This window comes from Rhipicephalus microplus, chromosome 6, assembly GCF_043290135.1.
Source record: "Rhipicephalus microplus isolate Deutch F79 chromosome 6, USDA_Rmic, whole genome shotgun sequence".
Lineage (NCBI taxonomy): Eukaryota > Metazoa > Arthropoda > Arachnida > Ixodida > Ixodidae > Rhipicephalus > Rhipicephalus microplus.
In genome coordinates, this window is record NC_134705.1 from 147,626,316 (window position 1) to 147,770,494 (window position 144,179).

Genomic DNA, 144,179 nt, shown 5'->3' on the forward strand with positions numbered 1-144,179 from the left:
TATTATAACAATGTCCATACTACTATTTATGCTTTTTTCACACACATCTCTCTTATTTATGAACCTACAGAAATTGTCTTTATTAATCGATAAATGATGAGCTACTTTTCGCTAAACAAGTGGGGTAAGAGCTAGGCTAACACCTCGTTGGGCACCTTTTATGCTCTACGAGAGCAGTTACCGGTAGGATAAAAGCAAGTATAATTACATGGGCGTAAGCAAGGCCCGTAGCACGTAAGCATATCAACTGCTGGTCTATATCAGTAACACAGTGAATGTGAAAAAAAAAGGCTTGTGCGCAAAGTTGAAACACAAAGTTAGGTGAGTAGATGGGATTAATAATTTTCCTTATATAATGAGGCCATTGCAAACACAGAAGCGGGCTGATTGTAGAAACAAGGGAGAAGCCTTTTATCTACAGTGCACGTACGGAGGCTGATGATGATTATAACATAATGAATGTGGTGAGGACAACGGGTGTTAGATGTATGCATTCTAACAGGTGGAGTATTCCGTAACGTATCCTCTCGTAATTGAGCTAGTCCATGCGACGAAAGGGTTCGTGCTGTTCATTGCTGAACGGCCAGAAAGTCAACCTTCGTTTTCGTTGTCCAGTAGCCCGATTGCAAAACAACGTCAGACCAGACTGGAACGTGCACTGCAATCACAGAAAAGACTAGATCAGCGGTCTTATGGAGTTCATATTAAGCTATCCTTGGGTGCCCATTCAAACCACACATGTGAGATATCCACGCGGCAATGAACAAAAACATTTAAAAGGAAGAACACGCACTTAGGCAGCTGTTTTGGCCGAGGTGGTTGAAGATGCGAGTTACTTGGAGTAATTGAATAACTGGGTGGGAAGCCTTAAACAGCAGTCTTCCCACGCGACTCATGTGGTGTGACCTTTGCTGCAACTTTATTCTTATGCCACGCAGTCTTGCATATGTGAATGCGTTTCTTCGCCATATGACGCTTGAATAAGGTCATTTTGTCAAATTCAGGATCTACGCAGTGGCATAACTTCCACGATGATAGCCACACCTGCCTGTCTGACATGCGAGTCATCATAAACTGTGCGTACCACTTAGCGAGAACATATCAATTGATTATAAATGTATGCTATCATAATAAGAATGGAGTTAATTTTAAGGACCTTTCGTAGAACGTTTCGAAAAAGGATGGTGCCTCTACAGCTGATAAAACATTATTCAATTTTTTTTCTAAAAGTTCATAGCTGTGACAAATAACTGAATTAACAAATGTGCCTTTGCTGTTTAATCAGACTTTTCTAGGTAGCATTTCTGTCTGTATCATGTGGAATAAGGTTATAAATATTGCCGAATTAAGAATTTCGCTCACACGCACAAGCACGTTATATACAGGCAATGCAGTATATATTGAGCCGGACATTGATACCGCATATAGTTTGTCTAGTATATCTTGATACTGTAAGGCAACGTTTTGTCTGCAAGACACTTCTTTTACATGGCGAGCCTCTGCCCCACAACACAGGTCATACCGATGATGATGTGTATGTACATATGATAAGATGACGCGTATGAATACATACGCTGCGCAATATGCATCTTTTACTTAGCTACAGAACAAATATTCATTGATTATTCTGACTTTCATAAAATTATTCACTAGAACACATCAGCATGAATCCGTGCGAATAGGAAGGCAATGCAAAACTATTGGAAACCACTAAAATTGTAAAACATCATGCTATATGTTTGATGAGGCGATCATTTAATGATAAGTAATCCCATTGTCAACACCAGACAAGGCCTTGCTTGTAATTTCAATTTCATTTAAGATATCCCGCTTCAAGTGCAGCACTAACAGAACTGAACCGATTTAGCAGTCAGCCTTAGCTCCAGTGCGCAACGTTTTGCGTGACTGCTCTACTCACTTGAAGATGTGGCTCCTAGTACAACGGCAAATAATGAATGTTGCACAAATATAATGCTATACTGCATGGAGTTCACTGTTTTTTTTACCATTGTGTAATTTTCTGCCCTCTTTTTTCAGACAATGATGCCTTCCTTGGGACTCGGTTGCGGTCTGGCCGTCGTCATTCATTTGTTCGGCTTTGTGATCGCTTTGCGTAGTCTTGAAGATAGGTCGAACACGCCAGCAACGGCTTCACAAGAGGCGGAGTTTACATATCCAAGCCAGTAAGCTCGCTTTCACTGATGAACGAGACAGCCGCCAAGTTAGCGATTGCTTAGGTAGCCCAACACTTGTAAACAAGTGAGAACTTGAGGAACTTGCTTTGAGGCATGGATACGTGAGTGATTCGATTGCTCATTTACACGTTATCCAGTTTGTTGTACACGATTTCCTAAAGCAACTGCAATAGAAGCATTGTGCAAATGTGAGTCTTTGAGCTTTCTTTAGCTACCCGAGGTATGAAACCGCCCACGCCACTCAATAGTGCAGTTCTTTACGACTACGAAAGAAGATAATGGATTCTGAAGCAACGCCAATCTTTGAAGCTTGACGGGAAGGTACATTTCGCATATAGGAAGCTGAACTGTAAAGTTGCAAGCATGATTTTATATAAAAAGGCACAGGGCATATGGAATTCCCAAGCAGCGACGAAGGTAGATATCGGCTATAGTTTTAAACGCGCTCACTGTTTGTAATGCGGGAGGTTGGGAGGTTGTGAGGAATTCAGCGTAAGGTGGCTTCCGGTGGCTGTCTTGTGACATTGGGCACATTGGTTCTCCCACCTACCAGTCCCCTATTGGTAAGACAAAACATACCAGATGCTTGAACAAGTTTATTATAAATTGTGTACCTATGCAATAATTACCAGTGTCACATGTCTTCAAGATTAAGCTAATTTGTTAATACTCTTCATGGAAGGTTTATAGAGTATAGCTTCTATTCTGGGTATTTCTATGAAGTTAGATTATACGTAAGCTAATCATTGCTTTTCGAACCCACTAAGGTGCCCACCTCCTCAAAAACAATACGAAAAAGAAAATAACGGTGGAAGTCCAGGTGGCCCGCTAGGGAATGTTATGCGACCTCCAGTGCGACGTCAACAGCCTCCCTCCTCCGTCTTCCCTTATCACTTCTTATGTGAAAGTTGACATGGTAATTTTGACCAAAAATGGTACTTTAGCTTGTAACCCTTGTTCGAAAGCAGCTTTGGGATATACGTGCTGAAGAAAAAAATGTTTCTTATGTAGATATTTTTAAATTAAAGTCAATTAGCCGAATTTTCTCCCTCTGCCAGCGAAGCCTTGCTACGCAATTTTGCCGTCCGGCTCCCACTAGTGTCAGCTGCATGCAACGTTGCCCTCCTCCTCAAAATGTTGCTGACCACTGGTCTACTATATGAAACTCTACACATCAAAAGAAATGCATATTGTTATTGTTTCTTAAACGGGGTTTACGAACTCATAGTTTAAATCAAGAAGAAATGGACATAGGCCGGGCACGTAGCGCACACGCAGGATAACCAGTGGTCATTAATTAAGGGCAACTGACTGCGTTCCAAGAGAAGGTAAACGTACGAAGGAGAGACAGAAAGTTAGGTGGGCAGACGAGATTGGGAAGTTGGCACCAGAAAGCACAGTACTGATTTGATTGGCGAGACATGGGAGAGGCTTTTGTCCTGCAGTGGGCGTAGTCAGGCTGATGATAGTTTTGAATAAAAATATTAAACATTCCTTCTAATGTCGCAGATGAAGCATGTCCGGCGTGCGTAAGAGTGAACGGTATTCATAGAGGATGGGTAGTGAAACATCGCGCTTGTAATATCTCTGCCATTACTACCCATGCTTAAAACAATTATACTCTGTTCGTGAATGGTATTTTACGGCTTCAAATTATGATTAAAAATCTTTAAAGTCTTTTTCGTGCTCTCTCAGATATTTTGGTTGATCGTAGTTGTACCAGGATGTCTTGGTGAACACAAGAAACTTGAAACGTGCCTAGTTGGATCACCAACGTTTGACAAAGGAAACAATTTTGCACAATCGACAGCAGGCAAAGTCACAAAAGAAAGTCCTGCAAGCGCTGCTGTGCTTTTTCTGATTGAGTAGTCTTTCTGAACGAATGTCATCAACACACACGTCTTGTGTTCGTTTTTTTTTTTTTATCCTGTGTACATGTGCGTTTTTCTGTCCCCTCTCTCTCTCTACACTCTCTTTCTTGCCCTTATTTCGTCACCCCTCTGCAGGGTGACGTTAATGTCTGGCTAACTTCCCAGCGTTGCTCATTATCTCTTTTTTCCTCTTCAAGGTGCCTATGTGATACCCCTTGTGCAGGTACAAGGCTTGCTCATGTTGCCTTTTTTTTCCAATATTTACGCAAATGCTCAAAAAGTGCACACTTATGAATCTAAAAAAATTTGTTATGTAGTCGCGTTGTTACAGATATGTATTTCGGTGGTCACCGGCTTGCAGAAGTCTTTTTGGACGGATACGGGTATATCCAGTCCTGCAACATGTTTGGTGACAGGTGAGTAATTTTAACGTGAACCTCTTGTTTTAATGTTCGAGGTTGTTTGATGCTTTAGTCATTTGCTGAACAGGTGAAAAAAACATGGATGCCAGCCATTCGTAAGTTTCACGTTAAGCATGAAATACTCATCGTGAACTCACATTTTTGTCTTGAATATAGAGCACATCATCAGAATCGATTTGGAGTAAAAGTTGGACAGAAACAGCTACATTTTGAGTCATTGTTTTGCTGGTAAATGTTGATATCTATGTGATTAATAATATGACTATACTAATCAAGACGCATTTGGGAGCTACTTTAAATATCTAGTAGACAGGGGTGAAGCCGACGCTGATGAGGTTCGATGTACCCCACTTCCCACTTATTTACTAAATATGGAACGGTACGCCTGCACACGTGGTCTTTCACCACCTACGTATACCTATTCAGCTGCAGAGATGGGTGTTCAGTGGCTTCCTGGGGCCACCTTGACGTAACTTGTGAAAACGGATGGGGCAGCCCAAGCAAAAGTTATACCCAATCCCGTTCAGCCATTTCTTGAAGATGTCTTCTCACAGACGCTCCGGGAAAAAAATTAACCTGAGGCTCCATGTCAGAATCGAGAGGCCATGTCTCTCCTCTTTTTGCCGGGCCATATGGACGTCCTCGGACTAGATCACGAACTTAGTATCCTTCTTCCTTCCCCCTGACTAGCCCCCCGGGATTTCATTCAGTTTCCTTGTCTGACTTTCTGTCTCGTTGTTGTACCGCACGGGTCATCCGCGTGAGCCAGACCTCCCTGGTGGCTTAAGCCGTGTGAAGGAGGTTTTACTAGAAGGCTTCGTGTCACGGTTATTCAAAATTTTTCTGTGGAGCACTCGATTTTCATCGTTTGATCCAGCAACCCCGTTGTCACTCACAGATATCCCTGACTGCAAATGGTGACGTCAGAATGCCACCACGGCTCAAAAGTGACGTAAGCTGAGCTATTACCTGAACCCATTCCTCATAACCTACTGCCACGGCCAACACCACTGCACGTACGTTAGCTGTAACCGTTCACCAATAAGTTATATTGCATTGCTGTGCAGCAAGCGAGTTTTATGCCAGCATGTGGACCATGGCTCAATCTCTACGCCTTCAATAGCTTCCTCCATGCTTGAGTTTCAACAAATTGCGCGAGAATTGGCCGATGTCTAAATGATGATACAGAGTGCCTCATCCACTACGCAAGAAACCGTCGTCGCTGAACACTCTATCCCGGTGTTTTCGCATCCTGAAGGCATGCGCTGATTTCGTTAAGAAAGCAACAAAACTGCTGAGCGCAGCGCCTTCTTATGAACAAACCTGACTCAAATGCCCATTTATAGACGGTGAGTACGCGCTTCTGAAGGAAAGTGGTTAAAGCTGCTTCTCGCAGCTTTGATCCCAATCACTTATCCACGCAATCATAAATAACGACCACGCAGTTCATGTGGGATGAGTCAATTCGAAAAGGAAACAAGTCAGGCACAGTCACTGAAGTCGACAACTCCATCAATGCGAATATGGTAATATTCTGGATGGTAACCACGTCCTTCTGAACGTCCGTGGCCGTTCAGATTCGCGAACGGTGTTTTGACTCCTTCGCGTCGCAAAAGTTTAGGAACCTATTGCTTGGCAACCTGCAACCCGAATTACCTGGGCTGTAGCCATGCACCCCTAATTACCGAGAGTTGTAACCTAACATACAAAACATAGGTTGTCAGGAACGAGGAAAAAAGTCCGAATATTGGACTTTGTCGATTTTAGGGGTCCATTTAGTGAGCTCTTACCGCATTAAGGCTGATAACAATATTTAGGTCTGCATAGTTTTGCTGTATACTAGAAGCAGCTTAGCAGAGACAAGAAGCCGCTAGCTAAGTACTATGCGTAGAAAATGAACACTATATTTATTAAATGAAACCACAACGTAGTTACCTATGATGTTCATCGTACTTAATTTAGCTAATTTCGTTGCTCTGTGCTGCGTTAAGGGTGTCTGTGTGCCAGCTGGCTGAAAGTTCCTAGATAGCGGTAAAGAGCTCTACAGCTGAACATAGTTGAAATGTTGAGAAGAGAACGTGCTATATAAAGTTTCTATGTAGCCTCAAAAAGCTAGCAGCCTCGAAATGTGTAGTCACCATTCATAGCTACCTTAACTTGACTGAACGGCATAGCTTGAAAAGGATTGTCATCTATATGCTGGAGGCGCGGCGATGAAGAGAATGATGTGAAAGGCAAGAAGATTTTCGGCCAGATGGAAGGGATACCACCGCACCTTCCCCCTTTCCTCTGATCGCTGAACCACTGGCGCTTGCACAATAAACATTTTTTGTTTATTTTTTCAGCATACAGGGCACATGTACACAGTTTCTTACGCTGAACAGCTAGACAGTGAAATATTCTTTGCTAATAATTTTCGCGGTTGGCCACTGCACGATTGCTTGTCTACAGTCGATACGTAATGAGAACGCTAATAGTTCTCGTGAAGTTGCAGTAAGTAAAGGTAAATAAATAAATTGAATTGTATGTATACGAAGATGCTCACGAATTCAAGTCACTATCCAGCTCAGTGAACTCTTACACTGTTCCCATAGTGTAAACCGCCCATGTATTTAAAAAAATGTCACCATGCATACTTCTCTCGTAGTAACGATGCTGAATAGTTAGCAAGATATCTATTTCTTTCTCCTAGGAGCATTTGTTTTGTGTTAAAGCACTGCTTTATGGGACACTAGGTCTCTCTACTACAGTGCATTTTTACGAGCACCTCAGAGGAGGAAAGAGAAATGCGAGAGCTTTCTGTCTCTTCAAATGCTTAGTATTTGGCCACAAGAGAAGCAATATTTCGTCGGCCTCTCTCCAGTTCGTTGCATATTTCGAAAGATCCAGAAATACAGCTTAAATAGGATGTGCTCATACCCAGCTATATCAGCTGAAATTGAGCCAATTAGTCCGAAATTGGCGGCATCGCACAGGGTAAGATGTGTCCTGCGTTAAATTCGAAAGCACAGTGACACAAAATTCACTTCATTTGACAGAAGTTTAACGTATGGCCTCGAAGCTATAAAAAACACCACCTGACTATGTTTCGCCCTATTAATCGTAGGTACCTTGAGAGTGCCGCTGTGCAGCCATATGGCTTTGTGGTGACACAAACGTGATTTGGCTTCTGGCTAGTCCCTGCATGTGTCTGTCTTTCTTTTTTTTCTGTGTATGCTCCAGAAAGTAGCGTTACTTTGTTTTCTTTAGCTATGCGCGTTGTTTGTACTTGGTGAAATTAGAGCAACTATGTGAAGATCGCTAACAAAGCTGAGTTGCTTGATGCACGAAAATTTGTTTGCCCTATTCACCTCTTAAATTGTTGATTGATATGTGGGGTTTAGCGTCCCAAAACCACCATATGATTATGAGAGACACCGTAGTGGAGGGCTGCGGAAATTTCGACCACCTGGGCTTCTTTAACGTGTACCCAAATCTGAGCACGCGAGCGTACAGCCTTTCCGCCTCCATCGAAAATGCAGCCGCCGCAGCCGGGATTCGAGCCCGCGACCTGCGGTGGGTCAGCAGCTGAGTACCTTAGCCACTAGACCACCGTGGTGGGGCCCTTTTAAATTATAGACACGTGTCTTACATGTTCATGATTACACTTACTAGATTATGCTTTTCGCTTGTAACGCCAATATTTGTATTACGCTGCTTTGAACCTAATGCTCCGCATGATGTCAACTGAGCTCAATTAAGCTTATTACGAAAGGGAGAGTCAATTACGGCGAGCTCGCCTTCTGTTGAACACAGGGGCACATGTTTGGTGTTGCTTCTTTCCACAGGGCGCTTATCGGTGAATTACTTTCATCTGTACCTGCTTCTGTTGTGGATCAAGTAGACGAATATCAGATGACCAACGTTGTGCTGCAATGCACACAGAAGTCTCAGAACGCTAAAGATTCCTATTTCCCAAAGCTTCGGGACAAAGGACTTCAAGGAGCCCTCATGTTTCCAGGTATTTTAAGAACGGGAATGTTGAAACCATGTCACTTTATGAATGAGAAAGCACGCAGCATGGCCATAGCTCTAGATAATGTTTTATTCCTTAAAGAATGCTGACTATACAGTAGCTTTCTTTAACTTAAGCTTTCCTTGTTGTCATAATAATTAGAGAGCTTTATAACAATTATTTATAATTATAGCAAAATCACAATATGATTATGAATGACACTGTAGTAGATGACTAGAAATTTTGGTCCCTTGGCATTGCTTAACAATTATCTAAGTGAGCGAGCCTCGAGCATTTTCGCCTCAGCCGAAAATGTAGCCGCCACTGCCGGGATTCAATCCCGTGACCAGCTGGCCAGTCTTTGTGGCTCTCGTTGCCATCAATGGCAAGCAGCGAAAGCTTTTGGAGTAAAGGAAGAAGTATTTGAGAAGAAAAGTACATCTCCCGTGAAAGAAAACCATGTGTAGATGTGAAGCAACGGGAAACCACGCTTACACTGGCGGCGACGTTCACACTCGCGCTTATCGCGGTGCTGTGCGGGAGAGAAACTGGGGGAGCGAAAAGCACGCAGTGGTGAACCGTTGTTGTTTTTTTACTGGAACATGTCAATCACTGCTTATGGGCAATGAGAGACAAAAGACTCTGATTTGACACAGAGACCCGCAGTCCGCTTTTAGTTAACGCGCACGCTGAGAATTTTTATTGAACATTGTACAGGAGAAATCTCCCCTTGGAGATCACATCTCCCCTCGGAGATCAAAATGTAGTGCCTATACAATACACAGGGTGGCCAGTTAATCTCTGTGTAGCGTGAGTAGCCGGTTCTTTCAACCGAGAAGCTCACTAGCAGATGCTGCCTACGTCAGCGTTGCGCGGCGAAAGAGGGGGACCATCAGAGATTAGACAGAGGAGGAGAGGAGGCGCATGCGCAATGGGGTTGTAAACACCGTGGGGAGAAATGCCTACAGGAGAGAGAGAGGGGGGAACGCGCGTAGGTTAGCACACGCTCTTTGTGCCAGCGTTGTGATGCGAGAGAGGGTAGCGGACGCGCATGCGTTGCAAGGGTGGTCACGCTGCACACCGCATTGAGCTCGAGTCAAAGCTGCTTCGCATCTAAAAACCACGAGGCCTGCCCAGAACACGCAGTATAGTCACAGCGAAAGCTGGAAGAGTGGCCCTTCAGAGCCTTTTTAGATGCGGAGCATCTTATACTCGCGCCTTGTAGTGCGCCGTCCGCGCCGTCCGCACCGCTTCTCGAACATTCGACAGCTGACGCGCGCGCATGCGCCGTCGCGCCGTCGCCCACTCTTCCACCATCTGTGCATCCCTTCCTCCTCTACACACCGCGCGCGCTTCACTCCTCCACCATCTGTGCACCCTTCCTCCTCTACACACCGCGTTCGACATCAACAATTCTCCTGATTCTCCAGTGGACGCGCATGTGGCGTCGCGCTTCGAGAACATTCAACAGCTGACAGTGCATGCGCCGTCGTGCTTTATATATACTCAAGGTCGGCGCTCGCTCGCTCAGTTGGCGCTCGTCGGTTGGTTTGTACGGCGCGTCGACGTCCAAGGTCGCGGTGAAATGAATTCCAACGAATCCACAAACACAATGATCGACGTCCCTTCGACCAGCGCCGCCCTTTCGCATACGTGTGTACGTGTTCACTCATTTAACACCCCCTCCTACAACCACGTTAACCAATTTAGCCATCGACCCAAGTAAGTCGCAATTTAACACCCCATTTCACAACCACGTTAACCAATTTAGCCATCGACCCAAGTAAGTCGCACTTTAACACCCCGTTAACCAATTATATGGTCCGCATCCTCCTCAGTGTTCCCCCGAGGGAAGCTGCGGGCAATTTTTTTAAGCACTCTTTGGGTAACTGCTACGAGCACACTGGCACATTCTATCTTTGTAGAAGCAACAGCACTAGCTAAGAATTTTGTGCCAATTTTTATGCAGTGGCTGACGATGATGAAGAATTACGCCTGAGTGGGTATGCAATACAGTTAACTGGTGATCACGAACAAGCTTTTGTAAAAGGTTGGAGCATTGGACGACCCACTCATTACGCAATTCACATTCTGTGACGCCTGGTTGTTCCTTTGCTGTTTTCAAACACTTCATTACTTATACTAACGCGATTCCCTTCCCAACATCAAGTCAACCTAAGGCAAGTTTGCAACAGAGTTTCAAGCACCGGCGTGGCTCAGCGTTACAATACTTGACTGGCACGCAGGGGACACGGGTTCAAATCCCACTGTGTGGCTTGTATTTTATTACTAAGCTCTTTCTTATTTGCTGTGATTGTGGTTATGGACACCGGTGGCGGCAGCGGCGGACAACTACGGTGCCGCAAGTGACCCTTGTGATCTTATAATTGCTTTCGTAGCAAAATAAAACAATGCACAAAAGCGTAAATGGGGCGATAAGGAAACGTAACACTCTGGATGCTATAGCCAATGCACGTCTTGATCACGCCTGCGCCTGAGGCTGCTGTCTTTCCTGTAGTCATTGCGTTCCGAGTGGCACTTCTAAAGCCAAAATGGCATTCTGGGTGGACAAATAGGTTTCACTTAAATGTTTCAAAGGATACGTTTAACATTTTCGGTAAACGTCTGATTAAACCAACGGAAAAGAAGCAAAACAGTGAGAATATTGCAGCAGTGCCTGCAAGAGGGGTAATATTCATGATTCGCTAATAGGTTAAACATGACACAGTTAGTGCACAGAAGAAATCACTTTCTGTGGGCTTTTTCACGAACCGCGTGACGCATTATACACTCGTATTGTTGCTTTAGGATGCACGAAGCCTACCCTAGAGAGATCTACAAGAGGGCTGTTTCGTGAAACTGAGTTCACTTCTGAATTGCGGCCTAGCGAGCTGTCCTCAGCCACGGCCGCTCAATTGGGAGAAAATCGAGCGGCTGAGCCACACCTATGTGACTTTCGTTAGTCGTCTCGATTATCACATTTCTTTCATGTTTCACTTTGCTGAGGGTAAGCACATTTTAGTAATGGAGAACATACAGAATTTAAGTAGCTGAGGGAATCTTGTCATCAATTCCACACCCGCAAGCCATTTAGAAGGGAGAAGTGTTATGGCGTGCGAGAGTTCAGAACAAAATAGCTGCAAATTGGTGCTTAATGTGTACGTAAAAGCTGTCTGATTGCGAACGATCTTCGTGGAGAGCACATGGCGAACGGTGCACCAGAACCAAACGGAGTTCGCTTAAGCTTTGAAGAAATAACATCTCACTTAATCTGTAGAAATATTACATAGATAACCTATGTGCAGACAGGAAGCATGTCATCTGAGAACCAGGAGACCAGCACAATCAGTACAAAAACGTAATGCAAAAACAAATTAAAAATAAAACAAACAAAATTAAATCAAATAATCTTTATTTTTTGTGATATAGTTATCCAATACTGCATTACAACATCCACGGTACAGCATCATGTATAGCCTAAATTGTATGCTGTGACGACTGAAATGAAAGTTCAATATTGTCGTAATAATCGGATGAAAGTAGATATCTCTACACATTATAGGGGGAAAGAGGAAATATAATTGAGGCATGTGCAACTGCTCTTGCAGTATCAGCGAGGCTTTGACAGTTTTGCTGTTGTTTGAAGGGGTGTCAGATCTCTCAACTGGTCCTGCTGGGCCTTTACCTTGGTGAGGCCTTACCTTTTTTCTGTATTTTTTGGTGTTTGCTAATTTAGCTTGATGAACACTATTTTCTGACGCATTTTTATACAATTTTTGTGTTGTTTCACCGGAGCTGTCATCTCCGGATTTCACGCGAATAATTTTTCAGTTTTTTTTTCTTGTGAGATCAAGATAGCAAGGTTGTGGTAAGCTGAATGACGCAGAGCAGTCGTTTCAGGGCGTCTAATAGTATTGCAGTAATGCCTGCCAAATGGTTACAGTTGCCAGACGGCCGCAATGACGCCCTAAAGTGGTGCCTTTAAGTCGAACGCACAAATTAGTGCTAGGCAGCTGTCTGACAGAATTCAAGGGCCGATGTCGAAAGTTTGTGCATACATTAAATAGGCTCGAATCGCCAGTTTTAGAATGGACTGACGAGACAATACAGCATGCAAGCACCACCAAGGCACGCTTGGTCTGCAAGGTGTCAGACACATGTTGGGCACGATGAGAGGCATCTTGACGAGAGAAACAAGTATGCTTCTGTTAACTTTGGTTTACACCTTTGCTTTGTGGAGCTGCAAAAGAGACATCATTGCACCAAAAATACGGACTTGATGATCTTTACCGTAAAGACTAGATGTTCCGTGTATGCAACATTCCTGTTACGTGAATCATTATTTTGTAATATTATTGTAATACACGATTAGGTACCTCACTATTCTTCCATGTGTACATTTGTAGTACTTGGGCTATGTTTGTAAACGTTTATTCGTGTATCAATTTTTGTACAAGTTTACAGCTAGTAGTAGCATTAAGGTGAACAGCCAATATGAGTAGGTGGGTCACACTTAAGTACCGGCCGCTCCTTAAGCACGTTTGAGAACAAAATTATCAAATCAGTCATCTCTTATACACTTGTATATAACTAAATATCACACACTTCGAAGGCACAAAGCCTAGATTTTAATTAGATACAAAAATGGTACAACTTTGTGTTAGATACAATGTACGTGTTCTCCTCAATGTAGGGTTTCAGTACCTATAGGCTGAATTTTAGTGAGAATGTCCTGAACACTAAGGCGCATCTAACCCACAAACAGTATTGACAGCAAATTAACGATGTGAATTCTCTTGGCATGCAGTAACACTGTGAACTTCGTAGTTGCTTAAGCAATTTACTGCTAAAGTTCGTGAGAAAATACACTCTAACTTACTACCATCTAAAGGTCTTGAAACCAGTGAGAAGATGCTTGCCAAACTTTTTAATTTTGTCCAATGTGTTTTAGGTGGCAATGCAGTAGATATACCTAGTTTTTGCAATATATTTCACTGTACTTTTTGGTAATAGTGCATAAATTACACAGATATTAGATGCTACTGAGGCCCACCGCATTTCACGGTCACCTTAGTGCTCAATCTGCTTCACCTGAACACTGAAGCACACGTCCTTTCTGTCATCTACAGTGTAATTCATAGATCTCACTATTTTCCCAAAGCTGTAACGGATGACGTTATTTGCTATTTTTCAGCCTAAAAAACTGCTTAAGTGCGTAACATGTGTTCAGTTCAAATACAAAAAGAATTTACCTGCGGAGAGATGAATACCAGGGTTAGTTAAAGGGGTACTGACACAAAATTTCGGGGCCTAGATAGCCTGCGGGGTCGATTCTCGTGAACATTCGTATATCATCCGCAAGATACCAACAGCGAATACAGCTTGGAAGGTATTTTAAATTAATTTTGAAGTTTGCATGAGTAGCCGACTTCATAGTGCTATAGACACCTTCGAAGGGGACTCCGAGGGGACTCACTACTTCCCTCACGTCACCACGCTGTGGTCAACAAAAAAAGCTATGAGGACGTCATAGCCGCCATTTTTCTTTTGCCTCATTAGTTCCAAAAGTCTAAATTTCTCGGCGGCTGTTTGCGAGTGCCTGGCCGTGGCGCACGCTTAGAAAGTTTTGTGTTTGGCGACATTCCAGCCCCGTTTCCTGTTCGAAAGTGATTCTTGATGTGGACCGTGCGGAAGTGCGTCACAGTTCTATATGCTGACGTGGTCAAGAGCTGCACACGCTGGGTGGCGACTGTTGCACCTAGTTTTTAGAACTCCCTCCAACCAAAACTGATTGATAATTGGGGGCCTGTAATTAACTTTCTGTTACGTGCTGCGATGTGTCACGTGCAACGATGTGTTCTGTCATGAATAACAGGCCCCCAGCAACGCATTGCAGCAGAAAAACGTGAGGCCAAAGTTTTTGTGTCAGTACCCCTTTAAGGTGGACGGAGGGGAAAGACTACTAAAAAATGAGATTTTTCAATTTTCATGGCACAATATTCTGGCATTACTCACAAGCGCTTTCACCAAATGGCGAGTTTTTACGTGCATTGGAAGGCATATGAAAATTGCCCTACACGTGCTTGATCCCGTGACTACGCCGCGGTAATGCGACTTTTAAATTGTGTTTTTCCCGTGCACTACGTTTCGTCAGAGAAGGAACATTTTCTCTTCAACCACTGAAGATATTAAATGCAAGCTTTTTTGACGTATTTCTGAATACCATGCACCCTTTATGAAGCAAAAGAACGCTGTTGCCACCAGAATTATATCTTTATGAAAGTTCTTTCTTTCAGAAAAGAAGCCATAAGATTCTAGTAATAAAACGTCTATAGTTTTAAATAATAAATGATCATGCCTACTATTAATATTTTGGTTTATAAGGATACTTTTGGCACATGTAAAACGAGAAGAGATTTCACCACTTTACAAGCAAATTTTCCCCAAATGTTCCTTCAAAATTATTAACAGTCAAATAATTCAATTTTTTATTAATTTCAGAATGACTTCGTATTTTTAGCCAAATTCACAAAACACAAAGTAAATCTCCTTTGAAGCAACTTGTATATATTTGGAAAGTTTCCTTTAAAAATCACAGAGCAATGGGCACTAGTGGTTTCACACTTGTCTGTGCTATCCATCACTCTTTAAGACGCTACGTTCTTGAAAGTGATAGTTTCAGATTTCTTTTTGTGTACGAAACGTCCGTCGGTAAGGTAACTTTCTACCACGCACCTGCAATTCTCTTACGTAATCGAAGTTCCATTATGTCAATTTATGCAATATTTGCTATTTCGCTTAACCTTACATTTCGCTCAAGGGCACATTCGAGACGAGCTTGTACCGATGTGACATGTCTTGTGGCATGTCCATAACGTTCCTAATTTTATCGTGAGTCGTAAATCCCAAATTGTGAAATCATGAAATGTGTTCTTACAAAATATTTTGAGACACGGCAATGTCTCGGCGCAGGAACGAAATGGTGCGGCGCTGGAAACATAGCGACCGAGTATAACGACCTCGGAGTGTCCTGGGAGGCGGACATGTGTTGCCGGGAACACGACTCGGCCAGGGAGAGCATACCGGCATTTGGGGCGAAGCGCGGAATAAGGAATAAGCTGTTCTACACAATGTAAGTTCGCTTGCGCAGAATCTGCACCGCTTAAATGGTCGTCTAGCTCACTACAACTGTCTTCAGCATTATGAACGAAAGCTTTGATTTCAGATAGTTGGCCACAAAAGCTTACGCAAACCTCTAAGGGTGAAGCACTCGACGACGAGAGCTAACTACTGACTGTTATTAGCGGGCGAAAAATTCATTGCACGATTAAAAAAGCACACGCTTAGAAAATGAGCACCACCACCATAAGCCAGACAGGGAAAGTTCGAAGATAAGCACGATCACAGTCTTCTTGTAGATAGTATATTCATATTTAATTTTTGTGTATACAATGGGCTAGCGGCAGTCGAAAATGCCATTTATCCCCGAGATGGATTGTCGACTCAATAAACTTCGTGTCCCGTTGCCTGGTATTAAAAAATTCATATTTCAAGCATGTCCGAACCCTTAGTGATCAGTCTTCTAAGCTGGAGCTTCAGGTAGCCACCACCGCTCCTTACATAAAAAGCAAAGTGGCTGCCGTAGCCGTCCTCCACACAAATACAGTGCTAATTGGCCCTCTCATTGAAACACGGATCAATTTTCTTACGCTTAATAGCAAACCAGCGGGACGATGTTCACAGCGCTCGAAGTGAACAGGGTTGCGAGACGCGGCTACTTTGTGCCAATTTCTCTATTTTTTAAGCTGGAGAGGGTAAGAAAAGTGGCTTGGTTTCTTGGATACTATTTAGATCCTTATATATTGTTCTCTGAATTTGAACCAAGCTACCAATATCTGGTGAAAGCGTAAGAGCTGGCATTCCAGACTGAGATGTCAAAACATGGCGACCGAGGCAGCTTTAAAGGTTCCAGAGTGTAATGCAGCACGCGTATTGCACAGAATACTTTTCGACGAAAGGTGGCTGAGTCTCAGGGACGAATGCTGCATAACGCCCCATTTTGCATATTACCGAACAGTGGAAGCGACTTTTATTCGTGATTGAAAGTGAGCGAGACAAACGCAACCGCTCTTCATGTACTGCGCTCTGCACTCATTGACGTTGCCGATTGGACATCTCACGTCATTTTGGGGCGTTTCTTGGAATTGGAAACGAAGCGCAGGTAAACGATACTCACAACTCCGACTTCATCATCACGCGAGAAATTGTTGCGAAAGTACCTCCAACATATGCTTCGATTCTAGGAACTGTGATTTCTGGGAGATTTATTTGGTGCTAATTTTTATCGTCGCCACAAGATTGTTACTTCTATAGTTTAATGTATCCCTGCTAGACCCGAAAAAAGGGGTCATCTATAACAACGGGCAAAAGAACTTCAACACAATGAACAATAAGATGAACAACTAATGAGTTAATCTTACCATTTATGATTTCAAGGGTTGGTGATATCCTTATTTACAATTCCACCAATGGCTCTTATATGCAGTCACCTCAATAGAAGCCCCAAAGTTGTTCTTCCCTGCGCAGGGCTACCTTCACGCACTTGGCTAAAGTTGGATATGTTTGGCTATTTCTCATTGGCTAGTTCTTTTTCCACCTCTACAGGACAAACTGTGAAGCTGATGAAAAATTCTTCAACTGTCTACTGAACGCCCAAACGTTTACAGCCTTTTCACTAGGCATAGGATACTTCGACATTTTAAGGACAAAATGCTACAAGTACGACAATCCAACAAAGTGCGCTGATAAACACAGGTAAGGGCACGATCAAATGCGGCGCGTGCTTTTTGGGAATTATTACAACGCACACGAAGCAAGTGGGGCCTCCTATATTGTCTAGACTTTGGAGTTCTCCTCAACAGCTTTTTTTAAAAAAGAAGGGATAAAGATTATGGTGTGACATGGGATAATGATGTCAAACGCCAACTGCCCATGAGACCGTCTGACCATATAGATCTTCACGGGGAAATGAAATTTCTTATAAATGGTTTAAGAGTTTTTGGTCAGGCTTAGTGATCGTAACATTCCTTCGTAACTGTACGTAGTCACGTCTGTGTAGAGCATGCAAGCAGCCGGTTTTTGATGTGTGGGGCGAAACCTTGAGGCAGTATCGGGCTCTGATGTGGTCAGCCTTACTACTAGGACACAAATGCTCCTGATACACTGCTTCAGAGCCCGAAAATGTCACAGGGTTTCGCGCCGAGAAGCAAAAACTGGCTACTCGCGTGCTCCACACAGACATGGCCGTGGCTGTACTAACGTATTCCTTATGCAGCATCGCAACGGGAATAGTAGCCCGCTGTTTGTACGGTGACAGTGAAAGAAAGTTCATTCGCATTCTTCAGAAACTATTCTTCTCAGGCCAATAAGTCTTTGCGTTATGGGATTCGAGTAAAGTAATAACCTTTTTGCCGGGTGGTCGTTCTACCATATGAGATATGCCGGAGGCCCCACGAGAAGGTCAAGCGCTTACCACGGGTACCGTTTGTGCGCCATGCACTTGACTGAGGCAAAGAGTTTAATTACACGCACCGCGGACATATCATGGTATTTGTGGCACGAATAGTGATCGTAATACCACCACGTATATCAACGTCGATTGTGAAATGCACCCAGGGTAAGAAGACTATCATGAGTGAGCCCAGACGTAGGCCGCTAGATAGCGAGACGATATATACAACCGATCACAGTGTCCATGCTTTCCCAGAAAACACTTCGCATTGCGATACTGGATACGATCTGCGTGTATTAAATCTAACACACGCGCCAATCACAAAAAACGTGTAGTAAACTAAATTAACCTAGAAACCCACATTCACCATGCATTTCATTTTTGCGCAAGGGTCACTGCAAAGAGAAGTCACAAAATGCCCATTTGTGTTCACCATAAGATGAGCCTAGCCTTATTGGTGATGACAGGCAGGGAGTGTTGGCATTTCACTTTTTCGACCTGTACATAGCCGCCATAACGAAGTTGCGTCGCCAGCCACTCATGCGTAACAATCCTAGAACCATATCCCAACTGTACGTTAGCAACCGGGTCTTCGAGACAGCCCAGGCTGCCCTGCTGACTTTTCACTTCACATGGCTTAGTTGCTTAGCGATCAGATTCAGCGCCAGAAGCACTTAGGACGCCAGTCTTGGTGCCAAATACACGACCCCCGAGATCTGTATTTTTAATCTAAACATGGTGTCTACGAAGTGTTTCGGTGTTAAAAATTGCTTGCAATTCATTCAACAAAAGTACGAACTTCGATGTTATTTTTTTTTCTGGTGGACTCATCACCATCGTTATTGTACTAAATGCATTCCGTGGTCTTGTCGCGTTCCTGTCTCCCTCGTAGGGCTGTCGTGTTGGTCGTGTGTTTGTGCGGTGTCGTGTTAATAATCAAGGCGATGCAGCACGATTACTTCAAGCAAAAAGCTTCAAATAAATTTTTGCGCTTCTCGCCGCTGTTTTGTTGCTCATTTTTCCCCGTTTCGTGGCGGCTGTCAAGTCTCTTGGCCCTTCTACCTTTTTTTGTTTTGTTTGTGTGAGCCAACGATAAACATAAGGGGTTTTGTGGCATCAGCGTTACGTTGCACCTAGGCTCCATTTCTTAGTGGGACTGAGCCCGAGAGCTGACGTTCGAAAGCTGGGACACTAAAATGAACAAGTTTAGTGGAGCTTCTGACAAACTTATTTACACACTTATAAGGTAACATTCTGCATAAAACGAAGCTGAAAAGCGTCATGTCTTACTCAGCATTGTCATTATAACACACCAGGCTGGCTTCTCTTCTTTACACGGCGCCATTCACACTTAAGACTCTACCCACAACGGTACCAGCCAGTACTACGACATTCTAGGAAAATAGTCGCCGCACTTGCCATTGACAATCGCGAGAGGTCTCGCCAGGAGAACGGGCGGGTTCCTCCGTCTCTTCGCCGGAAAGTCAGCGAAGAACTTACGGCGATCTAGAATTTCTCTGGTCTAAGTACAACAATCCCAGTCGACACTTTAACACCACTAACAAGGCAGAGCGTCCCACAGTAAGAGTGTCGCCACCTTTGACGTCGTCATGTTGTTCCTCTGAGCTCACTTTTATCTATTTGCTTTTTCGCGTGCTATAGCAGAAGAGAGCATGTTTTTCGGAAAAACTCAAGGAGTCTACAATAATGTGGCAATGCACATTATTGCAGCCCGCACCCTGCGACAGCGTGCCGGCAGTGAAAGTCATGACATGAGTTCCACTGCACACGAGTACGGTTATAAGCCACTTGTTTTTACAGACACGCATTTCGTGCGCATTTCACAATCTGACATTGATTTGACATTAAGCCTTAACTGCTCATCAGTTTGTTACCTGTCGCTTTGAAAAGCAGTTGTCTCTATTCGAAGTGATTTCCCTTTGCGCTTGATAGAGACTTCGTAGTTAATAAATATTAGCCAGATAACTTATATTTCGTTGTAGTTTATGTATATTGTATGACGTTTGTGGGTTGGGAGTTTATCATTGCGATGAACAACTTCAAACGAGCAATTTAAAAATAAATACTTTTTTCATTCCCAATCATTTTTGAATGAAATAAATGTTGCTTCTTCCAATATAGCGCCAAACGTAATGAAAATATTTTTGAATTATAAACAAAGGTTAATAGAAGTGCAAGAACGTGACACAGTAATTGAGCAGAAATTTTTGAGATTTCAGTGTAAATTTAGTTCGAACGGCGAATTCACGGGTTAGTTGATGACTTATGAACCCTCTGACGCAACTTCTAAAAAATTTGAGTGCTATTGAAAACCTATAGTAGTGCATATTAGCTGTATTCAGTAATCATATTATGTAATGCAACTTATGAGAATATCTTTATAAAACGCAATTAGTAGGGTCTGTTCTCATTTTATACGGAATTGTGCCATCTCCGGCTTTATTTAACGTTGCCATGACTATTGCTGACAACGTGCTTCAACTGATTTGTATAAATTCATTTTGCAGGTGGCTCAAGCCGCACAAAAAGGGTCCTTGTCGTAAATATGTGGTAGACAAGTGGAGAGCCAAGCAATGGCGTGTCTACGACCCACCCAACTTTTTCAAAGCTTATTTCCTGACTAAAATAGGCGTCAAAGGGGTGAATGATATATGGACTTCAGAAATGAAAAAATAAAAAGAACAAATAACTTTCTCACATGAAAATTGCCTGTGGAAACACGATAGCTTCTGAAATACAAACACATACACGGAGCTACTTCATTTTTGATATCGTAACATTACTTAAGAATCTGCATAAATGCTACATGATTATACAATTACGAACGATTCCGGCCACTATCGTTATCAAGGTACGCTTATCTTCAAAACGTACTCCCTCTGCCACCATTCAGCATGCAAGTTTTACTCATTACGGAATAAGTTCACGCCACCGTGCGCCTAAGTTTTACTCGACCTTATTGTGAGAACAAGCATACTGACAAATAGTCGTGTTTTTTTTTTTTGTTAAAGTGCAATTCATGTTTCCTATAATTAGTAAAGGTGGTTACAGCGTTATTTCTTGAGCAGCCTTTTCAAGACACATTTATATATTTATTCAATGTAGCAAGTTAACGTCAGAATTTTACTTTGTTGCTGCTTACTTTTTGAAAACAGCCAAATTTAGTAACTTCGCGGCAGAGAAGCCCATAACCGTTCGCTACAAAAAACTCACTTTGAGGAAGTTCATAGAAGCTGAAAATTCCTATAAGAACGCTAATTTCATTATTGCGCGCACTTTTTTCTTTTAAATATATAAATCTAAACTGGGTTCATTATTGTCAACACATAGATGTACCTTTGTTTCATTTTTTGGAACGCTGCGGAAGTTCTGTGGCTAAATTCAACGTGGAATACAACACCCACTTCTTTGCTGAGCGTAGAGTCTTGCAATAGAGCAAGCAAGAATGCGAAGCTGAGGTCGTAAGCTGCCCTAATTCAGTCGCGAAAACCCAAACAAAGTCACCCTAACTGCGCTAAAATTTTGGCAAGCTTAGCGTACAGTACAGCAGTTATGGTCTGTTGGTATAAATATACGCACGAATCGCACGCAAATAACGCAAGAATACCGCGCAATCTGCATTATTTTTATCAATTCAACGAAGTTTTTCTCTAGCGCCACCTGGACGGTAGGTACGAAAACGCTGAATTTTAAAATTTCCCCGTCTTTCCGACTATGTGCGTGAAAACATTCCACTTCAGGGTCGAAAATCGTTTCTAACATCAAACCGTGCATCGCCATCTGTAAGTCATTTTCTCTACCCTCAGCGCATCCCCTCCGGCTGAGCAGACGACAGCTTTGCAGCAGGTGGGCAATCTTATGAGAGCCCCGGGTAAGGGTCGTCAGGGAAAAATCAAGGCCGAATGCTCGGAACATCCGTCTTGTCTGTGCTAATTATCACCCCATTAGAACTGCCCCGCCGCGGTGGTATAGTGGCTAAGGTACTCGGCCGCTGACCCGCAGGTCGCGGGATCGAATCCCGGCTGCAGCGGCTGCATTGCAGATGGAGGCAGAAATGTTGTAGACCCGTGTGTTCAGATTTGGGTGCACGTTAAAGAACCATAGGTGGTCGAAATTTCCGGAGCCCTCCACTACTGCGTCTCTCATAATCATATGGTGGTTTTGGGACGTTAAACCCCACATATCAATCAACTCCATCAAATCTATCATGAAAAATGAGCGTTGAGCAACGACAGCAAAAAAAAAAAAAAAAACACGGGCGTGCTGAGTAAACATGCATGGGCAAAGTATTTGTGAATATGGCCTTTTTGTTTTGGTTTTCTTTTCCCGACAGAATCTAGCATTTTCCAGAAGGGAGGTTTGCTCGCTTGTTGGTACGAATATTTCGCATTAAACAACACAAATAGGGGAAGAGGTATACACAACCGAATGACCTAAAAACTGTTTCCTACTTGCTGCGTGTTTATTCTTGTTATCTTTAACAACCTTGAAGCTAAAGCTGCTGCTTGGGTGAATCGGTTCATGATTCAGGTAGATTTCTCAGCGCAAAAACACAAAACACTTCAGAAAGAACAAACAAACCCACAGCGCTGAACTAGCAACTGGTCTATTTCTTCGACCGCAGGGCCTCTTTTCATGGCACGCAAGATCACTTGATGAAAAGAACCCACGAAAAAAACCTCGTGACAACTGCTTGCTCGAAAAAGACACTCAATCGAAGTTGAAAGTAAAAGCGTGGTCGAAAATTCTTAAACCACCAAATCCAGTGTATAGTATACCAGAAAACTGAAAAAAGTAGGCGACCCTAAAATCAACCAGCAAACATGCAAAATGCTGAAGAAGCCCAGGCAGCCACACAAGAAAAAATAAAAGAGATCTTTAATGTTAACAAGAAGGTAAGAATAAATATAAGAAGTGCATAAAAACGGGGAAAATAACTTTTGAAAAGGCATGCGCTATTATATAGTCAGCTTACTCAATGCCACCTAGACTTAGATGTGTGGCAGCTTGGCGTAGTAGGTATGACATTACAATAGTTATAGCGCGAGAACAGAACGACGACGCAGAGACAAGAGGGACAAGATAGCGCACGTGTCCTTCTTGTATCTGTGTCGTCGTTCTGTTCTCGCGCTATAACTATCGTCATGCCACCTAGACGTTACGTGCCTTGACCGAGTGAGCGTGCACGGGTAACTTCATTTAACCGTTTCTTTCTGGATTGGAGCTGGTTAAAGGAGTATATTATGCTTTAAATTCTTCGATGATTCATTTCTAACTATTTATTATTCCGCCTACACGTAAGAAAATATAGTGCCCTATCGCACACGTGATGCCAAATAGTGAGGTTAATTTTTTTTGTTTACACACAACACACACGTGCGCGCACGCACGCGTGCACACATTCTGTCCAAATGATGCACATAAACTGCTCTTATTATTTTTCAAACGTCTGTACATTTCTCTGCTGATTCGCACTTTTCAACTGTTGTGCCACTGCTTGGATCAGTGTACTTGATGGTCGTTCTTAAATATTCCAGCTCGAAATGAAGCTCACAAACCTGAATATCAATTGAGGAAGTGATTTATCACATGCTTTCTACTCCGCATGTTTCTCGTTGAGGGGCTACAAAAAAGTAAGATCTTTGAGGTGCGTACAGGCGTTCAAGTTTGATTGAAAAGCAGCAGCACATATTTGAAGGAAAGGAATTAGGCGGAGCTATTGGCGAAACTGGCGCGTAATTATAATACCGCAAAAGATGGTCCGAGCAACAGTAATAAATACTGCACACTACATAAGACACGCACGACACCAGGCGCCAGCCCTGTTTCCTTTTTCTAAAGACATTGAGTGGAGGCATCACAATAAGACCTAGCTGCTGTGCGCTAACAGCGAAATGTTTACCGACCCGTAAAGAATAACTTCTATTCGGGGAATCTATTGCCACGCGCGTTTATTGCTTCATTCTGATGTGTTTGGGGTGCGAGCAGTGGAATGTAAAACGCGTTTCTCGCTCCGCTTGGGAAGCAGGGTGAGCGAAGTGGGAAGGTGCGTCTACCTTGTTTCGTCGTTATTTTGCAGCCAAGCAGACCACATCTCGGCTAAAATGCACTCATTGAAAACGCAATATCTGCGTAGTTCCTAGGACTGCCTCGGTACGATACGTTATAGCGGGGGGGGGGGGGATACGTTGAAGTAGGTTTCCGCTAACAAGCAAGAAGCGTATGCCACATCACTTTTACGAAAAGGACCGAACGTGCTAAAGTTGAAGCTTTTAAAACAACGGAGAAGCGAGTAGCAGAGACACACGCATACCTTCGAATCACGGAGCCAACGCATATGGGTGTCACTGCGATGAACGGCACGCTCACATATCGCTTATCGATCGTCCTTTGGGGATGAAAACACTTGAACCTTCGGCCCGTTGTTGATATCAGCGACAGCTGGGCCCGCAGCACTGTCCCATTTCTAAAGTTATGCGAACATTCAACGAACGAAGCACATCACATCAACACGCAACACTTCACAGGCGTACAAAAATACGGTCATCTCTATGAAATCACTGAAAGAAACAGCAGCACTCCACGGCCAGGCTTCGTCAGGCTTAGCAATCCTGCTTTTTTGAACACAGCGGCAGCGTGCATGCGCACGTCTAATCAACGGGGCACGAGGCAAGATATGTGTAAATTGTTAGCGTAGGTTCCAATTGATTGATATCTAGGGTTTAGCGTCCCAAAACCACCATATGATTATGAGAGACGCCGTAGTGGAGGGCTCCGGAAATTTAGACCACCTGGGGTTCTTTAACGTGCACCAAATTTGAGCACACGGGCCTACAACATTTTCGCCTCCATAGGAAATGCAGCCGCCGCAACCGGGATTCGATCCCGCGACCTGCGGGCAGTAGCCGAGTACCTTAGCCACTAGACCACTGCGGCAGGGCAGTGTAAGTTCTATAGAAGCCTATAGAAGCTCACATATGGACGGGAGAACTAACAACCTACCTGCCTGCCTGCCCGCCTGCCAGCTCATTGACACTTCATATCTACCAAGCAAGGGTGAGAACAGGCTTCGGTAATCTTAACACATGGGCGTTAAGAAAAAGATGACATCGGCAGCGTTGAACCGAGGAATGTATAGAACAGGAATCGAACCGAGTATTTTGCGATGCGATGAAGTATTCTATTGTACGTCCACACCAGGTCTTGGGACTACTTTTCAAATAGACCCTAAATACCGTGAAACATGAATTGTGGTTGTAGTGCTGGCTATCAATTTTTTTATAAACATTACACTTGTACTCCTGTGATACAGCCGTCATGTTGAGTTAGCGTGAATTGTGGCTAGGCGTCATCCGCTGAAGCTGATTTATATAGCATTGTTTGCCATCCTCGCGAGCATCAGCGCTTCATATCAACTTACTGCTGCCGGTATTGCTACTATCCATGATGCTGTTGGTATCGTTACGAAACTGTAAACAACAGGTTGTACGAAACATGTGCGGCTGTTTAATGTGTCTGTGCTTGCATTTGTACATATTTTTAGCGCCACTTCAAAACGTTTCTCTCAATAGAAAATTACAACACGGTCACCTTCCCTCCGCATGCTTCGCGTAACATCGATTCCCGATACGTGGGATCTGCCGAACGTTTTTTTGTTTTTCCTTATAAGGCTGCATCAAACGAATAAAGTACACTCTTAAAAAAGGCAGTGCTACTTACTAACCTTCAGGTAGTAAATTGTCACAATATTCACTACCTAAGTAGTAACTGCAGGAAGTATACCACAGACGTTTACTACCTTACAAGCAACCAGAGGTAGCAAATGTCTGCGGTATACTACCTGCAGTTACTACTCATGTAGTGAATGTTGTGACAACAATTTAGTACCTTAAACTTAAAAGTAGCACTGCCTTTTTTAAGAGTGTACAAGACGTCATGTTGTGACGTCAAGGTGACACGCTAAATCACAAGTGAACTCGTAACACGCTGGAGCCACGTACTTGATTTATTGTACCGTTGCCAACATCACCAATCACCTTTCTTATTAATGAATACTCTAAGGATTTCCCATTATTCATGCATTTACAGGTGGTATATAATCAAAATGTTCATACACGACGTTACCAAGGACGGCCAAGCTCTGTAGCACTCGAGGAATGCATAAGATGGAGGACACACACGTAATCTAACCGCTTTATTGCAATAAGTGCGTCTCGACAAATGCACGACGAAAAGAATGTTTTGACGCACAATACATTTTGCTTTACACGCAATCAGAATGAAGACGTTCAACTGCGTTATTTTTTCGTAGCCGGGCTTCGCCCACCATCTTCCTCTTCACCGGTCATCTCTCCGATCGCCCGACGGGCCCGACCTCGCTCCCATCGAGCGAGCGCCGCGTAAACGTGGTCCAGCGTGGTGTCGCTGATGATAAACTCGAGCAGGTTCAATTTCGTCTTGATCGCCTCGGCCTGAGCAAAGAGTTCGCTCCAGGCCAGGCCCATGTCTGGCATGTGGTACTCCAAAAATCCCTGCGGCGACGAACAGGTGTGACTGTAACCGATTCTTCCGATGCGTGGAGCTTATTTTAAATGGGCGCCAAAAAGTTTTGTCCCTTTCAATATCCTTATGTTTGTACAGCTCAAATGAAACGAGGACGGAGGCAAGGGCGCAGCGCGAGTGCTGTGTCTTGTGCTATTTCATGTGCTCGTTCTATTAGCACTCTGGTAACGTGTGATCTAAGTGTGATCTGAACCCTACAATCTCATGTTAAATAGCAGCATAATCGAACTTTCTTCCACCGCGAAGTCTTTGGACGTTGTTTTTCATGAACACATGAAATGGAATTATCACACGGAATTTTTATACAATATGCTTTGCAAAGTCTTGGGTGTCTTGAAAAAATGTCAGGGTTTATTTCCGGTTCCTCAAAAACTTCTTATATTTAATGCGCTCTTTACATCACACCTGAGTTAGTGCAACCTAATTTGGGGTAATGGAACAAAGCAATCTATTAGTAATCCTATTATCTTACAAAAAAGGCGCTACGATCTGTTGCTAACCTCCCTTTTACTGCCCATACTTCACAATTATTTGCTAAATACAAAATAATCAAATTAAACCTGCTCTACCTATATTCTTTAGCAGTCCCTTTTAGATCTGATACCATAAAAGATCGCGGCTATATACGTAGTTTAGCTAACTTGCAATTAAACCCTTCAACGCGCCTCAACCGACACTCTGGATATTGGCATGTGCCGAGACCACGCACAAATTATGACTTTCAGACATTGAGTTATTGCTTGCCGAATATACTAAATAAATTAGGAATTAAATATAAAAACATTCGGATGATCTCTAATATTTTAATTTTTAAATATGCTTTAATATTTGTGTGTAGTATTATTTTTTGTTTGATTACTTCTTTCGATGTATAGCATGTGCGTTTTTCGGTTAGTATAGTTTGTTTAAATTTTTTGTTCTGATGCAAAGCGTATGCATTGATGGTTTAAACTGTCCTGTGTTTAATTTGATTTTGCAGTTTTTGTTGTCACAGTTGCCATGGGGATATGGGGCTTTGTTAATCTGTTTTATACAGCTTTTTTCCTATGTCCCAGCCACTTACTGTACACCTGTACGTGGTAAATAAACTAAACTCAAACTCAAACTCAAGTACACGTTAGTAAAAATTACGCATCTGCATCCAAGGCCAGCGAGCACACAAGTAAAATAAAAGTGCACGAAGCCTCACCACCTTGAGGATTACACACCAAACGGCTGCGCCATCGGAGGTTGTGCGGGCGTCTGGTGCATATCTAGAGGCATAACTTTTGTTGGGCTAGTTGGAGTATATTTCACGGAAAGGCGAAAACAAGTCGGACACAAGAAGAGGCATGAACGAACGCCTACTAGTTTATTTTATTCGAAGAATTCTCGACTATATGTATTCCCTCTTTTACTTCCATGGCGAAATTGTGTATTGCACAGCTATTCATACCGTAGCGATGTATAGCACGGGGCGGGAAAGGGAATCGAGCGGGAGGAGAAAGAGGGGGAGAGGTAAAGTAAAGCACAGTCATGTTTAGCATATCCATTTGAAACAAGGCAGATTAAACGAGAAGACATGGTGATAAGGACGCAATGAGGACTAGGAGGGGGTATCTAATAGCATTTAATGCGTCCAGTAGGAAGAAACATGTATAGCGTAACGATGTATAGTATTATAGTATAGTATGGTAAGAGTGCGGCAAAGGTAAGTAAGGTTGAGAAAGATGAGAATGAGGAGGGTAAAGTATAGCATAATGGTGTACAGCGTCCCGCAGCGAAAACCAGGTATACATCTTATCTATGCATAGCCATGCGTACCAAGGCTGTACATAGATTGCTTGGTAACACATAGAGGGAAGTCTGCGTGAGGAGGATGGGAGTATAGATGAGAGAAATTAAACACAGCGCAGTCACTCATAGTAATCACCATCTCAATTTTTGTTGCATGCTAAGACGGTGAGTTTCTACCACTTTTTCAGTTAGCATTCTAATTTGTTGCTCAGATGCAGCAAGTTAACTCCATTCGTCACTTTGTACCTGCCACGAAACTGCCTTGCTCAGGTACGCTACACTGAAACTGTCAAGAGAGCACCGATTTCGAAGTTTTTGGAAGTTCGTATGGGGGCATTAATACAAATATCAATTGTACTGATACGCAGATTGAGAGCGCACCTCGAACTGTTGCTGCAGCTTGCTGTTGCAGAAAGTGTCCGAAATAGCCCGCATCAGCTTGTTCCGGTACTCAAGGTCCTCCTTGTACTCGTCGTGCGTCTTCACCGTCACCGTGTAGCCCTGCGCGAACTTGGCCTTCAGGTGCGCCATCGTGCCCAGGCACTTAAACTCGCCGTCGATCATGATGGCCAGGCGATCGCACACGCCCTCCACTTCTTCCATGCTGCGCGCAATGAACAGCGGACGGGTGTATAGGGTGCGCTGGCGGCGGTGGTCCGCGCAGCTCTTTCAGTGCCGCTGGAAGTTGACGTCACGACGTTTCGTGCTGCCAAAAATCTGACGTAAGTCCACCGCGGTGGAACTGTGGACATGGGTTGCTCGGCTGGTGACCCCAATGTCGTGGGTTTGATCCCTGCCGTGGCAGTCCCATATAAATGGAGGCGGAACGGTACAGCCCCGTATACTGTGCGATATCAGTGCAAGTTACAAAACACCAGGCCGTCTAAATTTTGGGAGCCCTCTATTGCGGCGTCTCTCATAATCGTATCGTGGTTTTGGGACGTGAAACTCCGGATTTATTTATAAGAGCAGAGGAAAGGGCGAGGAGCAGACAGGCTCAAAAAAAGTGATGCGCCTGCATGTCCAATTTCTTCCCCTCGTTCGTCATTTCTTGGCAGCGCGATCGGTCGTGAAGTCGTACCAACTTGTACCCATCGCAACTGTAGCAGTAAACTAGCGCCACGCATCGGTGAGATATGGGGCCATCAGTAATACTGTCACCTCTTTGCTTAGAGCGTGCCATCTAGTGGCTGAATGAGAGGGTTAAGGAGAAACCAGGGAAAAAACCATTGTGTGAGTTGGAAACGAGCTGGAATTTGGTGATATGAAATACCCGGAAGCGCAGATGCAGAGAAAGAAATCACTGATCCACACTATAAGCGCTTACTGTGAGCATCAGTATTCTTTATTCATCTTTTTTTGTATTCGAGATTTACTCAAACAACGCGCATTCCAGAAATCACAGACCACTCATCATAATCCCAAGGAATACTCGTTGACAGTTGTGTGTGTGTTAGATGGTGCGGAGAAGAATTGGTAAGTGACCGTGTGCACTTATACGGCTGACTGCGACACAATAAATAATGTAAAAAACCAGCCGGAGACGAAGCAGCACGTAGGAAGCCATACTCGTAGTGCACCATAATCGTACAGCATCTAACCATAATATTTCATTTGCAACATCATACACACTCGAGCAGTTTCTGTTAAGTAGATGAATAACGTAGCATTCGGTGCTAAAATTACTTAAAAAAACATTTAGATACACACTTATCTTCCATACACAGACACCATTTTTTGAGTGTTTACTGCGTAGCTGGAATGGCGCCACCGAAACATGCCCCTCAATGGCGTGAGAAAATACAGATATAATGGCTACGCGCCATCTACATGACTCGTAGATGGCGCGCAACCCGAAAAATGACAGCGGCTTTTCCCCCGACTACATTTGGCTGGAAATGCATAACTGGCGAAAGCCAGAAAAGAAGAAGTTGAATATATTCTCGTGTACTCGCCTAACACGACTAAAAGACGATTGCCTTCCAATGTGACTATATCACTGGGCGATTTCGCGCGTACGGGTCATTTTCAGTTTTAAACCACGCCAACGTGGCTATGAAGTGAACGCACTGCTTATACGTGCCTGAATCCGCGAGGCAAGTTTTCAGGCAAGTTTTCATGCAGGTCATGCAAGTTTTGTGCACGATTTGGAATTTATCTCCCAAGGTCCCTTTCGCATTAGGTGAATGAATGAACACTTTACTGACAAGGTCCTGAGGTTCTTAGTGGGGTGGTGTTATAAGCTGCCACTCAAGCGTCGCCAGCGCGAAGTCGGCGACGGGAATGACAGCAGGTTGGTTCGTTCCACACGCAAGCAGAGACAGTGAAGAGATCAGAGACGTGAGAAAACAAAACAACTTTACTCTAGTGATATTGCAGCACACGGGATCTAATATAACACTTCAATACAACTAACAAAATACATCGACACTTGATACAACTAAAGAAATATATAACAGAGACAATAAATCAGCTTACGAGAGAGAACTATTACAAACTACACACACTAACAAGAATAGAACGACGGAGGAGAAAGTTCGAAGATATAAACAGGTGAAGGCATACGTGTGATGACCGGCAGCGTTGTGTCCCCGACGATCGGATGCGAGAAGTCGAAGAGAGTTCTGGCACGACTGCGATGTCGGCGGTGTTGCAACGCTGGTGGCTCCGGGAGGCTAGTGCTTGCAGGTGACTTCGAGCAGGTTGAGCTAACTCGAGGCGAAGTCCCGATGTCTACGTTGCAGTTAATGTCGCGTCACAGCTAGACGAACGGCTAAGTTTAGGTGGCCAGCCGATACAGAGCCACACTAAAAACTTCTAGAAGAGATGCTTGTTGATCTGTTTCTACACCATCTTGGTCAGCGACTAGTCTGCCTAGCAGGGCAAATACCTGCGCTTAAATCCCCCTCGTGTCTCCTCGCTCTCTTCCTTGGGGACAAGAGACCTCTACATGGGTCCAATCATGCGCGTTTAATTGATGGAAACTCCGCCCCAAAAAATATTTTGACCCCACCCCTTTTTAATTGGGAGAGGGCCCGCAACTAGCGAGAGCGCCAACCTGTCGGGTTGTTGTCATACGGCTCGGCCACCAGAGCGTTTCCCACGCTTTTCCCCGTGGGAACGGTCAACCACTTAGCTCTCAGTCAATGCGCCTTGTAGTCTAATCCTTGTTCGGGGTATACCGCGGCCTTCTACGACCTTGCAGACGTCGCCACAGTTAAAAAAAATTGCCCGCAGCTTCCCTCGGGGGAACACTGAGGAAGATGCGGAGCATATAATTGGTTAACGGGGTGTTAAAGTGCGACTTACTTGGGTCGATGGCTGAATTGGTTAACGTGGTTGTGAAATGGGGTGTTAAATTGCGACTTACTTGGGTCGATGGCTAAATTGGTTAACGTGGTTGTAGGAGGGGGTGTTAAATGAGTGAACACGTACACACGTATGCGAAAGGGCGGCGCTGGTCGAAGGGACGTCGATCATTGTGTTTGTGGATTCGTTGGAATTCATTTCACCGCGACCTTGGACGTCGACGCGCCGTACAAACCAACCGACGAGCGGCAACTGAGCGAGCGAGCGCCGACCTTGAGTATATATACAGCGCGACGGCGCATGCATTGTCAGCTGTTGAATGTTCTCGAAGCGCGACGCCACATGCGCGTCCACTGGAGAATCAGGAGAATTGTAGATGTCGAACGCGGTGTGTAGAGGAGGAAGGGTGCACAGATGGTGGAGGAGTGAAGCGCGCGCGGTGCGTAGAGGAGGAAGGGATGCACAGATGGTGGAAGAGTGGGCGACGGCGCGACGGCGCATGCGCGCGCGTCAGCTGTCGAATGTTTGAGAAGCGGTGCGGACGGCGCGGACGGCGCACTACAAGGCGCGAGTATAAGATGCTTCCGCATCTAAAAGGATTAACTGTCGGCGGCGACGTTCTAAGGAGAGCACCCCATTTTGCACTTATCGGTTCCCTTTCATGTGCCGCCGTTTCTCACGGTCAGTCGGGGAGTACGGCGCCCGTTAATTGCCGTGACGCGGTGTCGCCGAAAATAGCCGTCCGTGACAGGTGGGGAGCAAGCACCACAACCTAGGTGACGGCCTCGAGTCCTTGGACACGGGCGGCTTCTTGGGCGTGCCGGACTGCCCACAGTTGATCAGTGAGGTCGCGGCTGAGCAGAGCCGCCTGCCATCGCGCCTCGAGGTTCGATACTGTCAAACCTTTTAAAAGCATTTGCAACTGCTTTTGAAAACTACAGAACGTTACATTGTGGCGTTACGCCAATCATGCTGGTGTAAAGCGCAGAATCACCCGCCACGGGGGTTTAGTGGCTAAGGCACTCGGCTGTCGACCCGCAGGTCGCAGGACTGAACCCCGGCCGTGCCGGCTGCATTTTCAATGAAGGAGAAATTGCTTGAGAACCATGTGCTTAGATTTGGGCGCACCTTAAAGACCCCAGGTGGCAAAAATTTCCGGAGCCGTCTACTACGGCATCTTTCATATTCACTCTGTGCTTTTGAGACACCAAACCCCAACCATTATTGCGCAGTATTATTGCGCAACAATATTAGACGCAAGATCACAGCAGGGATAGTTTTTAGTCAACGCTGACAGGTACCTGGCGACACGATGCACGATCTTACACGAGAACGTTGTGACGCAAAAGATGCGAAATGGCACCGAGTTCTACAAAGAGTGGCGCCCTACTCTTTCGTTGCGTCGTCTTATGACGGGCCGGCTGTTTCGACGGCTATGACGTACGTACTTCTAAAGTGTACTGGTCAGCCAGTTCTTTAACCATTGCCAATAATGGCAGTGCCCTCCTGGCCTCAAAGATGAAATGTGTGATCCCATCATTCATCATATCGAGCCCTTGCGTCGCACGAGCCTCATCGTGGTCTGTGACATTGTAGTTTGCATTATTTTCAACTGATACGCGTGTTAGACACCTCCTTTGTTTATTAGGTATGCATGTTACACGAACACTCCTTTGAAGTTGTTGATACATTATATATCTCTAACAGCAAAAAGACGCGAAGCGGATGTATTATCATACCTCTTGTTCCACACCTGCTTGAAATGCTATTGTTAACCTTCCCGCTGTTCGGCTCAAGCCAAAGCCGGAATTCATCTATGCTGTGGTGCGATAAGGTTGCGAATCGTGGAGCTGGCGTGAATATAAAAACGTTAACGTATTTATTTTATCAGTGATTTGTGGTATCATTTGGGAACGTAACACAGCCTTATAATTTCTGCCATTGCGATCTGTAATCAACTTTGCTATATAGAACAAACAAGTATAGCTGCTCTCAATCAGTGGTTGAATGTTGGAACGGAATTCGCTTCCAATTTTCTGGCTGCAATTCAAGTATATACCTAATTAAAGTTCTTCCACAGACCATGGCTGGCGGCAGTATCTACAAATAGTGCGACAAAATCAAACAAGTGAGAAATTGAGGTAAAAGCACAGGTGATCCAACCAGAGCTGTATGATTTCGTGGTGTGATGCAAACTACCACTTGGAAGGAGACATTGCCAAAGTGGAAGACCATAAAAAAAACAACGAGGTCATCCACTGTAAGATGGCTATTTAATATCATCGCATCCCCAAAGAAGCGTCTATAAGAACTCCGAGAACATATAATAAGTAAATATCACAGACTATCAAATACAAGTAATATGCGTAACAGTTGCCAATAGCTTCATGGTTTTTTTTTATGCATGAAAAAGGGCAAACGTTGAGTAAATGGTAAAATTGCGTCTTACCTTCCTGTCGACATAATTACCGTCAAGTCGACCTCATTCTGGAGTCTGCGTATGGCCTCCCATACAGCTCTGCGGGCCGCGACATCCACGCCGAGCGTCGGATCGTCGAGGACCACCAGGGGTGGCAGGCCGACCAGCGCCACGCCAACCGAGAGGCGACGTCGCAGGCCACCGCTGTAGGTCAGCACGGGTTCCCAGATCACAGCGCCCAGCTCCAAGATATGCGCGATGTCCCGCACCACAGCGGCCACATTGGTCTCCGGCACGCCCCGAAGCCTGGCGAACAGCGAGAGCGTCTCGTGGCCCGTCAGCTGTTCGAGAAGCCCGTCGGACTGCGGACAGTAGCCCAGTGCGGCCTGCCATGTGGACAGTGCGCCGCGCATGTTGATCGTTCCGTATGGCGTTTTCATAAACGCGCGGCCTCGGTCAGCGGGTACGTCCGTGGCGATCATGCGCAGCAGAGTGGTCTTCCCTGAGCCGGCGACGCCAAGCACGGACAGAACCTCGCCCCGCGCAACGCTGAAGGAGACGCCGTTGACAACCAGTCGGTTGCCGTACCTCTGCACGTCGCCAGTTTGGGGAATATAAGCAGGACTAGCACCGAAAATACCTTGGTAGTCTTCTATTCACACATTCTAATGAGCCGCTAGAGACACAATTTCTTTTATGGGAGTATTCACATTTGCTGAAATAAAGTGAAGGACAATACTACGTACTACCAGCGTCAAATTAAATCTGAACTGCGGCAAGCCATTGCGGTGGTATAGTGCGTGCTGTTCACTTAAAACCATGAACAGGCTCCATGAACACCATGAACACCATATATCCGCATAGCTGCCAAACTTGATGCGCGCGCCTGTATTTCGTGATAAATGGACGGTGCGCGCAATACCATATATAGAGAGGCTTGCCATCGATTGGGTGGACACTTGGGTGGACCCTGCCACCAAACTATAACCATCTTCAATCGGTACGCGCCATATATATTTTAAACAAACCGCTCACGCCACCGCTACGGCAGCGTAACAAGTCTGTGGGAAATTGAAATGAGCGTGAGTAGAAGAACAGTGATGGTATGCGGGACTCGAACCCACGTACCTTCGATGCGAACAAGAGAACCCAATCACTCTTTTATTCAGGCATGGTAGCAGAGCAAAGCAAAGCCTTGTGTAGTATAGTGTAACAAGCAGGCGGGAAACAGAGGCGAGCGTGAAGAGGAAAGACTTGGTGGAGGAAAAGAGAAGGGGGGAGAGCAAAGAATGGCACAGCAAGATGGAGAGAGGGAAATAGAGACTGAGGAGGAGGAGGCGCATCTCAATGCTACGGGCAGTACAAGCCGCGGCGGGACCGTGATTCGCTGTAGGAAGGTGTGCGCCAATTAGTGCAAAACACCCGGAATTTCTCTTTTTTCTTTTTTACGGAGATGAAATTGCACCCAACTTATGTGATAAATAAGGCCAAGTAAACACAAGCGTGATGGCATCTCAGATTTCCTTTATTTCAGCTGCGCCTGCATAAAAATACACTTGGCAAGAGTTTCGTGGCACGAGCTGTTTGCGTCACTGTGACGTGATTACTGTAACATTCGTAACACATTGATGACGCTGGTATCAACATTGTCGGTGCAAGCGCGTATGTTTTTTACCTACTGCCAAATTTCAAGTATCCACTAAAGTGGTTACGTGTCCCGTAATTCTTATCGCTGCAGTTGGGTACGAACATGAAATTCCGCATAATGGCCTCAAAGATGCATGCACGCAGGCCTACACCATAGCGCGCTCGCTACAGACAGCCGACTCTATTGCGCTACAGGCCTTTGCAGTACAGCCGGGTTACTCTTTGTCGGGTAAAGCTACCAAGTACATATGCGGTACATATTTTTTTTGTCGGAAATACGACTACCTGACCTGGTATGGTCATCTCGGCGGGACCATTCTACAGCTCTTAAGAAGTACTCAACTATAATCATGTCACTTTAGTATTTCATATGCTAGTTTCGCAGACATGAGAAGCGCCGAGATTGCCGCGAAATGCATTAAAAATTTTCCTATGCGGCACACTTGTAGGCAAATGTAAAGGTGACACCTGCGTAGCTTCTTTTTGGTACTCCGTCAATAAAATTGCGGCAAGGACCTAACACTCTTTTGTGTGGAACTGAGAAGGAAAACTGTGACGATGTAAACGAAGTGGTATATATATATATATATATATATATATATATATATATATATATATATATATATATATATATATATATATATATATATATATATGGCGTTATTCTTTAAAATAGGAACAATTTTTTTGAGAAATACGCGCGAACATTGTTTTTGTCTAGTTTATTAAGGAAATTGCAAGTCCCCGGCTACTTGCACTGCGTCAGTTGGCCACTGCTACGTCCACAGCAGATTTGTCTTGTGAGTTTCAAGCATCGCAAGGGACCGTGCGAAGGCTACGTTACCACCACCAATTCGTTCTGATCATTGCTTGCTCAGAAACTCCCACATCCGCATACTTTCGTTCCTTACGCGTATGCCTAAAGAGTAACGGAGGAAAAAACTTGGATGAACCCTGAGCTTTGCAACCTCAACACCGGAACGTGCTAGCGTAACTGTGCCTCCTCGTGTGCACCGCCTTCAGCTGCGCCCCAAGGAAAGAAAAACTCATGCACACCGCATGGGCTGTTTCAAGCTATTGTAGAATGCCTTCTCGAAGTAGTACATCTGCCAAGTTCCCACAAGGCCATGTTTTTTTTTTGTTTTTGCAGAGTGGCAAAACCCATTGTCGCCTTTAGACTCATCACGCATGACATTTTTATCGCATGCATTGATCATCGTCACTTAACTAATAGTAACATCACTCGGTTTTCCTAGTGCAATAATCTTCTTTCGCCAGCTCTAAAGACAAACTACGGCAAGTTCTCAACCTTATTTACTAGCATTGCCATTTGGAATTCATTGCCTTTCGAATTGAAATCATCACATAACATCTATATTTTCACTTCGCGCAGCGAGAAATATTACGTTCAGGGATTAATCAACTCGTCCGATTGGTGTAGTTAACTGGTAATAGCTCTAGAAATTTCTGCGCTCATTTACTACTTCAGTTTGCCTTTGTATAAGACTGATAATGAAACTCGTTGCATTTGTCACGTAGAGTTGTTCATTATTATTGGTTTTTTTGCCTTCACTTGCTTTTGACTATTTCCTTGTTATTTTTCAATAGTGAGTATTACCATTATGTTGTGTATTGATCGTATTCTAATTGTTAATCAAGCTTATTCATTATTACTCACAAGTCCGTATACTATTGGTGTATTTTTTTGTAATTACCCCATCCATGTAGCCATAGGAGGTCCCCCTGTCAGTTTCTCTGAAACTTTGGGACCTCCTGCTGTAATAACGCTAACCATGTAACTCAACTGAACTATTTAATAAACTTGACTTGACTCGACTTGAAAACCCCTTCGCGTTCGCAAAAGAAACTTTTTAACACTGTGGCGTAAAAATTGAACTCTTCCTAAACACTCTTTTGATACTCATTTAGGAATTGTTCAAAGGTAATACGGTACCTTGCAAAACTCCAGAACGGAGAGCATGTCCGTGCCCATGGTGTGCGAGAGCACTTCATTGCGTACGCGTGCTTCCTCGGCCTCTACGTCATCGTCCATTGTCTCGTGAAGCGGCACCACTCGGCTTTGCTTTTTCTACACACCATAATGGAAAGTATGTGAAGCATAGAGTTAAAAACAATATGTAGACTACACTGAAATGTACAGCTATTTCATGAGAATCATAGAGTGAACAGAAAAGAAACTTCGGTTGTCAATGTACCCACGACTGGTGGAGCCTTGTACACGACCGCGAGGATAGAGGTCGTTAAATATATTTATTCGGGTTTATTACAAATATTCAAAGTTATTATATTAATTCTGGGTGTGCATTCTAAGTGTCACGTTCCCTACATAAGGAGTTTTTATTTTAGGTCAGAAATATTCTGTGAACCCAGTGAAAGATTTTGTATGTATGAGAGACTGTATGTATGAGAGTCAATAATGACTTTTCTAGACTTGTTAGCAATGTCCAATATACTGCGTCTAGGTCAGGACTGGCAGTACAGAATCATCCGTTATATAGAGGCATGCACGCGTCGAATATATATGACCGCAGTGACGCTTACACCGGAAGTAAAGCTTCTCGTCGTAACACAATCGAATTACTCGAGATACAATCTACAAGGCATCCCGGCTGCGGTGGCTGCATTTCCGATGGAGGCGGAAATGTTGTAGGCCCGTGTGCTCAGATTTGGGTGTACGTTAAAGAACCCCAGGTAGTCCAAATTTCCGGAGTCCTCCACCACGGCGTCTCTCATAATCATATGGTGGTTTTGGGACGTTAAACCCCGCAAATCAATCAATCAATATAATCTACAAGGCGGACACTGAATAGCAATGACGAAAACCTTTTCTCGTACTACGGGTGGTGCTTGGGTCGCGTGCTGAAATCTGCGTAAGAGCTACAGTGGTTGCTTAGGCGAGTTTGTACGACTCGCCAAGAGTTCGACTGTCAGCAGACCTTCGATTGCTCCATCACACAACGGAAGCTTGCACACGTGATTTTCATGGCCCGCAATCACAATGATTATGTAGTCACAGGTCTTTTGTTTTTTTTTTACCTTCGTTGTATTGTTGCTCATATATTTGTCAGACAGTGCTCAAGTTGATATTGCGCGGTTCGAACAAATAAACCCTTCGTCTCCTTTTTTGTGTTGTCTTCTGTTTTCGGAGCTGCTTTTTTGTGAACCACGTAGACTACTTGTTTGGCCTCATTGTGAGCAAGGCCAACGAATGGAAGCCGCAACGTCGTTTTCATCGGAAGTTTTATTTGTCCAGTTACTTCTTTTTGTTCCCCTATGGCCTAACTATTACAATATCGGAGCTCAGTGTCAAAAGGTCCCATGATCGCATTCAGACGTCATACCGATTTCTTTCCACTTATTATATGCCTACTGAACTAAGCCAGCTGTATCTGCTAGTTTGTTTTTTGTTAGTTGACTTCAAATTGGTTTTGAGCAATGTCAGCGTACCAGTTATGTAGGCCTTTGAAACATATTTTCAGCGTGATCACATGCAAGACTGGCGGACGTCGACAACTTGGGCGCCTTAGGTGCCCCGCGCCTAAGAGACGGTCTCAATGCAGTAAAGCTGGCAGATTTGGTATAGGAGACCTGCTATCGACCAAACCCTTAAGTATGTATACTCACGCGAGACCTAACTATTGCTTCAACGCCAGGCCACTCGCCGCCGTCGAAGTAGAGCAGGAGCGCGAAGAACACGACACCCTCGAGCATCATGACGAACACCTCGTCGATGTCGGACATGGTCGGCCGGAAGTCGGGCACCTGCGCGGCTCCGGACGCGAGGAAGTCCGCGCAGCAGTGCTCGACGAACTCGCCGCTCTTGCGCCGTTCCTCTTCGGCCGCCACGCTGAAGCCTCCCGCGGGCTCCACGCACACGCGCCGATACGAGTCGATCGTCGCTGTGAACGACAGGCGAAACAAGAACCCCGAAGCAGGGGTCTCAAACTCACCTCGCCTAGCAGGCCGCTCTCACTGAATTCAGCCCCACAAGGGCCGGGACAATGAAGACTGAAGCTGCTACGGGGACTGTTTGGTGCATCGTTCTGTTTCGGCGCTACGGTGATACAGCAGGACAAACGGCAGCGAACACACGTTTTTTTTTTGTATTAGAGACGATAGTCTTCTTTGGAATTTTGAAGGAAGAAAATTTGATGATTGATATGAGAGATTTAACGTCCCACAACCGCCATATGATTATAAGAGACGCCGTATATATAGTGGAGGGCTCCGGAAATTTCAACCACCTGGGGTTCTTTAACGTGCACCCAAATCGGAGCACACTGGCCTAAAGCATTTCCGCCTGCATCGGAAATGCAGCCGCCGCAGTTGGGATTCGATCTCGCGACCTGCGGGTAAGGCAGAAATTTTGGCATGTATGTATGTATGTATGTATGTATGTATGTATGTATGTATGTATGTATGTATGTATGTATGTATGTATGTATGTATGTATGTATGTATGTATGTATGTATGTATGTATGTATGTATGTATGTATGTATGTCACGTGATTCAGCCACCCTGCCAAAATTTAAGCCCTTGCTGAACGCCCAGCCATCTTGAACTGGTGGCTACGCCCATTCTTGTGAACATTGTCAATCAAAAAACAAGTATTGCACGTATCTGAGGCGCAACTTCAACACGGAAGTATTAGGTCGTGAGTTCCTTAAAAAAAACTCGTGTGTCCTATGCTACGCCAAAAATGCAACGCTGTGTACGAAAAAGCCCTCTGTCGACGATATGTTACATCCACCTTGCAGGAAGGAAATGGTAAGGTTTGCATCAACCTTATTGCCGTATGCACCTGCCAATCTAGAACATTGTCGTGTTATCTCAGATTGAAAATCATACGCCCACAAACTCAGGCCATTTTCAGGCTTGTTGGAACATCCTGGGGCCTCGTCAGAAGAACTTGCAAGCTCTCAAAATCCGAAAAGTGGCGCCAAATACGATCTACTTGATTGGCTAAAAGTGCCAGTTCAAGACACCATCGACTCCAAGAAAGAAGTCAAAAAGCTGACCCGGTATAAGTAACGCACCACACTCGCTCTACCAAGAAAGCCAAGGCAAAGCAGCGACGATAACGCAGACATCATTCTGAGAGGTGCAGATCTTTCCAGCCCCGTGTACAAGATGTTTCAGAAAGGACTAAAGCTAAGTCTTGAACCTAAGCTCCGCAGACAGAAGCTCTTAGCCTTGGCCCAAAATGTGTGCGACCAAGCGAAGAAAGTGAGCGTGAGCGTGCCACCAATGAGACAGCTGACACTTTTTTTCTTTCGCTTATTCGTCTCCGTGGTTTGCATCGTCTCATTTTCTTGCAGTATAGATCAATACGCTCAAACCAAGGTATTTAAACACCAGTGTTTTTCAAGGCTCAAGTGTCTATGTATTCTCTAGTGAAAGAACACACCACTTAATAATCACGCATTGATGGTTCGACTCAGATACGCGTAATATTTCCTCTTTAATCAACAATTTTCACAGGTATAAACGCAGCCACAAGTTCAAGATCGCTAAGCGTTCAGCAATAGCTTAAGCTTACTCCGTGAAATTGAATCGTTTGACAGACAGACGGACCTAAATTTCTGCGTTCAAGTATCTCAAGAAACACTACTGTCTTTAAAAACGTTTCTCAGATTTACGTCTTGTGACATCACCTCTTTCTCATTTTAGAGCAAAGCTCCCTAGGGCCTAGGCTTGACCGGCATTCATGGATGTACCGGCGTCCACAAGTGTACCAGGAACTGCTACACAACGGCGAAAAAAACCACATATTCCGTTAGCACAATATTAAAGGAAAAAATTGCAGCGTATCCACGGAGTGAATGATGATGAGGGGGGCGAAGCATTCAGACGAATAAAAGCATGGACGGACAGAGACACGGACAGATGGAGGCACAAACGAACACAGGGGCGGACACACGGAAGTACGGATGCACAGAAGTACGGAAATGAACACTCGGAAGTACGGACGGGTGGACGGAAGCACACATGGACGCATGGACAAACAGAAGCACGGATGGACGGGCAGAAGCACGAACGCATGGACGAATGGAAGCACGAAGCGATGGACGGACGGGCGAACTGACAGATGCACGGATGGTTAGCCACACGGATGGACGTATGAACGCTTCGCCCCTTTGATCATAATTCACTCCGAGAATATGCTGTGAAAACCATTAATGCCATCTAGTTACATTATTCGCAAGGTCATATACACACAACGCCATCTGTTCAGCAACTCATAAACTACAGGTGGTTACATACGAACACTGCGACTGCAAAAAAGGGAAAGACCAATGGCCTAAAAAGCTCCACCCCTAAAACAAAACAAGACAATATCAAAGACTTAAAAAGAGAGACCCTTACTGGTCGACCAATTCAAAGAACACATTATGTGCTTTGAGACCTAGCTTTGTCGTCGACGTTCATTGTTCGCTGTGCGGGTGGTTAGAAAACCATCGCCATAGGTGACAGATTGTATAAATATAAAATAGGTTTGAAATGAATTAACAGCAGTCATGATTGTGGCGGAACAATATAAAGTACCTACTAGCACAAACCCTTTATGCTAGTCAGCCACCTAAACATGAATTTTCGGGACCTTAGCACGGAGCTTTGTCATCGATTGTCACTTTTGTCACTGAATGCAACGCTCGGGTAGCATATGTGAGACGCAAAATGTTTAATATTTACTAATATTGATCATAACTTTAAGAAAACAATAAAGAACACCTACAAGCACAGACTGTTTATACTAGTCGAGGACTTCAACGTAGACATCATAGACCACAGGACCTAGCTTTACCCACTCGTCGTCATTCACTTTGTTGAGATGCGTGTATTTTTGTATTTTTTGCTCTGGTTCATCGCACAAATATTCTGCATTGTGGCGGAACTGACGTATGTTTTCCCTTCTGTAAAAGATGACTGTAAAGCCTTTGCTTCATCTTGCAACGACGTTTCCACACGTGTATAATTTTTCTAGGATTTCGTATTTGTTCACCAAGGATCGCTAGATACTGGCTGAATACCGCTGCAGATTGCACGAGTTACTGACAAGCTGACAGCGACGAAGTGGCTTGGATCTTTACTTTGACCATTCTTTGCTCAGAAAGAATAAAACGCATTGATATCACGATGCGTGTTCTAATATTAACACGAAAGTGTTTTATGCCAGGGCCTACCAAGACTTCCACGATGCGTTTCCGTCACGGAAGTGACGTGACCTGTTACGTGACCTCCGGGTTCGCGGCAACAGAGGCCGGGCACGGTGCCCACTGCGCCATAGTTACACACTAAGAACCCTCAGAAAATACGCCTTTTATATTTAGCACGGTCATCTCAGCATACTTGGTGAATTGCAGTAATGCATCATGACCGTGACATGCGCTATTAGTTCCTTGAACACGTCCTTTCTAAGCGTCCGTCCGATTCGGTGCGTTTCTGAGAGCAACGTGTGCAAATTTGTCAACACACCCCGAGGTGGTGATCTCACCCCAAGCTTTGGTGTCGCTCATAGCATTCATCCATCTTAACAGAAGCTCTGCCACGCATAGCCTAATGCACATGCGTCGTCTGGATGTAATAACTCCACGTTCGCAGCTTATGCTCGCCCCGCGAAAAATCTTGGGCCACCAACAAACAAGACACCACGCGCATTCACTTTCCCTCTGGTTGGGCCATGGCGTTCAATAACTCGAACATGCCGAGAGCGGGCGACCTCAACCCAATTTCGGCATACAATGAGTCGCGTTCTTCTAGCTGTTACATCATTTGCTCTGGTTTCCCACCCACCTATGACCACAAGGGTTTCTTTATCATTATTGATGAATGTTAGTCATCAGGACGAAGATGTATGACCAAGCGTTAATGTGGGTGTATCAACATTAAGTGGTGTTATAGCTCTCAGACATGCATCAGCGTTAAGCAGTATTAGAGCTGTTAAACACCAATAGACATTGCGCAAGCCCTTTATTGGTAATGTACAGTAAATATAAACTTCTTCTGTAAGGACATGTTTTACTTCCATAATTTGCCCATTCCTATGGCGAAGGGATCAAACATGTTTTTTTAATGCCCTTCCCCAACCTTTTTTTCTGACTGCAAAGCGTCCCTCATTCCTTCGCCTCACCCAGATGGAGTTCCAGAAACAGGCATAGTGCAGAACCACTGAAGTAGAGGCTTCGTTCAATCATATTTAAAGTCTTCCACAAAGACACAGAATGCACTGCCAAAGCAGATTACTCACATCGACTGCAGATCCAGGCGACTTGGCTCTTGGAGACGGTCTTCCGGAAGGCGGACATGAAGGCGAACGAAGGCAGCAAGCGCAAGACGGGCAGCATGTTCAGCAGCACGTATCTGATGCCGACCGCCGTCTTAAGCAGCTCGGCGGCAATCGTGCCGCTTTGCATGAATGCTGCAAAAAGAGCATCGCCCATAGTTAGGTGTAAGTTCCGCTCATCGTGCACGCGCGCCTCTTAACTAAAGAAGCAGAATAGATTGAGCGACCTTTTCGGACCTACCTGGAAGAGTTGCGCTGTTATCTAGACTCAAGAAGACAAGGGGATAAATCTAGTTTGTGAGATTCGATGATGAAAATATAAAACAGTGCTTACGCGCGGGACAAAAAAAAAGTAAGTGACACATACGGCGCTGATCGTGCAACTGGTTCATCGGAAATCAACATTCGCAATTTTTAAAAGGTGATCGCATCTGCACATTGTTGAAGATGATATACGTGTAAACTGTTAGGCAAAGCGTCACGTCCGCTTCCTAGTCACCCCCTTTTAAAAGGACCATTTCGTTCGATTAAACGCGAGGGAAGGTGGCATAACATCATAACTCACTTTCCGAGATATGTGCTGGGACACGAGTGATTGTAATTGACAGGAACCAGCAATACACAATGTTTATTCCCTTTCAAAAAAGTTTTGAAATGTAGGGGCTAAGTGCCACGTTATTGTACTGTTTTCTGCTTCTGTTGAAGCGGAATAGGTAGGAGCCAGTTCATTTTGTTGGTCAAATCACTGTTCAAATTTCTTTGTCCGTTTAGCTGTTTTTTTCAATTTTGCCCACGTCTCCAGATGCATAGCGTCCCAAGTAGGACTCAAATTATTAAAAGTTAGGTTAAATGACTCAGTGATAGCGGCAACACATGAAACTGTCTTGGGTGTGTCCAGTTAAGCCTGTATGTCGATATAAGCCATGCTTCTGTATTTTGCAGCAAAAAAAAAAAAAATCCTTCAGTCACTTAGCGCAAGATAAACAAGAGCAAAAAAGGCGTACACATCAACGAGCGCTATTTTGGTGGCGCACGTTTGTACGCCTTCCTTCTTCTTGTTTGTCTTGCACAAAGCGGCTAAACACTTTTTTCTCAGCGAAATATAGCAGCACGACTTATAATCACCTACCACCATAACGCTTTTCTTCGTCCTCGTTTTTCTCGTGCTAAGTTTGTAAAAGAATAATTTATTCGAACTAGTGCAGCTAGCAGTGCTGTTTCAGTTTTGGCGTGATCATGAAAAAAACACTATTGTAGCTCTGGGTCTCACGTAATTCTTCATATATTGCAAACATTGCGTGTCTACAAGCTGTCGTTACTGTGCAGCTTTCGAGCAGGAAAAAAAAGATTACAAATATGGCGATATTTCAAAAAAGAAACACCTTAAAAATCATACTCAAAGATAGACCACCTCTTGTTTGTCTTAAGACTGCACAAAAGTACACCTTAAAGTCTATGTTATCTTAGCCTGTAAAAAACATGCACAATTGTTGGCACGATCGACGTCAATAGGCCAACGTGAATGCAATAGCGCCGTTCACTCACCGCCGAAGAAGCTCAGCAACAGGACAAGAGCGTAGCTAGCAGATGGACTGTTCGTCCGAAGGGAAAGCAGGTATGCCAGTGGTAGAGCGCATATGCCGTAGCAGGCCATGACAAGCACAACGGGCTCTGGCGAATAGCACAAGGAGCAGCAGGACTTTCAATTATAGTTTTCCCGAATCGCGAAGCATGTATTTATTTATTCAGAAGGTGCTTTGCAAGTTTCTACGTTATTTTTCACTTTTTATTTATTTATTTATTTATTTATTTATAAACACTGCAGGCCTTGATAAGACCAAGGTAGGAGGCGAAAGGTATAAACAAACAATACAAAGTGCAGAGGTGTAAACAAATTTACTAACACCAAATTGAATCTGCCATCAAGTAAACAAGCACTGAAAAAAATCTAAAACAACGAAGAAGAATGTACAGAATGAGAAGATAAACAATGCATAACTTTCTAACCAATGTACAAATGCATCTGTAAAAAATAATATTGGCAAGAACATTGTGTTCAAGCAGGAAAGGCTACGCTAAGGATGAAATGGATTCGATAGAGTCACTGATGCAGAGTTTAGCAAGAGGTATAGGCTGTTCCAGTCGGCTACTGGTCGAGGGAAGAAGAAGTATGTTGGTTTTGGCTATATAAAGAGTTAGTGTGGCAAAGTGGCCATGTCTAGTTTCGTTCGGCGAGCAGTGAGAAGCCTAATATAGGCTCAAGAGAAAGAGACTATTAACATGCAGTATGAACAGAAACTTAAGCCTGTAATTTTTTCTTCTTAGGTGCAAGGACTGAATGTTGTGTTGGGCCATTAGGACACTATGGGGAATCACTGGAACAATATCTAGAAAAGATCAACCTCGAATCTTTACGTCAGATCTTTTTTAACACAATTATGTAAGCTTTAGTGTAATGAATCCATACGATAACTGCGTATATATTCTAGCTTAGGATGGACAAGAGAAGTATAAACTGTTAGATGGGTCACGGCAGGAGCATGCATGTTTCAATTTGTGTCTCAAGTAGTAGAACTTTTTCAAAGCTGAGTCGCAAGGGTAAGAGATGTGGTAGTTCTAACTGAGGTTATAAGTTATTTTATGAAACCTAAGTACTCATATTCATGAACCTTTTAGTTGGCACGGATGCAAGAATATAAGTGAGCAAAGTTTATCAATTTTTTTGTTATTTTCATAAATACTGTTTTATCAATATTGAGATACATATCCCAGCGTTCGCACAATGTTAAAATATTTTGAAGGCTGCAGTTTAAGCTAACTTGATCTTGTTGGCGGGTTCAAGAATACTTCCTTCGGGAACGCCAGAAGTAGGCAAAAAGTTACTCGAATAGCAATTATCCTCAATAGCGAAGAGCAGTTTTTATCTAACGCAACGAATACAGTTACTGAGTGTCCAATTTTGAGTGGCCAAAGCAACTTCGTGGTGGTTTTAGTTGTCTGTAAAGGCGATCGTGAACAACCATACTTATTCGAACTGTGTAGCGTATAAAGTAATAATTATTGTTTTTTTTTCTTCTGCTGTTATTAAAACCTTACCAATTCATCACGACCTTTCTACTATATATCTTCACTTTATTCGTCAGACAAAGATACTTCATAAGTACTTTGCTAACAAACGCCCCGCCGTGGTGGTCTAGTGGCTAAGGTACTCGGCTGCTGACCCGCAGGTCGCAGCCGAGTATTTCCGATGGAGGTGGAAATGTTGTAGGTCCGTGTGCTGAGATTTTGGTGCACGTTAGAGAACCCCAGGTGGTCGAAATTGCCGGAGCCCTCCACTACTGCGTCTCTTATAATCATATGGTGGTTTTGGGACGTTAAACCCCACATATCAATCAATCATTTGCTAACAAAGATTCTCAGAAGATATAATCAGTAAATATTTAGCCGATTTCAAAAGGCCATGCCGGGTTTTCAGGTATCTGTCGTGTAGTTCCACACCATCGGTAACGCAGCCATAATCTGCTGCAAGGTGTAGGGTATTCAATTACACTTTGCGTATGTCGATGTGTGCGCTTGTGGGTGTGGGTCTACCCTGGCACGCGTGATATTTAGATACGGTCGATTTTAACGCATAACACTAAGCGCAGACCACGCCTCAGTGTTTGAGAAGCTTGTCGTTTGTATACACTAAATCATTTTGTTAAGATTGTGCACAAGACGTGAACACGCAAGATAATTTCAGATCATGCGTGACAACCAATGATGAGGCTGAAAAGTTCGACTCGGGATGTATAAAAGACGGTGGTTCTCGACCTTGACCAGTAGATTGATGACCAATGCTGAATTCACCGATATCAGTGCCAGTGCCACAGTTTCAGCCAAATCAACAGTTTCGATTTGGAGAAGCCGTCTCTGCCTTCGTTAGCAACATGACTCTGTGGTTATACATGCATACGCTAAATTTAAAACTGTTTTCTCGGGGGGGGGGGCGGGGGGGGTATTATTTTACCCTCCACTGTCGATGCCCCTGCACATTACACATATTTCTTAATTAGTAATTGACAACTTACAGAACGAAAAACAAACGAATTCTCCTTTACTCGTCCCGACTTCCGATTCATTAGGGCCAAGCGCACTCTAGGATAGGCAGAGTATAGTTACTCTGTGTGACGGAAGCACTTCTGCAAAAATATGAGGCAGAAATCTACGCATTTAGCACTGTGACTGCGTATATCATGAATCAAATCTACGAATCTCCGTCAGTATACTATTAACGCCCTGGCATGAACAAAACATGATCTTGTGGCAGCCATCGGCGTTGTAAAAAACGCACCAAGCGTCGCAACGCAATCTTCTGTTTATTGCGCCTGATGAGGCATACTTCTGTGATGTACCAAGTTTAGGATCCACAGCCCCGCCAAGAGCACGGTAGTAACATTTATTTACGCGTATTTGGTACAAGTATGCTCCGTCCTGTCGTGAGTCGCTCAGGGGCAAGCGTGGTCATCCATCTATTCTTAATCACCTCTGCTAGCTAAATCAAATTCACTTATTTTTACAGGAACTTGTAGAGAACTGAATGTTAATATGTCATTGAATGCGGTGCTGTTATAATAGCACCTTGTCTACATTAGCAAACTTCAGACGAAAATAGCTATTTTCTGTAGTCTAACCACCACTTAAAACGTGCCGTAAAGCAACATTGGTCGACATTTTTATTGGTAGGTTGATAGTAGCTAGCACTATAATAACTGAGCAATCACTAGCCAAAATTAGTCATTATCAAGCCAATATTAGCTTGCGCTATAGCGAGTTCTCGTTTGTACACTTCCTTCCTCTGAGAGAAAGTAGTTTGAAGTACAAACAAAATGAAATAGCTGAGACCGAAACCAAGAGGTATCAAACATTAAAAAATGACGTTCCGGCTACCTTATGGTACCATACGCTTGCCGAAACGTCATTTTTCATGTTTGATCCAACCTCATTCTGGTCAGCGTTATTTCATTACGCTTGTATTTTATACGTCTTCCCCGCCATAAGATGGTTTGTCAAACCATCGATTTCAGGAAGTAGTTAGCCACATTATATTGGTTGGAGTTGGCTTCGTAATCGAGACATAGACATATGTTTCTACACAAGAATCAGACATAGTACCACTAGGTACAGTGAGGTGCTTAAAGAATGAGGTAAATAGAGTGAAACAGAGAATGGCGTATCGGCAGGAAAGACGGCCCCATCTTTTTGCCGTGACACTTTTCACCTTCCCGGTACTTTTGCGCTGCGTCTTAGGTCAAATAACACGTACGCGTCATGTTATCATGCTGTCATGTTTTCATGACGTCAAGCCATCACATTACGTCTCTTCATTAAAGGAGGGCCGATCCAAGACCCGGAGAAATGGGAAATCCACGTGAAATGCCAAAAGTCTGCAGTGCCAAACCACAACAGATGGAAAATGCCTACGGGAAGGGGAGTCAGTAGGATGGACTTAAAAGAAAAACTTTTGTCTTTCTGTCGTCTTAGGCAAATGGATTAGATGGTGTATGGCTTTTCTAGTACAGATCGTCGTGGCAATAAAGACGACCCAAGATGACGTCATAAAGTCTGAAGATGGCAAGTTGCGGCAACTCACGCATCATTTCCTGGAAGAAAGCGCCATAGAATACGATCATGGCAGTGCAGATGCCGACCGCGGAGAAGGAGTACACGACGTAGTCGAATATGAAGTTGGCCAGCCAATACAGGCTCAGAGGAAGGCCCGTGAGCAGCTGTAGCCGGCGGAAGCCGCTGACACGGTCCACGACGGGAAACATGCCGCACGCCGCCGTCATGGAGGCCAGAGACATGGCTCCCAGCGTGAAGCGCTCCAGCTGCCGCTGGATGACCTCTGGTGACTCGGGGTCATAGGAGACCGTCTCTTCCAGGTACTTCTGCGGCCGCACGCGGAGCTTTATGGACGCCGTGTCGTCGCCGATGGTCCAGCGCAGTAGCGATGTGTGAACCAGGTTCAGGGAGATTATTGCGCTGTGGTAGATCTCGCCACTGTACCTGCGAAGACCGATTGCTGTACTTCGCAGACATAGAGACTCGAAATCACCAGCGAAAAAAAATGCTACCGGAAAGGCCTACTTATCAAGTCATTGCATATCTTTCAATGTAACAAAAAGGGGAATTGTATGAGCACCACGGATAGAAGCACCGTGGCTACCTTATCAATACCTATGCAGTATGTGGAAATTGCTCGCCACCGTAGACACGAAATTTTCATACTCTATATCACGCCAATGAAGCCGAAATCGAAGCCAAAAATACATAGGTGTAATTTGTAGTTTTCTGTAACTCTACAAACGTAACCATGTTGGAGTCGGAAAGGAATTAAAAATGACGAAATAACTCAGTGATGGCGCGGTCAAAACCAACGACATTCAGGCTGCTCATTCGATGTTACCCACGTATAATGTCGCATATGCAATTTCAGGCATTTCCATTCACTTCTTGTCTTGTTCTTCGTTTTCAAGCTCTTCTGATCAGAGGTTACCTTTCATTATTAGCATGAACCAATTCGCCCAGCAAGCGATGGTGCAGAACTACCAGTTAGCATGGCTTTGCAAAATTAATACAATAATAATGTATTAATACAATGTGATATGAAACTTCAAGCTTTACATTATAATCTTCCCAATATAATACTGAAAACGCCTTAATGAAAATCTGCGTTCTTCGTCGCTCTGTCATTAGGAAGCTATTACGCTTCTACAACTTCTCCCCGTATTTGACTCCAAACTACTGATACTGCGATTTGCACGGAGATTTCTGCGTTCTGCTGTGCGATACCGGTGTTCACTCATGTGTTAATAATATAATTCGTCCTTATTTTTAACTCTTGGTTTAGACTCGGTCTTTGAACCACAACCAGCGTTTGCTGGCGCACTAAAAGGGTCTTACGTCAATTCTTTACGCTTTCGTAGTGTGTTTGGGGGGGGGGGGGGGTTGATACATTGGCCCTTGAAATCTTCCCGGCGGTTGCCATACCAACCATGGGATAAGCGACACCAACCATGGCCCGCAAAACTCTACCGCCATAGCAGGAGCGTAACATGCGCTTACCACGCAATAGCGAGTCTCCCTTTGTAGTCTTTGGAGACACCCAGCTGGACAACTTCCTCGGATCCATCTTGGCGGAAGGATTTCTTATGGCCGACGAGCAGGAAGCTGGAGCCCACCACGCATTGCAAGTACTCCGTCATGCTGCGACTGCCAGTTTCCAGCAGGTAGTCCGTGACGTCACGAACGCGCGTCACCTTTCAAGTGGGAACGTGAAGGCTTTCAGAATGGTAAATGAAGTGGTCTATAGCAACTACCAACGTAAGAAAAAATCACAGCATATTGACGGAGTGAATGATGGTGAGCGGGGCGAAGTGCTGGAGGGTTTCATCGCTAAACCGTGAACTATCCGCGAATATCGCCCACTACATCCTCAAAGACGTGACAACTACTGTATACATTGAAACAGGAAATTAAATTTTTCGTAAGTGGTAGCTATACGCCGCTTCCGTTGCCGCTTCATCATAACGCCTTTATGGTCGGTGAAGTGGTGGATTGGTGATGGGGCATAGTGATATGCCTGCAAGGACGAAGTAGTGCGCAGTTTGCAAAGGTGGAATTATAGGCGGCCACATACTAACAAGGAACGGACACAGTGGGACACTCTATGCTTCTTTAACGTGCACTAGGATACAAGTATACACGACTATCTTGTAATTGATATTGGCTACTTCTCTACTTCTCAGCAGTATTTGCTTTATGATCCGTGAAGTGTGGATCGGTGATAGGGCGTAGTGAGATGTTTGCAAGGACGAAGTAGTGGGCAGTTGGCAAAGGTGGAACTATAGGCGGTCACGTACATACATACAATGGATGGACAGACCCACGTCTTTCGGAGCTTCGCCCCTAAAATACAAGCTCCGTTTACAGGTGCCATGCTTCCATCCAGAGAGGATTTGCATAGGTGTCCCATCGAATCAGAATAATTTTTTTACGCCAAGCGATTTTTACATGTTTGAGAAAGTTGGTGTGCCCTTGCAAAACTATATTCGTGTCGCTGAATAAAAGGTCCAATAACTCGATTTTCCCGGTAAATTTCTGCAGACATTTCAATGCCGCTTTTAGTCAAAAGCACTACAATATGTAGCAACGATGAACCTTCAGTTTCGGATACGCGTGATGTTTACATTATGAAAAAGCGCATAGGTTTCTAAAGGAGGCTGGCTTTCACGACCTCCCACGTAAGTGATTGAAATTCGATGAGCTCTGCCTGTTTTTGTGGGTGGAGCTTGCACTTATTCTTGGGTTGTACAACCCTACACTTAAATAACGAATAAGGGCTACTGCACAAAAGCAGCAACGGGCGAAGAGGCAGCACAACTAGCATGCAGAGGCTGTAAACTAACAGAGTTTACGGTGGCAGAAAGAAAGTCCGTGGCATAACTTATCTGCGCATATGCAAGAATGGAAGCGCCACCTGACAACTAGGAACGCATGCAGGCGCACGACCGATTGACGGCTGTAGCTTTTCACACCTGAGCACAACCGCCTAATCGAGTTTATCTGTCACGCAGAATCATGTGTGCCTAATCGACAGGTGACACTTCCATTACTGATAACGCAAGGAAAGTTTCGTTTCTAAAACTGTTTCAAGCGATATACAGGGAACATTTTATTTGATGGTCGGCATTTGTGCTTTCTGCTTATCTTCATTGCATCCGTGTGTGAAGGCCTTTCTTGTTGTCACAATAAATTTGTGCCTACTAGTTCTTGTCGCTTTATTTCTCTTACGTTTATTGCAATATCGAGTACAGGTTTTATTGATAATTGATATGGGGGGTTTAACGTCCTAAAACCACCATATGATTATGAGAGACGCCGTAGGGGAGGGCTCTGGAAATTTCGGCCACCTGGGGTTCTTTAACGTGCACCCAAATCTGAGCACACGGGCCTACAACATTTCCGCCTCCATCGTAAATGCAGCCGCCGCAGCCGGGATTCGATCCCACGACCTGCGGGTCAGCAGCCGAGTACCTTAGCCACTAGAATCGAGTACAGGTAAAAGTGCAGTTAAAATCTCATGCGGGTGCGCACACACTCGTTTTTACGGAAGAGAACCTGAACAGCGGTTGTTTAGAAGCAGTTCATCTCTTGTTTGAAAGTAACGAACGTAGAAAATACTTACTTTTTAGAAATAATTAAGCAATGAATATTTGTCTAATCTAGCTTCCACATATCATATTTGTATTCAAAACATCTGATAATTGAACGCCGATAAGGTAAACTTTGGCACTTGTACCTCATAGAATGTTTTGTTCACCTCTGCTCGACGTTCACATTTGGGTTCAAATTTTAAGTTCATTTCCTTCTAATTTAAATGTGATCAATTTGCTATAGCGTTAACGAGTCTACCATTGTTTTTGAATGGCTTAACGTTCATAGTCGGTAACATGACTCAGCAAGGTTAACTTTAGAAATAAAATTGAAGGGGTATTTAGCTTTCGAAATCGCCGGCTTGGTCTGGAATAACAGTGCTGACTCTCAAACGATGAAAGCGAAGAAAATAGACACGTGTAATTGTACACTTGCACAAAATGAGGAAAAAGTAAAATTGAATAGCCAATTGGGTTAAAATCCCGCTAAATTACATCACACAATTAAACGCTGAATTTATTCCATGAAAACGCGAACGAGGCAGGCTGCATCCCTGCACTACGCGCAAAGCAATAAACATAAGAGGGGTGAAACCAGTAACATATAGTTCGGTTGCCTTGCTCCTATTATGTACGTTGCTGTACATACATGATTTCGAGAGCTTGAACTATCATCTGCCCCCTCAAGCTACTGCAACGAGGTGGAACCGAAGGTCAGTGTTTGTGCAATACAACCACAGTGTAGAGAAACTTACTGAAACGCCTTTTTGTTCGAGGAGTTGGCGGTAGTACTGCGAAACCACCACAGAGTCATCGTCGGAAGACAGTATGGACGAGATGGTGAAGTTGTACAACACCTTCAAGTCGTAAGGGTACACGTCCTTCAGGTTAGGTGTCGCCTTCGCCCTACGGTATGGCCATGGCAGAGCCATTGCAGGGAAATACAGTTTCACTCGTAAAACACGACATCACTACAGATAGGATTACGGAATAATAGTCATGTTTCTCTTCCAGACACTTACACTTTTCGAAATATTCAGAAAAAATGCTTTAAAATTTTAAAGGGTTCGAAAACGATGGGTGTGGATAGGTTTAGGAGTTAGCGTTGGATACATGTGATATCGATGCATAAGTTTACCAAATGGTTTATTACCTGTCCGGATAACTCATAAAATTGATTTATAGGATGTTTTTGGTCACTACCGCAGACATCAAAATTCCAGAAAGATTAGTCTAATCTTCGCACAGAGAAATGGTATTCCTTAAAGCTAATACACATTGCTTTTTGTGGTGCGGTTCGTTGAATAATCTAGGTGCATGATATGGCTTTTCGTTTTCTTTATTCTCTGAAAGCGAACACAGTCTGCAGAATATTTTTCCGCCATAGTTGGTATGTGGTTTCCTACCATAGAATATTTCAGTGCGAAGCATTTATATTGTGAGCCTCTGAAGTGAAATATAATGTGAGCGTCTATAGCGTAGCATTTCAGGCCAGTATTCTAATAAATGATTAATGCTGTGAATGATGCATTTAAAAGCCTCGTTTGTACAATTACGGCCGTAGTGGATGGCATTAGAAACCGTGTGTGGGAAGGCTATGGTTTCGCATAACGGAAGCGTGACCCAAGCGATACATTGTGGTGAAGACAGCGCGAAGTGCTCAACTGCTTAGGATATCAACCAGCGCAGTAGTTCCCCAACTAATTCTCAAAATTCGGAATGCGGCGCACCTGCGTTTACATAGCCGGCGTTAGCCGACATCTCAGCATCAGTCGAGCTTGGCCTGGCGAATCAATATGAAACGATTTGCTCGCCCTTTGCAGTCAAGCACTATTCTCTACAAAAGTGACGCTGCAAGATTTTATAGCGACCGCGTTAGTTGCCTTGTGAAATCTGAAAACTAACCACTGGTGTCGGAGTCAACACAACCGATGTAAAAAATCGACCGATCACGTCACCATCCGACATCATTAAAACAAAGCGCTAAAATGTGTGAAGTCAGCGCGGCGTCATTGTGACATAACCTAGCGGGAGATGACGGAGGGTCGTCATCACGTGACATCGTCGTTTGGTCAAAGTTATGCAGATCACGGGGTCAGTGCAAAACTATGCGAGTTCACATCTGATTCCCTGATCTCGGAGGCAAAGCAAAAGTACACTATAGGCTCACGCCGCTTTCGTTGTTGAGCGGGAAAGAGCCAGTGTGTCGACATAGAAAAATGAAAGTTGCATAAGTTGCATAATAGTTGCATAAGATAGGAAGCTTAAGCGAGTTGGTATGGGTTCATCTTGGTTGAACAGCGCACACGAGACGAGGACGGAGAAAAAGAACAAAGACAAGCTCCGTTTCGCAACTAACATTTATTTGGGAAAGAACAAATGATATGTAGATGACACTTAAAAGAAAATGCAAGAACACCAAGCAGCAAAACAACCAAACACGCCCCAAGCAAGAAAAAAAATTATAACATTGGTATCATCTTCGACAGGTGCTAGAAAGATAGCTAAATTCTGCGTCGCTCAGTGCAATCGACGGCATGCTGACACACTTTGTTTTTTGCGGATGTGGAAGGCATCATTCACTTCTCTTGCTAGCCGATTTCGATGATGCGGCAGTATCCTTGTGTCGTGGAATAAGGGCACGCAGCCACATTCGAGAGAATGAGCGGTGAGGGAGCACGGTTTTGACCCTGATAATAAGCGTTCGTGTTCTCGCAGGCGAATGGTTATACATCTTCTGCTTTGGCCAATATAATTGCGCCGAGCGACGCAGAATTCAGCTATCTTTTTAGCACCTGCAGAGGATGATACCAATGTTATAATCCCTTGCTTGCGGCGTGTTTGGTTGTCTTGCTGTTTGGTGTTTATGAATTTTCTTTAAAGTGGCACTTCATCGATATATTATCTGTTCTCTCCCAAATAAATGTTGGTTGCGAGACAGCGCACCCATCCTCTGTTATTTCCCAAAATATTGTTAGTCGCGAGACGACGTTCGCGCGTGTGTGTTTTTTTTTTCCTTCGTCCTCGTCTTGCGTGCGCTGTTCAACCAAAATGAAGAGTGGTCTTAAGTGGATCCATAGGCAGCGCTGATCTTATTACCCTGATCACAATGCCACTCACGACTTTTGATCCCGGTATCCCTGCAGCATGAGCAACAACGCCGGCGCGAAGATCCCAAGCACAGGCAGCACCCACTGGTGGCGTGTGAACTGGAAGCGTTTGTGCAGCAGCGCCACCAACGACCGCAGTAAGGACTTCCTCCACACGCAGCCCTCGCAATTGGCGCGAAGTGCCTTCAGATCCACAGGGACCTTCGCCGCTCCTGGTGTCCCGGACTCCGACTGATCATCCATCATCTCGTCGGAGATTCTGCGACCGCATCGTCGTAAATGCGCATCAGAAGAAGGATTCAGAGGATACTCCAGCTTCGCCTTCGACACTAGGTCGGCGTAACGTCATCAACCCTCGTTCGCCTCGCATTCTCAATCACTTGACATGCTTGGATTTTAGGTGGAAACCTTGACTCTTCCACGAGAAATATAGGTTCACCTCGCATTGGACATCTCGAACTATCCTATAACACCTGCTACAAGAAGATATGGAAAATTCACTTACGCGAAATGTCATTTTGCGTAACGGAGTAACCACTAAGTAACGAGTAACGAGTAAGTTTCATTTGAGTAGCGGAGTATCCACTAAACCCTGCCGCGGTGGTCTAGTGGCTAACCTATACTCAGCCGCTGAACCGCAGGTCGCGGGATCAAATCCCGGCTGCGGCGGCTGCATTTCCGATGGAGGCGAAAATGCTGTAGGCCCGTGTGCTCAGATTTGGGTGCAAGTTAAAGAACCCCAGGGGGTCGAAATTTCCGGAGACCCCCCCACTATACGGCGCCTCTCATAATCGTATGATGGTTTTGGGACGTTAAACCGGACGTATCAATCAATCAATCAATCAAATCAACGGAGTATCCACTAAGCTTTCAAGAGGAAGTACGCGCACCTACTCAGTGGCGCACTTTCTTGATGTCGTTGTTACTGATGGTCAATTATACTTAAACGTTTTGTTTGTGAAGCTGCACCTGTAAGCCAACCATTCATGACGGAACCCACATGCGAAGCGACGCTTCTCCCACAATGTATTTCTTGTGTTGACGTGACTCTTCACATTATGCAGGACTTATGTACGACATCTTTTCGATAAGCAGTCCACTGCGGTGGAGCAGTGGATGATGGTGCTCGGCTTCTGACCCAAAGGTCGTGGATTCGATCACAGCCGTGGTGGTCGCACTTAAATGGAGGTGAACTGGGAGAGGCCCGTGCGCAGAGCGATGTCAGTGCACGTTAGAGAACACCAGATGGCCGAAATTTTTAGAACCTTCCACTGTGGCGTCTCTCGTAATCATATCGTCGTTTAGGGATGTAAAACTCCACTCCAAGTATTGTGCAAATTTTCTGAAGCAGTTTCAAAGACTGGCATGGCTCTGTGGTATACAGCACATGGATTCCATGCACGTTGCCTCGGTTTGATTCCGGCTCGAAGCCCCCATTTTGCGCTCACGCCTAATGCCCCATGACACTGAAACTGAAATTTCTAGGACAAATTTTTTTTTAACGTGATTCCATTTGAAGTTCGGGATTAAACGTCACAGCACTTTCCTTTGTTACGCTGCTGCGTAGTCACTCCACACACTATCAAGCAAAAGACGTAATTAATTCAGAATGTACAGCGCTGACAAACAGACTGAGCTGCGCAGGTGTTCACAGGGGGTATGCGATACCCGTAATATCTGCGCAGCAATTGCTACTTTGGTATTTATTTCTCCTGTGCGTACACGTGCCATTAAAATAAACATGTTATAAAGAATGATAGACATTCGGAACATTTGTGTGCATTACGACAGTGCAGCTAAATTTCTTAACCTAGCAATGACAAAACAAGACAGTATAGCACGAAGCATGTTTTGAAATACAGATGTCTATGAGCGCTGTCTCGTGGTTTCATTTTCGATTTCGCTGGCTTCTTCGAAAGCAGAAAAACATTATCATGCACCGTATACGATTCGACAATACAATCCATGTGTCGCTTTGGAAAGCCCGCAATAACTTAAAGAAGCGCACTTGGTACTGAAGTGAACAAGAAAGTTCTGACATAAGTAATCTTACATATCTATTTAAGCGCCATATAAGAAATTCTCTTAGGAACGCTACTCACGGCCGACCTTATGCCACTGCATTCGTTCAGTAATAGTTAACCAATAGAACCATAGCAATAGTTGGTTCTAGTTACGTGAAACACCATTTACATGAGGGTATATTTAATATAATGTAGGTCAGTCTAGAATCACCAACACCAACAACCAATCACTCTACATAAACACTTATGCAACAACAAACTTTTTAAATATTTTTTTCATTATCGATGCGTGAGTGGAATTCTCTAGACGTTTCATCGGCGTTATAAACGACATTACGAAAAGTCTTAAACATTGCCGAGCCATCTGTTGTTACACGAATCTACATTGTAGGATTGATTCCTTATTAAAATAACGTCCTGTTTCTTTCATGCTGTAGCACATCTTCTGTAACACATTATGCAACCTACGATGCTGTAACCCAAGTAAATATATCTGTAACCTACGTGTATTTTAGGGTTGAGAATGTATGTTCTAGTTGCGTCAAGGCACATATGTACAAATTCTACTGACGTATGTGATTCCATCCTCACCTACATTTGGGGTTGGCAATATACCGAAACAAAATAAAAATATTTGAGTGAGGAAGGGGTAAGGGTTGAGAACTTAAGCTGCAGTGGGACATCAGACTAGAAGAAGACGGGACGATGACCGTCCCGTCTTCTACTGTGGTGTCTCGACGTCATCATAGTTAATTTTCTGAGAGTTTTACAAAGCGAATACTTTATGTATACCCACTGCACCCCTTGAACACGCGCTACAGAGAACTACGAGAAGCAGACCTGAGGTACACGTCTTCCATTGTGGTGACGGAGACAGTCATTTCCGCTATGCCGAGTTTGTCGCGAAAGCGCTCGAGCACTTTGAACATATCCACGAATCCTTCGGACGAGGTCACTCCCAGGGACAAACGCAGCACTCCAGCACTTTCGTTCACCAGCTGGACGGTTGGCACGAACGTCTTCACTACCATTATGATGGCCTGCACGTCGCATCGTTTCAGTCGCTTCGAGATGTCCAGTTGATAGCCCGTACCTGCGCAAAGATTCGCGAGGATGGGACATTTTATTACTCTAAAACTGTAGGCTCAACAGAACACATTTGGTTCCCCACAGGTTTCTTTGTGGTTTACCTATTTATATAATCCCTAAGCATCAGTAGTTCACTGGCACCCTTGGCCAGAAGACTCGAGCGAAGCTTGCGAATAGCGCGTAAACAGCAAGCTTGCGCCATCTATCGCTCGAGTGGTAGACCCACGCTACTTCATGCAGATGCTCGTACGTGAATCCACGTGGTGGTTCAACGTATACGTGTGCACATGCTGCTCTTTTCGCGATCTCCATGCATCCCCATTACTAACGGTATGTCCATACCTGCTTAGATCTGATTTCTGTGGAGCGGCTACCCTGAGAGGAGGCCTTCTCCAAATCTGCCTAGAATGGCTGAAAGCACGTTACCGCGTCTTGATAACGGACTCAACGCTCACTACCACGCCGCTGATAGTGAGAACGGCAGTAGGGACGGGAACAATTAAGAGGTTATTGTACGCACACGAACCAAGGGCGAGGGTTAGTAAAGTGGTGGTAAAATTCTTGAGCGACATCGTAGAACAAATACTGTCCACTATTTGACTTCAAGCATGCATTACGGCCAGGATATCGCTATAACGTTCAACTCTTCAAGACGAAAATACAGGCCCCCCTTTTTTTGTTTATGCAGGCCACCCCTATTACTGGCTGCTGGTGTGCTCGAAGAAGTACAATCTACTTGAAATCAGTACAACACACTGTAAAGAAAAAAAAATGTGTAGCAATTGATGCATTTGTCAATCCCGAAACAAATGCAGCCCCCCACTTGAGAACTGAGGAGGTGCGGCTACGGCACGGACACCCAGTCATTCATGTTCGTTGACTTCCTGCTCACAATACCGTTCATGACGGCACTGTTTGAGGGAGACATACAGGGTTTCCTCGGCACGTGTACTAACGCACCAGGCAGATTCGTGAAGTGGGCATCCGACATGGGAGCGACTTTTTGCTGCGCTTTATTGACTTCCTGTTCGTTACAGCATTTCAAATAAGTGTCGGCAGCAGTGTTGCCGTTTAGAAGGCGTTAGAATTCAAGCCAAATGTAGCCAAAGGAGCCACGTCATTTAAAACTAATGCCAAATTGGTAGCCAAATAGAACGGAAGGGTTATCATGAACAGTCTTTAGTAATAGAACAGGATAATAGAACGGAGTAATAGAACGGAAGACTAATTATTATGAACAGTATGTAGAATGGATCACTTGCTCCGTCTGATATTTTATGCACTCTAATTTTGGAATGGTACGATCAAACAACAAGCCAGTCGTGCAGCCTTAGTCGGCTGTTTCTCGCCGTATAATAGGCCGATGGAAAAGGGCGAGGGACTGCTGTGGCAGACCCCGGGCTTTAATTTGCAGGGCGCCATCGAGCACCCGTTTTATCTCCAGAGAGTTGCACTATCACCAGCAGAAGTTTACGGGACATGAAATGTCTGATCACGCTAAATTGCCGCTTTGCCTGGGAATTTAATATTTAAATAGATGTTCCATGCTGAACTTATTCTGAATAGGACCGTAAGTTTTATTCTTCATTTTATTTGCTTCTTTCTCGATTTATTGCTCACGAACGTTTTTTCACTCACAGCCAACGGTGCCGACGCTGACGGCGAAATTCCTCTCTAACGCAATCTCGTTCATAGTCATGCTTAGAAAAAATTGGCAGATCCCGCGTACAGTTGGAATCAATGATATGCGAAGCACGAATGAGAAATGTTAATATGTCTATTTAAAATCAGCACAACGTTGCAAGGTGGAGGTAAATGATGCCATACATTACTTCCATGTCATGCTTAGCATGTTTTTATATATCGTTTACCTTCGTCATCTATTCACGTCACGTGGTGCCAAATTTAGTATAAGTGGAGCTAGCGAGCCGGGTGCACGCTATGAGCGCCGTATGTTGTCATATTCTTGCATGACACGCGTGTCAGGATTATCATGTTTAAACCAGTCATACATTTAGTCATTTATTGACGTCACGTAACACCAAATCTGGTATATGTGGAGCTAGCACTACGGCCGCGAGCGCACCATGAAGGGCCCAATGTACTCAAATGTAGCGTTGGCGCGCGCGCACGCTGGGCGCAGCGACGCTACGTTAGCAAAACGTGAGCACACTATAGCCTGACGCCAGGCGCAAACAGCGTTCGTCGGCGCAGCCCGACCGCAACCAGCGCGAAATGCGACATGCTGCATTTCGCGCCGATGTGTTACCCAGACAACACTGCGTCTCCCTCTTTTCGCGACGAAGGCACACCGGACGCGCTGAAACGCGCATGCGTCAAGGCAACGCAGCGTGACGCGCGCCGGCCTGTATAGACCCATTTCATGTTTGTAAACACAGGTAGGCCGATGTCTACATTATAGGAAAAATTATAGCGGCGTCCGCACGTAACTTCCGCTATAAGCGTTGAGGGCTGCGATGTAAGCCAAAAAACAAAACTATGTTGTGAGACGCGACTCACATTCAACCGCGACACAGATCATCGGTATACCGTCTTTTTTTCCTCGTTGTTTGACTGGGAACACCACATGCACCATTGAAAACCCAGCAGAAACTGCGGTGGGCAGAGCATCTTTTGTCTGACAGCGCCACCGCATTTTCGTGACGTACGACCGGTAGAATTAGTCTATATGGCAGGATCGGCGCCTGGCGTGGCAACGCCGTCGTGACGCGACGAAATAAAGGCCGGCGAGAACGCGCACCACGTCACGTCGAAATGCATTGGCGCCTTGACTGTGGCATGAAGTCCTGCTCCCACATGACACGCACCTCGTGATTATCATGTTTCCACCAGTCACATACCTTTGTCATTCATTAACGTCACGTAACACCACATTTGGCGTATGTGAAGCTAGCGAAACAGCCGCGAGCGCATCAAGAGCGTGGCATGTAGTCCTGCTGTTACATGACACGCATGTCGTGATTATCATGCTTGGATATGTCATTTACCCATGTCGTCCATTCGCGTTGCGTAATACCGAGTTTGGTTCATGTGAAGCTAGCAAAACGGCCGCCAGCGCATTATGAGCATAGCACGTAGTCATGTTGTTACATGTCATGCATCTCATGATTATCATGTTTGTACCAGTATCATACCTTCGTCTTCCATCCACGTCCCGTACTAGCAAATTTTATAAAAGTGAAGCTAGCGAAACGGCCGCCAGCGCATTATGAGCGTGGTATGTAGTCATGTTACATGACACGCATATCATGATTATCATGTTTGCACCAGTCGCATACCTTCGCCATCCATTCACGTACCATAATACCAAACTTGCCATTTGTGACGCTGGCGAAACGGCCGCGAGCGCATCATGAGCGCGGCATGTAGTCATGTTGTTACATGACACGCATGTCATGATTTTCATGTTAGGGTCTGTAGCTTGTGTTCGCCATGCAGTCATGCCATACCATATCAGTTTTGCAATACGCCACGTGAATGAAAGCACTGCAAGAGCTGCAGGGCCATGAAATGTAAATCATGACATTCATGACATACATGTCATGATTTTCATGTTATGACTATCAAATATGTTCATACAGTCATGTTATGCCATATCAAGTCTGCAATCGATACCAATATCGAAACGGCCAGCAGAGCTAAAAGCCGTAGGCGGATAGATAGATAGATAGATAGATAGATAGATAGATAGATAGATAGATAGATAGATAGATAGATAGATAGATAGATAGATAGATAGATAGATAGATAGATAGATAGATAGATAGATAGATAGATAGATAGATAGATAGATAGATAGATATATAGATAGATAGATAGATAGATAGATAGATAGATAGATAGATAGATAGATAGATAGATAGATAGATAGATAGATAGATAGATAGATAGACAGGCAGGCAGGCAGGCAGACAGAGACAGACAGACAGACAGACAGAGACAGACAGACAGAGAGAGACAGACAGACAGAGACAGACAGACAGACAGACAGACAGACAGACAGATAGATAGATAGATAGATAGATAGATAGATAGATAGATAGATAGATAGATAGATAGATAGATAGATAGATAGATAGATAGATAGATAGATAGATAGATAGATAGATAGATAGATAGATAGATAGATAGGTAGATATTCAAAATCGCCGTAGTTCGCTAAGAAATGCTTCACATTTAAAAGCAGAGAACCGAAGTTCCAGTTTGCGGAGTGACGACAACGCCGCGCCTGGCCCTGGCGGCAAGCTCTGGAAAACTTGAGGCAGGCAGGCAGGCAAAGAACTTAATATCCGGAGGCGGCGGTCAATCCCCCTTAGGGGGCGACACCGGTAGGCCACTCCCACGACGGTACGGGGAGGTTAAACTGCACGGCTATGTCGTGGGCCATCTGGATGGCCCTAAGCTGGTCTCCTTTGTCGTGGCTTGTGAGCAGACAGGTCTAGTCCGCCTCCGCAGAGGGAGACTCGCTGCTTTCGCGCAACGCAGGGCGTTGCCACAACATGTGTTGGAGAGTACATTTGGGATGACCACAGCGCGGGCACACCGGATCTATGCCATCTATGTATTTAGAGCAAGTTGGAGGCGATGCATACGCCTCCGTCTGTAAGAGTCGTAGAGTTATGCACTGAGGTCTTGTTTAGTGTGGGTGCGGGAGTGGGTATTTCCGCCACTCCAACTGGTAGCGTTTGCAAATTTCATCAAAAGTAAGCAATGGGTCTCTGAAAAAACAAGTGACGTCCTCAGCCTTCGAGAGGTTCTCCCCGGCGGGGAATTCTGTGTGCTCAGAAAAAGTGAATAACGATTTAGAGCGCAAGGTACTCTACTATGGGAAAGCTTAAAGCTGTCCCGCTACCTGTGTGTTTAGAAAAAAAAATTGCCCGCAGCTTCCCTCGGGGGAACACTGAGGAGGATGCGGAGCATATAGGTGCCTACTGCATCGTCATCGTCGAACCGTTCGAGTCGGCTCCAGTCTATGTGAACGTTGAAGTGTTTGTACAGCGGAGTGTTTTCCAAGTGTTTGAGCCAAGCGTGTATGTTGCTGCGCTTGACCAAACCGTGCTTATACGTCGACTTGCTCACCAATTTTCGTTTGATGTGAACGTCGATGGCCGCGTCGTCGGGGATGTTGCGAGGCAAGCACCTAACGACAGCGGGAACTTGGATGGGAACGTTCACGATCTGGCCCTTGATTCCGTACTGTCCGTTGCCGTGAGTCAAGCGTCGTATACTCATGAACGGGAGTCGAGGAGCGATGAGTCGTTCTTCAACCGCGTTCAACTCGGGTAGATGTTCGGGTCGGGGCGGGTAGCGGTAGCCGTAACTCACGCTAGCCGAGGGAACTCGACCGGCAATCAACGACTGCTTGCACGTAGCACACACGACGTAGTCGGCATAGTCGGTGCCCTTTCCAAACGTATCGCAAAGAACCGACAACGCTTTGGAGTTGTTCTGAATGTTGCCGACCCGAGTTAAGTTGTTATCGAACCAAAGACGATCACACACCTTGAAGGTGTGGCCGAAGCTTCGGTCGAGGAAGTCGCGCTTGAAGCGAGCGTTGGGCGTGGCATACTGCTTGGCGCGCCACGCCGCTACCTCGGCGCGCTTGCGCTCGCGGGCAGCATCGGGATCGGCCTCTCGTCGCCGACGCTTGCACTCGGCTTCCCGTTTTCGAAAGTCCGGGTCCTCTTGTCGACGCTTACGTTTCAAAGCGGCCGAATCCGGTGCTGCTGCTCGACGCTGACGTCTCTCAGCGGCTTCACGTTCTCTAAGTTGAGCATCTTCCGCTCGACGCCGACGTTTACGTTCGGCGTCGCGAGCTCTTCTCCGCGCTGCCTTGTCTTCGGACGACGACTTGGTTGCGGTTCCGCCAACACTTTGGCCGGCGCTGGTCGAAGGGACGTCGATCATTGCGACCTCGGACGTCGACGTGCCGTACAAACCAACCGACTAGCGGCAACTGAGCGAGCGAGCACCGACCTTGAGTATATATACAGCGCGACGGCGCATGCACTGTCAGCTGTCGAATGTTCGAGAAGGGGGAGAAGCGCAACGGTGCATGCGCGCGCGTCAGCTGCCGATGTTCTCGAAGCGCGACGGCGCATGCGCGCGCGTCAGCTGCCGATGTTCTCGAAGCGTTACGGTGCATGCGCACTACATTATACAGCTAGCGAATGTTCGTGAAGAGGAGAAGCGCACGCGGTGTGTAGAGGAGGAAGGGTGCACAGATGGTGGAGGAGTGAAGCGCGCGTGGTGTGTAGAGGAGGAAGGGATGCACAGATGGTGGAAGAAGGAGGAGGAAGCTTGCGGACGGCGCCGCACTACAAGCCTCGAGTATTAGATGCTCCGCATCTAAAAAAAATTGCCCGCAGCTTCCCTCGGGGGAACACTGAGGAGGATGCGGAGCATATAATTGGTTAACGGGGTGTTAAAGTGCGACTTACTTGGGTCGATGGCTAAATTGGTTAACGTGGTTGTGAAATGGGGTGTTAAATTGCGACTTACTTGGGTCGATGGCTAAATTGGTTAACGTGGTTGTAGGAGGGGGTGTTAAATGAGTGAACACGTACACACGTATGCGAAAGGGCGGCACTGGTCGAAGGGACGTCGATCATTGTGTTTGTGGATTCGTTGGAATTCATTTCACCGCAACCTTGGACGTCGACGCGCCGTACAAACCAACCGACGAGCGGCAACTGAGCGAGCGAGCGCCGACCTTGAGTATATATACAGCGCGACGGCGCATGCACTGTCAGCTGTCGAATGTTCGAGAAGGGGGAGAAGCGCAACGGCGCATGCGCGCGCGTCAGCTGCCGATGTTCTCGAAGCGCGACGGCGCATGCGCGCGCGTCAGCTGCCGATGTTCTCGAAGCGTGACGGCGCATGCGCGCTACATTATACAGCTAGCGAATGTTCGTGAAGAGAAGCGCACGCGGTGTGTAGAGGAGGAAGGGTGCACAGATGGTGGAGGAGTGAAGCGCGCGCGGTGTGTAGATGAGGAAGGGATGCACAGATGGTGGAAGAAGGAGGAGGAAGCGTGCGGACGGCGCCGCACTACAAGCCTCGAGTATTAGATGCTCCGCATCTAAAAGTGGTTAACGATTAAGTGTACTAGGAAGTCTACTATGGGAGAGCATAATGCCGTTCACTGCAAGAAGCACCACTGTGCGACTTCTCAATAGACACCTTGTTTAGAAAAAGTTTATTTACAGCATGTACAGAACACAAAGGCTTCATACCATTCCAGTAACAGGGCACATACACATCGGCACATCTATATTTCACGACTAACATCACTACGTTACAGTGAAGACATTTGCTTTAATATACATGATTATGTTGGCATACATGTACACAAATATTCAATGTGATATCACGATACAATGGTATAACGATACAATAGATCCAAATGAAACACAATTTGTAACAAATGAAATCATATATAACAACTCAACGGGCGCTGCTTAGCACCAAATCGGTCGAAAAATGAGTTGTATCCTTTCGTGTTCCACCTTGACGAAAGAGCACGACCAATGCCGCAGAAACTCTTGCTCCCCGAGGAAGAAAAGTTCTACGGAGAGGAACGCGAGGATCTCTCGTCTCATTCTCCCCAGTATCGGCCACAAGGCACGCCGGCGGCGATGGGCAGCTACGGCCTCACATCGGTTTCTCCAAAGGCTGAACAGCCCCGCAACTATTAAGAGAGCGGAGAAGCGGCTACGCGGAAATCTGCCGTTGGACACGAAAGTTCGCACACCCTGTCCCCGAAAACCAGTATTAACCGCACGCCAAAAAAAGGCGGGAAACCACACATTCAAACGTCGCATGTCGATTGGTCTCTACCATGACGCAGTTGGGGCAAGTAGAAATGCGAACTACCTGCCATCGCTGCAACCGATCTCGCGTGGGGAGCAAGCCCCAGCCCAACCTCCAGACAAAGTCTCTGAGATGCCCTGGCAACACTGCGGCAGTTATTGGTTTCCAAGCGCGGTTCAATACAGATTGACGATGCTGGGGCACCAAGGGCCGTAGAAGGGCGGCCATTGTGTCCACCACTTTAGAATCGGCCACCTCTATCTCTGGGCACGTAGCTTCCAAACGTCGGTGAAATGCCAGAAGGGCTCGATACAAAGATGGTAATTCAGTTGATTGGGGACCTTTGTTTATTTGGCTATCCAGCAAGAAGACACGTAGTGATGGCCCCAGATGGTAGCGAGCCAGTGTCTGAGCGGGCATGTCATCATTGCTTAGTATTCGCAATAGAGTGCGGAGGCACAATGTAGAAGCCGCGACGGAAACGTCAGGGAATGCAAAACCGCCTTGATCTCGCGGCTGAGCTAACGCTGGACGCGATAACAATTCTGTGCCACCCGACCAAAAAAATGAACTGATGCAGCTTTGCACTTTTCTGCAGACGTGGAGCGGTGGTTTAACAGAATGGCAAAGGTACCAAAATTTTCCTAGGTACACCGTTTGAGTTAAGTATCGGCGTTCCAAGAGGGGGAATTCGAAGTGCCTGGCTGCTTTGATATCATTTAGAAGAGTTTGTACAACGGATGACCAGATGCTATCCTGTATACCAAATACAGTGAAAGTAACTCCGAGTATTGAAATCTCAGGAGACCACTGTAAAGGCGACGTGATGTTGATACGACCGCTGGGGTTGCCAATGAAAAAATACTGGCTTTTAGAAAAGTTTAACTTTGCACCGGAGATAATACCAAAATCATGGAATGTATCAAGAGCATGCTGCAGCGACTGTTCATTATGTACATATAGAGTGATATCATCTGCATATGCAGCGACCTTTACTTGAGCGTTACCGGGTAGAGGTAAGCCACGAATCTGCGGGTGATGTTCAACGGCCCTTAAGAAGGGCTCTAATGCAAAGATAAATAACACTGGGGAGAGGGGACACCCTTGACAGATCCCACGCGTGACTCTAAATGCGTGGCTCTCACGGGAATCTAAGTAAAGGGTACTTTCTAAATTAGTGTACATCGCGCTGATAAGGTCAATGAACTTATCCGGGAATCCGTATGCATGTAAAACATTTAGTATGTAGCCATGTTCTATGAAATCAAAAGCTTTCTCTTGATCTAATGAAACCAACAGTCCTTGCGCACATCGGCTAATAGTGTATTGAATGATGTCTCGCGTTAACCACGTATGGGTGTGTATTTCTCGGCCCGGAACAGAACAGACCTGGTGGGGAGCGATTAATGTTGCAAGAAGTAGACTGATTCGGCGCACCAAAATGTTAGCCAAGAGCTTGTAATCTACATTGAGCAGGGTAATAGGGCGCCAATCTTCTGGTCGCGTGGACATTGGGTCTTTCTTGGGAACTAGTGTTATACGGCCTTTGTGGAAAGAAGTTGGAAGTGTAATATCTTGGAAACACTTGCGAATGACGCGTGACATAGTTGGACCAATGATAGGCCAGAACTGTACATAAAACTCTGCAGGAAGTCCATCAGGCCCTGGGGCCGATCCCTTTTTCATTGCGTCTAATGCGCCTTTGATTTCGTCATCAGATGGCGGTGATAGGAGGACGTCATTAGACATGTTGGAATCATGAGGTAAATCTGTTAGCAGAGGATGCGAAGAAACGGATCCTGGGTAACAGACATTAGCACCAGATTTAGCCATTGACTCAAAGTGTTGAGTGAATTCCTGAAAGTCGCGCGTACCCGCAGCAACTGGGGTGATAGAGTTCAGCGAGTGGGCAGGCGAGCCTGGTGGACAAAGCAGAGCTCTGCGTGCATACCTTAGCACCTCAGGGTGCGCACAGGGTGCACGTCTACAGCGCCAAGCGGCCGCCGAGAGTGAAGAAGCGCGCATAATACGCTGGTACCGTTCAACGAGCTCTTCTTGCCATGCCCGCATTACAGTGGAAGGACTGGGATCTCGATTGGCAATGCGTATCTTCTGTATTAACAATGACGCATCTTTTGACATACGGGTGCAGAGTCCTCTGCCCGACGCACTGCAATGATGCCGCCACTGTTCTTTGAGGCGATCCCAATCAGCTACATCCGCCCCAATAAGCGATGCGCGTAACGCTCGGGATAATTTCTCCGTAGCCTGAGAGTGTTGGAGGACGCGGCAATCGAGACGCCATGGTCTGTGAACCATTGGCGTCCCCGCTGGCAGGCGGAGAGAGAACATAACCGGCCGATGGTCGCTAATGTACACTGGTGTCGGTGGCAACGACATTACCCCGGTGTCGTGAACGTAGGTAATGAGACTGGGGGATGCATACACGCGATCAATTCGGCTGCTCGACGCTGCTCGACGCCAAGTATAGGCATAATTACTGCCATGCACACTTTGATGAATGTCACTCAATGCCAATTGCTGCACTAGACGTTCGAGTTCTCTGGCATTCCAGTTTGACCGGCCACGACCCGGACCTCGAACTTCTGCGTGTGAGTCTAAGACACAATTGAAATCCCCTAAAAGTACCACATGTCGGGAATTTAAAAGAAACGCATCAAGAGATTGGAAGAACGCGTTTGAGTTCTCGCGTGTCGCTGGAGCATACACGGCAACAAATCTTATTCTTAACGAGAAAAAGGTGCAGTCGAACGCCAGCACGCGTCCGAAGGCATCGAAGGAAACATGATGGTCACGTAAAAGACCTCGGTTGAAAATAACGACTCCGACGCCAGTCGAATGCGTGCTGGCGTACGAAAAGAAACAATCAATATTGAACGCGCGCTTGAAAGCGAGTACATCAGAAAGCTTGAAAAAATTTGTTTCTTGCACGAACAGCAAATCACAGTGCACTGAACGTGCAAAAGCCAATACCTCAGCCTGTTTTTGCGGATTTCGGAAACCTTGAACGTTAAAAGTAATAACTTTTAGAGTAAGAGCCATGGGAAAAATGAAAACATACTATAGGATCACGTAAATGCAGGGGTACCTTTATCAGGTGCGGGAGCCAATGCCCCGCAAGTGGCTGAGTCATTTTTTCCGGCCAGGCGATCCACCGGAGGCTCGGGGCTTCCGGGATGGCGTCGAAGTCCGCAGGGGACTTCTGTCTCTGGTGGGGGCTTCTAAGTCACGAGTAGTTATTCGGTGGCGTTTGGTGTCCGGGTTTTTGAGCGAGGATGGTACAAAGACGTCTCCACTGTCCTGGCTTATGTCACTGGAGCTGGTGTCTTCGTCGATTTGTAGGGGCGCCTCACTCGTGGTGCTGTTGGAGTCCTCGTAGATGCAGGCGTCGTCGTCTTGAGGTGTAGACTCCTCGATGACACCTGAACTTGTTGTCGACAGAGCAGCAACGCGAGGAGCCTCAGATGCACTATTCCCATCCGAGACGCCGTCCTCACGAGGCGCTTCGTCTGACGAGGGCTTGGCCTGCGATTCCTCAGAAATGGCCACGGGACGCGGGGAACTTAAGTTTTCAGTACCTGGAGGGATTACCAGGCCCGGAATCGTTGGAAACGCAGTTGGCGTCTGGTGCAGCGTCGCGATTGGCACACCTTGGTCGTGGTCGGTTACCACGGCTCGCGTTGACGAATCGTCGCACTTGTTCTTAGATGGCGTTCATGGTTGAAGTGGGGGGAAATCCTTGGATGCCGCCTCGGAATACGATGGCCTGATGGTGCAGGCCACGGTGGCATGCGGGTCCCCACAACGGCGACACGGCAGCGAGCAGCCTTTCCCGTCGTGGCCATAAACGCCGCACCTTCCACAAAACGGAGCTGTGCAGTTCATGCGGAAGTGCCCACTGTCTCCACATCGACGACACACTCGCTGGATGCCTTTATAGTCACAGGTTACTCGATGGCCCGCGACCTTGAGGTAGTTGGGCACCGGTGACGAAGCCTTCATTTCCATGCGGACGTATCGCGTCCCAGTGGTCACGGTTGGGCGCGATCCCATGAGTCCTCTGGTGATGTGCAGCACCTTCCCGTAGGGAGAGAGTGCTTGTGCGAGGACTTCGCTGGGTACGCGGCACGGCAGGAACAGGACGGTCACTTGGGTCACTTGGGGTCCCAGGGGTACGATGGCGACGCGCTCTCCTCGGATGATAAGGTGCGACGCGTCCACGATTTGGGCCAGTGCGGCCTCACTGTTGACGGTAACTTGGTAGTTCCGGCCTCCAAAGTGCTGAACGCAGTATACTTCTTCGATTCCTACTATTGAAGACGTCGCGTCAACGACGTCTTCGGGACTAGTCCCCTCGGGGACGACTACGTCGAAGGCTAGCGCCTTCTTCGGGGGCTGCCTTGCCATGACGGGCGTCCGCCAGCCCAGAGACGCCGTGAGACGCTAACGACAACGTGAGACGCTAAGACGCTCCTTATGGCGTGGCTTGGGCGTCCCTCGTATGTGACACCTTACGTGTCAGCGGACAACTGTATTGTGCGCGAGCGCGATACTATTGAAGCCACCTACATTAAAACAAACATGCCCTCCATGCTCAATCCGGTTACGTAACAGACTTCGGCTGTCTATCCCAAAAGTCTTGTGCGCAATCTACACAATAAAAATAGTGGCAAAAACACATTCCGTTTCTATTTGATCTTTCAATGAAGCAACATGATAATGCAGATACTAAGAACTCAGGCGTGTTAATGAGTCCTGCAAATTGCTCACCAAGCAAGGGCTACCAGATTCAACCAAAATACGCACTGATAGTCGTGGCAATAAAGGAATAAATAAGTGAACGGGATAAATAGTTCATTGAATTATTGAATCAATGAAATAAATGAAAAATTATTATTAATTATTAAAAAAATGAAATACCTCGAGGACATTTGCGCTTCCCTTTCAAGCGTTGAACGCGATAACGTAACTGGGCACCGATTCCGCCGCCTTCTCAAGTGCAACCTTGCTTCGGTTTTTGGTGCATGCCTCAACCGAACCTTTCGTAAACTAACAACTATGCACGTAAGATTGATCGTTTCTAGCTATAGCCGAATGCCTACCGCAATTAGATTTGTCAAGTGCCCACTACACCATATCTCTTCGTGTTGTCAGTCAACGCAAGCCCGCTGAGCGGCCTTAAGGCAACACATCAACCTACGCACCTTCTCACTTTATTGAGGTTTTGGCAGCTCATGATGTATAAATCATGTCTGAGGGCTTTGCGAAAGATGGACCTTTAAAACGCCCTCTTGTGTCGCGAATCGGATGCTCTGGCGACCGTTGCGACTCTACACTTCTGCCACGCATAATTACATCTGTTAAGCAGGCACCTCCCATTACAGCGGACCTTTCAAATGAGTGAACTTCTAGGGGACCAAGGACATAGTTTACTTGACTGAAGTTCGAGAAAATCGAATTTTCATTAGAATACGGGACAGCAATTTATCTTAAAAATTTATGCGATTTTCATTACAAGTGTTTTAAAAGTGCCAACAAAACAAAGCTGTCCAAAGAGCCTACGCTGTATAGGTTATTTGGAAGTGGCACGCATCGGTTATGCCCGGGTTGAAAGAGCGCATAACTTCATCGAATGAACCTAAAAAGCAAGGTCGGATCCACATATCTAATTAATTCAGTTCAAATATTCCCCGCTCAGGAGTTACAAAAAATCAAATATTTTTTCATAGAATGCAGTAGAAAATCCCGCGGCATTTTCCAGAAGTTTGTAATTTCCTAATATTTGTTAAACCTACATTCGTTCAATTCAGAATTCACTGCAGTATATTTGCTAAAGCAGTTTCAAGCAACAGCCCCTCTCTGAATTAGGCCACTTGCTTGCCACTTGGAGGGCTTGGGTTAGAGTTTCCCTCAAACCAAAGAGTTTATATCTGCATCAATTTTTCGGTGTCGGAGAAGGGGATAATTTTACATTCACAACCTTTGACGCCAACGCAGATGCTGACTCCAGAGTTTAATCAAAACAATCTCCTTAACACTATTACGTTATAGCAGACGCTTATTATTTTATAGTTGTATAAATGATGCGTATAGGGATAGTGGTTTACTGTTTCTTTTTAGCCACCTCCCGCCCCCCTTTTTTTTATTTTGCGGTTCAACGCAGTTCGACGTCTGCAGTGCACGTGCTGTAGGCATTCCGGACTGTCGAAAAAAGTCTCCTCGACGTTTACTACGAAATCAGCGCACATTTCAGGAGAGAAAGAGTGCAAAACATGTTTACAGCCAGACTAGGGTTGTAAAATTTCGCATTTGATTTGCGGAGCGGAGCATCTGTTGGCGTGCCAGTGCAGGTTGTCGCTTCGCCGGACTCGCTACAAATGGCATGACGCGCTTTTCAATAGGGCAGCACGCAGTGAGCACACTGTGTTCAGGAGCATGGAGGAATAGAAAGAAAGGGGGGAGCATTATTTCACATGAGTGAAGCCCACCTTGTTGGCCCAACACGTGATCAAAACATCAAAGCTTGCAGTAGGTTTTAGTACCCTCGGCGCGGTTCTTTCTTTGAACTATACCCGCGTGAGCCGGCTGGTCTGCGCCGAACCAGCGCGTTTTGAATAAAAGCTACTGGGTGCCGTACTCCGAAGTTACACTTCTAGTACACTCTACCGAACTATCGGCAAGTCTCGTTGCTGGCGTGATTTTGCGCAAAAGGTCACATGTTGGGCCGAAAACGCTGCCTTGAAAACGGCATGGCTTGCCAAGGCTGTCGGCGTGACGTCACGCTCCCTCCTCTTAAAGACGATAGTCTTTCTTGGGGTACTTCCAATAATAGCGAAAGTTGGGCTAGTTGGTGGTTCATACTTGGGAAGTAAAAACAGCGCACAAATATAGACAAGGACACAGGAAGAGACTACACCGCGCTGAACTCACAGCTAAACTTTATTGGAAGACACACGCACATATATCAAGCATTCGAACCGGTCATGTGGAAAACCAAATACGTCTGCGCATCAAAGCAAACAAGGTACGAAACAAGCCTAATCGTACTGAACATCAACACGTGTGTAAGAACCCAGAAAATAACAAAAAACACACACGTTCCTACTTGCCAAAAACATACGCAACAGTCCCTTACAAACTAACGGCCGCTGGCGGGTTGCACCTGCCAGCTCAATGTAGGGAGTGTGGCTGCCAACCTTTGGCATATAAAGCCACTTGTTTGTTCGGACATCGGGACAAGTGCACTAGAGAAGTGATGGAGGCTTTTTTCATTGAAAAGGAGGAATAAAGGTGTGTAAGCAAGCCGTCCATGGCCCTTGGTGAAAAAGAAGTTCGGTACCTGGGTTCAGCGCTGCCATGTTAAAGTGATTGTTAGTTTGTTGGGGACTGTTGCGTATGTTTCTGGCAAGTAGGAACGTGTTTTTTGTTTGTTTTTCTGGGTTGTTACAGACGTGTTGATGTTGAATATGATTAGGCTTGTTTCGTACCTTGTTTGCTTTGATGCACAGACGCCTTGGTTTTTCACGTGACCGGGTCGAATGCTTGATATATGTGCGTGTATATTCCAATAAAATTTAGTTGCCAGTTCAGCGTGGTGTCGTCCCTTCCTCTGTCCTTGTCTATATTTGTGCGCTGTTTTTTACTTCCCAAGTTGGGATACTTCGACACGAAAATTTTGGTCTGTCTGTCTGCACGTTTGTCGACGATACCCCAAACGATACCTAAAACGGCCAACCACATCCGCAGAACTCACCAATATTGCTCAAGTATCAGCGTTTATGCTTGTGTGATTGTTAATTAAAAAGCAATCATTGCGCATATTTGAGGTGTCATAAGAACGCGTCGGTACTCTCTATGTGTGGCTTTACACTAAACAAACCATCATAAGTAATTTTAAGGACTGTAGCGTTTATCACGCTGCGCTGGCAATGCAACGCTATGCACAAAAAGGCAAGTGTTTCCAACGGTTTGCTAAGACGACACACGGTGGCGGCACCTGCCCGTCGCTTTGCGTTCTACACCTTATCGCCTGCGAGACAGGCGCGCACGCCGTTTTCGTTTTCGAAGATAACTGTCATATACCGCTCGTGTCTAACGTGCCACAATGGCCTCGTTCGCCTTCGCTACACGGGTTGAGACACTAACGCAGCGCCTCCAAAATACAAATCACCGATTTTATCGCAAAGAACATCAAATAAACGTTCTGTTCACTCTCTCCAGATGCAAGACTATCGTCTTTCGACAACATGAAGATACAGGGCCGCTTTTTTTTCTTCCGTGTCCTGGCGATGCGGAAAGCGCCGATGACGCGTACCTGCCGCCACGAATCAGAAGCATTGGCGAGTGCGCGGAAGGATGTGTAGATTCTCTCGGCCCTGACACATGTCCGCAAATAACTGCTGCGTTATTGGCTGCTCACGCACATACAAAAAGTCGCCAGGAACGCATTTTCACGTGTTTATGGTGCTGTTTTATGGGCAAGAGGGCATTCGGCATTGGATTGCGGCTTTCGGACGCAGAAGCTAAGCAATCGCACTTTACGCCAGTGTTACAGTGATTGCCATGATTTTTCTCGATTTATGTCCCTACGCCTTCAGCAAACGTTCCTATGCTTACACTTGGTCACCTCGCCGACATCCTGGACGCTACAATGAACATGAGGTTGTTCTTACTGATGAATGAATGGCGCGAAGCGCAAAGCCAGAAAATGTGGAGCAGGTGAAGGCACCGCGTACAATTATCACACGTGTGCTGTACATTATCACCTCCATTTACCTATTGATGGCACTGAAGTGGGATCATCGATGCCGAATGTTCGCTGTGCGCTCACCCTAACTATATGCATATTGGCTCTACGCAGGGCATCTGGCACCAATGAGCATTGAAAGCTTTTTACAGGACATTCAACCTCCTTTTGAATTTTTGGTAACATGACTCCTTGCTAATAAGAAACACTCAAACTTTAAGCTTTAATGTATCTCACTAATGCTCATTCGCTTTACAGAAACTGTGTTATCAGTGAGGCTACAGGCGTCCGCACCGGGATGAGGGGGGGGGGGAAGAGCGGCGCCCCCTGACTATTTGCGAAAGAAAGAGCAGTGAAAAACCTGCCCCATGCATTGATTTAGTGAGGCGAGGGGGGGGGAGGCTGTGACGAACATTTGCTGACATCCCTGACATGGAACCCTGCGCATGCCTAAGAACACAGCTACACCGAATCAATGCACGTAAAAACACAGCACTAAGTGTGTGCGCTCATGAACACTACTTACTTTGCCGTCAAACCGCACAATTGTATTCTCAGATTATATGTTTCTAAAAGCACCTGGCGGTGATTGCAGATTCCACTTCGGGATTCACTACCTGTCAACGCATAACCTCTTTGCAGGGCGTACTTCACTCCACGCAATGGATAGTAATCACTGGACATAGACGCAGCTCCTGAATGCACAATGGTATTTCCACAATGGTGGGTTTAATGACAAGCAAGTCGAGGTAAACTTGCGTTGATTTGATAACGAGGTCGCACGCGTTATTCGCGTCAAATGAGACCCGAACCACGGCAAGCATTCGCAATGGTCCAGGGCACGCCGTCCAGTTATCCCCATGGACAGGCGCGCTCCCCATGGACAGGCGCGCATGCGCCATTCTGCAAAACCGCGTGCGAACTTGTCAATGATGATGGATGTATGGCGAACACTACAAGATTATAAATGCATGTGGCTGTTCGGACCTCACTTGAGGCCGATAGTAGGCCTCCTTGCAAGAGCAAAGAAAGAAAGGTGCATGGGCTGTTCTGATAGCATAGCGACATGGCAAACGGTGCGTGGACACATGCCAGCGTTCCAACAGGGTGGTTTTAGAGACGTAATTGCAAGCCATATGGAGCTTAGCTAAGGCAAGACACCGAGATCACTTTCTTTTGGAGCATTTGGCGACGCTAAAAACACATCCGCTTACACGAACTAGATAGAAGAGCACAAAACGCCCTTTGATTCCAAAACGAGAGTCTAAAGGAGTTTCGCAGAGCGTACATTGCAAGGAGAGCGTTAGAGCTTTACAAAACTTTTGCGTCGTCAGCGTACCAAATCGATGCTTGAGGAACTGCGACGATCCGCAGCAGCGTATCGTTCCTTCCGCAAGGATGGCGATTCTGTCACCGACTACGTCCGCCTCCTCCATGTCTTGCGTGGTCAGGAGCATGGTGCACGTTCGCCGCATCTTTTGCAGCAGGTCCCAAACCTCGTTGCGACTCTGGGGGTCCAGGCCAGAGGTCGGCTCGTCCAGAATGAGCACCTGGAGAACGTGAAATGATGTCTCGGCGAACGGGCTATTAAGCGAGGTAAGGACTACAAAGCTCCGATTAAGGCAGGACTTAAAGCTAAATTTTAAGCCCTAAATTCTTTTAGGCCCCGTTCTAAGTCTCCTTCAAGCGACCTTGAGACAAATTAGCAGCGCTGTTATCCGGGTACTTCAAATTAAACATCCTGGCCTCCAAACGAGATCATGCGCGAATTGAGGTGAGAAAATTCTGGCACATAAAATGGCACCATGCAGATCTGAGCATCTAGTCAAATGTTTCTTACATCGAGGTCTTTGAACAGGATCCCTTTTACAGCAACTTACTAGTTATGCGAGTTAGCACCGAAATACGCTTAAAATATTGCTGCCGAGTTCATAATGTTTGTTTTTGTTGGCATATCACTGAAGCTGTAACGTCTTCTACTCGGTTCTTCAACTTCCAATCTTCAGTAGTGATATTGCAAAGGTAGAGATGACTGCATCACGCTGATACCGGGTTACCCGCAAGTAATGCTACCTCTGTTAGGTTTCACCACACTGCATGGTCATGCCACGTGTAGCCCTTTGGCAAGGATTGGCTGGGGTGCTGATAAAAAGGTTAACTTCAGGTAAGAAATTATTGTTTTCCAGCAATCATGACGTGGCGGGCTCATACGCTATAGGCAATTAAAAAAAAATTGGCCCCGTATCTGCATGTTTCGCTGCAAGTGTCGTCGAAAGACGATAGTATTGCGTGTGGAGACAGTGAAAAACACGTTTATTTGATGTTCTTCACGAGAAAATTGGTGGATTGTATTCTGGAAGCACTGCGTTAGAGAGTCTCAATCAATGCAGCGAAGGCGAACGAGCGATCGAGGCACGTAAGACATGAGTGCCATCTGGCAGTTATCTTCGAAAACAAAGGAAGGCTTGAACGCCCACGGAGAAAGTTGCGTGCCTGTCTCGGAAGCGACAAGGAGTAGAACGCGAAGCGACGGGCAGGCGCCACAATCGTGTCGTCTTAGCAAAGCGTTGTAAACACTTGCCTTTTTGAGCATCGCGTTGCACTGTCAGCGCAGCGTGATTAACGCTACGGTCCTTAAAATTACTTATGATGTGTGCCTTCTCCAGTGTAAAAACACACATAGAAAGTATTGAAGTGTGCTTGTGGTGCCTGAGTTATGCTCAATAATTCTTTTTCACTTGAGAATCGCACAAGTATGAGCGCCTAAACTTGAGCAATATTGGTGGGCGCTGCGGATGGGGTTGGCCGTTTGGCGTATCGTTTGATACGTTTAGAGGGACCGTTACCGCGGACAAACAGACAAATTTACAGACAGAGAGAAAGACAGACAGATCAAAATTTCGGCGCGCAAGGTCCTCAAGAAAAAATTGGCAGATCCCACGTACCTGGGAATCAACGTTATGCGAAGCATGCGGAGGAAAGGTGACCATGTCATGAAATGACGCTAATTACAAGTACAAATGTTGCACGCACAGACATATGTTGAAGAATTGCAGATGTTTATATAACCAGTTGTTTGCACTTGCACGACGATGTCCACTGGAACATGCGTATTAGCAACACCAGAAGCTGATATGAAGCGCTGATGCTCGCGAAGATGCTGGCTCAGGACACTGCTACAAAAATCAACTTCAGCGCATGGCATCTAACCACAATTGACGTTAACACGACGTGATGACTATATCAAAGGAGTACATATGTAATGTTTATAAAATTGCATAGGCAGCACTGCAACCACCATAAACGTTTCGCGAACATTACGTCTATTTGAAAATCAGTTCCGAGGATTGGCGTAGCTCTGTGGTAGAATGCTTGACTGCCACGCAGAATTCTTAAGTTCGATTCGTGCTGGGACTCTGAAACTTAATATTTGCATTCGTCTGGTGGTTGATTGATATGTGGGTTTAACGTCCCAAAACCACCATATGATTATGAGAGACGCCGTAGTGGAGGGCTCCGGAAATTTTGACCACCTGGGGTTCTTTGATGTGCATCCAATTCCGAGCACACGAGCCTACAACATTTCCGCCTCCATCGGCAGTGCAGCCGCATCAGCCGGGATACGATCCCGGGACCTGATTCGTCGGGGTGTCAACGCTGTTAGGTCAGGGTTTTCTTAAACATGACATTTAATCTATGCCTTCGTTGGATCGACGCTACTGATGTGGGGTATTTCTTAACGCTCGTGCGTTAAAATTGTCCACATGTGTTCTCGTCGTTCCTGTTTAGATACTAAGTGTCAATCACCTGTGGCACATACGCGCATATCAGTGGCACGACGTACGCGACGGGATTGTGACATTATGTCATGACCAGTGCGTCCTATTCGTCAAACCTTCGCACATTCCCGTGCTTATTTGGGTTCACGCCAAGTTATAGGGGTGACCACGAGGGCACCCATACATAAGCGGACAGATCGATAGATACGCTCAAAGTCTCCGAACTTCGCTGAGAAATGCTTCGCGTTTATAAGCTTCCACCTCACAGGGAGAGGAAGCAAAGTGTGCATATGGAATAGGGAACAGTTTTGTGTAGTGTGCTCTTGTGGACATGGGCTATAGGCTATTATATTCTGCTTTGGCAGTAGCCATTTCATGCTTATATCAATTCTTGATTTTAGAAGAGCCAGAAATGTTTCCTTCTTTCTCTGTTTCGCGCTGAAAATCAGCTTCCTGCAAGTAAGCGTGTGTCCACCCACCCATTGCGAGTTTAATTTTTTTTTTACCAGAAACGTTTTTTTTTCATATTTAGCCCTAACAGTCCACAAAAATTACGCCCATACGCTGGTAAATGCAAACTGCATTCTAGTCATCCTGGAACGACGGCGTCGATGAAGCAGTTTATTTGAATATATATTAAAATAACATAACAGGAGTTAGCAGGATATTATGGAAAGAGGATTGAAATACAAATTTACGAGCATAAATGCTACAATACTGATTCGAAGTAACTAAAGTATGAATATAAGAACATTGCTATGGTATATATCAATCAAGATGATGTGGTGAAGTAAGTGGTGAGAAACCAATCCGGGAAACAACTGATGGAACAGGCGTGGAAGCATCCGTTATGTACGTATGACGCGATCAACTTATACACTTACACTTGTCCAACGCCTATGACAAGCAGTGTGTTTAAGGAGTTGTTTGTTACTGTAGCCTCTTTACTGAGACTAATACACTCAGTACAGATTTCATGCAAGAAGTAAGGGTGCCGGAATGCCTTTTTCTGAGATCTATCTGCATGCGAGTCTGCGCTTAAGGGTCCTAGATAGATGAAAGTAATTCCGAAGAACATAAGCAGAATCCTCGCATAGGCAGCATCAGTACGAACGATGTCCGTACGGCACGTAAGGCCAGGTTCCCCGAGCGAAGTATCATGCTGCGATATATAGGCTTCATATTCCTTCCTAGCCTGTGCCTATGTGGTTTGAATTTTGTGCCACCTTTGCATCAGTTTAGAGCTACTTTCCTTGTAGCTCACGTTCATATATTCGTAGGATGCAAAAGAAATATTCATGTTTACTAATAGCGGCATTTGTCATTGAATACAGCGGTATTCGATTGAATGTAGCAGATTTGCTAAGCCTCGCGCACCTCTAGTAATTGTTGCTAAGAGGTTACTTGAGCTAGCGGTATAGTCCAGAACGAAAAAAAAAAAACGCGACCGATTTGTCAATGCTTGACAAACGTGGCCGGTATAACACGGAGAAAATTGGTGCGTATGTGGTCACTCTTCACGGTATTTTCTTTCATGGCATTTTTTTTACAAGGAACTATGAACTCTTTTGAGCTCGGGCAGGTTGTTCATGTGGCGATATTAACATGATTACAGTGAATTCTGGTGAGCGGGATTACATACTCACCTTGGGATCGGCGATGATTGCAATGGCTAGACAGAGCTTTCTCCTTACGGTCTTAGGCATCTTCCGCGGGAAACTATTCAAATGTGATGCGAAGTGAAGAGACCTCACCAGCAATTCCACTTGTTCTGCTATGGCGTCTGGGGCAACGCGTTGAACCTGAGAAAAAAATTACAATTTGTTGCTGCTTCATAGGAATGCTGAAGTAATCGCACTTATCTCAGTGAAAACATGCCGAATGGGACGGACGCTGAGAAACGACGCGTTGAAGGCCGTAAGTTAATTTCTTGGTCATGATGCATTGCTACTTTTTTACCAAGTGCGCTGCGAGAGAACAGGAGTACACGTCATTTGTTTTTGGGGAGACACAGGTCATTGGTTCCACTGCCATTGACGGAACGGTTTTTCTTGTGATCACGTGCATTTCTCGACGTCATTTCTGTCATGAAAATACGTCATTGAAGTCTTATTTGACCCCGGCATAAAACACTTTCGTGTTGAAAATTCCGCGTTACGTAGCCTGACAACTCGCTTCAACCATTTTTAACAAGGTCTAGAAAAAATCCCTGAAACACACGAAGAAGTGACCCATGGGCTTCATATTAAAGGCTTTGAGGAACATGGTCACAGCTACGGCGTACAGGAAAAAAAAAGATTCGTGCGTGCAGGTAGGCGTGTTACGGCAACGTTGTCGGGTCGTTCACCGATTCCTTGAGAAGTAGTTGTGTGGGCGAAACTGGAGTGTAGTATGCCATGAAATCATCTTTCGCGAATAATCAATACAGACGCCGGAAGGTAGGATGACGTCGAAGGAGACGCACAACAGGAGGTACTCACGAGGGCGAAGAAGTAAAGATGTTCGTAGAGGGTCATATCCTCGTACAGCATGTCATTTTGCGGACAAACGCGCACGTTTTCGAGCGAGTCATCGTGGTACTTGATCAGGTCGAATCCTTCGATGATAGCCGTGCCGTACGTTGGTCGCAAAAAACCTGGAAAGCCAATACACATGAAGTTGCAATAGTTCTTGCAACTACCATATATTAATGAGAGATGCCGTAGTAGATGGTTTCGGCAATTTCTACTACGTGGGTTTCTTCAATGTGCACCCAAATCTAAGCCCGCGGGCATATAGCACTTTCGCCTCCAGAGATAATGCTGCCGCCGCTGCCGAGATTCGATCCCGCGGCCTGCGAATCAGCAGCCGAGACCCTATGACATGTTTCCGGCAAAACCGCATAAAACACGCAAATAACCACGTGGATCTTCCCGTTAAGACCATGCACAGTTACTTAACAACTCATGTGACATGTTCCCGCCCAAACCACGAGTTATCAAGTACAAAAACATTTAGCAACACACAGTGACTTCTTGCAAACCCTAGCAAAAACTGCGGGATTCATTTTCGCGACCTGTGGGTTAGCAGCCGAGTGCCTTGGGCACTAGACGACCATGGTGGGTCGAAGTTGATGACATTGCGCAGCGTTTTTATTAAGATGATAACAAAGTAAAACACCAAAAGATTTTCTTCCTAAATTAAAATGATGAATAATTCACTTCATAGTTTTTTGTAGTTGACTTGGGCATTATGTGTTCATTAATGTACCAAGCATTAACACTTGGCGTGTTAAGGCTTTGCGTGTCATTTCTAAGGGGGTTCGTTAATACTGACCCCCTTAGCGTGGTAGTTTCAGGGAGGTTAGCTCATGCTAACCCACTTAAAACTAACACGCCAAGTATGACAAGGCGCCTTCGAGAAAGATAGGTCCTTCTATCGAAACATCAGCCAGACTGTCTGAAGCACATACACTGTTCGTCCTACTTATTCCACTTGTCTCGAGATTAAAATATCCGCAAGAAGAGGGAGAGCTCACCGGAGAGCATGTTGGAAATGGTAGTCTTGCCCGCACCATTGTGGCCCAAGAGTACGAAGATTTGTCCGTAGTAAAGCCGCATGTTGAGATGATCCACGGCAAACTTTTTGCGGTATATCTGTGAGGTGGACGTGGAAGTTTGTAGGAATAATTCTCGTACATTACGAAAAAGACTTAGGAAAATCCCGACGGTTACCAATTACCAGGTGATTCTCGAGTGATCTGTTATAATTGTTTATGGTTTGAATATTTTTAAACACCAGGTAACGCTATGCCCCACTGGAAGAGATTTGCAAGCGGTAGCAGACAGTATTTGCAAGCTTTCAGCCTGCATGGTATTGTTACATGCTGTTGAGACCAGAGGAGCTATTGCGCTTGTATTGTGTGGCACGGCTGAAGGCTGCGACATTATTGTCCAGCTTTCTCTTTGGACCAGGCGTGGATTATACCTACTTCTAGCGGTAACTGTCGTGCCCTATGCTCGTACCTAGAGTTTTGATAATTTTACACTGTTACATAACCACCACTACGACCGCCCTACAAGTACACACACGCGCACCGACACAGAGACACGGGGACACGTATGAAGACACGTGCACGCATACAATCAAAATGTGACAGGTGGCAAAAAGGTCATAAGCTATGCTCGCAATTTTCTTTTTGCCTTAACAGATTTACAGAAAATAGAGACGACATAAAGAAATGTAACGACATAAATAGTGACTACTAGACATGGAGAACTATACAAGCACGTGCAATGCGTTAACTTGCCGCAGTTCCAGAGGATTGCAGCGTTGTTCATGTAAAGTACTGTTTTGTTTTAATTTCAGCACCACACATTTTCAATAACCATGCCTGAAGAAACAAACAAATCATATTACAGCTATTGGCTTAACTGAAGCGAGCTATATCATGCTGAAACAATTTCTATTTATTGAGTTGAATTGAGTTTATTGCGCAACAAGGTTGTGAGGAGACAAGGCAAAAAAGCTGCACTGAGCAGCTTGAGGGGAACCTGGCCAGTTCAAAGCATGCCCTATACCTAATGCATGAGCAGAACAGCAAAAACAGTAAATAAACACTGTAAGAAATAGCGAAAAATAATATTGTGTAAACATTTGAAAAACAAAGAGAAAAATATACCCGTAGTGACGAAGACAGCAAAAAAAAACAAAAATAAAACAACAGATGAACCTATGGTAGCACAAGCAATCAAAAATATGCCACGTAGGTTTCTTAGCGATAGACTGGATGCACCAAGGCCATTTTCTTTGTGTAACCGATTTAAAATAGTCGGTAAACAAAATTGTAGCATTTGGTCACCATATACAGTTCTGTTTTTAAGGACAATCCAAGGTTCTATATGACGAAATTTATAAAAGCAATTATGTTGCTGTAAGGATGCCAAAAAGCGGCGATGGCGTAGTGGTTAGAGCATCCGCATCGCATGCAAAAGCTCGTCGGTTCGAATCCTGGTGCCGCGCAGTTCCCAACCGGATTTTAAAAAATCCGCGTGGTGATGGCACTGCATTAAAAGGCCTGGGGTGCGGCCTCACCGGTGACCACCTCTGCTAACGCACTCTCTCACCAGAGAAGGATTCGCCACCCTGATGCAGTATCTGGCCACTACCTTCCACATGCATACGTCAAATAACTCACGGCCCTCAGTCCCCAGCAGCTGCGAAGCAACTGACCACGGCGGCGGTCCGATCTGCAACGCAGCAGATGGTGCTAAGAATATCTGGATCCGGACAGGCCACTATTGGAACCTGAACCTGGCAACGTTTAATGCTATAATCTTTTCTAGTGAGGCAAGTCTAGCTGTACTGTTCGAGGAGCTAGTGTGTGTTAAATGGGATATAATAGGGCTCAGTGAGGTTAGGAGGACAGAGGAGTACTATATGGTGCAACAGAATGGCCACGTCCTTTGTTATCGGGGCCTGACTGACAGAAGAGAGCTTGTAGTGAAGTTCCAAATTCACAGAAACATAGCTGGAAACATATAGGAATACTATAGCATTAATGAAAGTGTGGTAGGTATCGTAATTAAACTCAATAAGAGATACATGTTCAAGGTTATACAGGCTTACGCGCCTACATCCAGCTATGATGATGCTTCAGTTGAAAGCTCCTATCAAGACGTGGAATCAGCAATTACTAAGGTAAAAACACAGTATACTATACTGACAGGAAACTTCAATGCAAAGGTAGGGAAGAAGCAGACTGAAGACCAGGCAGTAGGAGATTATGGCATCGGTACTAGAAATGCGAGAGGATAGCTACTAGTAGAATTCGCAGAACGCAATTGTTAACGGATTTTGAATACCTTCTACCGAAGACGAGAAAACCATAAGTGGACATGGAGGAGCCCTAATGGCGAAAATAAGAACGAAATAGACTTTATAATGACTGCACACCCCGGCATCGTGCAGGATGTGGAAGTGATAGGCAAGGTACGATGCACTGACCATAGAATGGTATGGACCCGAATTCACCTAGACTTCACGAAGGAAGGACAGAAACTGATACGCAAGAAGCCAATCAATGAGCTAGCACAAAGAGGGCAAATACAGGAATTCAGAGTCTCGCTTCAGAACAGGTACTCGGCTCTTGTTGAGGAAACCACCCTTAGGGTTGACACAATGAATGATAATCTGACGAGTATCATTACGGAGTGTACAGTGGAAGTCGGAGGCACGGTAGTTAGACAGGACACTTGCAAGCTTTCCCAAGAAACAAAGAATCTCATTAAGAAGCGTCGAAGCATGAAAGTCTCAAGTACAACAGACAACATAGAACTGGCAGAGCTTTCGAAGTTGATTAATAAGCGTAAGGTATCCGATGTGAGAAGGTATAGCATAGAGGGAATAGAACACGCTCTGAAAAATGGAGGGAGAGTCAATGCAGCGACAAGGAAACTTGAGATAAGCAAAAAGCGGATATATGCACTAAGGGCAAAGAAGACGAACTAACTACCCATATGGATAGAATAGTTGAAATAGCAGAGGAGTTTTGCAGAGACCTGTACAGTAGCCGGGACAACCACGACCTTGATACTATAAGAACTAGCAGTGACAGAGATAACACCCTGCCAGTAATGATAGAAGAAGTCAGAAAAGCCTTGGAGAGCATGCAAAGAGGCAAAGCTGCTGGGAAGGATCAGGTAACATCATATCTGCTGAAAGATGAAGGGTGAAGGACAGATTGTGTTAGAAAAACTAGCCACCCAGTTAGCGAGGTGTCTCCTGACAGGAAGAGTACCGGAGTCTTAGAAGAATGCTAACATCATCTTAATACATTGATTTGATTTGTGGGGTTTAACGTCCCAAAACCACCATTTGATTATGAGAGACGCCGTAGTGGAGGACTCCGGAAATTTCGACCACCTGGGGTTCTTTAACGTGCACCCAAATCTGAGTACACGGGCCTACAACATTTCCGCCTCCATCGGAAATGCAGCCACCACAGCCGGGATTTGAACCCGCGACCTGCGGGTCAGCAATCATCTTAATACATAAGAAAGGAGATGACAAGGACTTGAAGTATCACAGGCCAATCAGCTTGCTCTCCATAGTATACAAGCTATTTACAAAGGTAATTGCTAACAGAGTTAAGAAAACATTAGAATTGAATCAACCAAAAGAACAAGCAGGATTTCGAACAGGCTACTCAACAATCGACCACATTCATGCTATCAATCAGGTAATAGAGAAATGTTCAGAATATAGCCAACCACTATACATAGCCTTCATAGATTACGATAAGGTGTTTGATTCAGTAGAAATATCAGCATTCATGCAGACACTGCGGAATCAGGGCGTCGAAGTATATATAAACATCCTGGAAGAAATCGACAGGGGAACAACAGCTACCATAGTGCTTCATAAAGAAAACAACCGAATACCAATCAAGACGGGTGTAAGGCAGGGGGATACAATCACTCCAATGCTTTTTACCACGTGCTTACAGGAGGTTTTCAGAGGCGTAGACTAGGAACAGTTAGGGGTAAGAGTTGATGGAGAGTACATTAGTAACCTGTGCTTCGCCGATGACATAGCATTGCTGAGTAACTCAGGGGACGAATTGCAACTGATGATTATGGAGCTAGATAAGGAGAGAAGAATGGTGGGTCTTAAAATTATTCTGCAGAAAACGAAAGTAATGCACCATAACCTCGGAAGAGAGCAGCGCTTCGAGATAGGTAATAGTGCACTTCAAGTTGTAAAAGACTATGTTTACTTAGGGCAGGTAATAACCGCGGAGCCTAACCACAAGATTGAAGTAACTAGAATAATAAGAATAGGGTGGAGCACATTTGGCCAGCACTCTCAAATTACGACAGGTAGATTGCCTCTATCTCTCAAAAGTATATAACAGCTGTATTTGCTGTTTGCCGGTACTTAGCTACGGAGCAGAAACCTGGAGACGTACAAAGAGGGTTCAGCTTAAATGGAGGACGACGCAGCGAGCAATGAAAGAGAAAATGGTAGGTGTAACCTTAAGAGACCGGAAGAGAGCAGAGTTGATTCGGGAACAAACGGAGGTTAAGAATCTCATAGTTGAAACCAAGAAGTGGAAATGGACATGGGCTGGGTATGTAGCGTGTAGACAGGATAACCGCTGGTCATTAGGGGAACTGACTGGATTCCCAGAGAAGGCAAGCGGGTTAGGGGGAGACAGAAGGTTAGGTGGCCAGATGAGATCAGGAAGTTTGCGGGTATAAATTGGCAGCAGCAAGCACAGGACCGGGCTAACTGACGTAACATAGGAGAGGCCTTTGTCCTGCAGTAGATGTAGTCAGGCTGATGATGATGATAATGATGATGAAGGATGTCAGTTGTAATAGTCATCATTCTTAATTTTGCCTAGTCTATGCATACGACAAAGCCTACATGTGTACAAAGATTCATTTTTATGGTACTAAGCTTTGTGAACAAAGAAGCAGCGTGCCACACATATGGCACCCTGGAAACAAGGCGTATGGCTCTTTCTTGTAGTACCATGAGCTGTTAACTTTAACAGAAGAAGAACACACTACGAGTGGGGTGACAGAGCGAGAACTTGTAAAACTCGCTGGAATTCAAAAGAAAGACAACATAGAGAGAACAAATCGCGCCCAGGAAACCTTGCATAGGTCGATGGTTTCCAGCACGAGCAGCAGATGGCGTGGCTCTTCCTCGAAGTTCTCGTGGCCTTCATCCTGAGAGTGGCTGCTCTCCTGGCTACCCCCCGCTTTGATCTCCTCCTCAATCACGTTCCAGTAGCTCGCCTGTAGAAGGATGAGAGATGCCTTTAGGGAGGGGGGGGGGGGGCTCCATGATTACTGAAAAGCATCAGCATTTTTTGAAATATTTATTGAAGCGCAACACTATCTTTGGTCAATTAGACATTGCTCAGCCTTCGAAGACAATGCCAAAATTCAGTTATTTGCCTTCACAGCGGTGTTGCCACCATACACGATTCAAGCACACTTGCATACAGTATTTTAAGCGGTATTTAAAAGGTTCAGCATTTTTGTGGAATATTCCAAACTCTTTTGCAGAGCCGCGTTTGCACGCTATGTCCGGCTATATAACATTTGCTATACATAACAAGCTTCCTGGAACACGTATGTTCATACACAAAAATGCTCAGGATGCCTAAGCCTGCCCTTACAGGCTGTTCTTGCGACTTTCGTGATATATACTTTAATCAAGAATAGTATACAGGCACACATTGATCGTGGCATAAACGGCACTGCTCTAATTCAAGCGAGAACTCGATTTAACGAACAACTTTTCATTCCGCGATATGCAGCAACAGCGTTCTGTGCTGTCATGAAGCTGATTTAACGGTGCCAAATAGAGCAGCACTGTGCATATAGCTCCATTTTTTTTTTGTCTTCATAGATACCAATAAAAGCGCTTGGTTTTGTTCTTGATTGATTGATATGGGGGGTTTAATGTGCCAAAACCACCATATGATGAGAGACGCCGTAGTGAAGGGCTCCGGAAACGTCGACCTCCTGGGGTTCTTTAACGTGCACCCAAATCTGAGCACACGGGCCTACAACATTACCGCCTCCATCGGAATTGCAGCCGCCGCAGCCGGGATTTCATCCCGCGACCTGTGGGTCAGCAGTCGAGTGCCTTAGCCACTAGACCACCGCGGTGGGGCGTGGTTTTGTTCTCACTTCGACAAGACGCAGCATGAGATGCAATGTAACCGTAATTAAACACCTATGGGCCCCATAATAACAGCTGTAGCTTTTTATTGCGATAGCAATTACACGAACCTTTCCGGCGAAACTTTGTTGTCACCCTAATGTCCGGGTATGTATATGTATACACATATAAGGCACAAAAAAAATAAATAAGAAAAGTTTGAGGCACCTGTGATCCCTCTATCCACAGCCTATTGCTTTAGACAGCTCTGCCAATTACCACTCGTTATTTGGACTGCTAACTTTGAGCATTTACCAATGGCGGTACGCAGCTACCGAAGGCACTTCGGCGTGATGAGCACCCCTGGAGAGGTGGTACGAAAGGCCTGCTTCAAAACGATGCACCTAAAGTTTGTTTCAACTGCTCTTGAGTCGTGCACTCAAAAGTGGACCATTTCTTTACCCCTTCACGATGTCGAACACCTGGCAAGCAATGCTTCGAATGTCACACGCCGAAAGAGGCACTGAGTGGTCACTAAACACGCTGCACTGTTTAGCACGAAGGCGCTGACATAGTCAATGCTTGCAGCCCGCTGATCAAAAACGAAATGTAGCAACTGTATAGATCAGATGTCAGTTCTCGTTCGTCCTGCGGATACACGTGCGTTCTTTTCGAGCACAATTTTTTGTGTTCGAGTAACGTGATTCAAGTGTCTAGTTGTGACAACTGATTGTTTGCGCTCGTTCGGCGCGTTCTTCGCATTTGGGCGACACTAAAGTTGTTTCGCATTCAAGGTCTCAAATTCCCATTCATTGCTATTGCATGAAATGCTTTGCCCGTGTGGCGGAACTGGCCTTTTTTTTTCTAATGAAGCTGCACGTCTTGCCCATGCACAGAACGCTCGACACGGCAGTTGGTGGAATTCTCTCATGGGGGGCTGCAGCGGTTACTTCCCTTGTTTTGTTTAAGCAACTGATGACACTTGTCCATTCGCAAATTAATTGTTTTCCTTGTTCACACAATCACTGCGTTTTTCCCAATCGTCGTTGCATATAGGCCGTCCTTTATAGCTTCAGGTGGCTCGACTTGAATCGCCAGACGTGGGCATTCCCTGTGAGGGCCACCCTAGCTTACTTATTACGCTCTAACGCTTCAGTTGCCGGCATGTACAACGCCACGGCGACATTTTATAGATGTTGCGTTAGGTTTCCAAGACCCGAAAATAAGCCGCTTCAATTTCATGAACTTTCCGATTCAACAAATATTTTTATCGCTGTCACTAGTAATTGAATCGAGTTTGAACTATATATGGCGCAAATTTGGAACGTCTTCCTCCTCACCATGAATGGAAAGTGCAGTGGCAGCGGCACCACGTTGGTCCACGGTAGTACGGCCTCCAGATACCAGATGGCGACGGTGAACACGAAAGAGCTCGCACCCATGCAGAGCATGAGGGTGAAAGGGGTCACGTTGTCCCTACCAAGAGCTTTCCGGTAGATGGCGGGCCAGCCAAACGGCACATCTGTGTAGAAGATCATAATCGGTGAAGCGTACTATTGTTTAACTACCAAGTGGGTCATTCCACGCCAAACGTCCCAGCCATTTCGTGACCACCTCGAATATATCTGAAAAAACTTGTGCCGAGTTACTTTATTGACAACAGTGAACTGCTAGAATATTTCTAGAAGAAAAAATGTTAGGTCACGTTGCTGCCTTCTGAACTTATTGGAATGTCATTTGGCTGTTGTTTGCGAAAAAATTTATTTTGAAAGTACCGCTTCTTCTTTCTATACCAAATTTTGTCTACATGTTAAGTAAAAGTGCTGCTGTAAGGTGTTTGAATCTCGATAATATTAGTGCAATTTTACTGAAACATACGCCTCGAAGAATTTAGTCTAAATGTGTTATGTTTACATTTTTTTCTATTGCGATAATTCATGTGCGTGCCGCCTACTCTAGCTCGGGCTCTGGTAAGAGTGGACACCGTTAAGTGCGCGGTGCTATTCTGTGCGATAAAAGCGCTTACTCCTTCTAGATGGCTTTGCGGTAGAACTCTCGCTCCACTCCGGCGCGTGCTCTGGTATGAGTGGAGACCGCTAGCGTCGCTGCGCTTCTCTATATCGTAAAAGCGCTTACTCCTCTTTATCTCACGCACACAGTGCCGCAGTATGAATGATAACACGAGCATGAGTGTGGCGAAGGCAAAGGCTCGCTAAGTGGCTGTGTTCACAATCATGAAAATCTGCCATGACGAATAAAGGGCACCACTTTTTAGAACATCAAGTCGGCTGGTTCGCATACTACTACGGGTTCCCTTTAAGGGCAGAGGTGTGTGATTCTTGCAGCGTCACTGATGACTTTGAGTGCGGAGTGCTCTTTTCGTGTTTAGCTCGCTGGCGTCACGCAGCACCCCATATATTAAAGGGCTAGCAGCTGACCAATAAGCCCTCGCATACTACCAGAAGACGTGAGATATTCCAGAACAAGAACCTCGCTGTGCACGAATGATGGAAGAAAACCTTTGAAATTCTCTTCTTTTATTTTTCCAGCACTTAAAGAAGTCAAGGCCGACAACCGAACAAACTATTCCACATAAAGAAACCGAATACTGTGCCGAGTATGAAATGAGACTTCATTGATGAAAAAAATGTCTGTCGCATCAGCTCAAACCTACCTTTTTTTTTTCATCAGAGGTGATTCGGTATTGTGGAACCTCTGACGGCAAAAACATGAATGAACTGAGGTACCGGGCCACGTGACCATTAATTCGCTGCATGCAGTCGATAATTTTCGTGTTAGCATAGAAATAATGTCCCCCACTTGAATAAAAAATATTATTCCATAAAAGTGTGTTCATGAGCTCGCACTACTAGAATGCATTAAAGTGGTGCTGTCTTCGCGTGATCCCATGCTCGCTAGCGCGTTTTGAGCAGCATAGTGTGCTCACGCTACCTTAAATGCCGTTTCTATAGCTAAGGTGTTGGAGCTACCTAGTTTCGCTATCTAAACTTCGTCTCAGAAATGACGTGCACTGCTATTCAGCATGGCACAACACACGCGTAATGGTGTTTTGAGTAACATTACTTGTGTATCGAGAGGGTAACGACGCCGGGACAAGCCACCCACCCGTGACACAGAAGGAACCTCGGGCGCCGGTACACAGAACGTGATGCAAAAACAGAGCGCATGCATAATGCCACATCATCTCATTCTAACAGCTTGTTATTTTAGCAACAGTAAAAAAACTCAAATTAAAGGTGGTTAAGCATAGTTTCAGACACCTGCGAAAGCAGAACGACGACAGCCTTCACAAATTGGGTTAGCGTGAGAAGGGCTGGCGGCAGGGCTATCGATTGTTAACGTTTCTGGAGAAAACGTGCATCTGAGTTTGGAGCCTTCCATGTAAAAAATTATGCTTGTAAAATAGTTATGTGCTTTTGAGATTAACTATTGCAACCACAAACGCTACGAAAGGTGAGCGTTCTGTCGAAGCGTAAAAAAAGAAATGGGTCGAAAAAAATACGTTATCGGTGCCTTTAAGCAAGGTGGCTGTAACGGATAGCCTAGAAAACAGCCATGTACAAGTGCATGCAAGCTGCAAGTTGGCTTATTAGTCGTATAGACGTACCATAGGACTCGTAGAACTCGACGATGCGCAGGAAGAAGTACAACCCGTGTATGGGAATCAAGGAGGCGGCTACCTTGGAACTGCTCTTGGTCGAGATGTAGGCGGACACTGTGCGTGCAGTCCACTCGAGTGACAGGAAGGGGCCCAACAGAGACACGGTCCACAGGATGAGGCCACACGCCAGACCGAGGCTCGCTGCGACAGCGTGTGCCTTACATTGCCACAGTCGCGAACGAGAAGTCTTCCAGTGCACAATAGCGGACAGTTTGCGTGTAAGGCATGGAAATTGCACTCACTGTACACAAGCACATGTGTAAAGAGGGACATCTTACAGAAGACTTGTGCGATGGACATGTCTTGCAGATTAAATGCACAACATATTGTAGGATTCCATAGTCTGAAGGGAAAGAGTTGTTTAAGAAAACACACCCGTCGTGATTCTCGTAATTCTAAATCATGCACGAAATTTACGCATCTCCCCCATACGGTAAAGCTTTAAGGTCATTAACAATGACCCGTGTGCTCAGATTTGGGTGCACGTTAAAGAACCCCAGGTGGTCTAAATTTCCGGAGCCCTCCACTACGGCGTCTCTCATAATGATATGGTGGTTTTGGGACGTTAAACCCCACATATCAAACAAGGAAACCTATTGATTCGGGACGGTGAAGTTCCCACTTCTCAGTTTACAAAATCGTTAAAGACGCCAATACTTGAGGTAAGCATGAACAGTTTCCCTAGCGCGAGCCGCCTCTTGTTACGAAGATTCGTAAGTTCCTTCTGTGGCATGCGCACTATTTTTTTTTTGCTGCACATTATCGACTTGTCTCTTGATACGGATGTTGAGATACATGTCGGCTGCAAGTTTCGTCGCATCCTATTATTCTTCAGATATATGGCGACGAAATGTAGGAGAAGCGCCGAGCGGATTATCGCTCGCACGCTTGCAAGACGATAGCGCTCTGCCTTGTGCAGTGCCGGTATCATGCGCATGCTTTCGAAGCGTTTGAAACAACTTTATGTAAATTCTATTGATTACAACAAGATTGCCGGGTATTGCTAGCCCCATTTTGAGGTTCTAGTAAGCCTCTTGTTGTCAACGTCCTCACACCACATAAGATTTATCGTAAAAAACAGCGTTGTTACATCAGAGAAGAACGACAGCAACATGAGCATTTATTTCATGTGAACAAATATATGCGCATTGAAAAGGGGAATAAGAAGGCCAGATTAAGAAAAGAAAGACTATGCACATGCGTCTTGACTAGTGCATGTAACCGCGAAGTTTAATCACGAAGACAATTAATCTACTGGTCGGTTTGTACCATAGACGATGCGCTCACACATATGACGGCCCAATGGAATTTATCTTGAACGCTTTGTATAGCTCCCCAAGTACGAAAATCGTGATATCTGCATAAGATGTGCGTCTGTTCGAAATTCGTAGTGCGACTACACATGTTCGCCAGCGCTGTGTCCTCTTGTCGTTATTCTTTCATATAACCGCGCTTTTTTACGATGAATCCGTTCCAACAAGCTCAACTTTTTACCCTTTTAAACCGCATGAGATCAACGCTGGACAGACTGTGCCCCCAAAGTGCTATGCACCTAAAGAGAGGGTGCGTGAATTTGGCGTGGGATGATGCCGGCGATGGCGCTGGCATCGCGTATTTCGGGACTAGGTAACTGATGGCACTTGAACACCGTTATCGATCACACAATAAAGACTGTGAGAACGCTGTTGTGGCCTTTCGCTGTGCCTGTTCCCTCAAGCACCTGGCAAATGATGTGTCTTTACACAATATAGAAAAATATTGAACCTTTATTTCATGTAAAAAGGGCTGCTATCGTTCAGCATCAATACAATGCGTGGGTGATAGCAAAAAAAAAGGGGGGGGGGGGAGCAGGAACAGTGAATTAGGACATATTTAGGTGCTAGTCGGTTCATTCTAGTAAACTCATACGCTCAACGTGTCTCGTGTTGTGCTTTCCCAAATTGTGCGCACTTAAAATATATGAGCAAAAACAGTGCGGATATGAATATTATGTGAAGTTAATTCTCTGTGTACTGCAGCTATAGCTGCAAGATTTAGCCACCAGTATTCCGCACATGCCAGTGCGGAATACAAGAGAAGCTTCTGTTGTAAGACCGTGAAAACACCGTAACACGAAATTACGTAACGAAAAAAGAGCGCGCTGCCTTGTGGATTATTTCCTCAGCTTTTCGCAATGATGCTACAAAGCTTCATGAGCTCCCATAGAAATAGTTGTCAACTGCAATAATGCTGCACTAGAGTGTGTACGTACAAGGCAGTTACACCGCTTCTTATGACGACGTTCCTCGCCCGACCGACTGATTGCGTCTACTACTCGTGCTTATTTGCAATATGTAGGTCAACGCTGAACGTCGGCGGAAGGCAGGGTCATTTTCGAATTCTACAAGGCCTGAATCTCAACCTACTAATGAAATAGCCATCATTATTGAAGGTGTTGTCGTTCAAGAATTAGTAGATACCGGAGCTGATCTGCTTGTGTTAAGTGAATCACTGTGTCACAAGCTCAAAGTTACGATTCAGCTTTCTAGCGTCTCTCTGCCTAAGGCTACCGCGCATCACGTAAAACCTTCCATGACGTGCACGGCTCAGCTACTCAACCAGGTCCGTGGTCGTATTCATCATCTTCCCACACTGCTAGCACGACGTCATGCTGGGCTGGGGCTTTCTTTCCGCACATCACGGCACTCTTGATTGTGCCGCTGCCGAACTACAATTATCATTCAACTTTGCTAAACACCTTATAGCTACTGGCCAATTACGGTAAAAGGCGAGCATTTTGCGCACTCGCGCTTACGCGTGTCGAAAAAGAGTGACGCAAAGAGGCCCATGAGGACGTATCCCGAGTTGAAGATGAGCATGGCCGAGAAGACGATCATGGGGTTTGTGCGGAAGATGAAGGCCAGTCCGTGGGGACCGTTCAGCTGACTCATCATGGCCAGCACCAGCACGCTGCTCAGCGTCCACGTAACCATGCCGCACATGTAGTGAACCAGCCAGAACCAGGTGCGCGGGACGCCCATCAGCTTGGTGAACAGCTGCACGATTAACGGTTATTCAAGCAGGGCCTCCCGCGGGTATAACAAGAAAGAGTGGCTTTTTTCCCCTTTAGTAGTACATACTTTACGCTGGCGCCAAGCTGAGCTGAGCTGTTAACATTGTCATTTTAGACATTTAGCATCTAAATAATAGTGCTCTGGTAGACGCATGTGCATGAAATCGGTAAAGTTAGGGCATCTTTTTTCATAGCTGCAGCTGCAAAGGTTGAAGCTTCGAAAGAGAAAAGTTCGCTTGTCGAAACGTCAGCTGCAGCACCCACCCTCTGTTTTCAAATTTCTTCGTCGCAAACTTCAATCTCCCCCTTTTTGCTGTTCTTGCGAGTATACATTAAGTCATTCATGTCGCCATACTAACGGAGATCATGCGCCGTTCATTGCATAAAGCTATGATAACGCCATGATAAGAACCGAGGACATAAAGTACACTTAACGAAGTGCGAACACTATAATGCCCGCTTTCACCTCACTGAGTGTTCATTCGAGTGCGAGTGACATCCACATTGTCTAACCAACAAAATACCGCTGAAACCACGGCTGCTGCACAGGCCAGCAGCTGCTCGAGTAAGCTGAGGTGAGTGAATGGATGGATGATGCAAACCAACACCTATTTGGCAAGTCTGCGTACCCTGCAAAGTGACATCACGAATGTGGAGCGTAATTTGCATTGCTAAGCAGGGAGCATTGAATTCGGGGGTGACGAAATTTCGTTTTATGTGCCATGTCTATAGAAGCACTGTGCACGGGGCGGCCATCGGCATAGCATGCACTCAGCTTTTCAGTACGTGGTCACACATTTAAAATAACTGACTGGAATTTCTTTTTCTTTAGAATAGGTTGCTTTTTGTGCAGTTCCTTCACAGTGTATATTGATGTGAGTTTAGAAAGCAAGTCCTAGCTTGCCACACATACAACGCGTGGGTCACGCACGCTGGGCACAGAGAACATATCCTTCGGTCACCCTACATTAATTTAAGTGGTTCGCACGCCCTAATACTACAGTTATTAAACTAATCAACCTCCATTCTGCTGTCCCATGACATGCCGTCGGAGGGCGATTGCTTTGATAGCGAGGGAGGAGTGCCGCTGTTGACGCTTGAAATAAGAACAGCTACAGAGTTCAACTGTTCAATTATGCTTGCTGTAGTGCAATGATATTTAAAAAACAAAGCCAGACAATGTTTTCTGTACGAGTATTTAATGCTTTTGCAAAGATACCGAAAATGCTACATCAAATATTGTTAATTAGGCCTCCATTCTTTGTACAACGCACATCTAAGACTTGACAGCTAGATACTTTGAATGCGTACTGTATGCTCTTTTATATTGGTCGGCACTAAAATTGTTTCGAAGTATCTCCCCAGTCGTGGCGGAACCATCCGTAATGTTTGATGGATGTCGTGATGATATTCCGCGACGAAGTCAGGGCCGGAACGTCACTCGCCTGCATGCCGCTCTGTCGCTCCTCGATGGCGCGTGTGATGACAAGGCAGAAGGGCCAGGCGTAGGCGACTCCCAAGCGTAGCGCTATGAGGAACATGGTGTTGTCTGTGTCCTCGTGGTAAGTCGGGTACGGGAACTGGCGCAGCTTGACCGTGACGTCTTCGTGGGTGTGGTTGGTGTACCGACGGTGCTCGAGCTCGTGGATGTGCGCCAAGTCGACTGCCGACTGAACGGCAGCCACGCGGAGAGACATTGCTGCGCGCGGAAACGCCGTGAAAGTGCACGTCAGTTTATTTCATTCCAATGCTTGCAGTTTCAGCGTCAGCTCGTGGGTTACGTATACGCAGAAATCGACACACTTGATTACTTGATGAGGGTTTTAAGAGTACATATACAGTCTAAGAACTACCAGTAACCCAGATGACACCCCACCGGTAATGATAGAAGAAGTCAGAAAAGCTTTGGAGAGCGTGGAAAGAGGCAAAGCTCCTGGTGAGGATCAGGTAACATCGGATCTGCTGAAAGATGGAGGACAGATTGTGTTAGAAAAACGAGGCACCCTGTTTACGAGGTGTCTCCTGACGGGAAGAGTACCACAGTCTTGAAAGAATGCTAACATCGCCTTAATGCATAAGAAAGGAGATGACAAGGACTTGAATTAAAGGCCGATTAGCTTGCTCTCTGTAGTATACAAGCTATTTACAAAGGTAATTGCTAACAGAGTAAAGAAAACATTAGAATTCAATCAACCAAAGGAACAAGCAGAATTTCGAACAGGCTACTCAACAATCGACACCATTCATACTATCAATCAGGTAATAGAGAAATCCTCAGAATATAACCAACCACTATACATAGCCTTCATTGATTACGAGAAGGCGTTTCATTCAGTAGAAATATTAGCCATCATGCAGACACTGCGAAATCAGGGCGTCGATGAAGTATATATAAACATCCTGCAAGAAATCTACAGGGGATCAACTGCTACCATCGTGCTTCATAAAGAAAGCAACAGAATACCAATCAAGAAGGGTGTACGGCCGGGGGACACAATCTCCCCAATGCTGTTTACCGCGTGCTTACAGGAGGTTTTCAGAAGCCTAGAATGGGAACAGGTAGGGATAAGAGTCAATGGAGAGTACCTTAGTAACCTGCGCTTCGCCGATGACATTGCATTGCTGAGTAACTCAGGATGATTTGCAACTCGTGATTACGGAGTTAGACAAAAAAAGTAGGAATGTGGGTCTTAAAATTAATCTGCAGAAAACGAAAGTAATATACAACAACTTCGGAAGAGAGCAGCGCTTCTACATAGGTAATGGTGCACTTCAAGTTGTAAAAGACTATGTCTACTTAGGGCAGGCAACAACCGCGGGGCCTAACCACGAGATTGAAGTAACTAGAATAATAAGAATGGGGTGGAGCACATTTGGCTAGCACTCAAATTACGACAGGTAGATTGCCCCTATCCCCCAAATGTATATGACAGCTGTATTTGCTGTTTGCCGGTACTTAGCTACGGAGCAGAAACCTCGAGACATACAAAGAGGGTTCAGCTTAAATGGAGGACGACGCAGCGAGCAATGGAAAAAATGGTAGGTGTAACCTCAAGAGGCAGGAGGAGAGCAGAGTGGATTAGAAAACAAACGGGGGTTAAGGATATCATAGTTGAAATCAAGAAGAGGAAATGAACATGGGCAGGGCATGTAGCGCGTAGACAGGACAATCGCTAGTCATAAAGGGTAACTAACTAGATTCCCAGAGAAGGCAAGCGGGTTAGGGGGAGACGGAAGGTTAGGTGGGCAGATGAGATTAAGAAGTTTGTGGGTATAAATTGGCAGCAGCAAGCACAGGACCGGGTTAACTGGGGGAACATGGAAGAGGCCTTTGTCTTGCAATGGACGTAGTCAGGCTGATGATGATGATAATACAGTAACAAGGGCCTCAGTTACAAATAAAAAAAACTATTCCAATGCAAGGCTGGCGAAAGATTAGGTAATTAACAGGCAGAAACTGTTGGAATACGAAGTGACATGATATGAAGAATTAAAGAAAACAAACCAAATCGCGCAAAATAATCTACAAAGCAGTACAATGCATTGAACTAATTCTCTCAAAATACACATAAAAATAAAAGCTAAATGAAGAAAAAAAGAAAAAGCAGGGAATATCAAAACAAACGCGTGAAAACCCCATAGAAAATGACATGCATGAAATAAGGTGAGCTATTCGAAGTTAATACAAATATTTTATTTTGTTTTCAAATGGAAAACTCTGGGCAGTTTTTTTTTTTTAAGCCTGGATTCCACTGCTATAACCGAACTTATTTTTTTAAGGAGGCAAATATCAACTAAGCAATGCTAATCCGTGTTCACGTGCAGTACTCAATGATTCAAACGCGAAATCTGGAGTTCCAAGTTGGACAACAGGTATGTGCAATTGGTTGACATAACCACGTCAGATTATGATGAATCGGTCGCTGACGATAATATTGGCTGGTTACGTAAGAGTTACACAACATAAATATTACCTGAACGCAAGACTGTGGAAACAAAAGTGGGTGCGTTGATAGCTCAATGTTTACCTGTTTCAATCCGTGAACCAATGTACAATGCTTTTCTGCAATTTGACTCAAATTACAAATGCACTGCTACTGCAGAATCAACGCACGCAACGGATCGTTCTAGTAAATCTCCCTAGACAGCTTTTCGCTAAGGTCAACGTGTTGGTTCACGTTAGTGCTATCTCGTATGCAGAAAAAGCATACGAGATAAAAACTAACGCTCGTGTAACACATTTACCGCGCAAATATGTCTGCGTCAAAATGAAGCTTCGATATCCGTGAAATGTCAGCCGCGTTTACTCACGCTCTTCCAGCTGCGAGGGTCCGTTCTCCCGGACCACCTTGCGCGCCTTGGCGATCTCGTAGGCGCCGCTCGAGAACATGATGGTGTACGTCAGGTCGTGGGGGATGTCGTCACCCAGAGACTCGGTGTGGAAGTACAGACCGAGCGTGTTAGGCGTGACGTTCTTCGAGAAGAGCAGCTGCGCCATGGCCACCTCGTCCGTGATCGTCTTGACCGCTGCGGTACAAGGCGCAACGTGTGAATGCCAGACACTTTCAAGTTACAACTGTCGTATACATCTTAACGTAATTAGATGCAGATCTGGTGCGAGTTTGCTGTGGGTACTGTTGGCATGTTCATACGGTAGTTCTTCCTGCACGTGCTGTTATCTCAGCGGCTGTAGCACAGCCGCGTTGGTAAACAGGATGTCGTGGGTGGGATTACACTGATTCGCATTTATGTGCTGGTGGCAAGCACACGTACGCTTATGTTTACGTACGTGGGCTTTCCAAGTACGTAGACATAAGTGAACATGAAAAAAGTTCGAGTGATCAAAATTATTCTTTCAATGGTGCGTGCCTACATAACCATACGCTTATATTTGGGCTGGCACGTATAACAACGTAGTTACGTAGCTTTGCGTGCCATGTTTGGAAGTTCTACATAGATAATGGATGGACGAAACCGAGAACTGTGGAACCATCTTGTGAATATGAATCAAAATCATCTGAGAGCAACGTCAGCGGGCTCCTTCTGGGCGGAAACGGCATCGCAACGGCGGCTGATATGACAATAGACAAATGCACTGCAGGCAATGTTCGGACGTGAAGTCAGTCCATAGAATGGTATAAACTTTGTTGTCACGTAGGACCGTGTTGAAGAATAAATAAAATGGTTTATATGGAATCTAAGAAAGCGCCAGGTCAACGCGGGAATCGCAACCTGCATGGTCAAAGCAACAGCTGGAAGAACAGCCTTTTTATGGAGCTTCTTGTAATCTCTCTGGGGGCAACTACTACAAGAACACTTCTATGGCGCCTTCCATTCTGTAAATCCCAATTTATGTAGTGTACACTCTAAAAAAGAGCGAGTAAAAAGGGTGTCTTTTTGTCCCACAACCATAATCGTCATCTATATTGCGTTCCTTCCTTGCACTATCGCCCTGCGCCCCGTACATTCCGGTCACGATCGACATGCCCATTATCAGGGTTACAGCATTCTCGATAGCAAAGCGGCCAGCACCGAGTTTTCAAGAAAAGAAGCGCACGCAAGCCTGATGACGATTATTGTTGTGGGACAAAAAACGCCCTTTTTACTCGATATTTTTTAGAGTGATAGAGAGGCACCTTAGAAGGCGCCAGGTAACCCATGCACATCTGTGAAGCATCACGTGCACTTTGTAGATGTGGTGGCTGATGTCGACGAATGATTACGGCTAAGCTCTTCGTGATTAGTTGGAATCGTTTAAGGGCCGGCTACGCAGCTTCCAATTTGTGACGCCCGGTCACTGTGCTACTCGTCTATCACGCTCAATTACAGCACTTAACGTAATTCTTTCCCCATCTTTCTGCGAACAAACAAAATAACATTTACACATCTATGAGGCATTGTGTGCAGTTTCTTTATGGTGCATGTGGCTGCATGTGTCTGATGAAGTTTAAAAATTATGGCTGAGCATTTTGCGGTGAGCGGGAAGCGTTAAACAACACACTCATTGCGCAGTTGGCCCTGTGTGACGCCTGGCTGCTTATTTTACTCTGCTGCTTCACTATATTGCGTACGATTTCTTACTCAATATTACGCCCATATAGGGTCTTTTTGGAAGTGACTTTCCATCTACAGATTGGCTTTGTGGTAGACTGGACTGCTATGCTGAAGGCACGAGAAGTCTCAGCGGACCCCGGATGTGCCTTCCCGAATTTCTTTTTTCGGGCGATAGCAGTTATGGCCACCGACGGTGGCGGCACTGTTGCGTGCCCCCCCCCCCCCAATTCATGACTACTTATAGATACCAGAGGAGAGCACATGGCGCACGGTGTACCTTGTTACGAATGTGTAACTTCGCAGCCGTTTATTCAATGCTAAGCCGTATTCAATTATTGTCCATGTTTTATTGTCATAAGCAAGGCAGTATGACTGGCGAAACGATGGCGGTAATAACGGTTCAGTCTTTTCGTAAGCCTTATTAGTAAATGACCTTCTTTTAGAAACGCCACTGTTCCCGTCCTAATTTCACTATCCAGAAATGACCACTGTTATGACAATCAAACGCTCCCTCGAAGCTGATGACTCTTCCTACCTTGAACAGCGTTAATCACTTACCGACTCCTGGCAGGTAGCCACGGACGGCGTTGATGATACGGCGTGTGTAGTTGTTCACGGGCCCGTAGAAGACGGTGTCTAACCTGAGGTCCGATAAGTCCGGCGAGTACACGGGGTAGATGATGCTACTGACGACGGCGTCGTTGCCGCCGAGGCCCCGCTCGTTCTGGATCTTGATGAACGGCACGGTGACCATGAGAATCTCGACGAGGAAGGCGATGGGACGCACTCGGAGGCGCCGAAGGTACATGTTCTTCCACACCAGCGCCGAGAACTGCAGCACGCGCTCCATGGCGATACGGTCCGAGCGCTGCCGGAGAGAATACGAGCTGCTCCGCCGTGATCAGCCACTTGCGCGTCCAGTTTTGTACACAGGCTCGTTCTTCGGGCAGCGGGTCGTTCTCCGGAGGTGTTCCTGTAGGTGCAGAGTGTCGTGATCATCTCGCTTAGGACTGACGAGGGAGCATGTAGATCATCCCTATATACCCGATTTTGGGCAAAAGCTTATTTTGTTCCTTGCGTTCCTATTGTACCATTTTGTTATATGAGCAATAATTAGAGGTTAATTAAAAAGAACTTTTAAAGCACCTATAAGTGCCTACTTTTGGCGTTCAAGCCTGAATACCTGTAAGTGTATATAAATGCCAATTTTCAAAATTGGTGCTTATACGAGCAGTTTCTACCCACAAATGTTGCTTTCGAGGGCAGTTTGAGAGTGCTATCTAAGTTACGGGCAGAAATTGACCTTCTGGACCACTATAGAGAGTAACCAAGTTCTCTTGTTCAACAAGCTTCCGCAAAACGAGTGCTAGCAGCATTTAAATGGAACGCGCAAAAAAACAACACTAGGCGCCTCTGTGCAGCCGCAGAATGACGGAGAATGAATGCTGCTCCGTGGAGGGCTGTCAAGAGGAAGTGCAGTGTAGGTTGAAAAAAAAAATCAAATGTGCACGTGGCACTTGTTTTATTTGCAATTTACTTATTAGAGCGTGCTTCACCAGGTCAAACGAGTAACTCTTTTAACACTCAAAGCCACTGCGTGCGCAATGAAAAGCTCTGTACCACACTATATATTTTTTTTAATTCGTTCAATATACGAGCCGCGAAAGCATGATGCGAGAAGACAAGCTTGAAACATTTACCACTCGCCCCGTGCAGATTTTGCAAGCCAATATGCCTTTCCTGCTCTTTTTAATATCGGAGCAACTTAGAGCCGGAAGATTACACGACGCAGCTAGACGCATCAACTTGCCGCGCTCACGCAAGGTTACGTGCACATGACATGCCCAAGCCAGGTCGTGCACACAGCGTTGTGCCGTTTCCTCGTTCAATGTAGTGTACTGCTCATTTCTGTGGTATGGATCCCTCTATACGCGCACGTTCGGAGAGGCTGGCATGGGTGATACGCTGCATGGGTGGTGCGATAAGCATGATACGCTGTGTCGCACCGCTGGAAGTTCTGTAAGGGACAACGCACCAAAAACACGCCCCACGTTGTCAGGACTGACGTCGGCACGACGCGGGAATGGTGAGAACATGAACAGAACTGAAATTGATTCCGCTGAGTGTCGCATGACATTCAATTCGAATTAAAAAAAATCAATAACGCACGCGGATTCAGTATGCATGTTTCACCATTGTTCATTGTTTCACTGTTTTATTCAAGCTACAGATTGCACAAATTACACATGTCACCTACAAAAAACTCGGACCATCTCCCTGAAAGGCACCCTGATGGGATGCAAAGCAGCAGTGTTGGGCACTGGTGGCATCACGGATTGAACGGCGCTCCCGCTGGTGCTGCGGTGAGCGCTGGACGATTCGTTTGAAGTGATAGCTGGCTTAGGTCTTGTATACGTGACCCGTACAGACATGTTTAAACACGTAAAAGCTGGCGGTGTAGCGAGCGGTCATCGCGACGAGTGTTGCTGGTGAATAAACGAAGCGGCCGCTGCGGGCGCCGCGGCGAGCTCCTGGCAGGCGAGGGAGAGAGATACGTCAGCTTGCACTGTCAGGGGAGTATGACGTCAACGCGCAGCAGTGGCGTGACCTGCTTGGCACCGCGCCAACATCTGCGGCGCGTGGCGCGTCAGTACGGAGGGAAAGCGTTAGACAGGCAAGTCAAAAAGCTGTGTCGCATCTAATAATTCTCGCACTGTCACGTACTGAAGTGACGCACGCAGGGCGATTTCCTAGAGCACGTCACCTTCTCCATGTTGAGACGCGCGCCCACGAGACCAAATACAATACGCGTTCAGTGTAACATTCAACCTCTTTCTGTAGCGCGTAGCGTCGCAAATCTTGGCAGACGAGATCGTGAGGGCCCAACAATTTTATTAACCCTGCCTGCTTGAAATGCTCAATATCGATAAGATGAAGTCCTTCAAAGTTTTCACAAACAGAGAAGAAATTGACTCTGCACGATTATACTCGGTCAATAAAAAGCTAAAGTATTCCTCTGGCCTTTGAGCGGTGCGATGCTGGACGAAGCTGTACAATGAACATAGACCGGGTTCTCCGCAGAAAAAAGGACAATTGCATGGTTATGTTAAACCACTGGCACCTTTAGGTCCTCATGAACCATATATATATATATATATATATATATATATATATATATATATATATTGCTTTGCTGACGTGAACACAGGTCACACGTCTGTGTCTACGACAGCCAATTTGTGTTTGGGAAAGAAAATTCAATTTTTTTTGAAAACTTAGTTGGGCCTCTTTTTTATGATTCCGGGTACCTAAACCTGTTTCGCTAGATCATTTTGCCGCCTAAAACGCGATTTTCAGTGCCAAAAAGCCATCCTCAAATCACAGTTTTTAAGCAAACCATCACCAATTTTAAGCACTGTCGTAAAACATATCGAGAGATTCGCCCTCACGTGATACATCATATCAAGTTGTTGCTGAAGCAACATTTGTCTGGCGCGTAAGAAATCTTAATCCACGGCTTTTGATCTCTCTCGAAGCTGAGGTTATATGAAAACAACGGGGGCACCTTCAGGCGTCTCACAGCTCGAGCTATTTCTAGGGAGAGAGCTGACATAGATTCGCGAAGCAAGCCAAATGAAAGGGCTGCACGAGCACGAGCGACGCATACGTGTGATCGCTGCCACGCCATCCTTGCCTCTGTCATAGCAATGGGCAGCTATGTTAGAAAACTGAGGCTCGAGCAGTGCCATCGGTGATGGTTACTTCACGAATATTTTGTAAGGGGGAATTATCTCCTCTGAAAATTGTACACATGAGCGCTGCCCGCAGTACACCTGACCAACTGTACACCTGACCAGTACACCTGCAGTACACCTGAAAATTGTACACCTGACCGATTGTATACTGACCAGTACACCTGAAAATTGTACACCTGACCGATTGTACACCTCACCAGTATACCTGAAAATTGTACACCTGACCGATTGTACACCTGAGCGCTGTCCCCCATGTAGTAAATGACGCGTTTACGAACCGCACGATAGGCAACGGATAAGATGTTGCTTTTCATGTAGTTTGCACCATCAACTTCTTGGCGTAGCGCGGCAGTCCACGTTAGTCTCGACTTCGATTCCTAAGCCTCTTTCAGCATGCTTAGTGGACGGCATCTGGCTTTCGAGCATCGAACGCAAGCAGCGATGCGTTGCTGGGCATTACCAGAGTCCTTCAATACTCTAGCATTACTTACGGCAGTGAATGTAGTAAAAACAAAGACTCACAGTGGAACTGGTAGTCAAGAGCGGCTGATTCGTCGTGGGGATCCGCTGGTCAAGGCGTGCACGAGCTGACGAACCACGGGTTCACGCGAGATTCGTTCTTCTTCTGCTAAGGCACGCGCCTACGAGCTATGCTCATGTGCCTACTTACTTTTGTTGGTAATTGCCCACTATGTAGAATTAGCAACTGAGAAACTATTTGCATGCCAATAATAGAAGAGCGACTGCAAGGGGTATGAAAGAGACTCGAAGCGAGTTTGAGCTTCGCCTTCAAGAGTGCAACGCAATAGCGCAATCGAGCACAGTGCGCAACGCCTTCAGAATTGCTAGCCTCCCTTCGGTCCTTGGTTCATGCCTCAAGCGTGCATGCACCATTTAAAAATGTCCTTTGACCGTTTCAACAGTTGTTCAGTCCCCCGTGTGCCATAATTCTTCATTTTGCGAATCATCGCAGGACTTCCTACGCGTCCGTAAGGCAACATGCCAATCTACGCAGCTGAGCTCTTTCTTAAAGGGGCCCTGCAAAACTTCTCGAGCGAGGTCAGAAAACGCTGCCGATCTGTAGTAGAGGCTCCCGACAACACGCGAGCCAAATAATATAGCGCAGCACACGGCCTGCAATTCACAATAAAAGTATCGAAGTCAGCTAAAAAGTGCTTTTTCTTCTCTCGACATATCACGGAAGACGCCCAAAAGTCACTCGTAAAAAGTCCATCTACAGCCATTGGCTGACTTGATCATGGCCCGCTCGGTCATTACAGAGATCGCCGCGGGAGGCCGCAACTTGTCCATATGTGCGCGCTCGATCGCATTAAAAAGCCACGTATTCGAAGAAAAAAAAGCAAAAAGTGCTGAACGTCACGAGGCGTGAGTGACGTTTTTCTTTGCCCCTGCCATCCCTCCTTGCTTAGCCTCCAGCGCTTTCACAGGGGCGAGGGAAAAGAGAATGCAATCGCAGCATGCGACAAATCTTTGCAACTTCACTCGAACTGGACAGATTCTTAAAAGTTTTGCGGTGTTGAATTCGTGGGGCAATGAGGTTTTCCAGTGAATGCGTTTTATGGTTACTTCAAGAAGTGTTTCAGGGTGCCTTTAATGTTTTCGCAGCAGATGATGCTAAAATACGTCTGAGCACTTTGTTACGGGTGGACCTTCAGAAAAAGCACTCGCTGCGCAATTTACACGTTTTGACATCTGACGCGGTTCTATGCTTCTGTCGCACAATATTACAAGCCTTCCGCTACGTGACATCCATACAGTTTTTTTAATGCGAAAGCATTTTTTAGTCGGGCTATGTCAGGCGTCCATAGGGATGCGTCCACCGTTTTCTCCCATAGAAACAGCTACGGGCACACACGCTTTTTCCCCATAGCAGCATCTACGGGCACACACGCTTATCTTCGCCCCTAGCAACCGGAGCATGTGGTGCGAGAGTGTGTATGAGAGTGTAGGTGCAGTGCTTCGCCGTCTTTCTCTCGCCATTCACTCTCTCTCTCCCCCTGCGCCCCAATATCCCGTCCACGCGTGCCTCACTCTCGACCGTTCACTGGTTGGGCGCCTCTCAAGAACATCCGGAAGTGTGTGCTCGACACGTCGTTGTGAAACGCCAACGACGAGCCGAAACGATGTTTGTTTTGTTCAAAGTATTCTAAACGCGAAGCATTTGTTAGCCAGGCGACTTTGCGCGTATCTATCTATCTATCTATCTATCTATCTATCTATCTATCAAGCTAGCTAGCTAGCTATCTATCTATCTATCCGCCTACGACAGTTAGCTCTCCCGGCCGTTTCGCTAAAGGTATCGATAACAAACTTGGTATAGCATAACATGACTGTATGCAAAACATATTTGGCTAGTCATAACATGAAAAATGTAGCATGTATGTCATGAATGTTATGACTAACATTTCATGGTCCGGCAGCTCTTGCGCTGGTTTCGTTCACATGGCATGTTGCAAAACTGATATGGTATGACATGATTGCATGGCGAACACAAGCGTCAGACCTTAACATGAAAATCATGACATGCTTGTCATGTAACTACTCACTACATGCCACGCTCATGATGCGCCGGCGGCCGTTTCGCTAGCTTCACTTATACCAAATTTGGTATTACGGGACCTGAACGGGTGCCGGAGGTATCATTCTGGTGCAAACATGATGAACACGTGTCATGTAACAACATGACTAAATGCGACGCTCATGATGTGCTCGCAACCGTTTCGATAGATTCGCATGTACCAAACTCGGGAATATGTGACGCGTACGGACCACATAGGTAAATGACACATACAAACATGATAATCACGACATGCGTGCCATGTAACAAAAAGACTACATGCCACATTCGTGATGCGCTCGCGGCCGATTCGCTAGCTTTACATATGCAAAATCTGGTATTACGTCACGTCAATAGATGACGAATATATGTGACTGGTTCAAACATGATATTCATGAGATACGTGTCATGTGAGAACATGACTGCATGCCACAGTGAAGGCACCAATAATTTCGACGTGAAGGAGTGCGCGTGCTCTCCGGCGTTCATTTCGTCGGGTCAAGCCGGCGTTGCCGCGCCAGGCACCCGTCCTGCCATATACTCGCAGGTGCACGCCGCGCTGCGCTGCTTTCACTCATGCGTGTTTCAGCGCGTACGGCGTCCCTCCGTCACGAAAAGAGGGAGACGCAGTGTTGTCTGTGTCACGCATCGGCGTGAAATGCAGCATTTCGCCCCGGTTGCGAGACAGCCGCCAGAGGGTTGAGGTGTGTAGTCGCACCTCACATGGGCTCCTGCTCTTTTTGCTATTTTCTGTGCAACCTTGCCTGGACACTGCTCGCGTTTAGTGACCTGGGATTCCTCACGTTTCAAGGCATCGTTTGACACCTGACTCATAGCAGTGAGTGTACTTTTAGATGCGGAGCATCTTATACTCGCGCCTTGTAGTGCGCCGTCCGCGCTGTCCGCACCGCTTCTCAAACATTCGACAGCTGACGCGCGCGCATGCGCCGTCGCGCCGCCGCCCACTCTTCCACCATCTGTGCATCCCTTCCTCCTCTACACACCGCGCGCGCTTCACTCCTACACCATCTGTGCACCCGTCCTCCTCTACACACCGCGTTCGACATCTACAATTCTCCTTATTCTCCAGTGGACGCGCATGTGGCGTCGCGCTTCGAGAACATTCAACAGCTGACAGTGCATGCGCCGTCGTGCTGTATATATACTCAAGGTCGGCGCTCGCTCGCTCAGTTGCCGCTCGTCGGTTGGTTTGTACGGCGCGTCGACGTCCAAGGTCGCGGTGAAATGAATTCCAACGAATCCACAAACACAATGATCGACGTCCCTTCGACCAGCGCCGCCCTTTCGTATACGTGTGTACGTGTTCACTCATTTAACACCCCCTCCTACAACCACGTTAACCAATTTAGCCATCGACCCAAGTAAGTCGCAATTTAACACCCCATTTCACAACCACGTTAACCAATTTAGCCATCGACCCAAGTAAGTCGCAATTTAACACCCCGTTAACCAATTCTATGGTCCGCATCCTCCTCAGTGTTCCCCCGAGGGAAGCTGCGGGCAATTTTTTTACTAGATATTGAACTCTAAACATATTGTGCCTGCTCGCTGGGACGCGCCAAGGAATTCAGAGGACGCGCTGAATGCGAACGCCGCTGTGGACGGGCCTGCGAAACGAGCTGGACGCCAGCGTCTCGTAGGTGCACGAGCACGCTGCTCGAGCAACACAGAGACGCAGCGTCTGAGGTAAAGAGCTAGCGCTCTCATGGAAACGCAGACGTCTAACCCACGTCAAGAAAACCCGAGTACGATGCAAGTGGACAACACGGAGGGTAACTCAAAAACGGCATCACAATGGACGTTTGATGAAAATAGTGGCTAAACGACAGGCAAAGCCCACATTGAGTGGCTTCAAGCTGGCCGTAAAGGCAGGTCAGCCAAAGAAGAAAAGTCAGCCGAAGAACGAGCTACGCAACCTGTGAAGCCAGACGCCGAATCTCAACCGCAGCGTCAACGCAGCACTAGGATGCGGCCATTCCCTACTGATGACTTCAAAATTGTATTCCGCCCGCAACCAGGACTAGATCTTTTAAAACGAACACTCATCGAGGTTACAGATGCCATCGGAAGATCCAGTGGCTTGGCCCAGTAGGACTTCTATGACCATGTGCGAGTGCAGGTGCAAAAAGTAGAGAATGTGATCATCGCAAGCACAGCAAGTACTGAACAAGCTTCCAAACTGCAAAGTATAAATGCTATACAGCTCGGTGGAGTAATATATCAAGTGAATCCGCACATTCGTCACCCCGATGATGTGTGCCGCGGAGTGATCTACGGCCTCGAACCAGGAACAAGCCCCACAGAGATTGTTGCAGGACTCCGCGAAGACTCAAGATACCACGTCCTTGGCGCGCGCATGCTGGGATCTTCCATAGCTGCAGTTATCACTTTCGATGGGCAGCACGTTCCTTTTTACGTGACGTACCTCAGTGGAGACTACCGATGCAAGCAATACCGGAAGTCCATCCAATATTGCCGAACCTGTGGCGCCCTAGGTCACCGACAAGACATCTGCCCTCAGCCGAAAGCGAACTTCTGCTACAAATGCGGCCACGACAAGGACACAGAACCACATGACTGCCAACCGATGTGCAAGATCTGCGGAGAACACCATGAGACTGCTGGAAAGGAATGCAAGAAGAAACTCCGCAGCAACCCCCCTCCTTATCAAGTAAGACGCCACCAGCTCGATAACGCCCGCGCCCGTGAGAATCACTGGAGTGCTTGCACCAATGATTTACCCGGGCCAGTTATCACACCAGAAATTTCACGGGCCCCCTCTTTTCCCCCAAAATTTGACCGAAGTTGCTCTCGCTCTAATAAAAAAGGTCGCTCTGGATCCCGCACGCCATCACGGTCTCGCTCCGTTAGGGGAATCAGTTACGCCGCCGCGGTGACCGGTAGTGACGGGCTCAGTTCTCTCAATACTACAAGTGCCTCGACCATCTCGCCTGCTCAGACAGCGACCATCCGGGCTCTAGTAAATAAAGTCCAAGATCTACAACGGAGGATACAACAACGCCCACCAGCCGAGTGTAGCACACTAGAAATTGACGACAGCATACTAAAACAGACGGAAGCCAGAATAATGAAACGGGTAGAAAAAAGGCTGCAAGCACATGAAGCGAAGATGCTCGACCTCGTCGAACGACGCCTTGAAGCTTTCGAGAAAGCCCTCACTGCGAAACTCCTCGCATCCATAGACACAACCATAGAGAAAGTGGTTACTAAAATTATGGAAAAGGTAGACCCACTGACCCGTACTGTAAGCACGCTTGACGCCAAGCTTGATGGCTTCATGGCACAACAGAATAACTTCATAACATATGCATACAAAAATTTCGTTACCCATGAGCAGCTGGTAGAGCAATAAGGGACCAAGCGGTAAGAGCGAAAAACTTTAGGGGATGAAACTGCAGCGGAAATTCGATATTCAGCACCAAACGACCGGCACCAGGCCGGAATCAACTGCCAGAATGGCAGCTCCCACACATATACAGTCTGAGCCACTCCCCACTCTTCGAATTTGGCACTGAAATTGCAGATCCTACAGACCTCGTTCTGCAAACTTGCAAGAATATGTTAAAACAAATAATCCAGATATGATCGCGTTGCAGGAAACCCACACAGAAAAAATCAAGCTCCCTGGCTACAGCACTCTCACATGCACACCCCGCACCGCAATTCTAGTCAAGAAGACTGTAACCGCACAGTCTCATGAAATTGAAGACATTGGCATCGAACACACCATCGTGGAGATAATCCCCACTCGGAAGACTCAACAAAGCTTATACCTGGCCAACATTTACAGTCCTCTGCGCGAGCAGTTACACCAATACGACCACTTCGTCCACGAGCTCCGTCAAATGGTTAACGGCAACCGACTCGTCATAGTTGGGGACTTCAATGCTCCACACGCGGCCTGGGGCTATCACAGCACCACCAAGAAGGGGGCGCGTGTTCACGACGCTGCGCAACAACATGGTCTGACGCTGTGGAATGACTTGCTCCATCCAACCCGAGTTGGCAACAGCGTCTCGAGGGATACTAATCCTGATCTCACGTTCACTAGAGACGTGCACAACGCAACGTGGACAAGGCTACCAGACACTCTAGGGAGTGACCATCACATAATTGAAATAGAGGTCGAACAGGCTCACCGCTCGCTCAAGACAGAAAAAGCTCGGCTCACGGACTGGACCGCCTACAGGAATGAGCTTGATGATGATTCGACTATCGAAGACATTGAAGCCTGGTTAAACAGTATTGTAAGTGTTGCTGACGGACATACCGAAACGATACACTTGAACGAGGACAATCCGGCAGTCGATAATCATCTCCTTCACCTATGGGAAGCTTGAAGATCGCTTATTAAACGATGGCAACGGCAAAAGCTCAACCGCAAGCTGATGCGCCGCATCGCCGTACTCACTAGACAGGCACAGAAGTACGCCGAAAACCTTGCGAGCCAGAACTGGCGGTCCTTCTGCGACAAACTTCAAGAGACATTGAGCACAAAGAAGACTTGGCGCATTCTTCGAGCCCTGATTGACGACACCCACACCAAAACTAACCAAAGAAATACAATTAAGCGGCTCATACACTACTATGAGGGCACAGAGCACCAGTTACTCCAAGAACTTCAAGCAAAACTTTGTGGCTCGGTTATCCAGCAAGCTACCTCCATCAACAATTCGACGCCCAGCGAGTACCGAGGAGCACCGAACGAAGCACTAGACCAGCCTTTCACGCTGGCAGAGCTACACGCGGTCCTTGCTAAGCTTACGCGCAACACAAGCCCGGGAAAAGACGGAGTGACCAATAAGCACCTACGACAGCTACCGCCCCGGGCGTTGACGGCGCTCCTTCGGCACTATAACGACTGCTGGAGGAAGGGCGAGCTACCACAAGCCTGGAAGCACTCAGAGGTGACCATGGTACCCAAGCCAAACAAGCCAATCTCGATTGCGAATCTTCGTCCCATTTCCCTTACATCTTGCGCTGGGAAACTCTTTGAGCACATGGTAAACGAGCGGCTAGCCACACATCTCGAAGACAATGGTCACTATCCGAACACCATGTTCGGCTTCCGCCAAATGCTCAGCACACAAGACGTCCTCTTGCAAATAAAGGAAGATATTCTTCTCCGCTTGAGCAAGCACAGTAAGTCATCTGTTCTAGCTTTGAACGTAAAGGGCGCATTTGACAATGTGAGCCACGAAGCCATTCTGCGTAGCCTGGAAGATGTCGGCTGCGGTGCCAAGACATACGCCTATATGCTGGCTTTCCTCACCAACCGCACTGCCACTGTAGGGATTGCCAATATCAGGAGCGAGCTTTTTCAACTCCCTAACAAAGGCACGCCGCAGGGCTCAGTGATATCACCAGTGCTTTTCAACTTGGCCCTCCTTAAGCTCCCGCGTCTCTTGGACGCTGTCCCTGGAATACATCACGCGTTATACGCCGATGATATCACTATGTGGACAAGAGGTTCAAGCACGGGTGAACAGGAGGACCGACTTCACGAGGCGATTAACATCACTGAAGGATATCTCAAGACCTGCTGCCTCCAATGTGCTCCGAAAAAGTCGGAACTGTTAGTACTTGCGGCACGCACCCGGGGTAGACCACCAAGCTACGACACTCCTGACCCACAGGTCTTTCTACAGGGAGTCCAAATATCACAAGTTGACACGCTTCGAGTCCTTGGACTACACATACATAAAGATGGGTCTGGCTCCGCTGCCCTACCCCGGCTGCAGAACACTGTGACACAGCTCACCCACCTAATCCGAAGGGTGGCTAATCGCCGCAGTGGCTTCAAAGAGCACGACACCCTAAAAATGGTACAAGCTCTCCTTTGCAGCCGCATAACGTACGGAACTCCCTACCTCAACCTGAAGACAGCGGAGAAACAAAAACTTAATCTGCTGATCAGCAAGAAACAAAAACTTAATCTTCCGATACGAAAGGCTACAAAGCTTGCCCTAGGACTGCCGCCAGCCGCCTCCACTGACCGACTGCTTCGCATGGGAGTTCATAATACGTGGGAAGAACTCACCGAAGCACACCTCATCAACCAGGTCGAGATACTAGAGCTGTCACTCACAGGGCAAGCCGTTCTTCGACGCACAGGATACCAGACCACTCTAGAACCCAACGAAGAACGCAAAGGCAAAATACCGTCACAGCTGCTAGAAAGCCTTGAAATTCAGCAGATCCCTCGGAACATGCATCCTCAACATCACCGAGAAAGGCGGCTCGCCAGGGTTAACATCATCCGGAAAAAACATGGCAATGACCCGCAGGCGCGATATGTGGACGCAGCCAAATATCCGAGACGTAATGCCTTCGCGATTACCGTCGCAGATTACAAGGGCGCGGTACTGGCATCGGCGACTATTCTCGCCAAACGTGCGGAAACAGCTCAAGAGGCTGCTATAGCACTCGCCACCCAGACGAGTGAGGATCCCATCGTGGTCTTTACCGACTCACAAACAGCGGCACGGAACAACCTGAAAGGCAGGGTCTCCACGGTGGCGATTAGGCTACTAAAGCGCATGGGCAATCCTCCTCCTTACACATGCATCGTGTGGATTCCGGGTCATGAAGGTCTCTAGGGAAATGAAGTGGCACACACCGCAGCCCGCGAATACGTCAACCGGGTATTCCCATACAAGATCCGAGGCACCTCCCACTCAACAACAGAATCAGAGACAAGAGAAGCCATACCACTAACGTACCATGCATTACTGCAACATTATCGGCTTCAACGCAGGTTATACCCCCGGCCACATCCAAAACTCACAAGAGACGAAGGGACTGACTACAGGCGTCTTCAAAGCAACACGTTCACACACGGCGTACTATTGCACCATATGAGGCCAACGTTGCACAGCTGCAACTGCCCTCACTGCAATGTGGCAGACACTCTGGCGCACCTCCTACTGCAGTGCAAAGTGAGCGTCCCAAGACTACGAGCAGCAGCACCAGATGCGGACCAAGACCTCCTCAGTGAAGCGTGGGAGGCTGCGATCTCCCAGCCGGACCTGGTCGAGCAGCGTCAACTCGTCGCTCGAGCTCGGCGGGCTGTCCAAGCCAGATAGTTCCTGGAATAAGGGACCCTCCCACCTTCACTCACAGGCTTCTTTCAATAAATGTTTTCTCTCTCTCTCTCTCACCCCGGTTGCGGTCGGACTGCGCCGATGGACGCTGTTTGCGCCTGGCGTCAGGCTATAGAGTACTCACGTTTTGCTAACGTAGCTTCGCTGTGCCCAGCGTGCACACGCGTCAACGCTACATTCGAGTATATTGGGCCCTTCATGATGCGCTCGCGGCCGTCTCAATAATGGTATAGAAACGAAAATCGCTATGGCATAACGTGACTGTATGACAAGCATAAGTGACTAGTCATAACGTTAAAATCATGATATGTATGTCATAAATCCCATGACTTATATTTCATAGTCTTGCTCCTCTTGCGGGGGTTACGTTCACATGACATGTTGCAAAACTGGTATGATATGACATGACTGCATCGCGAACGTAAGTGACAGAACCTAACGTCATAGAAATCATGACATGCATGTAATGTAAGTCATGATTACATGTCACGCTCATTGTGTGCTCCCGGCCGTTTCGCTAGCTCCACATATACGAAATTTGTTATCATGAGACGTGAATCGACGACGAAGGTAAATGACACGTTCAAACATAATCATGACATGGAAGTCATGTACGGGATAATTTACGTCAGCCCCGTAACGTTGTGCGGATTTTTAAGTAACATATCAACGTTCCTAAGTCATGCTTCGCATATCACAGTGGGATCTGCCATTTAAAAAAAACATTTCACGATATATTATGGCTATGTGGTTAAACACCTGCGTGGGCCGTAGACGGACTGAGTTCGGTTCTCACTAAACCACTACATATTATTTACTTATTTGAATATGTCATCTTCCAGTAATGCAGCATATCAGGATTTTTTTTGCGAAGCTATAACGACGTCGACACCCCAATTCCTGAAAAACGACGTTTTAAGCATCGTTAGGTTAAAAATTTCCTGCGGGTGCCGCTCCTGCTTTCAGACATCTCGAAGCCGCTCAATAGCGTCACCAAAGCGACTTGATGGCATGTTTTGAAACTCAAGCAATGGGAAAAATATGAGGCTCCCCCAATATATCTTCCAGATCATTTTGATTACATCATATTGAACAACATTTTGATTATGTACCTCTAACATTGCGTTAAACAGGCAAAAATTTGGTCGATAACCGTTATGTAGGACGTTCTTACGCGCACGCTCTCATGACGTCCTGAAAGTCTCGCATGAATGTCTACAGAATGTCTCACATTCTCAATCGATGGCACACATGACGCGACACAACAATAATCTTGCATAACCTGACACGCTTATTCCTGGTGAAAGCAAGGATGGAATAATTACACGGCTTTTTGTCATAATGTTGATTTTACATACAGGCTCTTCGAAATAGCGTGAGCATATAGATGCCATCCCTTTTTGTTACTGCAAATATTTAAATGCAAATATAATGCCCTTTAAAATGAGCGGGCGTATTCTACCACTGTTATATCACTGTAGATCAGTGGCAGAACATCGGACGCATTATTCGAAGGTCGCAGGCTCGGATCCTGCCGGTGGCAAGCTATCTTTTCGTCCACTTTTCTTTATCAACATTTTTATTGCAAATATTTTCTAATAACAACCCCCATACTTTTGTTAGCATAATTGTTAGTTTTCATTGTTATTGTGGCTAACAAAGAACAGAAGCCGTTAAATTTACCTATTTAATTCATGCCTCCTTCTAGGCACGTGTTGCTGTCAACCTACAAACATGGAGGCAGACGTGGAGCTGTATAACGTACAAAACATATACGTTATTGGCCTGTGCCGTCTATTGGGTTCATGATAACGTTCCTCCGCAGTAAATCGTAGAAAGTAAATTTGCGAATTCTCAGTGTTGATGTGCTTTGCAGTGCGTTTCTGTTCTTTGACATTGATCTTTGGCAACGGTTCGCGTGTGTATACACATCAGAGCTTCCACATCAGAGATTCCAAAACACTTTTTTCAAAGTATAGTGCGAAAATATCGGCAGGTGAACTGTCAAAACCCTTCTCAAGCGCATTAGATCACCGTATTCTCTGTATGCGGCACGATCTTTGTTGATACACGAAATATTCCATAAACCGTGAAATATTAGACCTGGCGACGCCATTTCAAAATATTGACAACACTATTTACAACTATCACCCGTACACCGAGAAGATTGACCACACAAAAATTGAACTTTTTGTTGGTTTAAGCATGGCGAAAAAAAGGTGCAGTGTTCAATGTTCATTGCAAAACTTCGAGAAGTGTTGAAAATTTTATCATTAGCCGGAAATTATTGTGACTATACGCCATTGTTGCGACGCAAGCTGTCCACGTGTGACGACGTCCAGTACCCGGACCCACTTATACGAATGGTACACGTACTGCCAATAACTGTTCTTGGTGAATAAGAGGCCGGGTCATCGCGGCCAAACCTCGGTGCTGCTGTGATTGGAAACAAGACGAAATAACGGGCATTTGTGATTTCGGTGGGACTTTACCGCCATGAGAAGGTTGCGGCTTGGAGGCTGGAATAAATTCAAGATGCACGTGGTTGGAGACAAAACGCAGACTCGGCTATATGTGATCAGGCTGAGCTAGGGTTGGCCACAAAAAAAAAAGAAAAAAAAGATGTGGCTGAGTGGGCGCTGCCCAACCTGAGAATGACTGGAGGAAGCGGAGACGGAGCCACGGGCAGGTGTACGTTGTGCGGTGGTTACACATCCGAAAAAAAAAGTTTTGCGGCTGACACTTACCGGCAATGCTTAGGGTACTCGCCGGAAGTGATTTCAAAATGAACCCGGTCGGAAATGCGCACTCGGTGGAGTTTCCACGCCCGGTGGCATTTGCGGTGGTACTATAGAGGATGGAGGCTGACCGACTGCGTTGCCTGCCCAGATGCGAGGGCTGAACCATTGAGATTGCAATAGAGGAGGCCAGGAATATAGAAGCTGGCGGCCCACTGAAAAGTCGTACGTCTGCGCATTCAGTGGTGGATGTACTCGTGTCGGCGCTCCAATTTGATACGGAGGTTGAAACTGGCCAGGCATCTGAGTGAACCCTCCTATCACGAATGGAGGCGCCATCGTGAAAGGTTGTTGCTGGCCAGGCGTTGGTGCACCACGCATCAGAAACGCCGACGGCATTCGCGCTTGAGGGGATGGAGCGGCCACCATAGAAGGCTCTAGAGGATACCCTTGCATCTGCATATTGTATGTCACCTGTGCGGTAAAACTTGGAGCCTGGGAAGTAGAAGGTGGCAGTTGCGTGCCTTCTGCGGAGCCATGCGTTTCAAGTGAGGACGGTGTTTGTGTTGAATTCGGCCACCATGCATTTGTGGGTACGTGATGCTGGTAGCTCGGTGGCATGTTACCCAATTGTATGTCCAGCGGTACCTGCGGCTCATATGGCGGCGTACCGGCCATGAATGGTTCCTGCTCTGCCCTTGTGGAAGCCTGTGGCGCAAAGAAAGGTTGTACAGCCGAGAATCCTCGTGGTTGTGTGCTTGCTCCATGTGGTGCCTGTGCGAATGGCGGCAGGTTAAAGGCCCCAGTAGCTTGCGCTGAGCGAAAAGTGGCGACACCAGATACCTGTATGCCCAGGTTAGAACGGCAGTTAAGGCATATTAGAGAGGCGCTCAAAGGCATCCCTGTAGCCTCTGCATTGGACATTGGCTGTTTGGTGACATCAGGATCCGACACCGATGCCATAGTGACGTCGGAATCAGTCGTACTTTCCACAGATACGTCCGGATTTCTAGCCAATATCTCCCGATCTTTATGACTGAATGAAACTCTGGAAACTCTGTCTAACGTCTTCACGTGTTTCGTGCTTGCGGCCTTGTCTTGTGTCCCCTCTTTGTCTCTTGAAGCAGAGTTGGTTGCACATTTGGAACACGTCTTGTTTCTGCTGTCCTCAGAGCTGTCTATTCCTGCGCTTGAGACGGTTGTCGATTTGATACCTACGAACTCTCCGTCGTCTCGCGTCCCGTCCTCGCATCCTACGCTTGACTCGGAGGAACGTTTCGAACACGCCTTACTCGTATTGTCCTGTGTGTCATCTCTTTCGGTTGTGGTTGATCCAGTTGCGCGTTTGGGATACGGCTTGTCTCGGTCGTCTTGTGTCTTGTCTTTTGTTCCTTCCGTCGAGTCAGCAACGCATTTGAGACATGCTTTCTCTCTGCTGTCACCTCTTCCACATTTGCCTGTTGTGCATGAGTTGTTTTCAAATTTAAAGCACGATTGCCCTTTGTTATATTGTGTCCCGTCTTTGCGTCTCTCGTTTGAGTCGTTCCCAGAAACATGAGAACACGTGTTATCGTTTCCCATCACGTTTGTTACTTTCGTGGCAGACTTCAGTGGGGCCTTTTTACTGCCGCACTCGCAGTGGTCAGTGTTTGATGCGCTCCTGGGGATGTTTTCCGCATTGTTGCCCTGGTTCTCTCCCACACCGGTGTTCACCCTGCTAGACACCTTCGCAGGTGTCTCCGTCCGGATGTCAAGCTCAGTTCTGGGTGTGCTTCCTACCAAGCTTGGTGTATTTGACGTCACCAGAGAGCGGGAGCTCCAGTGACGCAATCTTCGCGTGCTTCGCGGGCCTGTTCGTGACATTTTTGATGTCGCCAACACGCTTCGCAGCAAAGCTGCTACTCGTGTCACCGCAGCAACTTCTTGGGGTTTTTTTATTAGGCTCCTTTTTGCTTTTCCATCAAAGGTCCAGGCATGTCTGCAAAAGAAAATATATATGATTCGTCTACTATCGAGAAGGTCCTACGATGTCGTACAGAACATGAAGAAGTACGGTAGCCAGAGTACACGGGATCTTGAAGCCTCAGAGTATTCGTATTCATGAAGGCACAGTGGTATGCAGTCTACATTTTCGAGGAGTGGTGTGTGACTATGTATCCGTTTATGGCGACATATTGCCTTTTTAGTCGACTCCTTTTTGTGCGACGCCGACTTTATAAAGTCCAGGAAACTTATTGAATTTTGTCATTTATAGTGGTGCTTAGTACACTTATTCGAACATGAACGCTCCCTGAAGGTGCGTTACCTATGCGCTGAGCGTTTGCTGAAGTATTGCAATTATAATCATTCCTTATACTGTAGGAAGCAAATGATTGCCAATTGGAGAAGCAGTAGAAATACTAAAAATTATTTCTAACATATCTCACTATGTAACAGATAAAGCCTGTCCAGCAGATTTTCATGTGCACGCATGGGGTGTCTGCCTAGTGATTATAGAAAATGTGTGTCGATACCTCATAATGTATAACGCCGCGCTGCCTTGAATAAATGCAGAGCTAGTGTCATCTTGTTTTTCTTTGTTTGTTCTTCATAACAGCACGTTGTTTCTTTCTTCCGTAAAGACCCGCATCTACCGCGTAAGGTTTGATATGACCAATCTCAATTGATGGCAATGACGTGGCTCAAGACATCTACACCTTAGGATTCGTATATCAATTTTCTCAATTGTAAAAACAAATGCATTTAACAAAATTTGGCGGAATCTGTTTCGCGGGCATTCGCTAAGTTAAACGGGTGGTATATGTACATACATCAATGAACTCACATGAATGTTTTACGTCTTTGCAGTGCAGCAGCATTGCTATAATTAGTCGGTTCGTTATATCCCATATTTCTTCTAAGCGTTAAGAAAAAAGTAGGCTTTCTGATATCAGCCACATTTGTACGCGTAGGAACCTTAGATACAAACTCACCCTATTCTATGTGTTCTATGCTTCGAACACGCCATATTTTTAATTAAGGCGTTGCGCTTCAAACGTTTTAAATTCTTTTCATGCACTGAAAGAACCACTACCAGTCAGGCGCATGTCTGTTATTCATTTACTTTTTTGGGATGACTCACGAAAATTTACGTCGCTTTTAAATAACGCTTTCCAACAAAGTTTTGAATATCTTGCATTTTAAAGAGATAGTTCTTAATTCATCATTACAAAGTCATTTCGCTTTGCATGCCATCTTTCAAGCCCCACGTGAGCCAAATATTTCTTTGTTAGTTGTGATATCGCGGCAGCTCTCGCACTGTCACTTTCATTATAAAAAGAACAAGTGCCACTGCAACATTGCGAGGCCAACCGAAGCTTGTATCTACTTCGCTATAGCAGGCATTTAGCTCCATTATTCTTCGTTATGATGAAGTTCAAGAATAATAGGCTACTTTCAAGTGCGCTTGCATGTTTCAACTGCGGAGGTTTTATGAGCTAAGACTTGTCGGCGTGGGCGTGTCTTTCACATTGTCTGTCACATGATCACACTCGCGATCAACTTGCAAAACAGGCTGAAAAGAAGCCTGGTATTAATCAAAAAATTTAGGCAAGACTTGACGTGAGTAGGTGGACGAGCGGAAGGGGTGAAAGAAGGGGAGTAATGTTTATGCAAGTAGAAGGAGGAGAAATAATAAGGGGAGAGGTTAAAGCATAACATAACCATGTGAATGAAAGAAGGGAGCTTCGAAGGCTGCTTTATCTGTTTGATGCAACCTCGACGAAAGCCATGCAGTAGGCAATGGAAGCTAGAAAGGTATAGGACTTTAATTCTGCTGTTTTAAATGTGTTGTAGTGAATGCAGGGATTGGGATATAGATGTAAAGAATGTAGAGTGAACGTAAAGACAACTTGCCATCGTCAGGCACCGTATACCCGCAATCGTCAGATAACCCGCCCAATTGTTCTTAACAATTGAGCTATTCCAGCGGTCTTCTCCTCGACCACATTGTCGGATATATCCGTGCATGAAACCTGTGAGTTTGAGTCAGCGCCGCTGGTGGCGATGGCAGCGTGTACGGAACACATTTTTTCACAGGTTTGGTGCTGCGGCATGTGATTTTTGTTTGTTATGTGCATGTACATGACGGCCAGAGTAGGACACCTTCCTTTTTTGCTATGCTCCGCCATCTATCATAAGGAAAGACCGTTTCATCAACATTGCTACGAGCGGCACTGACACACCGCGGTGGTCTAGTGCTAAGGTACTCGGCTGCTGACCCGCATGTCGCGGGATCGAATCCCAGCTGCGGCGGCTGCATTTCCAATGGAGGCGGATATGTTGTAGGCCCGTGTGCTCAGACTTGGGTGCAGCGTTAAAGAACCCCAGGTGGTCGAAATTTCCGGAGCCCTCCACTACGGCGTCTCTCGTAATCATATGGTGGTTTTTGGGACGTTAAACCCCACATATCAATCAATCAGGAGCGGCGCTGACTAACACCACCAGGTTCCATGCATACTAATGCCCGATGAAAAGGGCCAGTGGACGACCGCCGCTGTAGCTGATTTGGGTAGCGCGTCGGCCGCGTATTCGCAAGGTGAGAAGCTCTGTCCCTAGCGGAGGCAAAGTGAATTTTTTTGTTGATCTGATTTCTTCGCATATGTATCATAATTACTCCAATACACGTCAAACACAACAATTGAAGTCGATATACCTTGCTTGGCTTTGTTATCTGATGGTTTTCAATACTGAAAGGTACAGTATGGTATCACAAGAGTGTGTAAGAGGGAACGTGGGATGAGCACTGATGTGACAAGGAAATGAAGAAAAAAGCATAGTGTAGACTTGTTTATTACGGCAACGAACAGAAATAGAGGATAAGGTCACCAGTTTCGCTATGTTCCTTCTGTATTTGGACAGTTAGTAGTAGCTATCTCATTTTTTATGAAGACCAGGCTAGCAATAGAGTAAAAGTTAATGCGAACACTTGCGTTTGTGTGTTAGTGCATGTGCGTAAGAGAGACAGAGAATGCGGGATTCCCGCGGCACGGCTGCAATGGCCGTGCCGAAACCTTTCAACTCACCAATTTCGACCAGGATTTTTCCTAAGACAGTGTCACAGAGGCGACGGCCGCCCCATCTCGAGTCGAGTCAACCACCGACGATGCGGCGTGCCGCGACACGTACAGGACGCTTGCACCACTCCTGTGAATTTTCTTGATCGCAGTATCGTGACCAATACCCAATACAGGGTCTTGTCTTGTCTTGTCTCGTCGCCTAGGAGAGATCTTGCCTCGTACCCACAAGAGGGATTGGCCACACTGTACTTTATAAAAGATATTTTTGTACGACGCTTGCTAAAATAAAGAGAGAAATTAGATAAGAACAATAATAATGTTCCTTTGAAAAAAACATGAAAAAGTGCCGAAAAATTCGATAAACATGGTCCGCTCGAGTAGTGGGTGTGTGTTTCTTTTTTCATTCTTTATGTGGTTCTATGTGGTTAAAGCTACTAGGTTGCTATAATTAAACACTATATCACTTTTAATCGTCAGTTATTGGTAATGAAGTATTTAAATCTGCGAGAACTTAGCAAGGCATATTTTTAGTCTCTGCAATAAGTGACTCAACAGCAAAGCAGACATTCGTCTGGCTGTACTCAACTGCAGAGGCGCCCCACGCAAAAGGATAACTGTTTTTGTTTGGTTCCATGCACAGCTTTCTGACAGGTGGTCGTAGTATTTTTTAAGAGCGGAGTGGAGCAGTTTACGCTCGGAGAAAGTGCGTTAGGCACGGAAAAAATATCTTCACGAATCCAATAAGCTGATGCTGGTGCTGATGACCTCAGATGGGTGGCGCTCACCCACAGAGGGGGATGGGCCAACAACCGGGCGGCAGGATACTTAAATGAAAGTAAAATAAAATTAAAGCCGAACTGAAAAATTATTTTAAAGATAATATTGCCAATCAACAAAAATGTTTGCGGAGCAAGTGGTCAAACCATCTCTTGTTCCAGACAGACATCGCTACGAATTATAAACTGAAGATCTGGAAAGGTTAGGGTTCACTAGCACGGTAATATTTTAGTTGCATTGATGTGATCAAACACAGTGGAGCATATATCCCTGTGGCAGTAACCAAATGAAGTTCCGCCAAAAAATAAAAGTTCTGGTAGATTTACTTGTATTTCTAGCTTTTGTAACGGGGCAACTAAAAATATTTTTCTCTGATAAGAATAATGATGACAGAATAAAAAGGAATGTTCAATTGTTTCAATTTCGTGCAAAAAATGCACAGCGACGATGCCTTGAGCCGAGCTTTGTTAAGGTAATAATTTAGTTGTGGAACTGTACAGCGCAATTTGGTATAAGTGACCTTTAACTGGCGAGATACACACCACTGTTTATTCCAGCAATACTTTAAACGCTCGAAATCTTTAAATTTATCCAACTTACCTATTCTCAATTGCAAACAAGCATTTCGGAATTTTAGCGCTGTCGCGTAAGCCGTATCAGGCAAAACTGGGATGGTGGGCCCACTCAGGGATACTGGTGCTAAAGAGTCCGCCATTTCGTTCAAATTTAATGCGCGGTGGCCTGGTACCCATAGCAAATGCCGTTTTTTTTACGTTTTTCGGTACTAAATGCCGAAACGTATTCATGCTAGCTGGCGCTCTCGTACTCCTCTTCTACATCTTCTGCTTCGTTCCCAGAACACGCGCGCATGTTTGCGCGCCACGAAATGCAAAAAACTGATGCGTGAGGGAGAGTAGACGCAGAGAGACAGAAAGAAACGAAACGGAGAGAGAGGAAGAGTTGAAATACACGAAAAATACAAAAAGAAGCTGAGAGAAAGAAGGAAGGAAAAAAGCAAACAACTAGAAAAGCAATGTCTTGCCATAGACAAGTGTAATATGTCATAGCAACAGACTGGGGAAAGGAAGTATAAGACTGAGCAGTAGGTCTAGGGTAGTGCGCAGCATAGGCAAATATAGCATAGCATATCAAGACGTTAAGAAGGTAGCAAGGGTGAGAAGGAGCTCTGTGAGGTTGTTGAGGCGAGAACTGAGGATAAAGGGAAGAGGTGGTTGCAAGTGCCCCTTGTCGACGCTCAAGGTTAAAACCCAGGCAGTGCCTCCTCTGCATTTTAAGTGTCAGTCAGATACGCCCAGTCCAACCATTCACCCTTTTTTTTTATGGCCATATCGTACGAGGGTGGCGCAGCGAGATAACATCCTGAATTGATGCGGACAACGATTCCCACTCCGTAGTGATCATCTGCTCTGACGACGGCTACAACATTTAGAAGAAGTAGAGGGAGCGTTCACCTCGTTGCTTTAATCTGATATTCAACCTCAGACAAGGTGAATACTTGTGAAAGAGAAGAATATATTTAACGATGAGTAGGAGGAGAGGTCGGCCTGTAAATCGGATTTCAAGCCCGCTACAACCCGTCGGGGTAGGCAAAATTAGGACTAACATGAAATACACTGAATATTTTTCTCCTTGTGACTACTTCAGTACAATGTAGTAACAGGAACGTCTGCGGGGCTCTCTGCTGATTCCTGGATGACGCAAGCTAATTCACTGATAAGAATTAGTTTCAAATCAAACCAAATGTACAACACTATTTTATGTAAAATCGTCATTATTTCTCCCGATTAGAAGAGTGTAAATTTTAATTCACACAAATGCTCATTCATTTGATTATTTATTCTATCCACATCACGACACTTACCGTGTGCTTGTTTTAGAAAATATTACATTTCAAATTCTGTACTTTTGTCTTGATGTTTCCATTCTTATTAACGGTTTTCTTGGCCAATCTGCCCTTAGTGAGTAGGAGCCAAATTTGACGAAACGAGCCAGCAAGCATGAGGGCAATTTTGACTTATAGTATCTAAATTCACATAAATATTTTTTGTTACGATTCTATAAGTCATTATTGAAACATTTCCTATGTGGTCACTTTTGCTTATAAATTATTCATTTCTTGGCCAATCCCTCAAAGCAGGAGTGAGCCACACATATAGATGATGATAATGATGATGATGACAATCATCATTATCATCATCATCAATAATGTGGCAGCAGTGATTGGCGGGGATGGGGCAACCCTACCGCGCTAGCGAGCACCGGGGGACGTAGCGGCGAGTGATCTGAATCCACGGCTGCAGACGACAGGGCTTCTTCCAACAATTTGTGAAGCCGAGGAACGCCCTCATTCAGATCGGTAAGCTGAAGCGTGTAGTCATGCGGCATAGCCAACGTCACGACGCATTTCCGATGCTATTGTAAAATAATCAACAGGCGCACACACACACACCACACTTATCCATGTGATGTATTGATGACTCATGTTACGTGCGGTTGAGTTACGTCATGATTACTTCATGGTGACGTCGCAAATATTTGCGATCTGTGACGACGTCATGGCGCCATATCGTGACGCCATCACGCGATTTTTTTTTTCAATCACTCACCTCTTGTGCCATCACTGCCGGTCAATTTTCGCATTTGACGAGATGTCTAAGTTGTTCCTCTTAATATTTTACTGTCAGCATGTCCGCTTGAACGCTGATAGCATTCGCTCACCGATAAAAGTTTCTGTAATCCCGACTCAAATCAAAGCGGTAAGGAATGAAACTTCACGTGTGACCCTCCGGAAGAAGCAATATGGTCAATACTACAACATGAACACGGGTCACCGATCTTCTTTTCACTGCGGAAATGAAACATGTGCATGTGTTTACGTGTGTATACCCCATCGCACAGTCACTTTGTTGCTCTGTCGTTCCTACGAAAGCACATACAAATGAGGTGAAAAAAGGCTCAACATGTGTAGGTCCTATGCGCTTTCACATCAATGTAAGCAATGATCGCGAAATAATGCTATACCTCCTGTTGCTTTAAAATCTTTCTGTTGATACTGCTGGCCCACACAGTGTACAAATAATAAGGAGCTTACTTCGTCAGCCTGAAGAATAGGAGGCCTTCTATAATGGCAAGTCCTGCGTCTGTCATCAAAAGAAATGCCGTTTATTCAGAACGACACATCATACTGTATGAGATGACGATATCCTTTACTGACATTATAGCCTCTGCCTGCATTTCGTGGACCCACCATTTGTGAATATACAAGATTCTTGCGCTTAAGAGGACAAGAAATGTTACACGTAGTTCTGCGCTGTCGAAAATTTATATTTCATGTTGCCAAATGTCTTCCCATAGACTATCACATGCGCCTAGAAGATCTGACAATACTCAACTTAAAATTTGTCAACGTGTTTAACAGTCGTAGATTGATGTTTATAAAGCAGCGAAGCTCATTTTACTGTCTGAGTTGCAAATATCGCTAGAATTAGGGAGACAGAACGCTAGGCAGCCATAATATTAAAATACTGAACATCCGCATACTGGTACCTAGAAAACATCAAGGTAACGATTCACTATAATCTGACGCTTAGCCAAACATTTCTGAACAATGTAAACTTAGCAAAATTTTACGAACATACATATGGCCCTGCAGGCGCAGCGAAGTCTAGCGCGGTGTGGAACAGCAATGACTGTACAATCTTTTCTACAGCTATACACAAGAGCAAGCCAATCTCGCACCCAGGGACATGGGCTCCCGGTGGCAGAATTTTGCAAACAGACACCATTTCGTTCTGAACTATCAAGGCGTGTATCTATATTGCGACAGGTTAACATGGCAAGTGGCAGCTTCTGGACTTTGAAATGAGAGAAAGCGCTTGTTCATGCCTACAAGACGTCGTCTGAGCACCCCATGCATACGCCACGCTTAGATGCGACAACAATCGGCGCGAGAGGAAGATATTACTTAGTGTTGAGAGTACATTACGAAGTGGGAATCGTGCTGGCACCGCGTTTTCACATTGCACAGATTTCAATCCGCAACGAGAAACGCTGAACTCTACCGCCAGTGGATCGTTGTCATCACCAGTGAAAACTACGAGCCCACTAAAAGTGCACGAGTAAGCACAGTCACTGCAACATACCTTGGTCACTGCGTGTAATAAAGCATGACGTCAACTGGTTCAATTTAGAGCAGTGATTTCCCGGTTTCACACCAGTAGTATGCGGCAACGAGTTGTTGACGTACTCTTTCGCAGACCACATGCCAATAGAAGACATTACGACTCACGCATGCATACACACACTGAGCACGTTCATTACAAATGCAACGGCGTACTATTGCATTACAAAGAACCGCCAGCAACTGAAAGCATCGCTATCGACATTTGAACTGAAACATGCCTTAGCTTAGATAGGCGAATCTGTGATGTCTGTTAGTGTCATTGCATTTACGCAACGCGTGTGTTTTCCGAGGGCCAGGCATAATTGACAAATGATGCGGTGCATGAACGCAAGCCACCGGAGGATTACAGCGCTTTGGTGACCGCTGACACTGGCTAGAAGCGCAAGTGTTGCCTATCAACAGTCAAGACACGTCACAGTTCGGCGGCGTTCAAAGCCACGCTTTCAGCTTTCCACTCTTGACGTTTCTTTCAATCGCGTGAGTATGTACCAAATGAAGCTGCTTTTGTCGTCTCCGATACAAGTGCTGTAGGCATTCCCGACTGTCAAGGAAGGTCTTCTCGATGTTTCACAAAAAAACATAAATTTCTATGAGAGAAAAAGCGCGAAACATGCTTACTGCCATACTCGGGATAAGAAATTTCGCGTTTGATTTGCGAATCGTCTTCTTGCATGGCAGTTCAGTATGTTGCATCGCTGCACTGACTACAGATGGCACAACGCGCATTCAAAATATGGCAGCACGCACTGTACTTACTGTGTTCTGGTGTATAGAGGCGTCGCAAAAGTAGGGTAATTATGCAACACGTTTTGTTTTGCAGACAGCCCGGTGCGTACTGCAGAGAGTGAAAAGGTACCATATCTGAAAAATTCAAGTGGTGGCTGCAACTACCCACAAGGCAGCTTTCCTTTCAACATCAATATTCTCAAGAAGAGCTGTAAAGATGACACGAAGGCGACATACACGCCGCGGAGGTTGGGGCCACCTGCTGTCACCGAATGCACAAAGTGCGTCGAATAATGAACAAACGCACGGGCCCAACACCCAGACAGAAACACCAGCGAGTAAGTCAAAGGCGGTGAACACTGATAAAGACAACAAGAGTATCCAGATGACAGACACCACTGATAATGCAGAAACTGCGAGACCTCACAGTTCCGGTAATCAAAACACCCTACAGCAGCCTGCCACTATTGCGTCTAACACACGAGACTCTGAGAACACGTGTGGTGCATTCCCTTTAACCGAAACAAGCTCTGGAAGCCAAGAAGGGATTCAAGAAAACGGAGAGAAGGCGTGTTCCACCTCTACAGTCGACTCTACAGCCGGAAACAAAGACGGTACACTGTGCAGCACAAAGGAAGGCTTCTCCAAGTGCGCAGATACCTCAACCACCGGAGACAAAGGTCACCCGCAGAACAACATTGAGGAGGAATCTTCGATTATTTCAATCGCTTCAAACACTGAAGGCAAAGATGGCACGCTGGACAACAGAGACAAGGTATGCAAGTGTGCTGTCTATTCAACCACAGGAGACGGGAGAGGTACAAGTGTTGCCGAAGGGGAGGCGCCCTGCATAAGTGCAGCCATCTCAACAGCAAGACGCAAGGGCGGAACAAAATACATCAAAGAGGAGACGTGTACAAAGTGTCGAGCATACTCAACTGAAGGAGGCCTACGCGAACCACAAGACAACAGAGAGGAGGCGTGCTCCAAATGTGTGCTCACCTCAACCACAGGGGGCAAATGTGTGACGCAGCACAGCAGTGGCGAGGAGTTTCCCTTAAGGGCAGCTGACTTGACATCAGCCGCCAAAGGCGAGATGTTAGAGAAAACTGCAAGTGGAGAGACACCATACGTAGCGAGTTCAACAGAGCCTGAAGTTTCCGTAGTTGCAGTAGGATATGAAGATGGGAAAATGGCCTCGGTTACCAAGCCGGACATTCACATGGAAACCGTAACTGAGCGCGACGTCATAACGGTGTCTCTCTCGGATCCTGACGTGACAATGCAATCAGTTTCAGAAGACGCCACATTTATGCCAGTCAGTGTCTCAACAACGTGTACGAAGTGCCATTCTCCACTTGAATTACAAATTTGCGGTGCCCCCACCACTGGGGACGCAGATCATGCAGGGGCCTTTAGATTATTGCCAGCCGCACCGGTCCGACAAAATATGTGCGAACAGCAACAAGGATTCTCGCTTGCCTCTCTGTATGTTAAACCACAAGCATCTTCAGGAATGCACACATCTAGCGTTGTACCAAACGCACAACTCCAACCATCAACAGTGATATCTTCTACCCCGATCACACAAATGCCACCGGCAATCCTGCCGTTGGCCACTGCACAGGAGCTACCGTTAAGGGTTACACTACTTCCATCTCAGACAACTGCGCCATGGCCAATGCAAATTTGTGAAATGCCTCCGAGCGTCCGATATGAGCGACCCGCAGTCACATGGTTACGAAATTTTTCACACCTGCTGCCAGGTTCGCCAATGCATGGCCTCTTTGAAGCCACAAAACCACTGCCTGCTTTTACTCCGTTTTCACCATCTGCAGCACAAACAACATTTCATGTGCAGAGTCCAGGCTATCCCCCGAACAGCCAGCTACCCCCTTTTACAGTACCCAATCAATTCCTTCGAATGCATGGGGCACCGGCTGCTGCGATGCGTGTCGCCACCACGCCTTACCAGCAGCAACTTTCGATGATAGCGACTCCATTCGTGTTCCCTGGATGGCCGATTGCTCATATACGAGAGGTACCCATGTCTGGCCAGTTTGCACCACCACATTACATGCCGACGCCACCACAGGTACCACCACCAGCGAATGCTCAGACGTACAACCTTTCAGCAGGCGGCCATCCTCCGCATTTATTGCCCCCTCCATTACACGCAGCATCGGCACCTTCCCTCGCAGGCGGCAACATCAACACCCAGGTTCAATCCTCCATGGCTGCCCCTCCAGTAAGACTGGCGACGCAAATTTCTCCGGGTGTTTCGATGCGCGATCCTCCAAGCAGCACACGTTTGCAACTTCCAACAGCTATCCTTCCCAGGACTATGCGGCCTCCTGGCACACAAAGCGAAAGCGTTACTTCTAACAACCAACCACAGCCTTGTACGGCTGCTTCATCACTACACTTTCAGCGCCAACCACTCTCAGGTTTAGCGGCACCCTCCCAGCTCCAACCATATCCAGCTCTTCCATCACCACTTAGCATGTCGACACCCGTTAATACACCTAGTTTCCAAGCCATGCCGCCCTCAGGTTTACCAGCACCCTACCGGCCACTGTTTTCTCCGGCTGTCCCATCCCCACAAGACATGTCGAACGCCATTCCTGTGCCCAGTTTTCAAGCCTTGCCACCCTCAGATTTGGCAGCACCCTCACTACCACCACCTTCTCCGCCTGCCCAACCACAACAGAATACGTCGGTTCCCATTAATACATCTAGTTTTCAAGCCCTGCCGTGCTTAGGTGTAGCAGCGCCTTCTCAGCCAGTTATTTCTCCAGATGTTCCATCACCACAGAACATGCCGATACTCGCTAATGCGCCTAGTTTTGAAGCCTTATCGCCCTCAGGTTCAGCAGCACCCTCTCATTCACAGCCTTGTCCGCCTGCTCCATTATCACAGAATTGGCCATTCCCCGTTAACACGCCTAGTTTCCAAGACCTGCCGCGCTTAGGCGTAGCAGCATCCTCCCAGCCACAACTGTCACCTGCTGCTCCATCACCACAGAATATGTCGATCCCCGCCAACACGCCTAGTTTTCAAGCGTTGCCGCGCTTAGATGTAGCAGCCCCCTCTCAAACTGTGCTTTCTCCGCCTGTTCCATTAGCACAGAATATATCGATCCCTGTTAATACACCTAGTTTTCAAGCCTTGCCACGCTCAGGTTTAGCAGCACCCTCCCAGCCCCTGCTTTCTCCCGCTGTTCTATACCCACAGAATATGTCCAGCCAAATTAATTCACCTAGTTTACAATCTCTGCCTCCACCAGATTTAGCAACGCCATCCCAGCAACAATCTTCTCTGGCCGTTCTACCACCACAGAATGCGTCGATCACCGTCAATACGCCTAGTTTCCAACACCTGCAGCCCTCACATTCAGCAGCGCCCTCGCAGTCGCAACCTTCTCCGGCTGTTCCATCACCACAGAATACGTCGATCTCAATTCATGGGTCAAGATTCCAAACTCTGCCATCTATAGGTTTGGAAGGACCCTCTCCAGAACGACCCTTAGCTAGCCCTGGCAATCAACCATCACCATTGACAGCACTCGCGCCATCGCCAAGGCTGAAGTGGGTCGATGAACTCGATAAACTGCAACAAGACCGGCCTTCATCTTAGCCTGAAAGCTTCGCCTATACACTCCTAAGGAACTTTACGGCAGTTCTCGAAGCATGCTAGTGATAATGAACATCTCAAATCAGGATCGACTTACCTAAGAACAACTAATGAACTTATAGCGTGCATAATTGGACTGTAGTGCTGGTTAGGCAATATTTACGCCTGCATGTGCAAAGCTGATTGGTGAAGTCAATATTTCTCTATTAGATTGGTTCAATTTTGGACGTATTCATGTTTTTAGGGTTGTTTACAATAATAAAGTTTTTTATTAATATACATATTCGTACCAAGTGTTTCAGATACATTTACTATAGTGAATCGGTGCTTGGGTAGCTCGCCTATTCATTTTCCTGTCCTATGCAGTGAGACGTGGCGCTACGAATCTCGCAGTGTAATGAAGTATAATCGTTAGGTCAAAAATTCATATCTCTACAGAGCATGCAAAACCATTACGCGTCAAAAATCATTACGCGACATTACGTTGGCCTGCGTTTTCATTAACTGTCCGTCAGTGCCGTAGCAACATCGTGAAAATCTCTGAATGATTACCAGCAATGTTCCTTGGCGACAACGATCGTACATGTGTACTAGTAGGTATACAGGGTGCCTCAGCTATCTTTAGCCAGAGTTTAAAAATTTGGCGACACACGCAATAACGACGCGACCAAATGCATGTTGCTGACCATTGCCTGAAGTAAAGACTATTTTTTGTGTTCTAAAGTATTGTTTATTTAGATTCGTTTAATTACCCAACTTTTTCAGGACCGAAGGTGGATAAAAATTTCAATGAGAAAGTTGTAGATCGGTTTTTCTCCTATAACTACAAATGCCCGCGAAATAGGTGAAGCAGTCCGCTGTGTAACAGTGCGTGTGATTAAAAAAAACCGCTTTTTACGTTTTTCTTTCAGGATTTCTTTAGACTGGAATTGTTCTTCTATGTCCTGCGCAACTGATCGCCTATTTTTATCGTCGATCGAATGTCTGAGTGCATATAAAAAGAAGCTTTTTTTCAAATGAAGTTAGTTGGAAGCTGACACCCTGTCTTGCCCCACCCCCCCTTTTTTATTGTCTGTTGTGGTTGCGTTCTTAATATCTAGTCAGTATGAACCAACTAGAACAGCAAAACATTCTAGTAAACAATTAACATTCGCGCGTGCATAAAAATGACCGAACGCACTGCTATATACGTTTGCACTGAAGGCTCTTAGGGCACTGCCATGGTCCCCTCCGGGCTGTTGTTAACATGCATGACCCCCCAAAAGTACACTGTCGAGTCTGTGAAGTCGGCTTTTTTTGCTCCCGTCACAACAGCCCTGAAAGGAAGGGATCCACCTCTCCATTAAAAAGGTCTATAGGCCGGGCTAAGCTAACATAAGCAACTCGCGTTTATTGAGCTACTTTATAACGCAAACTTCGAAAAGAAAGACACGCAAAAAGAATCCGGAGGGAGCAGAAAGGGTGGGGCGCTGAAGTTCAACGGTTTGTTTGAAAAAAACATGTCACAAATTACACCTATTCGCGTGCGCATTCATCAATATCGGTAAAGAGTAGTCACACTTGCATCAAATAGCTGCATCTCGTTTTTGTAAAGTGAAACGTACGTATCACTTATAAAACTCGTGCCTTTTTTTTCCTCAATTCGAAACGCTTCCGACAACTATTGCGCTAATGTTAGGTTGCTCCTGCCTATTGTAATCTCATGAAGCCGAGGCTCACCTCTTCAGGCTAGACAATGCGCAGGTAAGTGCGCGTTTCTTTTCCTCTGGATGGAGCTGATAGGAAATATGTACGTTAAGGGGGATCGGTGTTATGTGTGGCAATGGAACTGCTGGAGGAGGTTGTGGCTGGGATTGTGCTCCTAAACCTGACGACGGCCAGGGTTTAAACTGTGGTGAGTGAGTGAGTGAGTGAGTGAGTGAGACAACTTTATTGTCGATCTGGCATAAAGGGAGAAGAGGTAGACGAATTAAAGCAAGACTCTAGTGTGCTCGGACGTTCCGGGAGCAGCAACCTACTCGCGTCAAACCCGTGGGGTCGCTGCTTTCAGCCGCTTGCGTTCCTGGATGCCAAGCACGTGCTGGATCACGCCTCTTTGGCTGCCTAGCTCTTGGCTCATGATGTTGCTGCTGATGATAATTAGCATTGCTTCTTGGTTACCCAGCGGTGGCGCACAGTCTCAGAGGAGGTGTCTCTGTGTGGCTCTCGCTTTCTTGCAGTGTTGGCGTATACCTGTAGAGTATATCTCCGGGCAGACGTGCTTTGCCAAGACGGGGTTCATATGACTTTCACTTGTAACTGCCATAGTGCGACTGCTTCGCTGCGTTTTATGTCTCAGTGAGGCGGTGGGTAGAGGCATCTGCTCGTTCTGCACCACTGCAGAACACCACCACAAGAGTATGTTCAATGATAGCAAGACCGGAAACCAATGTTACCGTCAAGTGGTTCCCTGCGCACGCAAAGGAGTTGGACACGGGCCCGAACTGCAGCGAGAAGGCAGATACGGAGGCACACGCGCTAACTAGCCATGGGTCTCCGTCAAGACATTCCTCGGACCCGGAACGACCCGATGCCGAAGACGAAAGGTATTCCATCGCAACCTAAAGAAACTGTGGTGATAGAACACCCGAAGCGCTGTGGCTGGTTGTTAAGATTAAAATGTTCTCCTCGCTAGCCAAGCGGAAGAGTTTTCCCTGGAGACAGAAAGGTTTGATGTCACAAGCGTGCGCTTTCTGCAATATCACACATCCGAAATCCCGACGACGTTTGTGCCACAGTTGCTAAGGTGGTGGGGCGTCGGTTTGAGCCTCGGTGTTCGCGTTGCCGCCCACAACGTAAGAGAATGACGATGCTTGTGAGACAGGGGCCGTAATTGGGAGAGAGAGAAAAGACTTTATTGACAGGATCCTGCATGGGGTAGGTGCCGGCCTCGCAGGGCGTGGTCTACCCTATGCAGTCCTAGAAACACTGGGCCAAGGACTCGAGAGTTGAACCTGACCCGACAGAGGATACTTGGGTTCCCGCACCCCGCACTTGCGGGTCACGAGTTCCCGTTCTCATCTGCCTGGCCAGGGCCCCGTCGAGCTGCTGGATTGCCCATTTCTGAGATTGGCAGTCCACCGGGCGGATCCACCGCTCCATCTGCGCTGACAGTTCTTGGCGGGAGGTGCTGTCGTTGGCACCAGTTACTCCGCCATGAGATTCCCCAGCCATGCCACACACATCACCGTCGGCAACGTCGCACGAACCGCCGTGCGGTATCGCGGCACTGTCAGGAAGGCCTACAGGAACGCCCTGGGTCTACTGCAAGGCAGAAGAACGTCTGCCTTGCTGGCTCTGGGGGTGCACAACACACTCTCAGAGATCAGCGAGGCCCAACGAATGGCACAGCTAGCTCGACTAAACAGCACGAAGACGGACAGACGCATCCTGGAGAGAATGGGAATCAACCCGCCCGCTCAAGGAGGTGCGGAAGACGATGAACTGGAGAGCCATGTCCCCCTGTGGGACGAAGCGGCAAGGCGCATTATAGTGTTCCCGTTGCCAAAGAACGTGAACCCGGAGAAGGACTGGGAAAGATGCAAGGCGAGAGCAGTGACTCTGGTCAAGCAGTGCAAGAGTGACGAGAACGCCGCGTTCATCGACGTGGCTAAACATCCATCGAGAAGATGCGTGTACGCGATGGCAGTCATCTGGGCGTCAATGGGTGAGCTGATCAACGCGGGTACGACTAAAGTGAAGACCCTATGCCAGGCATAAGAGGCGGCAAACGGCCTGGCGATGGGAGTACCAGGCATTCGGACGATCCTGAACGACTCCAAAACAGCGGTCAGGAACTACGCCAGGAGAACGGTCTGGAGGGAGGCGGAGCGGATCGTGGGGCTCACCAGAGCCTCGCGAACCCGACCGGGCCACCCATCACCATAAAGTGGTGCCCAAACAACCTGGGGGAGCTACCGAACATGGACAATCGCAACGAGGATGCAGACAGAGCGGCTCAAGAACTCATCAGGTGCCGGTACGACAGCGAGAGCATCCCCGCGGGTGTCGGCGACGAACAAGACCCCGAACCCCTAGTCGACTACGGCACGATACTCAGCAGGCACAGGGAAGAAAAAAGAGAATACCCGGCCCCACATCGAGAACTTTTTTGAGCAGAGTCAGTGTTGCTCCGTCACCTACAAGTGAAGAGCGCCTTAACTCCGGCGATGGCGCGCCACAAATGTCCCGAGGTATTCGCAAGCCTGGTGTGCAGTATATGCGAACAAGAACTGGTGACACTAGGACATATAGTGAGGTGTGACAGTGCAGCGTAATTGGGGAGTCAGGCCACCTTCTGAAAGGTCGCACATATGAGCATTCAAGGGTGGTAATACTTTCGGTGGTGTAGCCATGGAATGCGGGGGTGCAAACTTAGCAGGCATGTGAACCTTTCGCATTAGAACAGCTGGCATCCCTGGGAATGCGAAGAATGGAGTCGATGATGAAAGTTCTGGCAGGTTACGCGGTACACGCAGGCACAGCGCACAACCTAACAGCCGATGGCACATCTAATCGAAGGGATGAAGTGGGTCTTATAAAAGATGGCACTTGTATGTTTGAGGTATATATTTCAACCCGCGCGTGAAATATCACCTGCGCTGCAGACGACGAACAAACACTTACATTATTTTTGTTGGTAGGCAATCGTGCAGTTACAATATATAGGACTTCTTTTGCCGATCCCCCATAACGGGTAAGTGCCATAGCATCCAGGCAACAAACAAACAAATAAGCACGAAGTTGTTGGGGGCTTTCTGGAGGCCATAAATCGCCTAACCTGACAGTAAACATGCCAAGTTATGTGACCATGTGATTGTACATAGTTCATGTTGGACGCCCGGATGTATTATATGCACTTGTAGGTCATGTCCCAAGTTAATAGTGCCAGAGATGTGGTAGCGAAAACCTAGACAGTACACCTGCTGTGCAGTGGTGAACGGTTGAATTGCAGCTGGCATTTGTGGGATGCGGATCGAATGTTTTGTGGTTGGTGGTTGGGGTAGTGGGTTTAATAGTTTAATACACCACTATAGGTATCCCTGTTCCCGGGAATGCTTGTGTCACAGCGTACGCTGATGTAACTGAGAGGATTTGCGGCTGTTGGCACACTTCCGGTCGTGCTTGTGCGGCAGGAAATAATCCAACGGTGCCTCTACATGCCACAAGCAAATTTGCGGCATTGGCGGCGCCGTAAGTTTATAAGCCGAGTTAATAATGACACTTGATACACATTAGTGAGACACTCATGGGCATAAAAATGGCGTCTTTTGAAACCAACCGAATTGTCACGTCATGATTCAAAAGATACCGTTATGACATCGCCAACGTTTTCATATGGAAATCCACTTCGGTAATTGGGGCCACTTCTACACTTTCAGCTCTATCGTCAACAATCCCCACGGCTGCGTCGGGCTCCATGTCAGCTTCTCATGCCGCTACGTATGACACTCTCTGCTTTCAAGCTTATAAGGGCCCTGAAACACCAATTCAAGCAACCATGGAATGGATTCAGTGAAAGAGCTTAGTGCCTCACGATTTCAACGCCGCCAAAATTTTAAGAATCCATCTACTGCGAGTGAGGTTACAAAGATTTGTCGCATGCTGCAATTGTATTCTCAATTATCTCGTCTCGACAAAAGCACTGGAAGTCAAGCAGGAAGAGATGGCAGGGGTAAACAAAAAAAAAACGTCATGCACGCCTCGTGATCTTGAGCCCTTTTTTTCTTTTTTTTTCTTCGGGTATGCCGTTTTTTCCCTGTGATCAGGTGCACAGCCTAGACAAGTCACGGCCTCCAGTGGCGATTCCTGTAACGACCGAGCACGTCATGTTCAAATCAGCCAATGGCTGATAGATGGCCTTCTACGAGTGGTTTTTGAGCTTCCTCCGTCATTTATCGAGAGAAGAGAAAGGAATTTTTAGGTGCTTTGATAATTTATTGTGAATTCTAGGCCACGTTCTATTCTATAATATTTGTCCCGTGTGTGTTCGGGAACCTCTTCAACCAACCGGCAGCATTTTCTGACCATGCCCAAAAATTGTTGCACGGCCCCTTTAAGTTATTTCGTCCCGCCTTTGTCTCCTGAGGTGAAGTCGGCTTCTGCGTATGGAACACGCTTCGCCACTGTTGTGCTTCGTCTAACTTTTAATGTCTGCGGTTGAGGTACTCGCACATTTAGAACAAACCTCCTTTCTATTGCTTTGTGTCTCGCATTTGCCTGCTGAAATTGAGTCTCCTCCACGCGTGGTACATTGCCGGGATAAGAAAATCACCATATTCTTTTTTTGCAATTTGCAAATTGATCACATTTCAATTTGTCATCATTGTTTTAATGTTTGAGTTCACCTACACGACTGGCTTCACGGTGAATCCCCCCTAGTGGGTAGCCGCCATATCTAAGAAACTGCCCAACAAAGAAACGATGCGGCAGCAGTGATTGACGGCGGTGGGGCAACTCTACCGCGCCAGCCAGTGCGGGGTGCCGCAGCACCGAACGTCGTCACTCCATGGCTGCAGTCAAGACCGGGTTTCAGCCACCGGTTTCCTAACCCCATTACACGCCCTGTTCAAAATCGGTAAGCTGAAACGTGTTGTTGTTCGTCCTGTACGGCATCGCCGATGTCTTCGCGCGTGCCCGATATCATTGCAAAGATGGGCGGCAGCCACAAACACTTTCATATCCACAAACCTCTGCCCTGGGGTGTCATGTGATGACTCATGTTATTATGACGACGTAGTGACGCCAAGGTGTCGTCGCGGATATTTGCGGTCTTTTACGACGTCACGTGGTGACGTGATTTCCTGATGACGTTTTCTATCGCTGGCGTTGACGCCGACACATGGGGCGCCTTCTACGCCCATGATTCTACTGTTTGAGGCCAGGACGGGAGTACTGCGAACCAAGACATATCGAGCCAAATACGAAGGGGTCGACACAGTATGCAGTGCGTGTGGAGAGGAAGAAGAAACTGCCGAACACTTGATAATGTTCTGTAAAGGGCTTCACCCTATAGTTCAGGATGATGGCGCAGAGGTTTTCAAAGCACTGGGGTTTAGGGACCGGGAGGGCAAAATAAGCTTTAATCGGGTAGACTTAACCAGAAGGAGGTTATCTGATTGGTGGCTAAAGTCAAGACACGAGTGAAAATTAAACTCTTCACTGCAAAGTACGAATCCTCAAACTCACTTTTTAAGGAAAAAAATAAATATAGTTTTTGGTTCATTAGGTGTTACGGCTTGGTGGCGCTAGCCACCGCCCGATCTAAAGGGTACAGCCATATCCATCCATCCATCCATTAATTTTCGCACTCGACAAGACATCTAAGCTTTTCGCATCAATATTTCGCATCAAGCAAAACAACATGTCACGCGTCCCCTTTTAAAGCAGAAGTGAAACAACTGCATGAGTTTAGATATGCAAGTGCTTAGATACGTAATCACCCTATTTTTACTCTTATTGCGAGCCTACGACAGAACATACAAGGGGTTTATAAAAAGCTCAAAATATCTGCGTCTCTACCCAATAGTGCATGAGTTCTTACGCCTACACGACATAGGCAATTATCGCGAAGTGAATTGTAACCTCTTGTTTCAAATGAATGTTCCGTTATATACTGTTGGTCCCCAAAGTATACAAATCGTAACGGCCAAACGTCCTCCGTCAGAGGTACGAGATTACTTTTAGAATGAGACGACCTGTGCCTATAAAGAAAATAAACGCTGTTCATTTAGAGAGACGCGTCATTGTCTATAAGCTCACGCTGTGATTTGCCAACATAACGTCCTCTGTTTGCACTATCGGGACTTAGCATTTATGCGTGTATAAAATTATTGTGCTTAGCGGAAAAGTAGTGTTACACGTTGTGCTGCTCTATCGGAAATTTATATATGCAGAAACAACTTGATATCCACTATCACATGCCCCTGGGAGTATTCATATTATACTACTTGTAATTGGTGAACCTTATTTAAGAACAAGTGCACTGCAGTTTATAAATCAGTGAAACTCGTGTGAGGTCGGTGTTGCGAATATTGCTAGAAATTGGGATAACAGAGCACTTGCTAAACAATAATAAATACCTGAGGCACGCAGAGAGGTACCAAGAAAATATGAAGATCACACAGGAAGCATTAGGATATCAAATTAATAGCAATTAAGATCACGTTTCGCTCTAATGTGACACATGGTCACATGCTTCTCAACAATGTAGACTTCACCTAATCTCGCGAACCAACATGATTCTGTGAGCGCATCGACATGTCACCGTCTAACACAACAATGACTGTATGTACGACAACTATCAGGGCGTCGTGAAAGCTAAACAATTACGTAACATATTTTGTTTTGCAGCCAGCCCGGTCTGTACTGCTGTGAGAGAAGAGTGACCGTATCCGAAACATTAAAGTGGTCGCTGCGGCGACCCGCAAGGCAGCTTCAATTCGGGCATCGAAATTGTCACGGAGAGGCTTCAAGATGAGGCGGAGTCAACATCCACCTCTCACAGATTGGGGCTTCACGATGGCGGCCAATGCACAAGTAGGGGTGGATAATGAAGAAACGCACAAAGGCGACATCAAGACCGGAACGTCTGGGAGTAAGTCAAGCGTGGCAAGAACTGGCGCAAACGATCAAAGCATCCGGATGATAGACACCGCTGACAGTTCACAGAGTGCAGGACACAGCAGTTCCGGTAATCAGAACAACATACAGCAGTCTACCGCTATTACGTCTAACACGTTTGGCCCTGAGAACGCGCGTGTTGAATTTCCTGTGGCTGGCGCAACCGCAGGAGGCCAAGACGATACACAAGAGAACAGGGAGGAGGCGCATTTCGCATCTGCAAGTGAACCAACAGCTGCAGAGAAAGGTGGTACACAGGAGAGAAGAGAGGAGGCATCCTCTAAATCTGCTGCCGCCTTCAACGTGGTAGGCAAAGGCAGCACGCAGGATGACAGAGAGAAGACAACTTCCAGACCTGAAGCGGAAACAAACGCTGGAGCCAAGAGTTGTGCAACTGTTGCCAAAGGGGAGGCGGGCTGCTTAAGTGTGACCGCCTTAACAGCAGGAAGCAAAAGCGGGACAGAAGTCATCAGAAAGGAGGCGTGTCCCAAATGCGTGACCTCTTCAACCGCAGGCGGCGAAGGTGTGATGCAGCACAACAATAGTGAGCCGTGTTCCATAAGTGCAACAGCTTTTACTACAGAAGCCAAAGGCAGCACATTAGGCAAGCCTGCGAGCAGAGAGACGCCATACGTAGCGAGTGCAACAGTAGCCGACATGGAGCGTCACGGAGCAACTGTTTCTTCAAATAAGCCTGTAATTTCCATAGTTGAAGCGGTATGTGAAGATTTGGAAGCGGCCCCAGTAGCCATGCCGGACATCCATGTAGAAACCTTCACTGAGCGCGACATCGCGCTTGTATCAGTCTCGGATTCTAACGCGACGAAGCACTCGGTTTCCGAAGACGCGACAGTTACGTCCAAGAGTGTATCACTAAAGTGTACCAAATGTCATTCTCAACTTGGGCTAGAAATTTGCAACGTCTCCACCGCCGGTACAGCAGACCATACAGGCACCGTTGGAGTATTTCCCGTCGCACAAGCCCGACCAGGAGACTGTGAACAGCCGCAAGGTTTTCCCATTGCCTCCCAGTACGCTGTTCCACCAAGATCCCCGGGAATGCAGATATCCGACGTAGTACCCGACGCACAACTCCAACCAGCAACAACTACACCTTCAATTCCCATCACACAGAAGCCGCCGGCTACCCCACCATTCGCTACTGCACAGCAGCTACCGCGGGATACGCTCTTCCCATCTCAGACACCAGCACCAAGGGCAGTGCAAACGTGTGAGATACCTCCGAGCGTCCGACATCAACTACCCAAAATCACATGGTCGCCAAGCTCGGAACATATACTTCCAAGTCCGCCAATACACGGCCTCCAAGATACCACGCAACGATCGCCTGCTATCGCGCTGCCTTCGTCGCCTGAAGCACATGCAATATATCGCGCACAAGTTCAAGGCTATCCCTTGAACAGCCAACTGCCGGCTTGTAATACTGCAACTCCATTCCTGCGATCGCATTCGCCATCGGCTATTACGATGCGGGATGAGTCTACGCCTAACCAGCCACAACCTCCGACAATAACGGCTCCGTCCCTGTTCCATAGGCTGCCAACTGCTCAAATGCGAGAGGTGCCCTCACCTGGCCCGTTTCGACCACCGCAGGCATCACCATCTCCTAATGCTCAAATGCACAACCATGCAACAGGAGGCCAGCCTTCGCATTCATTGCCCCCTGCGTCGCAAACACCATCGACCCCTTCTTTTCAACCGGGCGGCAACATAAACAGCCAGGCTCAATGTCATGCCTTTCCACCTACAAGACCTGGGGCGCCTTTGTTACCGGGCTTTCAAATGGACGATACTCCAGACAGAACACGTTTGCAACTTCCGACAGCTATGAACCCCGGGACATTGCTTCTGCGTGGCATACAAGGCCAAAACAACCAGCCACAGCCTTCTCCAGCTATTTCATCACATTACCAACCCCAGCCATTGTCAGGTTTAGCAGCTACCTCCCAGCCGGAACCTGCTCCGGCTGCCCCACCCCCACAGAATACGTCTGTCCCCTTTAATGCGCCTAGTTTACAACCACCACTATTCTCAGACTTAGCCGCACCATCCCAGTTACAACCTTCCCTAACTGTTTCACCACCCCAGAATACGTCGATTCTCTTTAATGCACCCAGCTTTCCAGTCCTGCCGCCCTCACGGTCAACAGAACTCTGCCTGCCACAACCTTCTGTAGCTTCTCCACCACCACAAAATACCTCGAACCTCTTTAGTGCTCCCAGTTTTCCACTACTGTCGCCCTCCAGTTTAGCAGCACCCTGCCTGCCGCAACCTCGTTTGGCTTTTTCATCACCACAAACTATGTCGACCCCCTTTAGTGCACCTAGTTTACAACCACAACTATTCTCACGCTTAGCCACACCGTCCCAGCCACAACCTTCTCCAGCCGTTCCACCACCACAGAATACTTCGATCCGCTTTAATGCACCCAGTTACCCGCTCCTGCCACCCACACATTTAGCAACACCTCGCGTGCCGCAATATTCGTCCGCTGTTCCATCCCCACCAAGTATGTCTATGCCCTTTAATACATCTAGTGCACAACCACAACTATTCTCAGGTTTAGCAGCACCCTCCCAGCCTCAACCTTTTTCCGCAGGTC

At 46.1% G+C, this 144,179-nt stretch overlaps 4 protein-coding genes and 1 long non-coding RNA gene across 6 annotated transcripts in view; 2 read left to right on the forward strand and 3 right to left on the reverse strand.

Annotated features, from left to right (window-relative positions):
• LOC119168396 (phospholipase A2) overlaps positions 1-20,719 on the forward strand; it is a 22,575-nt gene extending 1,856 nt beyond the window's left edge. The window contains exons 2-8 of one of the 2 annotated variants that reach the window (XM_075866855.1): positions 1,005-1,076; positions 2,038-2,183; positions 4,384-4,482; positions 8,316-8,488; positions 15,455-15,614; positions 17,147-17,296; positions 20,522-20,719. In XM_075866855.1, the coding sequence (XP_075722970.1) occupies positions 2,041-2,183; positions 4,384-4,482; positions 8,316-8,488; positions 15,455-15,614; positions 17,147-17,296; positions 20,522-20,690 (894 nt within the window). In that variant the 5' untranslated portion in view covers positions 1,005-1,076; positions 2,038-2,040 and the 3' untranslated portion in view covers positions 20,691-20,719. The remainder of the gene's footprint in view (positions 1-1,004; positions 1,077-2,037; positions 2,184-4,383; positions 4,483-8,315; positions 8,489-15,454; positions 15,615-17,146; positions 17,297-20,521) is intronic. The other variant, XM_075866854.1, reaches the window with a different exon arrangement.
• Positions 20,720-26,142: 5,423 nt separating this feature from the next.
• LOC119168395 (phospholipid-transporting ATPase ABCA3) lies at positions 26,143-96,195 on the reverse strand. Its single transcript, XM_075867867.1, has 20 exons — positions 95,970-96,195; positions 93,122-93,316; positions 90,834-91,015; positions 88,476-88,619; positions 83,351-83,468; positions 82,314-82,468; positions 81,480-81,635; positions 77,394-77,625; positions 59,206-59,458; positions 56,352-56,600; positions 53,987-54,137; positions 51,142-51,335; positions 49,667-50,082; positions 45,580-45,705; positions 43,999-44,169; positions 39,373-39,647; positions 37,682-37,816; positions 34,111-34,670; positions 28,734-28,956; positions 26,143-26,545 (listed from the first exon to the last, which is right to left on the reverse strand). Exons 1-20 carry the CDS (start codon positions 96,193-96,195, stop codon positions 26,312-26,314), a joined length of 4,395 nt encoding a protein of 1,464 aa, XP_075723982.1. The 3' UTR covers positions 26,143-26,311.
• Positions 64,336-72,544, reverse strand: LOC142765141 (uncharacterized). Its single transcript, XM_075865713.1, has 3 exons — positions 72,513-72,544; positions 65,107-65,359; positions 64,336-65,046 (listed from the first exon to the last, which is right to left on the reverse strand). Exons 1-3 carry the CDS (start codon positions 72,542-72,544, stop codon positions 64,336-64,338), a joined length of 996 nt encoding a protein of 331 aa, XP_075721828.1.
• A 1,269-nt stretch (positions 96,196-97,464) lies between the features above and the next one.
• Positions 97,465-103,243, reverse strand: LOC142764989 (uncharacterized). Its single transcript, XM_075865533.1, has 3 exons — positions 102,840-103,243; positions 100,539-100,754; positions 97,465-97,926 (listed from the first exon to the last, which is right to left on the reverse strand). The coding sequence occupies exons 1-3, from the start codon at positions 103,129-103,131 to the stop codon at positions 97,565-97,567; spliced, it is 870 nt and encodes a 289-aa protein (XP_075721648.1). The 5' UTR covers positions 103,132-103,243; the 3' UTR covers positions 97,465-97,564.
• Positions 103,244-139,350: 36,107 nt separating this feature from the next.
• The window catches only part of LOC142765602 (uncharacterized), a 6,232-nt gene continuing 1,403 nt past the window's right edge, over positions 139,351-144,179 (forward strand). Inside the window, exons 1-2 of the long non-coding RNA XR_012884328.1 lie at positions 139,351-139,511; positions 141,287-144,179. The exon at positions 141,287-144,179 is cut by the window's right edge and continues 1,403 nt beyond it. This is a non-coding gene — a long non-coding RNA (uncharacterized LOC142765602). The remainder of the gene's footprint in view (positions 139,512-141,286) is intronic.

Bases quoted from the DNA above. Each gene is read 5' to 3' on its own strand.
- LOC142764989 (XM_075865533.1), bottom strand. From the start codon at position 103,131: ATGGAGCGCGTGCTGCAGTTCTCGGCGCTGGTGTGGAAGAACATGTAC. The intron at 100,755-102,839 runs GTAAGTGATTAA...CTTGTACCGCAG, and splicing joins TGGCTACCTGCCAGGAGTCG to CGGTCAAGACGATCACGGAC. The intron at 97,927-100,538 runs GTGAGTAAACGC...TTCCGCGCGCAG, and splicing joins ACCCTCGCAGCTGGAAGAGC to CAATGTCTCTCCGCGTGGCT.
- LOC119168395 (XM_075867867.1), bottom strand. From the start codon at position 96,195: ATGGGCGTCCCGCGCACCTGGTTCTGGCTGGTTCACTACATGTGCGGC. The intron at 45,706-49,666 runs GTGAGTTGCCGC...GCTATTCGCCAG, and splicing joins TTTCTTCCAGGAAATGATGC to AGCCCGTTGTGCTTGTCATG. The intron at 28,957-34,110 runs GTAAGACGCAAT...CATTGCGCGCAG, and splicing joins GTAATTATGTCGACAGGAAG to CATGGAAGAAGTGGAGGGCG.
- LOC142765141 (XM_075865713.1), bottom strand. From the start codon at position 72,544: ATGAGCTGCCAAAACCTCAATAAAGTGAGAAG. The intron at 65,360-72,512 runs GTGCGTAGGTTG...CCCTTCGACCAG, and splicing joins AACCTCAATAAAGTGAGAAG to CGCCGGCCAAAGTGTTGGCG. The intron at 65,047-65,106 runs GCCGATCCCGAT...TGGCGCGCCAAG, and splicing joins GCAAGCGTCGGCGACGAGAG to CAGTATGCCACGCCCAACGC.